At 35.9% G+C, this 144,179-nt stretch overlaps 2 protein-coding genes and 1 pseudogene across 8 annotated transcripts; all 3 read left to right on the forward strand.

Moving 5' to 3' along the window:
• Positions 1-9,250: 9,250 nt before the first annotated feature.
• Positions 9,251-12,623, forward strand: LOC117316994 (annotated as a pseudogene).
• Positions 12,624-30,276: 17,653 nt separating this feature from the next.
• Positions 30,277-67,902, forward strand: LOC117316202. 7 transcript variants are annotated; one of them, XR_004529844.1, is made up of 13 exons: positions 30,291-30,419; positions 51,381-51,668; positions 53,653-53,943; positions 55,404-55,665; positions 55,826-56,093; positions 60,912-61,059; positions 61,338-61,602; positions 62,512-62,772; positions 63,410-63,670; positions 63,831-64,094; positions 65,384-65,470; positions 66,420-66,576; positions 66,995-67,902. XR_004529844.1 is itself a non-coding variant. In XM_033870724.1 (11 exons), exons 1-5 carry the CDS (start codon positions 30,371-30,373, stop codon positions 61,555-61,557), a joined length of 996 nt encoding a protein of 331 aa, XP_033726615.1. In that variant the 5' UTR covers positions 30,277-30,370; the 3' UTR covers positions 61,558-61,602; positions 62,512-62,772; positions 63,410-63,670; positions 63,831-64,094; positions 65,384-65,470; positions 66,420-66,576; positions 66,995-67,902. The 7 variants fall into 7 exon arrangements, 5 of the variants coding, with proteins under 5 accessions (XP_033726615.1, XP_033726617.1, XP_033726616.1 ...); XR_004529843.1 differs by having other exon boundaries at positions 30,292-30,419; positions 55,826-56,089; XM_033870724.1 differs by lacking the exons at positions 55,404-55,665; positions 55,826-56,093 and having other exon boundaries at positions 30,277-30,419.
• A 16,887-nt stretch (positions 67,903-84,789) lies between these two features.
• Positions 84,790-93,278, forward strand: LOC117316204 (tripartite motif-containing protein 2-like). The gene is made up of 4 exons (XM_033870729.1): positions 84,790-84,883; positions 85,512-85,588; positions 87,574-87,672; positions 91,257-93,278. Exon 4 carries the CDS (start codon positions 91,345-91,347, stop codon positions 92,293-92,295), a length of 951 nt encoding a protein of 316 aa, XP_033726620.1. The 5' UTR covers positions 84,790-84,883; positions 85,512-85,588; positions 87,574-87,672; positions 91,257-91,344; the 3' UTR covers positions 92,296-93,278.
• Positions 93,279-144,179: the final 50,901 nt, after the last annotated feature.

Raw genomic sequence — 144,179 nt, forward strand, 5'->3', positions numbered from 1 at the left:
GATTTGATAAGAGAATACTTTTTCGCTGGTTATACGTACTCTGAAATTATAATCATCTTATTCTGTCGACACTCGATATCAATAAGGTGAGTATATACATGTGTGTCTCTATATACATATATATGAAGTATACGTGTCAATTACTCTGGTGCATATTAACAGCACGAACGATTTCAAATATTCAGAAGTAGAGTAAATAAGTTGGATATCTAGCATTTATTAATGAAGCGAATTTGCAATTGGAGTTGTAAGATGCATTCATATTTTTTTTTACAAATTTAATAACCATATTTTTTAGGTTCCTTTGGAACTATCCAGTTTTACACTACTTTGATTGCTATTCATTACAGTTGCAGTATTGTACATTATGTATGTTATATAATTCACTGTTGTAGCTTAAGACAGCTGAATCGAGTGTTAAGAAGGTATGGGCTATATAGAAGAAACGATATTCCTCTTTCTGCAGTTGAAATAGCCATACAAGTAAGAAACATTGGTTTTATTATTCTAAATAATCTTAAATCACTAAAAAAAACAACAACATTGATATAATACTTAAATATCTGTCCAATTAGATGCTCCATAGAAAAAAAACAACTTAATCACTATTTGTATGTTACCCATTTTTTTTCAAATTGAAAACTTCATGTCAAGATCCCAATACCGTGGGAAGTACTAATTCCAAGCTATATACGGTTAAAATAAATTGAGGTTTTTTGATGATTTTTTTTTAATAATTACAAATTTGCTCAAATGCTTAACTAAGTAACAGTAACCTACTCTTTGGTTAAGGTTTTCTTAAACATTTTTCATTTCATTTTAAATGAAAATAAAGTGGTACGGCGGTCTAGCGGTAGGACGCCGGGCTCGAGACCGATGGTTGCGAGTTTGAGTCCCGGTCACGACACTTATGTTGTATCCTTGAGCAAGATACTTTACTCTACTGGTTCCAGTCTACTCAGCTGTAAATGAGTACGTGGTGGGGCAGTGCTAGAAATTGTAGAATGCTAGCTGTGAGCGCCGAAATGACAGCACCGGCTGTATGCTCCCCAGGGAATTGAGAACGATATTGGCTGGTTGCCAAGGCCCTATAGCCACGGATAATAATTTGTAAAACGCTTTTAGACGGCCTCTAAGATCGTGATAAAGCGGTATATAAGCACCTCGAATTATGATTGTTATTATTATTATCATGTTATAAGACTACGTCTTACGAATATATATTTTCCTCGTCCAAAAATAATTCGGGTATGTGCAGTAACATTCGTACTTTCGCCATTGACAGAAATGCATTCTCACCTTCGATTCGTTTCCTATCGGTGGGTACCGAAGAGGGCATTTCCATGTATGTTTCGTCTTATTTTATTAAATGAAGAGTCAACGGTTTCGGTATTAAGTTATTTTACAGATATATAATTTCCGGACGGAATGGCCCTTTCAGCACTGAAATTACAAGGAACTCAGAAAAAATGATGTTGTGAAATGCATTAATCTTATCACTGGGGAGTTGCAGCAACGCCCACATTGATACGCCCTCATTTCACTTGTTTAAGAGAAGACATATATGTAATCTAGGTAAATTGTGGAACGTTTTCCTTAAGCAAACTCTTGTAGTTTTGTATGATTTTAAAACATTTTTATTAATATGTACACTTTAATATGTATATTTCGATTAAATGCCTTAACGCAAGCAGGAAATGATTTGATAAGAGAATACTTTTTCGCTGGTTATACGTACTCTGAAATTATAATCATCTTATTCTGTCGACACTCGATATCAATAAGGTGAGTATATACATGTGTGTCTCTATATACATATATATGAAGTATACGTGTCAATTACTCTGGTGCATATTAACAGCACGAACGATTTCAAATATTCAGAAGTAGAGTAAATAAGTTGGATATCTAGCATTTATTAATGAAGCGAATTTGCAATTGGAGTTGTAAGATGCATTCATATTTTTTTTTACAAATTTAATAACCATATTTTTTAGGTTCCTTTGGAACTATCCAGTTTTACACTACTTTGATTGCTATTCATTACAGTTGCAGTATTGTACATTATGTATGTTATATAATTCACTGTTGTAGCTTAAGACAGCTGAATCGAGTGTTAAGAAGGTATGGGCTATATAGAAGAAACGATATTCCTCTTTCTGCAGTTGAAATAGCCATACAAGTAAGAAACATTGGTTTTATTATTCTAAATAATCTTAAATCACTAAAAAAAAAAAAACAACATTGATATAATACTTAAATATCTGTCCAATTAGATGCTCCATAGAAAAAAAACAACTTAATCACTATTTGTATGTTACCCATTTTTTTTCAAATTGAAAACTTCATGTCAAGATCCCAATACCGTGGGAAGTACTAATTCCAAGCTATATACGGTTAAAATAAATTGAGGTTTTTTGATGATTTTTTTTTAATAATTACAAATTTGCTCAAATGCTTAACTAAGTAACAGTAACCTACTCTTTGGTTAAGGTTTTCTTAAACATTTTTCATTTCATTTTAAATGAAAATAAAGTGGTACGGCGGTCTAGCGGTAGGACGCCGGGCTCGAGACCGATGGTTGCGAGTTTGAGTCCCGGTCACGACACTTATGTTGTATCCTTGAACAAGATACTTTACTCTACTTGTTCCAGTCTACTCAGCTGTAAATGAGTACGTGGTGGGGCAGTGCTAGAAATTGTAGAATGCTAGCTGTGAGCGCCGAAATGACAGCACCGGCTGTATGCTCCCCAGGGAATTGGGAACGATATTGGCTGGTTGCCAAGGCCCTATAGCCACGGATAATAATTTGTAAAACGCTTTTAGACGGCCTCTAAGATCGTGATAAAGCGGTATATAAGCACCTCGAATTATGATTGTTATTATTATTATCATGTTATAAGACTACGTCTTACGAATATATATTTTCCTCGTCCAAAAATAATTCGGGTATGTGCAGTAACATTCGTACTTTCGCCATTGACAGAAATGCATTCTCACCTTCGATTCGTTTCCTATCGGTGGGTACCGAAGAGGGCATTTCCATGTATGTTTCGTCTTATTTTATTAAATGAAGAGTCAACGGTTTCGGTATTAAGTTATTTTACAGATATATAATTTCCGGACGGAATGGCCCTTTCAGCACTGAAATTACAAGGAACTCAGAAAAAATGATGTTGTGAAATGCATTAATCTTATCACTGGGGAGTTGCAGCAACGCCCACATTGATACGCCCTCATTTCACTTGTTTAAGAGAAGACATATATGTAATCTAGGTAAATTGTGGAACGTTTTCCTTAAGCAAACTCTTGTAGTTTTGTATGATTTTAAAACATTTTTATTAATATGTACACTTTAATATGTATATTTCGATTAAATGCCTTAACGCAAGCAGGAAATGATTTGATAAGAGAATACTTTTTCGCTGGTTATACGTACTCTGAAATTATAATCATCTTATTCTGTCGACACTCGATATCAATAAGGTGAGTATATACATGTGTGTCTCTATATACATATATATGAAGTATACGTGTCAATTACTCTGGTGCATATTAACAGCACGAACGATTTCAAATATTCAGAAGTAGAGTAAATAAGTTGGATATCTAGCATTTATTAATGAAGCGAATTTGCAATTGGAGTTGTAAGATGCATTCATATTTTTTTTTACAAATTTAATAACCATATTTTTTAGGTTCCTTTGGAACTATCCAGTTTTACACTACTTTGATTGCTATTCATTACAGTTGCAGTATTGTACATTATGTATGTTATATAATTCACTGTTGTAGCTTAAGACAGCTGAATCGAGTGTTAAGAAGGTATGGGCTATATAGAAGAAACGATATTCCTCTTTCTGCAGTTGAAATAGCCATACAAGTAAGAAACATTGGTTTTATTATTCTAAATAATCTTAAATCACTAAAAAAAAAACAACAACATTGATATAATACTTAAATATATGTCCAATTAGATGCTCCATAGAAAAAAAACAACTTAATCACTATTTGTATGTTACCCATTTTTTTTCAAATTGAAAACTTCATGTCAAGATCCCAATACCGTGGGAAGTACTAATTCCAAGCTATATACGGTTAAGATAAATTGAGGTTTTTTGATGATTTTTTTTTAATAATTACAAATTTGCTCAAATGCTTAACTAAGTAACAGTAACCTACTCTTTGGTTAAGGTTTTCTTAAACATTTTTCATTTCATTTTAAATGAAAATAAAGTGGTACGGCGGTCTAGCGGTAGGACGCCGGGCTCGAGACCGATGGTTGCGAGTTTGAGTCCCGGTCACGACACTTATGTTGTATCCTTGAGCAAGATACTTTACTCTACTGGTTCCAGTCTACTCAGCTGTAAATGAGTACGTGGTGGGGCAGTGCTAGAAATTGTAGAATGCTAGCTGTGAGCGCCGAAATGACAGCACCGGCTGTATGCTCCCCAGGGAATTGAGAACGATATTGGCTGGTTGCCAAGGCCCTATAGCCACGGATAATAATTTGTAAAACGCTTTTAGACGGCCTCTAAGATCGTGATAAAGCGGTATATAAGCACCTCGAATTATGATTGTTATTATTATTATCATGTTATAAGACTACGTCTTACGAATATATATTTTCCTCGTCCAAAAATAATTCGGGTATGTGCAGTAACATTCGTACTTTCGCCATTGACAGAAATGCATTCTCACCTTCGATTCGTTTCCTATCGGTGGGTACCGAAGAGGGCATTTCCATGTATGTTTCGTCTTATTTTATTAAATGAAGAGTCAACGGTTTCGGTATTAAGTTATTTTACAGATATATAATTTCCGGACGGAATGGCCCTTTCAGCACTGAAATTACAAGGAACTCAGAAAAAATGATGTTGTGAAATGCATTAATCTTATCACTGGGGAGTTGCAGCAACGCCCACATTGATACGCCCTCATTTCACTTGTTTAAGAGAAGACATATATGTAATCTAGGTAAATTGTGGAACGTTTTCCTTAAGCAAACTCTTGTAGTTTTGTATGATTTTAAAACATTTTTATTAATATGTACACTTTAATATGTATATTTCGATTAAATGCCTTAACGCAAGCAGGAAATGATTTGATAAGAGAATACTTTTTCGCTGGTTATACGTACTCTGAAATTATAATCATCTTATTCTGTCGACACTCGATATCAATAAGGTGAGTATATACATGTGTGTCTCTATATACATATATATGAAGTATACGTGTCAATTACTCTGGTGCATATTAACAGCACGAACGATTTCAAATATTCAGAAGTAGAGTAAATAAGTTGGATATCTAGCATTTATTAATGAAGCGAATTTGCAATTGGAGTTGTAAGATGCATTCATATTTTTTTTTACAAATTTAATAACCATATTTTTTAGGTTCCTTTGGAACTATCCAGTTTTACACTACTTTGATTGCTATTCATTACAGTTGCAGTATTGTACATTATGTATGTTATATAATTCACTGTTGTAGCTTAAGACAGCTGAATCGAGTGTTAAGAAGGTATGGGCTATATAGAAGAAACGATATTCCTCTTTCTGCAGTTGAAATAGCCATACAAGTAAGAAACATTGGTTTTATTATTCTAAATAATCTTAAATCACTAAAAAAAAAACAACAACATTGATATAATACTTAAATATATGTCCAATTAGATGCTCCATAGAAAAAAAACAACTTAATCACTATTTGTATGTTACCCATTTTTTTTCAAATTGAAAACTTCATGTCAAGATCCCAATACCGTGGGAAGTACTAATTCCAAGCTATATACGGTTAAGATAAATTGAGGTTTTTTGATGATTTTTTTTTAATAATTACAAATTTGCTCAAATGCTTAACTAAGTAACAGTAACCTACTCTTTGGTTAAGGTTTTCTTAAACATTTTTCATTTCATTTTAAATGAAAATAAAGTGGTACGGCGGTCTAGCGGTAGGACGCCGGGCTCGAGACCGATGGTTGCGAGTTTGAGTCCCGGTCACGACACTTATGTTGTATCCTTGAGCAAGATACTTTACTCTACTGGTTCCAGTCTACTCAGCTGTAAATGAGTACGTGGTGGGGCAGTGCTAGAAATTGTAGAATGCTAGCTGTGAGCGCCGAAATGACAGCACCGGCTGTATGCTCCCCAGGGAATTGAGAACGATATTGGCTGGTTGCCAAGGCCCTATAGCCACGGATAATAATTTGTAAAACGCTTTTAGACGGCCTCTAAGATCGTGATAAAGCGGTATATAAGCACCTCGAATTATGATTGTTATTATTATTATCATGTTATAAGACTACGTCTTACGAATATATATTTTCCTCGTCCAAAAATAATTCGGGTATGTGCAGTAACATTCGTACTTTCGCCATTGACAGAAATGCATTCTCACCTTCGATTCGTTTCCTATCGGTGGGTACCGAAGAGGGCATTTCCATGTATGTTTCGTCTTATTTTATTAAATGAAGAGTCAACGGTTTCGGTATTAAGTTATTTTACAGATATATAATTTCCGGACGGAATGGCCCTTTCAGCACTGAAATTACAAGGAACTCAGAAAAAATGATGTTGTGAAATGCATTAATCTTATCACTGGGGAGTTGCAGCAACGCCCACATTGATACGCCCTCATTTCACTTGTTTAAGAGAAGACATATATGTAATCTAGGTAAATTGTGGAACGTTTTCCTTAAGCAAACTCTTGTAGTTTTGTATGATTTTAAAACATTTTTATTAATATGTACACTTTAATATGTATATTTCGATTAAATGCCTTAACGCAAGCAGGAAATGATTTGATAAGAGAATACTTTTTCGCTGGTTATACGTACTCTGAAATTATAATCATCTTATTCTGTCGACACTCGATATCAATAAGGTGAGTATATACATGTGTGTCTCTATATACATATATATGAAGTATACGTGTCAATTACTCTGGTGCATATTAACAGCACGAACGATTTCAAATATTCAGAAGTAGAGTAAATAAGTTGGATATCTAGCATTTATTAATGAAGCGAATTTGCAATTGGAGTTGTAAGATGCATTCATATTTTTTTTTACAAATTTAATAACCATATTTTTTAGGTTCCTTTGGAACTATCCAGTTTTACACTACTTTGATTGCTATTCATTACAGTTGCAGTATTGTACATTATGTATGTTATATAATTCACTGTTGTAGCTTAAGACAGCTGAATCGAGTGTTAAGAAGGTATGGGCTATATAGAAGAAACGATATTCCTCTTTCTGCAGTTGAAATAGCCATACAAGTAAGAAACATTGGTTTTATTATTCTAAATAATCTTAAATCACTAAAAAAAAAAAACAACATTGATATAATACTTAAATATATGTCCAATTAGATGCTCCATAGAAAAAAAACAACTTAATCACTATTTGTATGTTACCCATTTTTTTTCAAATTGAAAACTTCATGTCAAGATCCCAATACCGTGGGAAGTACTAATTCCAAGCTATATACGGTTAAAATAAATTGAGGTTTTTTGATGATTTTTTTTTTAATAATTACAAATTTGCTCAAATGCTTAACTAAGTAACAGTAACCTACTCTTTGGTTAAGGTTTTCTTAAACATTTTTCATTTCATTTTAAATGAAAATAAAGTGGTACGGCGGTCTAGCGGTAGGACGCCGGGCTCGAGACCGATGGTTGCGAGTTTGAGTCCCGGTCACGACACTTATGTTGTATCCTTGAGCAAGATACTTTACTCTACTGGTTCCAGTCTACTCAGCTGTAAATGAGTACGTGGTGGGGCAGTGCTAGAAATTGTAGAATGCTAGCTGTGAGCGCCGAAATGACAGCACCGGCTGTATGCTCCCCAGGGAATTGGGAACGATATTGGCTGGTTGCCAAGGCCCTATAGCCACGGATAATAATTTGTAAAACGCTTTTAGACGGCCTCTAAGATCGTGATAAAGCGGTATATAAGCACCTCGAATTATGATTGTTATTATTATTATCATGTTATAAGACTACGTCTTACGAATATATATTTTCCTCGTCCAAAAATAATTCGGGTATGTGCAGTAACATTCGTACTTTCGCCATTGACAGAAATGCATTCTCACCTTCGATTCGTTTCCTATCGGTGGGTACCGAAGAGGGCATTTCCATGTATGTTTCGTCTTATTTTATTAAATGAAGAGTCAACGGTTTCGGTATTAAGTTATTTTACAGATATATAATTTCCGGACGGAATGGCCCTTTCAGCACTGAAATTACAAGGAACTCAGAAAAAATGATGCTGTGAAATGCATTAATCTTATCACTGGGGAGTTGCAGCAACGCCCACATTGATACGCCCACATTGATACGCCCTCATTTCACTTGTTTAAGAGAAGACATATATGTAATCTAGATAAATTGCAGAGTATGTTGTCAATATGTTTATGCTTACATTCATGAAGAGACTACAAACAGACAATGTTTTTTAGGCAGAGCCTATAAATTTTACTTTTGATACCGGATATGACGCGACAGGTGGCGCTGCTGGTAGATTTGATGTCTGTGATTGGTTAATTTAGCGATAAATACGGAAATGAGAATTTATGTAAAAACGAAGCGCACTGATTTTGCTGTATCTGATATGTGAATATAACGGTAAATACAGAAATGAAATGCGAAGTTAGAGTTTAAATGTAAGCTGGATAGTTGCATGTTTCCCTTTAATTCATACATTTTACCGTCAATTACCCGATTCGAGATTCCCTGAAAAACAAAAAGGCGCGAGGCCAACAAAACAGTCAACTGACTCAGTTCCCCAGAAAATCGATAAAAGCCAATATTTGCGAGTTACCTCCTTTTAATTTCCACACTATGAGACTTAAATCAACAGATTCATTTTTAAGTACATAAAATGGATACCTGATACATAATGTATCGACGTTAACATACATAATTGAATACTATCCCTTATCAGTTGATGTGAATTTAGTCTTTTCAAAAAAATGAAATAATCATACGTAAACCCAAATGAAACCATGCAACCTGCATTAAAATGATTAAGATTCTGCCGTTTATCTTTTTTAAAGATATTTCTTACTTATCATGGTTACAAATTAAACGATTGCATTGGTAAAATATTCTTTAAATTTCACTATAGCATGAACTTCAAAACAGTGGATCTTGCCTTGGATACAGAAGTATGACACGCAGACTTTTGACAAGACACGGAATTGTGGTTCCGAGGTCGAGGTATATACGTATATTGTGCATATGCTTCCCATTTTGTTATTTTTCATCTATCGTGCAGTTTTCGTTTTATATTTCGTTAACTATTGACAGAATTCTTCATTGCAAGGCATCGAATTCTAAGGTAATAATCGCTCAACCAGGTCTACTTTTCCCGATTGTCGCTCAATAATCGAGTTAAGTTTAAACATATTTCATTGCAAAATTTAAACAAGAGGATTAGGCACAAGTTATCACAACTTGCAAATCGCCCTTCCGCAATATTGTACAAAATATACAAGAATGCAATTCTCATATTTTGAATAGATTTACATGCATACATTTAATTTATAATACAATAGATGATATCGCAAACACTTACTGATTCAATAAGCGCATTTTTGAATTTTCTGTTCTTCATTCAGAACTGTTGTATCAGATGTACTGAGAAACTTGGATCCCAAGGGTGTCTCAAGAAGAAGACGACATCAGTTCAGCAGGCGGATATATATTAATTAAGGACCAAATTATTTGATACACATCGATGGATATGATAAATTGAAGCGTTACGGATTTCCTATCCATGGGGCAATTTGTGGGTAATTATTTTTAAAGAATTGATGCCTTGCATAAATGATTTGCAATCAATACTTTTTGTATATAAAACAAATGGCCGAACATTATATATGGAAATATCAGTACAGAGTTAAAAAATCTTGTTCCGACTTTTGTAATATGAGATAATACATATTTTGTAATACACGAGCTACTGCCACTTGGCATACCGTCTCCGAAGAGCTGTAAAATAACGTCAAATCAAAATCGTTGACATTTCATCTACAATAGTTTTAGAAAATTTCAATTATGACGTAACAAACAGTAAAAACATATGTTTTCTACGTAAAACTCCCGAAAACCGAGAGACGATGAAAGGTTTCTTGAATATTCCAGTTTCATCTTCGGTGGTAAATTTGCATATAACGTGGATGCTCCTTTAACAATTGCAATGACCTTTCGATACAAGGGCATAGTGTATATGTGGCTTTTATTTTTCTTCAGTTTCTTCCGTCGGATTTTATGGCTGAAGGTAGCAAATACCAACAACAATCCGAAAATTATAGGGACGTTTTTCTTGGAATACTTGAACGAAATTAAAGGTATTGAAATAATAAATTTTGTATACAATACGATATTGATCATAATATGCTTATATGGTTCTAACTCGTAATCTTATGCGTTCATGGTTATGTGACATATACTATATAATTATGTTGACCAAATCTAAACATATATTGATGAAGTCATATTTGATAACGAAATTATAAGCCAATATTGTATTTTTGTTCCATCTGTGGCAACCATGGCATTCCATAAATGTCTGTAAACCATGCGGATTTGCTGGACGTTTAAATTGCTTTACCAATGTGATGTTTGTGAATTATTTTTCGGAGGTGTTCCACGATGTGTTCGAATGGACGGTGGAACAGAAAACATTTTGGTTGAAGACATGCAAAAGTCATTTCGATGGGAACATGAAGATGAAATGGCAGCAGAAAACAGCGTTATAAAAGCCTTCTCCCACTCCAATCAAGTATATTGATTTCTTATATTAAAAAATGAAAAATAACTTCAATATTTATATGCAAGAAGTTAAACCATGAATTTATTGTGAATGGTCAATTGTACTAGAAAACGAAGTTCTCAGTTAGTAAAATAATTAAAAGTTGATTCCGTTAACGTTATTGTCAAACTTCTAGTTGTCACAACATCCTAATCGCTAATTTTGACCAAACAGAATGTGGTGTTTTTTCAGTAGTAATTCATTAGTGATCATTGCAAGAATATCCAATTCGTGAATAAATACACCATAAATATTTTTAAATACCTAAAGAGTAATTATTTGCCCTGTAAATATGGGATCGAATTTAGATACACGCTTAGAATTAAAAAAAGAAATCAAATGAAATAAAAAAATATTGATCAATTTTAGCGTATTGAACGCTGGTGGTTGTCCAATAAGCAAGGTGGATGTCAGTTTTGGATGGACCTATTCAGTGATATGGAAGCGTCTGTGTTTTTGTGTACAACTAACGCCATGCATATGTAAGTGACCTATTCTGTTGTGTATCTTTGTGTCGTATCTTTTACCTAGACCGTATTTTAACATCTGATTATTTGAATGAACATGCCACGTTAAAATCAGTTTAAAACGCAACACCCAATTTGTTATTTTTATTATTAGTTTGCTGTGAACTTGCCCTGGGGTTTTCGCTGTGACACAGATAGTATTTACATTAAAATTCATTAGTATGTTTTTGGTGTGCAACAAAAATATCGAAAACTGACATTGACTGAATAAAACACAACGTTGCGACTGCAGGGAGTTATATGGGACATTTTGGAGAGTCATTTGTTATTTCTATCAAATATTTAGCGTTTGGAACGTTTCTTACAAAACAAAGTATATTTCGAACTGCATGAAATAGTATATCTACGGATCGATATTGTTTTCCAGAGCAATGCATGAAGTTTTGCTTTATGGATTTGCTGCAATACGAGTTGGATACAATTCGAATGGAATGGAATCATCATAGTGTAAGGAGGTATAGACAAGTAACACCATATGGTAAACCAGATATGCTGTTCTACATCCCAAGTTTGTACGGTAACATATCTTATTTTTGTAGTCACGGCTGTAAATCATTTGTTTTGAGACACTAAAACCTGGCTTTGTTCTCGAAGTGACCTAGTCATAAATTAATGTTTACATATTATATTCATTATTATTTATTTACTACATGTATATGATTTTTTTTTTATTTTGCGAGATATATCTTTTGATTCGAGTTAAGTATTATATAAATAATGATATATTCATATATTCACTGGTTTGTGGTGTGTATGATGTTCGAAACATACACGATGAAAAAATGCATAATAAAATAATATTTAATTTACGTTTTAATCACAGGAGCAATTGACTATAAAATAGCTGTTGATCAAGGGGATTTGGATGCAGTAACTACAGAATATCAGGTGCCCATTCCGATGGGTTGTATGGATATTAATGCAGCACAATTCCACACTTTTATGAGTGAAAGAGGTTTACGTACGCCATCTTCAGCGGATGAAGCAGTCGAGCTCTTCGGACAGCTTGTTGGGAACACTGATGGTGCGATCCTGTGATTTTGTTCGAAATTTACTGCTTGTAGAGAAATTGTTTGATTTGTTAAAATGTACTTTTGTTTTCAATTATGCATTTAAAATCAACAATGATTTGGCATTTAAAGTTGTTTTGAAGTTAATTAAAATTAATAAAAGAGGAATAGTAAATTCTGTTTTGTACCATCCTGTACACGTGAATTCAACATTGTCACACTATCATATTCTCCTCTTGAATTAGGTTATGTTTGGACAATTAAGGACTTCGTAGATGCTTTAACTATATATTATACCTTGTAATTAGTGATTTGTTTTCAATTTGTGCAAAGGAAAAACGTATGGTTAGTAAGTAAGGGGAAAGTATTGTATGTTAAACACAACTAGACGCCAATAGAAGAGTGATTTAAGGGATGTACTTTTTCAAGGTTTCAGACTAGTTTAAATCTAATTTCGAGACGTCTTAATGATCACTTGACCCATAGGAAAATAAAATCATATGATAATTCGATGAACGGAATCACAAGACATATTTAGAAGCAACGACACAAAATCACTTTTGCCCGAGGTGATCATGGCGACGGTAGAACTTTGTCACAACCTTCACCATCTTGCTGTTTTCGAACCATCTCTGTGTAGTTCATTTCTCCGTCAGAAGTTGACATCTGTCATCCGTCGAAAATTTGTGGTGTTGGGAACAGATCTGATTTGTCACCAAACTCAACGAATATGTTATCGAATAGAATATGCTCCGGCAAAGTTCACAACTATGAAATTGTAATGCCTTTCTTGGAAGGAAAATATACCCCTAATAACTAGAGAATGAAGACATTACTTAAGTTTGGAATTGTAACGATTATAGATAAATAAAACATTTTGACTGAAGAAATGATCGTAGGATGGTGTATGTCCTAGATGCCACAAAGATCTGCGGAATAAACATTCAATTCATCCCACCTTCGGAGTAAACATTATTTAAATAAAACTGCATTCATTATGACGGAAAGTGCATTTATAATGACCAATGCTTGCCGACTAAGGTGCTATACAGTACGATATTCGAAATTGCTATTGTTCTTCTAACCGTCATATTCATAAAGGGCCTGTTTCCAGTAATGTTAATTCTCCATAGGAGCCTGCCCCCGTATAATTTCTTATCTAGCTCAACTACAGTTTTTGTCTTTTCCGAAGAATAATTTTACACTTTTCCGACACCCAGATTTCATAATGTCAGTGAAAATGTATTTTTATAAAGTTGTCATTTTGAGCATCAAAGACATAAGGTCGTAAATAAAAGAAGGTTATCTCGAAATTGTAATTCGCAACATAGTATAAATTTCTTTTGATAAATATTTCCAAAACATCGTGTTTATTCATAAAACATAAAACAAAAATTTTCTCGGATGAAAATGCACTTGCAGAGACACAATTATGAAGAAAAATGCCATAAAATTGCAATTTTCTCCCGTTATATAGTTTTGGATGCAAATTTCCATCACAAAATCGGATAGAGCTTTACTTGTTTCATATGTGTACCAAAAATCAGCTAATTCCATGTGGTGGAACGTTCTCATATCGCCGCCTGAATGTGGTTGTAAATTGAAAGAAAAGGGGAAATGAGTAACAACCTTGTCTGAAACCCTATTATATAGCTTATTATATACAAAATTTTATATTGAATATCATAGCGGATATTTTCATGACAGTTTTATGATATCTAACGACTAAATAAACAGTATCGATATAAAGATTTACACTGAGGACACCCTGATACATGAATACTGTTCTATCTCAAGTTGTCCTCTTTTGAATTTTCTGATCGTGTGGCCTTGTACATTTATCCGTATCTTCTTGTCTTTGTCTATACGTTTACGGAATCATTGACTCGACGCTAGCTATTCTTGTCTCACTTTCCTTGTTTTATTGTCCCATCTCCAAAGCGTTGTGGCTCTGTCAGGGTTGGGACCCTGACTTGTCTCACTTTCTTTGTGCCTGCCGACCACGCCACATCGAATAGATAGATTATCCATATGAAATACTTTATTTTGTTCTAAGTAATCAATCAATTCTGCGCTTCTTGGAGGTATTGAATGTGATTTATTATATTGTCTTGTTATTTTGTGTAATTAGTTGTTCGTTATTTATCACACATTTTCGCATAATTGTACCAAACTACTAAGTATTAGCTGTTTACAGCAATCATCGGTGGCTTGCTATTTTGTTACTTTATCGATGCTTCATAAACCAATCGTTATTGTTTCAAGATGGAGGGTAAATGTGTTGGAGAAGGCTGTCAACTATACTTCAAGAAACGTAGTGGCAATACGAACAGAAGTGCACGCAATGTTAATAGTCCACAATATAAATGGCTCCTAGATAAGCTGGTGCAACAAGGATTGATGTCAGCAAAGGAACAAGCACTTATTTGCCAGAAGTGCTACATGAAGTATCTTCGGACCAAAAATCAGCCTGAACCTGAACCCAAACCCGGGCAAGGACCGTTTGACAACACCGAATGGTTTAGCTGAGAGAGTCAAGACAGATCCGGGTCTATCTAGACGGACAAGGTCCGAGTTTGTCAAGATGGATGCATCTTCCGTACTGTTTCCCCGTCTCGATCTCGATTACTTGAGAACCATTACGTGTGGAACGTATCAGATATCTCTGGCTCCTGGTTACATCGCCGAACATTTAAGTGATGACGGAGACTATGAGGTGTGGCTTTACCAGCACTCCCCAGACCTTCTCCGATGTCAAATACATTCTCGACACAAAAGCCAAACGAAATATAACGTTTGGATACGGTTCACCGTTTCACCTGATGATGAGGCCCCAATAAAGGACTACTACTGCCAGTGCCCAGTTGGAGAGAGAACGATGGGAAAGTGTGCGCACATCTCCAGTATCTTGTACTACCTTGGGTATTACAGGGCGCTGGAAAACCCTCGACCATTACAACCACAGGTGAAGAAATTCCGACAAAACTTGAAATAGTTTTCCATGCTGCAACGGAGTGCATATGTCGAAAGTATGTTTGGGGCTCGATATGAAAGATCCCCGTTACCATGTGACTAACCAAACTTATAAATATAGGTATTATACAATCGCCCGTAGCTATGAACACTCCCGTAAATGCGAAAACCAACCAAAATCATAAGGAACACGTTTTGTTTGTTGTTCTGTCTATTTGTCAGCAAATGTCTTCAACCATGGGGACTTGTGAAGTAGCCATCTTGGATTTTTTTTATGAAAAAGTGTTTCTCTCACTTTTTTTCATATCTGTGTACATATTCTCAACATACCGAGCAAATACTCTCGTGTTTTTGTTAGTTATCTAAAGAAAGTCGAAAATTGGCAATTGAACCATAGGCTAATTCAACCCAAGATTTGAAAATGTTTCACCACTTACATGTTGATGATTTTCCCTCTCATCAATAGCATATTACGTACTGTTTCATAGGATAAAAATTGGTTTGCATCCAACGCCCATAAAAGGTGTATTCTCTAAAAAACACAGTTTTTGTGTCTAAAATGTTATCATCGAAAATGGCATTTTTGAGATTGTTTCTTCCATAAAACAGCCAAATGGCTCGATGGAAACATGATTTTTTGTCACAATCATGCCATGAATGTATTCTTTACGGTGACCATCATTTGATTAGATTTTCATTAATATTTTACATAACATGCACATTTTATCAACACTTAGACAGCTTCTGAAAGGTACAACTTTGAGGAGCCATAAAAAACAAACCAAGTGACCTAAATCTTTATACTTTATAGATTTGTGACCACAACGGCATGGGCAATGTACCACCAACAGGAAATTTGAATCAGAGAAGGGGCCATTTTGGAAACAGGCCCTTTGAAACAACTTCTTGATATTTCACAATATTAACGCAGCTTTATTATTATGTAGGTATTGCCTATTATTTATCAAATAATGATTTAATTCAAAGATCATGAGCCATTACGGATAAAATGTATTTGTCAAATGACTTCCAAATATATTTTTAGCATTGGTATGTCTACATACCCTATATCGGTAAGTCAAAGGTAATACTTTTACCTACATGTACATGTCACCGGTTGCTCAGATTACTTCAACACTGACAATTTGTGTTTACATACATTCGTCTATAAATACGGCACGAATACAATACTATACAATTATAGCCTTTTGATGAGGTCGATACATAGTTTTATCGACCTGAAAAAAAAAATTCGACCGAGGACTAAGTCCGAGGTTGATATTTTTTTCTCAGGTCGACAAAACCATGTATCGACCGAAATCAAAAGACAATAATAGTTTCATTATAAATTGACATTTTTTATCTAAATTCAGACTACAAGAGAATGATTTTTTCAACGACATTTAATCAAATTGCATTATATCTATTTTGATAAAGCATGGAATTCACAGAGGTGTACTGTGACGTCTCAGTGATTATGACGTCATAAACGCAATATTAACTCGGTGTTTCTAAAAGTAGAAACACCAGGTCAATATCACAAAATATTGACCTCCATGTGGCCAACTTTTAGCCTATCAGAAAGTATAAAAAGTATAAATTTATAATAAAATGCAATATACTTTCACTCTCGCATGTACAAACAATAATTAGAAAGAAAACTCGCGCTGACCAAGGTACCAGACCTCTGAGTAATTACAACGATGTAACGTTAATTAAATAAATTAATCGTTATATTCACGATGGAGAACTTTATATTAACTGTACATACCTGTACTACACCCGTATAGTGGTAAAAGCTGGTTATGGTGCATCTCTATATGCTATATATATATATATATATATAAGCAATGAACTGTTACCAGATGTAGTATACAGTCGATATGAATACAATTTGGGTGATAGATAAATAAAATGTCGCCCGTTACCTGTCACCCAAATTGTATTCATGTCGACTGTATACTACATCCGGTTACAGTTCATTGCTTATATTTACATTAAGGATATTTTGTTTTAAATATAACTGTGTCTATTTCTTTGGAATATAGTCTGTAAACGTTCTCCCTCTTTCCGTGTGTTTATTTAATGGACGAGTTTCATTTGATTTAAACATATTTTATTGTATCTTAATATATACATGGGAATTGGGCACAAGTTATCAAACTTATATTAAGCCCTTTCCCTATATAATTTTACATACATATAATACATTTATTTTTACAAGATGACATATATTTTATTTACATATTTGAGAGAGAGAGAGAGAGAGAGAGAGAGAGAGAGTTAAATGAATATAAATGAAGGTATAATTTAAAAAAAAAAACCATTATGACTATAGATTATCAAATGAATAAATAATTCAAGTAAACTATTCCAATAAACTATTCCGATGCCGATAGCAGAAGTTCACACTATTCACTTTTCAAAACACTCTGCTGTTTCTAAAGTTCATAACATCCTCTGCCATGGTTAGCTCTCTCCGTTCGCTTCCTATGCCTCCTGGAAATTCGATTCTCTTTTGCCATCGGCATCGGAATACATATGATAAGCACACATGAATTTACACAGATATATATAGAGAGATAAGGGGAATTAAAATCTATACGAATCAAGAATATATTTCTGAGTGTTTTTGCATATTGCAACATTATCCTCTATGGATAAATCACTGCTTCCATACAGTAATAGCTGCAGATCTAGCGGTATGAAATTGTTCAGATACCGGTACAATTCGATTCTCTGTTCAACATGATTATTACAGACGAAGAAGAAATGATATGTATCCTCAATAGGATGACCACATTGACAGTGACTATAATCAATCAGATGAGATCGGAAAAGGTCATTATTTAAAGTACTACAACTATTTCTTAATCTTGCATGCAATATATTAGATTTTCTATTTCCAACAGAGTAATAATAAGGTACTTTTGATATATTTGTGATAGACTTTTTAAAAACTAAGTATGAGTTACTTTGCCTAGTTTCTAAATCTAATTGGTTCCAAAGTCGAATAGTAGCCGGGAAAAACGAAATATTGGTCAAATGAAGTCGGAAATTTGGTAAAGAGTAGTTATTGGCGTCTCGGTGGTTATAGTGAGAGTTTTCAGATACTAAAGGAGGCAGTAGAGTGGATAAATAGTTTGGTGTTAGGTGATTTGTGACTTTATAAAAAAGTTGCAGTTTTCTCCTAGTACGACGAGTAGCAAGTGGTTCTAAACCACTTTCAGAATATAACGAAAGTCTGCTAGCAAAAGATGGTAATCCAGTAATTATTCTTGCTATTTCTAAGTTAAGTTTTTCCAATTTGTCTGCATCACCGAGAGAACACCCGTCCCAAACCTCGCAACAGTATTCAAATAATGGCAGAATATAAGACTTTTAATTAAAGTTTGTCTGTTTAAAAGATATTTGAGCTTTCGGAGGATACTTACCTGTTTTGATTTAAATCAATGTCATCTAAGCTATTGATTTAAAGCCGTTGTATATGTTATCTGAGGCAGAGTACAAAGCGTTGACGTAACATACAATGTAGTCCAATATGGCGTCAAAAATGACATCAATATAGCCTGATTTAAATCAGGGTCATCTAAGCGATTGATTCAAAGCCATTATACATGTTATCTGAGGCGGAGTGCAAAGCTTTGATATTACGTAGTCCAACATGGCGTGAGAATAACGCCATGGGACGGGGCATTGCACATTGTAGTATAGTGTGATATACTGCAATTTGGTTAACTAATGATGTATAGGCGACGACACGGGGTGTTAACTTAAAAGAATGAAACACAAAATATGCTACCAATTGGCCAACATATAATAGGTGATTATAACCTATAATTACTTTGCATTGTCGGATTCCAAATGATCGTACATATCATCATATCCGTGATGACATGTGTACTGAATAATGGCATGAGTAGTGTACTGCCATATTTTATATGCTACTAAAAACGTAAAAGGGCAGACAATACAACAAGATTCCCATGATACATATAACAGGAAAGCGAATATATTGCCTCCACAAGGGATTGAACCCGCGACCCTCTGCTTACTGGTCCGTCGCTCTACCGAATAAGCTTAAGGGCAATTTCCCCACTTGAAAAACCTGCCTCACTATTCCTCACTTTTCAAACGTGTTTGCCCCGAAGACAAATTAACCCAGGTTTTATCCCAAACGAATCCTTTCATTTCCCTTTAGCTTGCACTGGAGTGGTCAACCGATGTAACAGAAAAGCAAGTAGTGTGCCTCCACCGGGATCGAGCCTGCGACCTCTGCATGGCTTAAATGGCCAGCTGCTTTACTTACTGAGCTAAAGGAAGCTGGAAGGCAATCGTATCAATAAACTAGTTACAATTAAAACTTGCGACGAATATCTATATCATCTTTTATTTTATGCATCTGTTGGATTTTGGTTTTGTTTTTAGGTCAAAGCATAGGACATATATTAGTATGTATATCTAAGTCCGTGGTTGAAGTAACAAGAAGCAAAATGACTCTCTTAGACTATCATTTGAGATATGTTATAAGCATCCAGGTTTTTAATCTGAAGTGAGTGCATATTGGACAAATCCTGATATTTCATTAATATAATACAAGTTTTGAAGAAAGTTTATGATAAAAAAAATGCAGCAACTGCTGCAGTTAATACAATCTATACCCACTTTGAAAATACAGAAGTTATTCGTTTCCTGTGAAATATCATATATTTCACAGAAATCTGGACGACGAAAAACTCGTAAAATATATGCGCTGAGAAAGCGCGGGAATCGGTGGAATAATCTTTGACGTTGAATTCTTATGACGTCACGCTTGACGACAATACAGCACAATTCAGTGTTCAACTCAGTAATCTTTCAGGGTTTTCGGTTGTAACCTGGAAAGTTGTGTTTACAATGCTGTTATCTCATGATAATACAATTAAAAACTGTTCTATATAACGCACATATGCAGCAAAATAACCTCTTATTCTACTCTCGCATCCAATTTGATCAGCAAACTGGGAAGGTTCCGATTTGGGTAACCAACGAAATATCTCAAGCCAATCTAATTCGCAAAATACATTTACCTCGTCCGTCAAAAGAAAAATAGAAATGGTAACTTTTAAATGAATCAGGCCTTTGACATGGATTGTGTGGATATTTCAAGAATTAAGTAATTTGAACCAACTTTGAGTTATTTGTTTCGACGAGAGAAAAATCTTTCAGATCTCGTCGTGTAGGGAACGAAATTTCAAACATGGCTGCCTCTACTGGAGGCGCGCGACTTTTCCCGCGGGACACGATTTCAAAGTTGAAGGGGTATAGAATATTGATTATACACGTGTTGTCTGAAAGAGAGCTTCGCTCTCGCGCCCTTCGGGCGCGATGAGCTGCGCTCTTATTATTAATAATTCATGATTCAAGATTCTTTATTCACTCAAGACACACACAATTAATAAAACAAATGAAATCACACACACACATTCTACATTTAAGTGTTTTATTTCATAGATGAACAAGACATGTTAGCTTGCTCATTTTAAAGAATAAAACAAAAAACAGAAATAAAAAAAAATCAACACTTACAAAACGCATTTTTATGTCATTTTGTAGAATAGTAGTAACACAACTTACAAGATTTGGGAGGAACTATCACAACAATGCAAATACAATGTACAATACATTGATCCATTTACAAATAATCTGAACAAACAAGATGTCACGTACTTCCCAGAGTATCACAATACGCCTTTTAACTGACGACTTCATGTTGATCAAATGCCATTATGTGTGAAAAGCTGGTCTTTTTATGTATTAAAAAGCAGTGGTTAGTTAGTTTCAAGTTACTAGCGACAATCATATAAGATGTTCAGGTGTTGAAAATGCCCATGCCCTAATAGGTGTCACATTCTTACATTTCTCAAAGGATTGTTCTGTGTTAAACCAGAACAACATGGAAGCTTATCAAGCAAGATAATATTTTTTATATTTTTATTTTTATTTAGTTATAATGATAGTCCCAAACTAAAGTATACATCGTAGTTATGCAGCATGTTACCCTTTGAAAGTAAGCAAATTCGATAATAACAAAAATGACGTCTGCTAAAGTAATCAAGCATTGACGATAGATGACTCTTTTTAAAGCAAATCGCTTGAAATCATAGCGGCATGTATTTACTAAATACATCAAGTCGACACTAACAGTAGGGGTATGCCGGAAAATGCAAAACATGAATCCTAGAATATAAACACTCAATTGAACAAAGTTAAAGGTATGTATCTAATATATAAAAGCAATGTTCCTTTTAGCCCGTACGCACCATGATCAACGTGAATCAAACGTTTTAGTTTAGTCTTGATGTTTATCTATTAACAATGTAAATTTTGACAATGGTTTCTCCGAATCAAATCAAGATAATACATAATAATCATCAAAAATAATAATCGAACATGTGTAAAAAATGAATATCTATATTCATTTTACCCATTTATATTTATATATAAATGGCACAATAGACTGTTATAAATTTCTCATGTATTTACATAATTATCTGAACTTGTCATGGAACTACAATTCTGACACAGTAAAATCCTGTATACCAGTTTCATAAATGATCGTTCAAATATTCAATGCAAATTGAGTATCAAGATGCAATGTTCAATAATATCACAATTGTTTACTTAACGAACTCAATAACCTGTCAATTTCAGCATTATGACGTTTGGAAATCCTATAACAAAGTAGAAAATATTAATCATTTCTTAAAACGAATCGGTTAAAAGTAATCTTATCTCGAACAGCTCGAATATTAAAATATTTGCATGTGTGTAAAATTACTTTAATCAATTTCTATCTATTTCATGATACGTTAAAATGTTACAGTTGCATTATTGCTAAGCGTGCTGCATGCACCTAAATCAATGTAAAACTACATGACATGCTTAAAACCCACAAACAAAACAACATACTATGTGATTTCAAAAAGTTGATAATTTTGATATTTGAAAGTAAAAGCACAAAAACAAAACGTTCTACTGCTCAGGTATTTGCCAATGACATCATTGATCTATCTATTGTTTAATAAAGGATGAATTAATGCATGAATGTAATCGCCTAAAGTCCAATATTGCATTCATTCACTATTATTCTGTTATGTTAAAGTTTTATATGACGTAACATTCATGTGCGAGAATATCATCGAAAGCTTAAAATTTGGCATTTCTTGCAACAATACCAAATTAATGAAGTCAACATGAGCACAAATATAGAAAAAAAATCTAAAAAAAAAAAAAAAAAAAAATCGCCAAAGGATAAAAAATCGGAGATCAAAGTGTGCTGCGCGTGCATGACCCGAGTGGCCGTTCACTAACAAACAAACACGTTGTCACGAACAAGTGGTCGAACGAAGATACACACAAAAGAAATATTGCGGAGCGACAAAGGAGAAATCATGCGATCTCCGCGATAAAATAGCGGATATTCAATGGCTTTCCGTTGAATGAAACATATAACCATAAGCTTTGCATTTGCTGCGCATGTCAACCGGAAGGCGAAAAAGCGAAAAAGCGAAAAAGCGAAAAAGCGAAAAAATACCGCGAAAAAGCGCCGGATTGTGGGACGAAAACGTTTTCGCTTTTTCGCTTGCATTTTGTCGCTTTTTCGCGTTTTTGCTATTTCGCTTTTTCGCTTTTTCGTGTTAGTTTAACGCGAAAAAGCGAAGCGAAATTTTAACATTAGATTTTCGCTTTTTCGCGGTTTTTCCATGGCGAAAAAGCGAAAATGGCACAAATCAGCCACCATACATACCTGTTCCATGAATAAAAACAATTGTTATGCAATTGTTATATCTTATATCATAATTTTAATTTTTTCGTATATCTTTTCGTATAACTAGTTATTTCGTAATATTTATAACCCTATCGTTAGCTGTGCGGTTTGTATCGCACAGTTGTGCAGTTTGTATCGCACATCGCACATTTGTGCGCACGATGTCTGCACGGTGTGCGCACGATGTTTTTGGAACGTTGTGCGATCACACAACTGTACCAACACACTGGTGGTCTGAGGACTAGTCAAGGTTGGACTACTAGACTGACATGTATACAACACTCTATACTCACAATCTAGGTATAGCAACACACTTGTGGTCTGAGGACTGGTCAGGGCTGGACTACTAGACTGACATGTATACAACAATCTATACTCACAATCTAGGTATACCAAGACACTGATGGTCTGGGGACTGGTCAGGGCTGGACTACTGGACTGGCATGTATACAACACTCTATACCACAACCTAGGTATACCAACACACTGGTGGTCTGAGGACTGGTCAGGGCTGTACTACTGGACTGGCATGTATACAACACTCTATACTCACAATCTAGGTATACCAACACACTGGTGGTCTGAGGACTGGTCAGGGCTGGACTACTGGACTGGCATGTATACAATACTCTATACCACAACCTAGGTATACCAACACACTGGTGGTCTGAGGACTGGTCAGGGCTGGACTACTGGACTGGCATGTATACAGCACTCTATACTCACAATCTAGGTATACCAACACACTGGTGGTCTGAGGACTGGTCAGGGCTGGACTACTAGACTGACATGTATACAAAACTCTATACTCATAATCTAGGTATACCAACACACTGGTGGTCTGAGGACTGGTCAGGGCTGGACTACTAGACTGACACGTATACAGCACTCTATACTCACAATCAAGGTATACAAGTTCAAGTTCAAGTTCAAGTTCATTTATTACTTTGAGTCTTACGACTCATCAGTGTAAACATATGATATACGGGATATTTACATATATACAAAATGTTAAATTGACCACAGGAGAATGAACAAAGCAATAATATAATATAGTAGTAACATCAATCAATATTATTATTGCAATATATATATATATATATATCATGCTTGTGATCGGCACTTATTTGCCGCTAACAGATATTTCCCAACTCTTTAACATTATTTGTATTAAGTAATTGAGTAAGCTTATATACACTTGGATTATTTCTATAATAATATTTTAAATACTTTTGTCTTAAATCAGAATACCTAGTACAAACTAAAACAAAATGAAATTCGTCTTCTATATCATTAAGATTACATAGAGTACAAACTCTTTTACTTCTATCAATGCCAACATATCGCCCAGATTCAATATTCAACTTGTGAGCTGACAGTCTGAGCCGAGCAATTTTTTTCGTATAGCTGATATTAACTGATTTTGTTAGATACGATTATAATAGAATTTTATCATTTAATTCCCTGTAAAGCAAACCTTTCGACATATCTATAATAGCACTATATCCATTTTGATTAAAAATGTCAAATAATCTTTCCTTAATTATTGCAAAAGTAAAATCGTTTCCATTCTTGGCGTCCCAAATATAACCTAAGCCTAAGCGATTCAATTCATCTTTGATTTCACAGACCCATTGGTCCTTAAATAGGAGCATATTTTCATAACACGATTTCAATATACAATTTTCAGTATTGAGCCATTTAAACCAATATTTAAAAATTCTAAGTTTCCTTGTTATGTACAATGGATAACGGCCTAATTCGAAATATACCATCATATTTGGAGTAGATTTGCGCACACCTAGCAACCTTTTACAAAAATTGACATGAAGTTTTTCGATATTAGGGCCTTTATGGAATCCCCATACTTCTGAACCATAATTGACTATGCTACTGACAAATGTATCAAACACTGCTAATTGAGTCTCAATATTAAAATACTGTTTCTTACATACCCTCATTAATGCAAATAATGCTTTTCGACCTTGTTCAGATATTTTTTTCTGTGTTTGTTTAAATTTTCCATTATAATTCAATAAAACTCCTAGATAGTTGAATTCATTCACTATCTCTAAAACACACCCATCATATTTCCAATTTTCATTATCTTTCAATTTTCCCCCATTTCTAAAAACAACAATCTTTGTCTTGGAAGTGTTAACAGTTAGGCCCCACTTGGTAGTGTAATTAAGCAAGGAGTCTAGCATTTTTTAATTAGTTGTAAGTCAATTGAAGGACAGTTGTCTTCTATAAATTGCATTTCAAAATCGTTCACATATAATGAAAATAACAGAGGAGACAAAATTTCTCCTTGAAAAAGACCGATATTACAGTAAAAAAAATCTGAGTAAACGCCATTGTTTTTTACACAACATCTCACATCTTTGTAAAGTGATCTGATAATATTTAACATTTTACCTTCGATACCTTCTTTTATTAACTTGTACCATAAATTCTGTCCATTTATCATGTCAAAAGCTTTGGTATAGTCGATGAAACAGCAGTATAGACGTTTTTTTACTTTTAAGAGTACGATAATCAACGCCTGTAATGTAAATAAAGCATCTGTCGTTGAAAGATTCCGCTTGAATCCAAACTGAGCATCAGTTATCTTGTTGTGCTCCATGTCGATTTTCACTAACCTATCATTTAATTAAGACGTAAAAAGTTTACCAATACAACTGACGATTGAAATACCTAGTTATCAGGGTTATTGGATCGCCTTTCTTAAATGCTGGAGCAATATTTCCAACTGACCATGTACGAGGATAAATACCTGATTTAAAACTATTGTTAAAAAGTATAACAAGACAAGGTACAAACACTTCAGAACAATGGATAAAATACTCATTCATCATTTTATCGATACCACACGCTTTGTTGGATTTAAGTTTTCGGATTGCACATTCTATTTCAAAACCTGTAATATCGACATCAAGTTCATCAAACACTGGAGTATGAATGGGTATGTCATCATACTGGTTCATATAATTATTAATACTTTCATCAGTTTTTATTTCAGAGGATGCAATATTGCAGAAGTTTTTTTGAAATTCTTCTAGAGATATCTTCTGTGAATTAACCGACTTACTTTTTCTGAATTGCTTATAAAACCGTTTTGAGTTATATTTTCTAAGATATTCTAACATATTTCCCTGGTGAAGCTGATATTCACGCTTAAAAAATTATTTACAGCATTATTGATACCCCTTTCGCTAAGATCAGAGTCATTACATAGTTCAAATAGCTCAGTAGAATTTGCCAGAAGTATCTCTTTGATCGACTGTTTTTCGTTCTCATTCCATTTTACAGTTATTCTATAGGATTTGGATTCTATATCAACAGTTTCTTTCATAACGGAAAATAACGAAGGTAATGTGAACGACACAGGGGAGTGGTCAGAAAAATGATTAAATACACCAGATTCGAACTGTGCTATGGACTTTATCAAAGCATCAGGAACTAAAACATAATCAATAAGACTGGCTCCATTGTTACTGAAAAACGTATAATGGCCATTACCATCACCAGCATGTCTACCGTTTAAAATTTTGAGACCAGTGGTTTTACAGAGAGACAAAAGTTGTCTTCCGAACTGGTTAACATAGAGGTCCATATTTGCCCGTGTACAAACATTAGAATCAGGGAGGTATTCGAATATATTGGATAATACATGGGCTGAAAATTCACTTACTTTATCAAAGGCAATATAGTCCTCAGATTGACCAGTACGGCTGTTAAAATCACCTATTGCTAAAACATCACCAAACTCTTTATGTTTACCTACAGTTTCCTCTAGTAATACAAACAGATCTAAATCATTCTTTGCATAGTACGTGCTATTCACAGGAGGGAAATAATTAACAATTACATAGATATCCCTTCTAGACGTATATAACAGTTTGATTACACTAATGCTGTCTATAACAGTTTCCACTACACGACATTTCTCGCCTATGCAAGATTTGATATATATTACTATGCCTCCTCCTCTACCATGGAGCCTAGGTATGACACAATCAGTATACCCTGTGATAGAGATGTCATCTTCACTGCTAATCCAACATTCGTATAAACATACAATGTCATATTTACATAAAATGCTCAAGTAGTCTTGATCATTAAGTTTATCAACAAGTGATCTGCAAACGTTCCATGATAGAACGTTAACAGTAGAGAGTTCACTCTCCTCCTCATCCTATACAGTCTTTGGGATGGTTTCACCTGATGATACCAACACACTGGTGGTCTGAGGACTGATCAGGGCTGGACTACTAGACTGACATGTATACAACACCTTATACTCACAATCTAGGTATAGCAACACACTGGTGGTCTGAGGACTGATCAGGGCTGGACTACTAGACTGACATGTATACAACACCTTATACTCACAATCTAGGTATAGCAACACACTGGTGGTCTGAGGACTGATCAGGGCTGGACTACTAGACTGACATGTATACAACACCTTATACTCACAATCTAGGTATACCAAGACACTGATGGTCTGATAACTGGTCAGGGACTGGACTGGACTGACATGTATATATAGATTATTGTAGGAAGGTTCTTTTCGTCGACCCAGCAACAAATGAACAATTGCAAGTGGTGAAGTCATTTCAGATGTTATTTATTCGTTGAACTATAATGATTGAATTTAATTGACCTTGAATTGAAGTCCCTTAAATGTATGAATAATAATAATAATGATAATAATTACTAAACGATACCTGTACATGATAAAATTCACACTCGAATACACCTAAAAAATCACACACTTGCAAAGGAAGATCGATCGATCGGATGGAAAAAGGCAGATATGAAACAATTAAATTGCTAGATTGAAATAAATAAATAATGATTTTTAAACGTGATTTTTTACAGCATAGATAGATTTGAAATATAATTTCTTGAATTGAACTACTTTAACTTAAACTTACCCTTTGTATGTTCGGAGGACATTAATTCTTTAAAAAAAATATGTATGATCGATATAACGTGTGTCTGGTTCAAATCAAAGATTAGGGGAAAAGGAAATAAAGATTATGCGGGAAAAGGAGGAAAGAATTAGACAGCGCATTTCAAGGGCAAAGCGGCATTGTCTGTTACATACAATACCTACACACAACAATAGTATACCTATTCGGGGCCTACTAATAGTTCGTTTTATCAAAATAATAATTCGTTTTATCGAAACACAATTTTGTTTTGCAGTCTACCTGTGTTTCCATGGCGGGTTCTCGTTTGGAGATGTTAAGAAATTATTTCTCATTGGGGTTCAAGCACGACGAAATTAAATTAATTGGTTTTTAAAGCATAAACATGGATTTACCCCGAGTAGTACACAGCTGATAAGGATTTTGTAAAGTAAAGGTACGTACAGGTATCAACATGGACCAGATGTTATGGACGTTAATCTGGACATAGGGGATTCGGTATAATGCATGGATATCGTTGGATGTATAAGAAAAATGATAGCTTAAAACAGTGTATACATAACATCCCAATGCAGACTATCTGTAGAATTAATGTGTGCGTGTTTCTTCATCGACATATATCGAATATTTGAAATGGAGCTTAACATTATCTATTGAACATATCGTGATGAGGTAGCTAAACAGTGAAAGAGCACATACATATGTACATTTGTAATTAACTCATTCGCTTTCGGGATGTAGTACTTCGACTAAACCTCAGTTGTGTTTTAACTATAACACGTTTATATCTTTTTTTCTGTTCATAAAGATGAAATTATACCTTTTTTTCTGTTTTTTTTAGATAGATGAAATTCCAAAATGGGAAAGAATGAAAATAATCTATTTTTATTTTTTTTTCAAATGGCGAAACTTCACCATTCTCTGGTATTTCAGACAACTCCCTCTCAGGCCGATTTGAAGCATTGTTTATTTCTAATAGACTGATAAGATCCTGGTTTTCTTTTTACTTCAGCACCAACCATATATTTCTGTAGGTCGAACATTCGGTTTGTCTTTTCGTCAAAACAAATGTTAACAAGCTTGTTACTTTTCAAGTGGTACTAAATGTACAGAAGGTCAAAATCAAGGTGATCATTTGATCAAACTGTATGGCCATTTTCCCCAGCGTGCTACAAGTCAAATATCCGTTCTCTATGTCACTTGGATATGGAGAAGAAGACGGTTTAATATTTAGCCTATTTTGCCACTATGACCTTGAATAGAGGTCAATGACATTCATTTGAACACACTTGGTAACCCCTTGTCCAAGAATGGTAGGGCTCAATATTAGCTTCCGGGCCTTACGCCTATTGAGAAGCTAAAATGTAAATAGTTTAAGTATGCACGAAGGACGACGACGGACAAAGAATGACTAATTCACTTGAGACTTCGTCACGGGTGACGAAAAATTCATGTATACAAGAAAGCTGTTTTCAATACGAAACATTTGTGACTGTTTCACAGTTTTTAAACGATCAATGTCTCGAGGTACGTTATGTCATCTTCATGTTTTCACACACGAACGAATCTCCATTGCAATAATTAGCGTCGTTGATAGCAGTTTGTGGCAAACATGTACTTCTGCATCACCTTTGTGTTGAAATTATCCTCTGTATGTGTCGTTTATAATAATGATATATAAATCATGTCCAATTCTAGATAACCACGAATCGGAGAAGTACATAGGTTTTTAAAAGCTAAACGTAAGTTTGAAAAGAATATATAAGAAAACATATATATCACAGTTTTATGTGTAATGTTCAATACTCGCGTAACTCACGAAATTTTTTTATTATATAAATAACCATTTATCTTCTAATCAGTATTGTTATTCTTAAAGAGTAAAATATGTTCCCTCGACATATTGTTGTACATGTTCCTTATAGCGGTTGAACTCTAGCATTAGAGTCGTTCAGGCTAAACAATAACAGTAATTACATTTGTATATTATGAATAAAACTAGTGTCATACTACCCGAGATGTCAAAATAACTAATATCTCAATTGTAACGAGAGGTCTCTAGACTCAATGATAAGAATTTATCTAAGAAATCTGAATCGACTTGTAAACTGTACACCACTTCAGTGTGCATGAGGCTGTTGTATAGCCGTAAAGCTCTGACCTTTTTTTTCATTTTTGTTACACCACGAGCGTGAGCAAACTGACAAACTTGTTTTGAGTACTGAACTTCCTGGTTTATTATAAAGGCCGTATTTATACATGGTTCGGATAGATCATCAACAGCATGTTTCCAGCTGCAGTGTGGACACTAATTCTGTTGCAGATAGTACGAGGTAAGTGTTATGTTTTTTGTTTCCCCGAATTCATTAGATATCGCTTACATATAACATATAACCACTTCAGTTTGATAGACCTCTGATTTTAACTTTCTTCTACATTTACAATGTACGTACATGTAGGAGTTATTTCCCCTATATTACAGTATATGAGGCGCAATCCAACAACTAGGTGGTATTTCTCCGTGGGTCTCATGTAGATTGTAGTCAAGCAAGAGAACTAATGACTGATGAAGTTTAAGTTGTCAGTTGTCGGTTACCTGATGTGATCTCTGATGAATGTACATAAAGGTGTTAGTGTAGTTTACCTGAGGTAATCACTGATGACTCTACATAAAGGTGTTACGTGTAGTTTACCTGAGGTAATCACTGATGACTCTACATAAAGGAGTTACGTGTAGTTTACCTGAGGTAATCACTGATGACTCTACATAAAGGTGTTAGTGTAGTTTACCTGAGGTAATCACTGATGACTCTATATAAAGGTGTTAGTGTAGTTTACCTGAGGTAATCACTGATGACTCTATATAAAGGTGTTAGTGTAGTTTACCTGAGGTAATCACTGATGACTCTACATAAAGGTGTTAGTGTAGTTTACCTGAGGTAATCACTGATGACTCTACATAAAGGTGTTAGTGTAGTTTACCTGAGGTAATCACTGATGACTCTACATAAAGGAGTTACGTGTAGTTTACCTGAGGTAATCACTGATGACTCTATATCAAGGTGTTAGTGTAGTTTACCTGATGTAATCACTGATGACTCTATATAAAGGAGTTACGTGTAGTTTACCTAAGGTAATCACTGATGACTCTACATAAAGGTGTTAGTGTAGTTTACCTGAGGTAATCACTGATGACTCTACATAAAGGTGTTAGTGTAGTTTACCTAAGGTAATCACTGATGACTCTACATAAAGAGTTACGTGTAGTTTACCTGAGGTAATCACTGATGACTCTATATAAAGGTGTTAGTGTAGTTTACCTGAGGTAATCACTGATGACGCTATATAAAGGTGTTAGTGTAGTTTACCTGAGGTAATCACTGATGACGCTATATAAAGGTGTTAGTGTAGTTTACCTGAGGTAATCACTGATGACGCTATATAAAGGAGTTACGTGTAGTTTACCTGAGGTAATCACTGATGACTCTATATAAAGGTGTTAGTGTAGTTTACCTGAGGTAATCACTGATGACGCTATATAAAGGTGTTAGTGTAGTTTACCTAAGGTAATCACTGATGACTCTATATAAAGGTGTTAGTGTAGTTTACCTGAGGTAATCACTGATGACTCTACATAAAGGAGTTACGTGTAGTTTACCTAAGGTAATCACTGATGACTCTATATAAAGGTGTTAGTGTAGTTTACCTGAGGTAATCACTGATGACTCTATATAAAGGTGTTAGTGTAGTTTACCTGAGGTAATCACTGATGACTCTATATAAGGTGTTAGTGTAGTTTACCTGAGGTAATCACTGATGACTCTACATAAAGGTGTTAGTGTAGTTTACCTGAGGTAATCACTGATGACTCTACATAAAGGAGTTACGTGTAGTTTACCTGAGGTAATCACTGATGACTCTATATAAAGGTGTTAGTGTAGTTTACCTGAGGTAATCACTGATGACTCTACATAAAGGAGTGACGTGTAGTTTACCTGAGGTAATCACTGATGACTCTATATAAAGGTGTTAGTGTAGTTTACCTGAGGTAATCACTGATGACTCTACATAAAGGAGTGACGTGTAGTTTACCTGAGGTAATCACTGATGACTCTATATAAAGGTGTTAGTGTAGTTTACCTGAGGTAATCACTGATGACTCTATATAAAGGTGTTAGTGTAGTTTACCTGAGGTAATCACTGATGATTTGACATAAAGGTGTTAGTGTAGTTTACCTGAGGTAATCACTGATGACTCTATATAAAGGTGTTAGTGTAGTTTACCTGAGGTAATCACTGATGACTCTATATAAAGGTGTTAGTGTAGTTTACCTGAGGTAATCACTGATGATTTGACATAAAGGAGTTACGTGTAGTTTACCTAAGGTAATCACTGATGACTCTATATCAAGGTGTTAGTGTAGTTTACCTGAGGTAATCACTGATGACTCTATATAAAGGTGTTAGTGTAGTTTACCTGAGGTAATCACTGATGACTCTATATAAGGTGTTAGTGTAGTTTACCTGAGGTAATCACTGATGACTCTATATAAAGGTGTTAGTGTAGTTTACCTGAGGTAATCACTGATGACTCTACATAAAGGAGTTACGTGTAGTTTACCTGAGGTAATCACTGATGACTCTATATAAAGGTGTTAGTGTAGTTTACCTGAGGTAATCACTGATGACTCTATATAAAGGTGTTAGTGTAATTTACCTGAGGTAATCACTGATGACTCTACATAAAGGTGTTAGTGTAGTTTACCTGAGGTAATCACTGATGACTCTATATAAAGGTGTTAGTGTAGTTTACCTGAGGTAATCACTGATGACTCTACATAAAGGTGTTAGTGTAGTTTACCTGAGGTAATCACTGATGACTCTACATGAAGGAGTTACGTGTAGTTTACCTGAGGTAATCACTGATGACTCTATATAAAGGTGTTAGTGTAGTTTACCTGAGGTAATCACTGATGACTCTACATAAAGGAGTTACGTGTAGTTTACCTAAGGTAATCACTGATGACTCTATATAAAGGTGTTAGTGTAGTTTACCTGAGGTAATCACTGATGACTCTATATAAAGGTGTTAGTGTAGTTTACCTGAGGTAATCACTGATGACTCTACATAAAGGTGTTAGTGTAGTTTACCTGAGGTAATCACTGATGACTCTATATAAAGGTGTTAGTGTAGTTTACCTAAGGTAATCACTGATGACTCTATATAAAGGAGTTACGTGTAGTTTACCTGAGGTAATCACTGATGACTCTACATAAAGGAGTTACGTGTAGTTTACCTGAGGTAATCACTGATGACTCTATATAAAGGTGTTAGTGTAGTTTACCTGAGGTAATCACTGATGACTCTATATAAAGGTGTTAGTGTAGTTTACCTGAGGTAATCACTGATGACTCTACATAAAGGTGTTAGTGTAGTTTACCTGAGGTAATCACTGATGACTCTACATAAAGGTGTTACGTGTAGTTTACCTGAGGTAATCACTGATGACTCTATATAAAGGTGTTAGTGTAGTTTACCTGAGGTAATCACTGATGACTCTACATAAAGGAGTTACGTGTAGTTTACCTAAGGTAATCACTGATGACTCTATATAAAGGTGTTAGTGTAGTTTACCTGAGGTAATCACTGATGACTCTATATAAAGGAGTTACGTGTAGTTTACCTGAGGTAATCACTGATGACTCTATATAAAGGTGTTAGTGTAGTTTACCTGAGGTAATCACTGATGACTCTATATAAAGGTGTTAGTGTAGTTTACCTGAGGTAATCACTGATGACTCTACATAAAGGAGTTACGTGTAGTTTACCTAAGGTAATCACTGATGACTCTATATAAAGGTGTTAGTGTAGTTTACCTGAGGTAATCACTGATGACTCTATATAAAGGTGTTAGTGTAGTTTACCTGAGGTAATCACTGATGACTCTACATAAAGGTGTTAGTGTAGTTTACCTGAGGTAATCACTGATGACTCTACATAAAGGTGTTAGTGTAGTTTACCTGAGGTAATCACTGATGACTCTATATAAAGGTGTTAGTGTAGTTTACCTGAGGTAATCACTGATGACTCTATATAAAGGTGTTAGTGTAGTTTACCTGAGGTAATCACTGATGACGCTATATAAAGGTGTTAGTGTAGTTTACCTGAGGTAATCACTGATGACTCTATATAAAGGAGTTACGTGTAGTTTACCTGAGGTAATCACTGATGACTCTATATAAAGGTGTTAGTGTAGTTTACCTGAGGTAATCACTGATGACTCTACATAAAGGTGTTAGTGTAGTTTACCTGAGGTAATCACTGATGACTCTACATAAAGGTGTTACGTGTAGTTTACCTGAGGTAATCACTGATGACTCTATATAAAGGTGTTAGTGTAGTTTACCTGAGGTAATCACTGATGACTCTACATAAAGGAGTTACGTGTAGTTTACCTAAGGTAATCACTGATGACTCTATATAAAGGTGTTAGTGTAGTTTACCTGAGGTAATCACTGATGACTCTATATAAAGGAGTTACGTGTAGTTTACCTGAGGTAATCACTGATGACTCTATATAAAGGTGTTAGTGTAGTTTACCTGAGGTAATCACTGATGACTCTATATAAAGGTGTTAGTGTAGTTTACCTGAGGTAATCACTGATGACTCTACATAAAGGAGTTACGTGTAGTTTACCTAAGGTAATCACTGATGACTCTATATAAAGGTGTTAGTGTAGTTTACCTGAGGTAATCACTGATGACTCTATATAAAGGTGTTAGTGTAGTTTACCTGAGGTAATCACTGATGACTCTACATAAAGGTGTTAGTGTAGTTTACCTGAGGTAATCACTGATGACTCTACATAAAGGTGTTACGTGTAGTTTACCTGAGGTAATCACTGATGACTCTATATAAAGGTGTTAGTGTAGTTTACCTGAGGTAATCACTGATGACTCTACATAAAGGAGTTACGTGTAGTTTACCTGAGGTAATCACTGATGACTCTATATAAAGGTGTTAGTGTAGTTTACCTGAGGTAATCACTGATGACTCTATATAAAGGTGTTAGTGTAGTTTACCTGAGGTAATCACTGATGACTCTATATAAAGGTGTTAGTGTAGTTTACCTGAGGTAATCACTGATGACTCTATATAAAGGTGTTAGTGTAGTTTACCTGAGGTAATCACTGATGACTCTATATAAAGGATGTTAGTGTAGTTTACCTGAGGTAATCACTGATGACTCTACATAAAGGTGTTAGTGTAGTTTACCTGAGGTAATCACTGATGACTCTATATAAAGGTGTTAGTGTAGTTTACCTGAGGTAATCACTGATGACTCTACATAAAGGTGTTAGTGTAGTTTACCTGAGGTAATCACTGATGACTCTACATAAAGGTGTTAGTGTAGTTTACCTGAGGTAATCACTGATGACTCTACATAAAGGTGTTAGTGTAGTTTACCTGAGGTAATCACTGATGACTCTACATAAAGGAGTTACGTGTAGTTTACCTGAGGTAATCACTGATGACTCTACATAAAGGTGTTAGTGTAGTTTACCTGAGGTAATCACTGATGACTCTACATAAAGGAGTTACGTGTAGTTTACCTGAGGTAATCACTGATGACTCTATATAAAGGTGTTAGTGTAGTTTACCTGAGGTAATCACTGATGACTCTATATAAAGGTGTTAGTGTAGTTTACCTGAGGTAATCACTGATGACTCTACATAAAGGTGTTAGTGTAGTTTACCTGAGGTAATCACTGATGACTCTATATAAAGGTGTTAGTGTAGTTTACCTGAGGTAATCACTGATGACTCTATATAAAGGAGTTACGTGTAGTTTACCTGAGGTAATCACTGATGACTCTATATAAAGGTGTTAGTGTAGTTTACCTGAGGTAATCACTGATGACTCTATATAAAGGTGTTAGTGTAGTTTACCTGAGGTAATCACTGATGACTCTATATAAAGGTGTTAGTGTAGTTTCCTTGAGGTAATCACTGATGACTCTATATAAAGGAGTTACATGTAGTTTACCTGAGGTAATCACTGATGACTCTACATAAAGGTGTTAGTGTAGTTTACCTGAGGTAATCACTGATGACTCTACATAAAGGTGTTAGTGTAGTTTACCTGAGGTAATCACTGATGACTCTACATAAAGGAGTTACGTGTAGTTTACCTGAGGTAATCACTGATGACTCTACATAAAGGTGTTAGTGTAGTTTACCTGAGGTAATCACTGATGACTCTACATAAAGGAGTTACGTGTAGTTTACCTGAGGTAATCACTGATGACTCTATATAAAGGTGTTAGTGTAGTTTACCTGAGGTAATCACTGATGACTCTACATAAAGGAGTTACGTGTAGTTTACCTAAGGTAATCACTGATGACTCTATATAAAGGTGTTAGTGTAGTTTACCTGAGGTAATCACTGATGACTCTATATAAAGGAGTTACGTGTAGTTTACCTAAGGTAATCACTGATGACTCTATATAAGGTGTTAGTGTAGTTTACCTGAGGTAATCACTGATGACTCTACATAAAGGTGTTAGTGTAGTTTACCTGAGGTAATCACTGATGACTCTACATAAAGGAGTTACGTGTAGTTTACCTGAGGTAATCACTGATGACTCTATATAAAGGTGTTAGTGTAGTTTACCTGAGGTAATCACTGATGACTCTACATAAAGGAGTGACGTGTAGTTTACCTGAGGTAATCACTGATGACTCTATATAAAGGTGTTAGTGTAGTTTACCTGAGGTAATCACTGATGACTCTACATAAAGGAGTGACGTGTAGTTTACCTGAGGTAATCACTGATGACTCTATATAAAGGTGTTAGTGTAGTTTACCTGAGGTAATCACTGATGACTCTATATAAAGGTGTTAGTGTAGTTTACCTGAGGTAATCACTGATGACTTGACATAAAGGTGTTAGTGTAGTTTACCTGAGGTAATCACTGATGACTCTATATAAAGGTGTTAGTGTAGTTTACCTGAGGTAATCACTGATGACTCTATATAAAGGTGTTAGTGTAGTTTACCTGAGGTAATCACTGATGACTCTATATAAAGGTGTTAGTGTAGTTTACCTGAGGTAATCACTGATGACTCTATATAAAGGTGTTAGTGTAGTTTACCTGAGGTAATCACTGATGACTCTATATAAAGGTGTTAGTGTAGTTTACCTGAGGTAATCACTGATGACTCTACATAAAGGTGTTAGTGTAGTTTACCTGAGGTAATCACTGATGACTCTATATAAAGGTGTTAGTGTAGTTTACCTGAGGTAATCACTGATGACTCTATATAAAGGTGTTAGTGTAGTTTACCTGAGGTAATCACTGATGACTCTACATAAAGGTGTTAGTGTAGTTTACCTGAGGTAATCACTGATGACTCTATATAAAGGTGTTAGTGTAGTTTACCTGAGGTAATCACTGATGACTCTATATAAAGGAGTTACGTGTAGTTTACCTGAGGTAATCACTGATGACTCTATATAAAGGTGTTAGTGTAGTTTACCTGAGGTAATCACTGATGACTCTATATAAAGGAGTTACGTGTAGTTTACCTGAGGTAATCACTGATGACTCTACATAAAGGTGTTAGTGTAGTTTACCTGAGGTAATCACTGATGACTCTACATAAAGGAGTGACGTGTAGTTTACCTGAGGTAATCACTGATGACTCTATATAAAGGTGTTAGTGTAGTTTACCTGAGGTAATCACTGATGACTCTACATAAAGGAGTGACGTGTAGTTTACCTGAGGTAATCACTGATGACTCTATATAAAGGTGTTAGTGTAGTTTACCTGAGGTAATCACTGATGACTCTATATAAAGGTGTTAGTGTAGTTTACCTGAGGTAATCACTGATGATTTGACATAAAGGTGTTAGTGTAGTTTACCTGAGGTAATCACTGATGACTCTATATAAAGGTGTTAGTGTAGTTTACCTGAGGTAATCACTGATGACTCTACATAAAGGTGTTAGTGTAGTTTACCTGAGGTAATCACTGATGACTCTACATAAAGGTGTTAGTGTAGTTTACCTGAGGTAATCACTGATGACTCTACATAAAGGTGTTAGTGTAGTTTACCTGAGGTAATCACTGATGACTCTATATAAAGGTGTTAGTGTAGTTTACCTAAGGTAATCACTGATGACTCTACATAAAGGTGTTAGTGTAGTTTACCTGAGGTAATCACTGATGACTCTACATAAAGGAGTTACGTGTAGTTTACCTGAGGTAATCACTGATGACTCTATATAAAGGTGTTAGTGTAGTTTACCTGAGGTAATCACTGATGACTCTACATAAAGGTGTTAGTGTAGTTTACCTGAGGTAATCACTGATGACTCTATATAAAGGTGTTAGTGTAGTTTACCTGAGGTAATCACTGATGACTCTACATAAAGGTGTTAGTGTAGTTTACCTGATTGTTTATCTAATAATACTTCATTGAATCACTTTGTTTCTTTAATCTCATTTGTTTGCTATGATTTTATGCATTTATTATCATTTGAAATAATCCCAATACATTTTATTTGAATGGTTACTTACTTTTCCATCAGTTTTTCTTTCTTGCACACAGTACACCTATACAACACGTCACACAGCCTAGGGTAACAAGAGTGGAGACTTGGGCTCATATCATATTTAGGGCGCTGTTAGGTAAAACAGCAGAACTCTTTTAATTGCAAATCCTTGTGAAATAGCCATTTATTTATTCAATAATGTATCTAACTTATTTTGCAACTTGTTGATTACAACATCAGTTATAATTCAAACCAACATGCTCACAGTGTATAATCGATTTGTACTACTAGCTGCGAAATTTGAGTTTGTACGCGTAGCTGTGAGTTATGAAGCGGTGAAACGATCACATGGCGCTCATTCTGCGTTGGACACAGGCAAGTTCAACACTTATTCATATGTCTTTTTGTGTACCAATTTTTTAAAAGCTAACCATAGTGTGAAGATAGATAATGTATGCATCACTTGCTAATTTCTTAACAACGTAAGTTATATATTTCACGTAAAATATCTCTTCTGATCCGAAAAAACTCATAGCCAAAAACCACCAACACCAGGGAAGAGATCATATTGATAAAAGAACGAATGGTTTTAGACATCCATAAACATCGGAATCCGTTCCGTAATTATGTTCAGATATATATAGCAAAAATGTGCATGCATGATTGTGACTGAAATATGAATAATACGAGATCAAATACATGCTCATGCGACAGAAAATTGTACGATCAGCTGTAAGGTTTGTGTACGATCAGCTGTTGAAATATTGAGAGTTTTTGTACGATCAGCTGCTGAAATGACGAGTTATTTTTGTACGATCAGTTGATATTATTTAGAATTAATTTAGTGTATTTGCCCTCTTTGCAGACATCACACTTGTCATTCAAGAACTGATGGCAGCCACATTTGCATGTTATTATTGTGCGGACAAATTCAATATTTTTGCAGAAACAATTGACCACGCCATTATTAACCACAGTAACTCTATACTAAAAGTGAAACTTTTTCATAACCACGGACACAAGCTTATTGAGAACACAAAAAACTACAACATCATCCCTGCATATTTGGAAGACAAAATTATTGTCCCAATCAATGATACATTAACAGTAAAAATTTCTTGGCGCCCTTCAACTTTATCTCCTTGGCAAACGCTGAAAAAATTTAGATGGCAGTTGACCCCTAAGAAATTAGACTTCGAAACTGCAAAAGAATTGGTAGAGGATCAAACCGATGTTCAAGAAAGTAATGATTTAGACCAAACGTTACACAATTCCTTTGCCAACATATCTATCAATGAGGCGTCGAAGGAAGAAACGCCTAATGACGTCAGAGTTGATGACGTACACTTTGTGGAAAAAACCGCGACATCGTTCGAATCGGTTATCTCCGAAAAATCTCAAGTGTTTGAAAATGAACCTTTAACAGTTCTTACTGAAATGCTACCGGATGTTATTGATACTCTGAAAATCTCTTGACATTTAGAAACATACATTAAGTTCAATAAACTAATAGTAGAACAAAAACTACCAATGAGAAATATTGCATACTTGTTATTCCAGGACGTTGTTCAGTGGTACTCTTTGGAAGACACCCGTTTGATGAGATACTCGCCAGCCGTTAAGCAGTTTTGGAGAATTGGCCTAAAACTTTTTAAAGGGAAATTTTTGAGTTTTATGTCGGGTTTGAAAAATAAGGGACAAGAAATAGATACATCAACTACCATTGACCCAGGTCTTTCAGAGATTAATTTCGCCGTTCCAAACCGAAATTGTCTTGAAGGTACGGATGTATCAAAGGAACTGTCAAATGTCAAGCCTCGAATTATTCATGAAATGATAAAAGTAGTACATGATGATTGATCGCTGATGCAAACATACAAAGTGTGTTTTGATGGTAAGAAGGTAAACACCGGCATTGACAGTGGTGATATGGGAGATATCAATTTGTGGGGATACGAAGGTCCTCCGACATTATCACAAAGACAAACGGCTCTAAATGATGACCTGAAACTTGTTCAAGAATTTGAGACCATCGTTTTATCATGTGAATGTAGGGAATTGTCTAGTTTAACAGATTCACTGGAGGATATAAAAGAAAATATCGTCACAAATGCTCAAAAGGTGATTACAACTCTTAGCCATAGGTTGAAAGAACTAAGACCTATCAAAACTAAAAATGTTATATCCTTGGAAAAGCTAAAATAATGTGTATCAATGACACAACAAAGAATAAGTATTCATTTGCAATAAGTGCTGTCAAAACATACATATACCGGCTGGAATCCTGTTTTGCACGAACACTGAACCTTATTGACAATTTGGGACGCATAGTTGCCATTCTACATAATGTTTCTTCACTATATTGCTCCGGCAGGGCGTTTGACCTAGGAAGTCAAAACAATGACTAAGCATTATAAACTCGAACCGCGAACAAATCTAGTGATTTCACAATGAGTACATTTACAAGTTCATGGTTCTGCAATTGAAAGTAAAACGCCTTTACTGGGATATCGCACTGAAAAGCAACATTAAGAAAAATCAAATGAAAAACATAAATCAAATAATTATGTACTTGGTTTGTCACCATCGGAGAGTTCTTCATCAGCAAATAAAAAAAAACACAAAAAAAATTATCAACACATCAGTAAAATGATTAATGAAGGACACCTGAACATTTTTTTGAGTGATAAGCCAAACTCGAGAAACATCTGTAAATTTTCCCACAACTTTTTCAGATGCCTGTTCTCTGCTCGTGCACAACCTGTTGGTGTTCTTTTAAGTTTTTTGAACTAGAAATTCAGTGGAACAGACTGGGCAGTGATATTTCTCTCTTTCTTCAGTACTACCACACACCTTTACATGATTAATTAAGCTGCTTTTGAACCTGAAAGTTGCCTTGCATTTGGGACAACTTTCTTCTAGTGCCTTATCGTGCGACGCAAGGTGCCCTCTATAGTTCCAAAGACTATTGTAGCCTTTTTCGCAAACCCCGCAAGTAAAGCGAAACTGCTGTTTGTGGTCTCGATTGACATGTTGTCGGAGACCTTCACTCGTTTTAAATTGCTTTCCACATTCAGAGCAAAGATATTCCTTTGACGCAGTAGATGATTTAGGAGGCTCAGGCTGAGCAGATGTACTGGTGTGAGTACGTTCATGGCGCTTTATGTTGTACCTTCGCTTACTTGTATAGTTACAATACTTGCAACTTAGCTCTGTTTCTATCGTCTCCTCATGAAAACTTTCATCCACACCTTCTAGCTCAAAAGAGTCATCCATTCTACAAGAAATGAAAATGTTTAAGCTTACTGCTGCTCACAACTGGTTGTACACACAACTCACAGCTAGGATTACAAAACATATTCCCATGTACACATAAACCGGACAGCTGACCGTACAGTTTGCAAATGAACCCACGGGGAAAGAAAGTTATACAATTTCCAATATATGATAGGTCAGCTTTATATAGAACCTAGAATATGTCAACTATTAACTGCAAATGTTATATATATATCCAAACTTCCAATGTATTCGTTAGTTTTAACATAGAATGAAGATTTTCGATTGATGACATTGATTTTACCAGTGAGCATAGCTACTTTCGCTTTCAAAAAAAGTGTTGATATGTCGTTTGTTCTAAACATACATTAAGATTGAACATAAACGAAGATGGTAAGTTCTCTACTGGACCACATGTCAGCATGCATTGCTGGAAATACGTATTGAAATTGTAGAATTTACCTTCTAAACTACCAGCCCTGCTGCCGCCGTGTTCAAAAGGTACCGCTTCGCAACTCGTAGCTACACGTACAAAACTCAAATTTCACAGCTAGTAGTACAAATCGATTATACACTGTGATGCTGTAAATGCCAATAAAAAAAATAATGATACCACACTCTCGATAATTAGATCGCCATGTATTCAGCAGTTGTGTGGTCTCATTGTGTCCTATGTATATATTGATGGGGTAAGTTGATTATCTACACACATACAACGCCTTTATTGATAGCATGTCACTCATTAACTTATGACAATCAAAGTCAAACACCAAAGCTCCCACACCCTCTTCCCCTTATATATATCACTATATAGTGCGATTTACATACATATCTTTGCTTTAGTATGTTAGGCGTATAACTGGTTATATACAGTAATCAAAAACCTCTCGAAAGGCATTGTTTGTGTAAAAACTAGTTAAGATATTTCCCATTTTAACCTATTCCACCATTGTTAGGTAAGATTAATGACTAAATGACTATTTTGTTCTATACACATTTGTTGTTAACAATGTTGTTCACGGAAAACCGACATTATTAGTTGTTCTGTGAGTAACATTGTTAATAGCAATGTCTATAAACAAAACGGTTTTTTTCAATGTAAAAAATGTAATGTTTAATCATAGGATCATCATCTTAGCAGCTACCAGTTGTCAGCTTGAGCTTATGTGAAAAAAATTACTGTTACTTGGCGTAGCTATTTTTTGTGCAAACTTTGGTTTCCTCAACCCTTTTATGGGTCTTGCCAGTGACTAATCTGTAACGTTTTTCACCCGGCGGCATAAAACATTTCCCTCTAAATATAAGCTACCGCCTGTTAAGTTGATGATTATTTGGGAAAAAAATCGATCGAACAATAAAATTCTGGTCATATCTACATAACTACCACCTCAGCAAAACCTTCGTCTGGTTGTAAAGCTCAAAGGCGCCTTCGATGTCACAGGTGTAAAATATGGAAATGTCTTAACAAGATCAAAATATGTAATATCAATAAACTGTGAAATTTATGGTCAATTCCATCGCGTATTTAGCAGTACATGTTACATAATTCATGGATTGGGACATATTTCGCCATACCCTCTCCTAATGCGGGCAACTTAACAAACATTGAGAAGTGTTTTTCCTCTCGGTTATGTTATAAACAGTTAATCATATTGTTCCGTGATCGATTATTTTCCTTAAAAGACTGCCTTATCAGATCAAAATTTATAAAAACCCCAAAACAACTCGGCTGTGTTTTCCACCCCTGTTCATTTTCTATGGGAATTGTCGTTGTCTAGGTGTAAAATTCATCGACGCCCAGTCGTAAGCACTGGCGTCCGGTCAGTACGATTGAACCCGATGGGTAAGATACAGCTACTAAGTAGATAGAAGTTGTTACTCATTGTTGTACGCCTTGGTGAAAAGTGTAGAAACATAGAATATGTAGAAAGTATCGTGAATCCTAAGAGGTCATACTACCGTATATATGCAATTCTTCCCTTAGGATCCCACACCTGGGACCTCTACAAAGTATGATTCCCTCCAGAAACCTATGCATGGCTTTTCTAACTTTATACATTTGTTATTGCCAAAATAGAGACAAACGATTAGGCACAAATTTATTGGCGCCCTCTCCCATCACACAAATACATTACATGAAAACATTTAGGCAGGCATAAACATATAGAATATTTACCATAAACACAGGTTCACATCAAAATCTAATACTGTATTCGATGTTTTTGCACATGTCGGAAGAGAGTTTAGTTCTACAGAAAGATCTGAATTTCCAAGCAAGAAAATTTCAAAATCCAATATCAACCCAAAAACATTTAAACTTTGAAACATATTAAACCTTTCCAATTCATACAATTTGCATTCAGATAAAAAGTAAAGGCATTTTGCAAGGATGTCCACGGGTGCAAAACGGATCATCAATACAATTTACTCGACAAAGATCATGTTTGGAAGGCAACGATCGTAGATAAATCTAACAAGTTCCAGCTACGAATAGTGAAAGGTACAAACGAGAGATTTGTTAGAGAAAGCCAAAAAAGAGGAACTGGATATTCACTGCTACTTCTAAGAGCAAATCGATTATTTTCTGCAACAGTAGGTGAACGGCGATCATTTGAATAGTACGGAAATTGGCAATTGTAATTTGTTTGTCAGAACCAACATCCCAACTGTAAACGATCTTTTAGAGTGCAGCTCTTACGACTTTCTCAGCTAAAATTTCAAAGTTTCCGCTTAGTTCGCAACTGTAAAGCAACAATCAACAGACTATCGATCAATCTGTAACCGAATAACCGATTAAATTTTATCATCAATCGAAAATCGATAAATGATCACCAACGAATAATCTGTTTTGAACAATTGCTAAAAAGGTTATTATGATGTATCACAGTATCATACATTACAATCTAAAATTAGATTCCGATGACATTTATGATTATTTTTTATTTTCTATAGCTGTTGTCGTCCGAATGATGTTAATATTGTCAATATTTGTATGTTATAAACCATAGTTATAGTGGACATTTTGAGTATATGCTTGTTTATCTTTGAGGGAATTAAGATTATTCAAAATACGTTAATATTTACTACTTTTATAGAAAAGAATCAGATAGCGAGGAACAACAGTCAAAACGACTCATATTTCAGCTGGCGCACGCTCCTAATTGTGGCTGGTACACTACACAGGTAATATTCCTTCACGTGAAATTCATTTGAATTTCACATGAATTTCATGTAAAAAAAATTCACCTGAATTCCACGTGAAAAAAATTCACATGAATTTCACGTCAAACAAGAAATATCTTTAAAATAGATAAACGGCATAGTTTTAATGCTGGTAGTTATAATGTAAAACTGCTGGTGAAATAAATCAACGAACTAATGCGTTTCAGCACGGATAACAAACTTATATCAGTTTGAATCATATTTGATAATAAGACTGTATTTGGATCAGGAATATAATTTTATCAACGTGTCATTTGAAAGGATACATCCACTTACCCAGCTTACAATCAATCATAACTTTGTTTCGTTTTTAACTGGATATCTGAATTTTGCATCTACCGCTACATTGACCAATCACATACTTCAGCTTGACCAGTAACGCCACCTGTCGCGTCATATCCGGGGCCAAAAGAAAATTATACGTGAAATTATTGCCTGTGTAAGGGATAGATAGTAAGGCCATGTATACATGTGTACATGTGCCTAGTATGAGGTATAGCTTACATGGAGCTGGCTGCGGTGTACATGTGATTTGTTACTAAAAATAGACAACTTCATAATACCTATTATCGGGCATCACAACATACAGCCATGCATGCACAGTTAGGCTAAAAATCTGTTTACAAGGTGCAAAGCAGAACATTTTTCGACCGCTGGCTATAGTTCTCGGGACTATAATTAGTCCAAGAGAACTAAAAATTAGATCTTGTGTACGAAGGAAGGCCTGTTATGATACGGGTTACTTCCTTTTGAGCTTTTTCTTACAATTCAGTTTCTAAGTAATGTCAGTCGGCACAGGCCCCGGTCTCTATCGTATCGCTTTTTAAATACTTGATACATATGTCTGTTTACCTTATAATTCATAACCAGTTGGGTAAACAGACATATGTATCAAGTATTTACAAAACGATACGATAATGACGTGGCCCTGTGGTCGGGGTAGTCAAATTCCAGACCAGTTACATAGTATGTAATTATTCTAAGCCACTGGCAATAATGTTTGTTTACTGTGAAAGTGGATATTTACTCTAGCAGAAGAACGCTAAATAATGTAGGGCCGGTCATTTTCGCGTGTCAAACAATATCTTAATTTATTAAATTAATTCCACGTGGTTATTAATTCAATTAATGATTGTTAAAGCAAATAACTATACTTATAGGCTCCGCATCGCATCAAGACTAACTAAACATACAAGTATATTAAAAAGAAAGCTACGTACTATACTTTTTATCATAGGAATCAAATGTTTTGTTTTTGGTGTCTCTATCCTTTTAAGCAGACACGTGTTCCGAATGGTTTACTAGCATTCGCCTAAGCATTCACATTCAAACAACAGTATGCTTATATTCTGTATGACCATGCTATTTTTGATATACCATACAATAATACAAATCATATGTACCATCTAAATAATAATAACAATACTTGTTTAGAGGCGGCCGATTCGGCTCATGACGAATATAATGACAGTCTTGTTTACACGTGTCACATTACTTCACGCATTATTTAGTGGCGACTACGTTAATGATTCCCAAAACAGCGAAAATAACATCCACGCAAAATTAATCGACTATACGGTACGTACAGATAATTGCATCCCTAGCCTATCGTTTTTCAGTGTATGTCGTATTTAGGAAACGTGGGCAAAAGACAAGGAGGTTGTCGATCGCGGGAATAAAACCAATGTGCATAGTTTACCTATCGAAATAGGAAAAGTACAACCTCATGATTTAACCAAGATGGCACTTACACTGATCAAATAGTTTAAGCATAATATATGATACAGTGGTATTTACAAGTGACATACATTTATAGGCAGGTGTAGCAATAAAACTCCTTGGTACACTATATATTTATAACAAGGAAGCTTACATATTCATTGTCTGGATACCTCGGTATCACATCATGTAATATAACCGTCTACTCTTTGTATATTAGCGGTTATAGTGGTTGTTGTGTCAGGTAAGTTTAATCTAGGTTTACGACATGCAATTTCAATGTAACGTATGTCATTAGGTGGTATAACATCGTGAATCAATTACAAAAACACCTGATATAAGTATCCGATCTATTTATAGTAATCAAAATACGTACAGATTACCATACCATCCTCGGGGTCTTTAATGAAAACTGCTGGTCTTCAGTTTGTCAACTGTACAGACTGTTATTGGCTGAGTGTTTGTTTCGATCATAGGTCTAAAAAAAAACTCAATAAATTTGAATTCTCTATAAGCTCCAGTCCGGGCCCGGACCACCTTCGTAATAAACGACCATTAACTCGTACTTGGCGAGTAGCTATATTTGAACAAATTTGTTTTCAGTATTTCACCTTCGCCCCTGTTGATATTAAAGTATGTTATTAATACACCTCTGCTGTTATATCTTTATTTTTGCTTAGACGACCTATTCTTATTTCCCCGCATTGCATACGCTCTCTTTCTAACATGTCTGACGATTCATAGAAGGAAGAAACAGTAGTATGGTGCAGTTTTATAATCATTACTAGTGTATCTAGAGGGATATGAGTTGGTCTGTCTTATTAAATTTATAAGATAAGTTAAATAATTGGATATTCCACGTCATTTTAGACGAGCGTCATATATGATAATTAAACGAGTTTGATCAATTAGGGATAACCAGTCGATATCATATGGTTATTTTTATGTCATGAATTATTTATGAAGTCACAATAGTGTTATTACAAGTGTGTTATGATATGACATGGTAGTATTTCACGATGGAACAGACAAGTTATATTATTAATACTGTTACACAGCACATTAACTTTAGAATTTTGTATTTCAAACATAATTTATCTCGGTAAACGACGAACGAGATTTTACATCATTTTAACGCAATTTACTAGGTCCTTTAATTGTTTTAGCTTGAGGGTATTAATTAAATTTAGTTTTAAGATTTGTATCGATTCAATATTATTTAACCTAAAACTGTATTTTCATATATTAAGCATGAAACGGCTACCAGTTGTAATGTAAATATGCATTTTATATGAATACAATGTGGTTGATAGAATGTCGTGCGATATCAGAGTAACATGAATTACAGAAAAGCAAATTTCCGATAAAATTAATGACTTTTATCTTTTCATCATGGACAACATTCATATATCATACAAATTACACTTTATGTTCTTTTTCTTTTTGTTGTTCTGTGTGTGTGTTTTTTCTTTTCTTTTGTTGGTTTTATTTATAACAATAAAGAGTTTTACTTTCCTATATGTAGATTTTAGCTAACGTTTCAAATGCTTATCAGTCGTGGTAGGCAAGAATTCCCGGAAATACGAACAATTAGAACTTTGGAGTTATTACAATGAATGTATATTTTAATTCCACAAGCTTTTATACAATCGAGGTGAGGCGTTTAAAGTTATTTTAAAACGGTTAATATGTAATTACGATCGTTTCTTTAAAGCGACTTAGACGGCAGTTATCTTTGTTTACATGGTAAACACCACTATCTATATTCCTACCTCCTCGCATACTACAATTTAGTGGCATATGGACAAATGTAACAACAGAAAGTTAATGCATTGATGATAAAAAAACATGAAAAAATCATTCATGCATTAATTGATTAAAACAACATGAATCGCCAAATCTGTCTGTGGAATAATTACTTGAATTTTATATAGAGATGGACCGTTTGTGGATTGGTTATTACATTATTTTACTTAAGCATGTTCTTACTTCTAAACGCATAAAGTTATACTTTTGGCAGTCATAGGTCCTCTTAAACTTAATTTATCAATACAATAGTGTATGCGCCAATTTAAAATATCGTCACTGTTATGAAGAAAGGTGAGGTAGAATTAAAGCAGGCGATAGAAGAGTTATGAAATGTAGTTCACATGATCAACTGTCGAAATAGACTTTGAACTAGTAAATAGATCTATGTTTTACAGACGTCATTTTTGCAAGCATTACAGGTATGAAGTATCTAAAGAGAATGCAAAGTAATTTATTATGAAAAGGTGTGTAAATATGTTAGTAGTCTCAACCTGACAAATATATCCAAACACAACAGGCACTTTTTTTTTTATAAAAGGGGAAACTACAGATACATGAAATACGCTCTCACTCCAATTTTTAAACAAATACGATTATGCTATTTTTGAATACATTTTAACATTTTATAATTTTTTTCAGACTGACACACTAATGCCTGGGTATACATAGTTCTTCTTAATCGATAGTAGTCACACTTGGAAAATAACAAACATCATCGCTCACATACCAAATCTAGGTATGCACCAGGACATGGTTTTCTTAGGACATTTCTACATTGAAATTTCTGCCAATAATGTACACACTACATATTTATTTCATTTTAGTTCTCTGGGATTATTTATAGCCCCCCCCCCCCCCCCCCCCAACAGACTATAGTAATTGGTCGATAAAATGTGCTGCTTTTTTAGGCTTACTGTGCTTGCAATGTGCTGCTTTTTTAGGCTTACTGTGCTTGCATGGCTGTATGTTGTGATGCCAGGTAATAGGTATAGTGTTGTTGTTGTTGTGTTTGTAACAATAATAATTATTCTATATCAATTGGATTTTTTTAATTAAGTTTTAATGTCTATTTTTAGTAACAACGATAAAGCACATGTATACATGTGACCAGTGTATGTACATACATATATACACAGCAACTAACAACATGTGAGCTATACCTCCTACTAGGCGACACCGTTGGGTTAAACGTTGAACACATGTATACAAGGCCTTACTATTTCTCCCTAATCAACCACAAATGATTTATTATAATTAAGAGCGTACGAAGTGCAAAAGCTCAAATATGGATCGTTTGAACTATTATTCCTCGTTCTCTGTTAAGGTCTGTGACTAAATATGAACACATTTTGAATAATTCTAATTCTCTCAAACGTAATCAGCTACTCAAAATGCCCATTATAACCAGTTTATAACGTACAGATAATGTAAATATTAACATCATTTGGACGGCGACAGCTATAAAAATAAAAGTAATCATAAATTGTACGAGGTCATTAGAATCTTGTTTGTCATCGGAATGTTAAACTATAGCATGGACATTATTCACAAGAAAGAAATTTTGATTGTAATACTATACTACTGAGATACGTTATAATGACCTTTTTAGTAATTGTTCAAAACAGATCACCTTCAGTTAACAATTTTTTTTATTTATAATGAAGTTTTATCGGTTATACTGTTACTGATTTATTGACAGTCGGTTGATTGTTGATTTACGGTTGCTTTTTACGCGGAAAATTTTGATTTTTAGCCGAGATCTTTTACTGTTAAGATGTTAGTTGTTCTAACTTTGGCAGATATAACAGCGAGGTGAAAATGTCCCTGTCGGACAATGATACGGTAGATGTGTATGATGGGATAGTAAATTTCTCCCCTTTTCATGGTGAAAACACAATTTCACTAAACAATATTTCATCAATAAATGTTCCAGAGCAACAGTCAACAAAGATAAATTGCAAAATAGTGGCAGTTTCTCTGAAGAACAATGCCATGTTCAACGATATGTTTGACAGTTCAAATGTTGAAAAAGAATATCAATTTAACGTAGATGTCATCAAAAAGTATTTGAATATCACTGACATATCAATATTTTAACAATACGCTTGTATGTTTATGTAAGAATGTTACGTAAAGTTGTTTAACGGCTTGTCGACATCTATGGCTATTTTAAGCCACATATGCCCTAAATGAATTCATAATAAATGTTGGATTAAAATCAAATTGTTATAAGTAGCCTCTTCATTGGTCTACTATAAAGCAGCAGCGTTCTGACAAACAAATTATAATAACTTAATGCAAGAAAATTGACAACAATAAATTGAACAATAATACCATGCCCAGAAAATTACATTGCTTTGGTCACTTATTAAAGCATACCTTAAATCATATTATATTATGATATATTACATCAATAATTTAATATCTCAAAGAAGTGTATATACATTATTTTTATTATATTTTTGTAATTTTCATTTCCAAATGTCTAGGTTAGAATAGATGGCATTTTTTTTAAATTGATTTATGTGATGACAAAAGGTCGGCGTAACAATCCTCTTGTAATTACACCTAAACTGGGTCAACTTTTTCTTTACGTTATCTTGTATTATATAATGTAATGGTAAAATATCAATATGTCACTATGTTTCAATAAAAGAGAGACAAACTAAATCATCACGTTTATTACCTTTTTTCATTTTTTTCAGGTCAGACCATCATACCTGTGTTTGTCCAGAGTAACGCCCCCGTCACACTGACCTGTCCGGCTGATGACCAGGCCGCCATACTTACCTGGACCGGACCTGGGGGTAACCTGTACGTTACCGGTACCACAGTGGAGGCTGGTCTGAATGACGTTATTAAATCCCGGATATCTGTCGGTCACTCTGGAGGGAGTTACACACTGACGTTTACAGAGTTCCAGGCGAAGGACACGGGGATATATACATGTACAGTGGATGGGACAGTAGGCCTACGGATGGTCATTATACAAGGTATATATGTATACATAGTTCTCTAACTATCGAGCTCAGTGTAAAATAGTAAAAAAGAACATGTTTTGAATATGCATATAATTAATATTGAAATATCGCATAGCAAAAAAAAATCTAGCAAACAATCATTTTGCCTTTATTATTATTATTATGAAGTGAAACATTCGATTTATAGACGTACGTCTCACAAAGCTGTCAATATATTCACAGGAAAATAAAACCCTGCAATGTACACATTTGGCCATGTGCACACTTGCCTTGTGTAACTGGACATGGAAATATGTAACTGCATTTTCTTTAACAAAGTATCTGTCAAAAAAAATCTAGCTTCAATGAAAAAAGAGTCATTTCCCCCAATATACGAGTGGTGAATAAAAATATCCCCAATTAAGTAGATTAATATTTCGTATCCACTTCCATTTATCTGAGAAAGTTAGACAAATATATATCGCTCAATGTCTTCTCCTTTGCTTCAAATTAACTTGGAACTTCCAAGAACGGAATACGCAACACTTAAGAACATCATACCAATGATTCTGCAACTGTACTAGAGGATAGCTGTTTGAACCAAATTTGTTTCAATAGTTGTTCCACATTGTTATATCTGTACTTGTTTAAACAAGACATGGCTAAGATAATACCTTCATTAATTATTATACCTTTTCTTATTTCATATTATATAAAAAGTAGAAAATAGAAATGCTTTTTGATCCACATCCTCCAAACTGCCATTAACCAGGTTAATAGTCATAAGTGTTATCTACCAGGAATGAGCGCATTCATATTTTCCAGTTTATTCTGATTGAACAAGGCATTTGTCATATCCCTTCGGATCTCCTCTATCGCCATCCTTGTATTACAATAAAGTCCAATAGCGTTTTTGAGAACCTAAATGTTTTCGATACCATCTGCAATCGTTCAATAGTGAATGTTACAGGAACATTTCGAAAAATGGTTTCATCTATCAATTTCGATTATCTGGATGATGTGCAACAGAGGATTTTTTTCTGAAGAAGACAGCTCTTATACACAACCGGAAATAAAAACGGCAGTTATCATGTTGAAAGACTGTCGTCGGAAAAAAAACCATTAGGAACAACGGAGGATATGAGCAGTGCTTTGAGAGAATATTGAAATAATTTCAATGCTGGTATAATGAAACAGTTAGTGTATGGATATTTCTGGAAATAACACTTTCATTGTCCCCTTGACATTCACTATTCTCTCGGCTTCGCCTCTGGAAATGGTTAATGTCTCGGAAAACAATAAAAGTGTTATTTTCCTAACACCCATACAATAATGGTATAATATAATATACCATAGTATACAATAATGCCAACATGAACGTTGACACAATTATTTCTCCGCAATAATCCATCAAGATTTTTACGTGCCCAGATCTGTCATAAGTATATAATTTAAACAGACATCTTGACTTTTCTCGCACCCACAGTCATCTGATACCAACATTGACCTAGATTTTGAGATGAGAACATAATTTTGAGTAAGTGAGTGAAGCTTTAGTGTAATTCGAGCAATAACTGGAGTCGTAAAATTACCAAAGTGATACGTCAACCCCCGAAATATACACAAGACAGAATTGGACTAAGTACAGTAAAATTGACTGTCACTTCAGTTGTTTAAGAACTCAGGTATGACGATAATATCCCTAATGTAAGACACACAAGGTGGGCTGTAACACTACAGTATACTAATATTGGTGGTATAACACAATGCACTGTTTTATAATCCAGGTGTGACGTCAGTCTCCCCAGTGTACACCAGACAGGGTGGGACTGTAACATTACAGTGTACTGATACTGGTGATACACCACAATGGACTGTAACCTCTATTGTTTGATAATTCAGGTGTGACGTCAGTCTCCCCAGTGTACACCAGACAGGGTGGGACTGTAGCATTACAGTGTACTGATACTGGTGATACACCACAATGGACTGTTACCTCTTTTGTTTGATAATTCAGGTGTGACTTCAGCCTCCCCAGTGTACACCGGACAGGGTGGGACTGTAACACTACAGTGTACTGATACTGGTGGTACAGCACAATGGGTTGTAACATCACCTGTTGTATTCATTTACACTATCGGGACAAGCATCAACCCGGCCATACCCGTCTCTACGACGACCAGACTGAGTGTGACCAGACGGAACGGGAACTACAACCTACATATCAGTGATGTACAGCTGTCAGATGTCAGGGAGTACAGATGTACCATCGGAGTTACAAACACGTACTACTATCTAATACTGTACAGTAAGTTATGTCAGATTGGTAATAGACACATTCTATCATCTACTACTGTACAGTAAGTTATGTCATAATGGTAATACAGAAACATTATATCATCTACTACTGTACAGTAATTTATGTCAGATTGGTAATACAGACACATTCTATCATCTACTACTGTACAGTAAGTTATGTCATAATGGTAATACAGACACATTATATCATCTACTGTACAATAAGTTATATCAGATTAGTAATACAGACACATTCTGTCATCTACTACTGTATGATAAAATTATATAATATTGGTAAGCTAATGAGAGATATGATGGCACTATGGAGGATTTTCTCTCCCAGAATGCCTCATTTCAAGATGGCTGCCCTCATTTCCCCCTCTTTTTTTTGAATTCATGGTTACTGACTGTGTACATCCCATGTTTAAATATGGGTAACCCCCTCTTATCATAGTATATTTATTGTAAATGTATGAGTATATTATAGAATGAAGCTGTTTTTATCATGATTTACGGAGATTGATTTGTGGATGCTCAAGTTATCATTGACTCAGTGTTACGGAAGTCATTTGTTTTGGAGATTACAGTAGATTTAGATAGTTTTTATTGTAAAATGAAATCATCTGAGTTCAAAATCATCATTCTGAATTGATGTCTTCATATCAGTAGTAAAATAAAGGTTTTGTTTTGTTGCTAGAACTAAAAAATACTGCCATGGTAAACTGGTTTCACTTTCTATTCCCGGAACGTTCTAGACTGTGACGTCACAGCCATAACTGTCAAGAGTTGTACGGAGGTCATTTTTTGGAGATTACAGTAGATTTAGATAGTTTGTATTGTAAAATGAAATCATCTGAGTTCAACATAATCATTTTGAGTTGATGTCTTCATAACAGTAGTAAAATAAAGGTTTTGCTTTGTTGCTAGAACTAAAAACACTGTCTTTGTAAAACACTTTCACTTTCTATTCTCACAACTTTCTAGAGAGTGTGACGTCACATCCGTTACTGTCTGAAGTTGTACGGAGGTCATTTTCCATAACTTACAATAGATTTAGATGGTTTTTATTGTAAAATGGAATCATGTCAGTTCAAAATAATCATTTTGAATTGATATCTTCACAATTTTAATAATTTTAAAAGGTTAAATAGTGTCTTTTCATGCATAATATGGATTTCATCATTGTGTGATATAGTATTGCATCATCATTGTGCAATATATATGACGTCACTTCCGGCAACATGTATATGACGTCAATGTTATGAAATATGATATTGCACCACTTCCGGCAGTATTGCATCATCATTGTGCAATATATATGACGTCATTTCCGGCAGCAAACGACTATATATGCTGCTAGTAGAGTGACCAGAACAAATTAACGAATCCGCCCTTCCTTTTTTGTGTCTCTTGATTTTTGACTGAATATTCCTTCCTGACCAACCATTACACATATATCTTTAATTTCAGACGGACCGTCCACCGTAAGTCTGACACCACCAACTGTGACCTAAACTCCTACAGAGGGACAGACTATCCCCACCATCACGTGTTCTGCTGCCTGTAACCCGACGTGTACCTACAGCTGGACAAAGGATGGACAGTCCTATACAACAGGGTCAGGTCTCCAACTCACCAACATACAGCGTAGTCAGGGGGGGCGTGTACAGTTGTACGGCCAGTAATGTGTACGGGAGTGACGTCAGCGTAGCCATCAATGTGACCATCAATTGTACGTAATTACTAGCTTATGTCTAATATTTCTTAGTATTTTTACTCAGCAATCAAGCAAACGTGTTGTTATTCAAAAGTAAACTCGACCCTCTAATTTCTTATTCAACACCGTCACAAATTCAGTTTTGCTAATTGAAATATTTAAAATGATACTTCAGACGGCCCCGGTACCTCCACAGCTCTGTCCCCGCCAGACACTACCTACGTCAGGACAGAAGGTGACACGTTACCGGACATCACCTGTACAGCGGACTGTAGACCTGGCTGTACCTTTGTCTGGACACGACCGGACAACACCAGCTTTATTGTCTCACCTGTGTTATCACTGGGACAACTGGACAGATCAGAACACGGGACGTACAAGTGTACTGCTAGGAATGTTGTCGGGGAGTCGACTACCAGTACAAGTGTTATTATGCAATGTAGGTAACTGGGAATGTTGCATTTTGTTTGTATGTTATCGTGTATTTACAGGTACTTTGATGTCATTGTATTATCAGTCTTCGTCAAATACTCGGTCAAATTACTCAATACATACTCAGATTATGTGGTCTGTCTTTTGTAAAATATCACAGGAATCATTTCACTGACATAATTTTTGTTTGTAAAATAATAATAACAAAAAAATATTAACAAAGCAAGCCTTACTGTAATAAACGTATCCTAATCTGTAATCTATTTTCACTAACATTATTAACCCTAGTCGTGCTGACGACGCCTTTTGGCGGTTTACTGGTGTCCTGCTAACGACGCCTTTTGGCGTTCTGGATATGAGGACGGTATTCCCTGGTTAATAAATCAAATTTCATGATATATTGAGATCTATATTTTAAAAGGATGTGATACCTAGATAGTCCCGTATATTTTCTTTCCGGTCACACTGGAAAAACAAGTTGTAGTGACTGGCATAATCTATAGGGGCCGGAAAATCCCTGCAAATCGGAAGATTTTCCGGAAATCGCGACATTTTACAGATCGTTACGTCACCGGAAACATGTGTAACGTTTTCAGTGCAGCGTGCGCAGAAAACCAATGACAGGTGCACGGAGTAGTTCCGTGTTACTGGTTGAATTTTCCATTAATTAACAGATGTCAGGCCGCGAGACTAAATCGATTCAAATCTAAAGGTAATTATTAATCGTTCTGATGCGTGTAAATTATTATATAATCCAAATTTAGTGAGATATTCAAGAAAACGAGGATCGAGTTTTAGGCGCAAGATCGACGGTTACGTCACCACTTTATGTGTACGATAGATTACTTGCCGGTAGATTAGTCCTATTTTGGAAGAAAAACTTTTGGTCCTTGTTAATAAATGATCAAAACATCTACATACGATATTTTTATTTATTTATTTATTGGTTAATGATGTTGGGAAATAACGTAGCTGGATTTATATAACAGAATGATACTATACAAGTGTGTCTGCCTTCGTCGGTAATGTAAACAAAATTTCCGAGGAAGAAACGGGATTTCACGACAATAATTGGGTCGAAGGCAGCAAGGAACCATCTACTTTCACTTTTACCGGTAATGCCGGTATCAACACGGAAGTCTTGCCAGTACCTGAAGAAGGTAGCTTATCATATTTGGATTACTTTGAGTGTATTTTTACTGACAACATACTTGAAATGATTGTAGAGGAAACCAATAGATATGCTGCCACGTACATTCAAACACACACAGATCTTCCAAGTCACTCTCGGTATCGGAAATGGACAGACACAACAGTTGGAGAAATGAAAGCTTTCATCGGAATGACGATTGCTATGGGCCTTGTTCAGCAGATGGATATACAGGACTATTGGTCCAATGATGTTGTGATAAACACACCATTTTTCAGGTCAGTGATGTCAAGAGATAGATTCCTATCACTCCTAAGTGTACTTCACCTGGCAGATAATACTGCGTCAGTTCCTAGAGGGCAACCAGGCTACTCTCCTTTGCAAAAACTTGGAGACCCGTACAAAGAGATCCTTTCTAACTTTCAGAGGTGTTACAATCCAAGCAAGAACATTGCGATTGATGAAGGGATGATACCCTGGAGAGGGAACCTGCATTTTAGAGTTTATAGCCCTGACAAGCCCATTAAATATGGACTGAAAGTTTACATGTTGTGTGACTCTGACAATGGCTATTGTAGCCGCATGGAATTATACACTGGTCATGGAGGACAGAATATGGCACCAAGTCAGTTTGGAGCAACATATGATCTAATCATGCGTCTTGCTGATCCTTTTCTTAACAAAGGCTACCATTTATACATGGATAACTACTTCAGTAGTCCACACTTATTCTATTCCTTGTATCTCAACGGAACCTTGGCATGTGGTACTTTGCGAAAAAACAGACGTGGTGTTCCTCAGGCTCTAAAGAACCGGAACCTGATTAGAGGCGAGATGTTCACAATGAACAATGACATGCTTGTTGCAGTCAAGTACGCAGACAAAAAGGATGTACATCTTCTTACAACAATACACAAAGGTACGATACATTCATTGAACACTATAACTTACTCGGATGAGTTGACATCACATTCATATATTCTTCAAACATTAATTCATTATATTTGAAAAAAAGTATTTATAAATAAGATGTACTGAATATTATTCAATTAACTGTCCAAAGTAACTGTTTTAATGCCACATTTATTATAATGATTTTATATCCTTATTTTTGCGTTTCCAATTCCATTCCTATTGTGGTACATGTTGATTTGATACTTTAATACACTGTTATTGACTATATAAAATTAATTCTTCCAAGCTACCGGTGTACTTTGTTACACTTACCACATCTTGTGACATGTCAGTTAGTTCCAGTAAATATCTATTTAGGTGTCATGGTAGACTCTGGTAAAAGAGACCAGGAAGGAATTGAAATAAGGAAACCTGACTGCATACTTAGTTATAACAAATATATGGGTGCTGTTGATCGATGCGACCAGATGGTAGCATATGGAAGTTTTGAACGACGCACTTTGAAGTGGTGGAAAAAGGTATTTTTTCATGTAATTGGCCTTGCTGTTCTAAATTCGTACATCATTTACAAAACAAGATGTCAGCAACCTGTCCTGCAGAGAGTGTTTCGAAGAGAGTTGGTGAATCAGCTGGTGACTGCTTCAGAAATTTCTGGTGCTTCACCTAGGGGTAGGAAGAGAACATCCGCAGAAGTTCTGCAAAGACTGACTGCAAGACACTTCATCTGCCACTTGCCATCATCAGGAAAGAGAGATCATGCTAAGCGCCGATGTGTTGTATGTGGACCTGCTGAAGCAGAGTTATTCAGAAGTTCTCATCCTGATGAACCAGTGCCGAAACGAACTGGGCGAGAAACTTCATTTCAGTGCAAACAATGCCAAGTGGCACTGTGCATTGAGCCATGCTTTGAACTTTTCCACACAAAGTCTGAATATGTGCTGGCATACAAACGCCAAAAGTCTGCACTGGAGGAATAGACTTTTAAACTTCACCAAAACTGTACATAGTTTAATTGTTAATGTTGACATTTTTTCACAAGTTCGAATGTATGGCATATTGGAATGAATCTCGCATAGTTTTTCAGGTAAGTGAGTTTACAGAGTTTCCAGTTTAAAACTTCAGCTGTACACAGTACAGCAAAGTACAATCAGTACTATTATTATGTCCTTATGAACGTAAAACATTTTTGAAGGTCTGCATCATGTGTGACAATGACCTTTACTGCAGGTTTGTACTACAAAATGTCTCTAATGCAGTTTTATCCATATCAGCCTTCTGAAACATTACCAAACCACAGATCAGTATTTTATAAAGGGACATAATCACGCATTTTCCTTAACTTAAATTATCCCAATATTACTAAGTACTCCTAATGGAATACTACTTGAATGCATAAGGGAAGTAATAAGCTCTGTTATGATTACAGACTTTAGGCTTCGGAAAATGTTGAATCTTTTTTTATAGATGCTTTATGTTGGTGCGAGTCATAATACAAGGGAGATAACTGATTGTCTCTGAATGTATTGTAAGGATTTTGGTAAGTTTTGAAATCCGAAGGTTTATTGCAGATTTATTGTTCTTTCAGTTGCCATCATTGAAGCCTTCATGATAGTTTATAAAAATTTTGTCCAAGTTTGTTGTACCAGTATATTGTAATAGATGGCATAAAATGGACATCAACACAAATTCTTCTCAAGTCCTGAAGATTTTCCATCTCCATTCACACCTGAGCCGAATTCACATCATTTCCCATATCGATCTCAAAATCAATAATTATTTATTGGAATTGTACTGTTTACAACATATATATATATATAACAATATAAAAAGAAGAGATGTTCTGGGAAAAAAACTTATAAAACCAGCTGGTACATAATGTACACCAATCCTCTTCATGGCCAAGTACATGTATACAAATGAAAATGCTCCTTGTGGTAATGAGCCCTCATTTTGAAGAAAACCATAACATATTACTAAAGTAAATGATCAAAATCATGTAGTAAAACTTGTTTTAAACATTTTAAAGCATTTTTAATTTTTTTGAATTTTTGATTTTTTTTCCAAACAATTCAGCATTCAGACATAGCCAAAATAAAACAATTCAGCACTACTAGGGTTAACACCAAAACGCTGACTTAAAATTGACAGCTTAAAATGCATTAATTCGAAGTTGACCACGAGGTCAATTTACACTAAATTTGACGGATACAAATATGATCAGTGTTTTTCGCGGAAAGATGAGTGGACATTTTCACCTGACATATGGTTGTCCATAAATAAAGAATTAACTGCTAAAATCTTCAATTAACAAATACATCCGGTACAGTGGTTAGTTATTGCTGAATAAAGAATACCGAAGTTATCCGGAAATTATTACTTCTCTTTCATGTTAACTCACATGTCCATGTGTAATCACGAGAATGCTACAAAGGAAGTCTGTGTCGACACGTGTACTCTAAATATAGTGTTTACTTTTCTGCGTTAATAATGTGAAATGCTTTGACGGAAAATCGGATAAGCAAATAATAGAGAGGGAGGTTTGCCAACAACAAAATTCTGATTATGTCTGTTGGACTACTTAAATAGACGGATGTGGTCACAGTAGAGTGACCAGAACAAATTAAACGGTCAAACACGGAAAATACGGTATATCATTTATTTTTTTTGAGAATCCGCCTTTCCTTTTTTTGTGTCTCTTGATTTTTGACTGAATATTCCTTCCTGACCAACCATTACAAATACAAATGTATATCTTTAATTTCAGACGGACCGTCCACCGTAAGTCTGACACCACCAACTGTGACCTACACTCCTACAGAGGGACAGACTATCCCCACCATCACGTGTTCTACTGACTGTAACCCGGTCTGTACCTTCATCTGGACAAAGGATGGACAGTCCTATACAACAGGGTCAGGTCTCCAACTCACCAACATACAGCTTAGTCAGGGGGGGGGGGCGTGTACAGTTGTACGGCCATTAATGTGTACGGGAGTGACGTCAGCGTAGCCATCAATGTGACCATCAATTGTACGTAATTACTAGCTTATGTCTAATATTTCTTAGTATTTGTACTCAGCAATCAAGCAAACGTGTTGTTATTCAAAAGTAAACTCGACCCTCTAATTTCTTATTCAACACCGTCACAAATTCAGTTTTGCTAATTGAAATATTTAAAATGATACTTCAGACGGCCCCAGTACCTCCACAGCTTCTGTCCCCGCCAGACACTACCTACATCAGGACAGAGGGTGACACGTTACCGGACATCACCTGTACAGCGGACTGTAGACCTGGCTGTACCTTTGTCTGGACACGACCGGACAACACCAGCTTTACTGTCTCACCTGTGTTATCACTGGGACAACTGGACAGATCAGAAGTCGGGGCGTACAGGTGTACTGCTATGAATATTGTCGGGGAGTCGACTACCAGTACAAGTGTTATTATGCAATGTAGGTAACTGGGAATGTTGCATTTTGTTTGTATGTTATCGTGTATTTACAGGTACTTTGATGTCATTGTATTATCAGTCTTCGTCAAATACTCGGTCAAATTACTCAATACATACTCAGATTATGTGGTCCGTCTTTTGTAAAATATCACAGGAATCATTTCACTGACATAATTTTTGTTTGTAAAATAATAATAACAAAAAAATATTAATAAAGCAAGCCTTACTGTAATAAACGTGTCCTAATCTGTAATCTATTTTCACTAACATTATTAACACCAAAATGCTGAATTAAAATGGACAGCTTAAAATGCATTAATTCGAAGTTGACCACGAGGTCAATTTACACTAAATTTGACGGATACAAATATGATCAGTGTTTTTCGCGGAAAGATGAGTGGACATTTTCACCTGACATATGGTTGTCCATAAATAAAGAATTAACTGCTAAAATCTTCAATTAACAAATACATCCGGTACAGTGGTTAGTTATTGCTGAATAAAGAATACGAGGTTATCCGGAAATTATTACTTCTCTTTCATGTTAACTCACATGTCCATGTGTAATCACGAGAATGCTACAAAGGAAGTCCGTGTCGACACATGTACTCTAAATATAGTGTTTACTTTTCTGCGTTAATAATGTGAAATGCTTTGACGGAAAATCGGATAAGCAAATAATAGAGAGGGAGGTTTGTCAACAACAAAATTCTGATTATGTCTGTTGGACTACTTAAATAGACGGATGTGGTCACAGTAGAGTGACCAGAACAAATTAAACGGTCAAACACGGAAAATACGGTATATCATTTAAGGTTTTTGAGAATACGCCTTTCCTTTTTTGTGTCCCTTGATTTTTGACTGAATATTCCTTCCTGACCAACCATTACACATATATCTTTAATTTCAGACGGACCGTCCACCGTAAGTCTGACACCACCAACTGTGACCTACACTCCTACAGAGGGACAGACTATCCCCACCATCACGTGTTCTGCTGCCTGTAACCCGACGTGTACCTACAGCTGGACAAAGGATGGACAGTCCTATACAACAGGGCCAGGTCTCCAACTCACCAGCATACAGCGTAGTCAGGGGGGCGTGTACAGGTGTACGGCCATTAATAAGCATGGGAGTGACGTCAGCGTCAACGTCAACGTAATTGTCAATTGTACGTAATTACTAGCTTATGACGAATATTTCCAGATATTTTTTTCAGAAATCAAGCAAGCTTGTTGTAATTCAAACGTATACTCAATCGAATTAGGGTGATTTCAAAATATGAAATTACAACATTAAACTCCAAAATTTATCATAAGGAATTGTTATAAAAGAACATAGTTTTTTTCTGAACAAATTTAGTTACTTCATCCGACAAAAACAAAATTGTTGGACACGTACTTCGTTTTTAAACGGGTGTACCAAAAAAAAGAGCGATCAGAGCAAACCTCGTTGACTTTCACTAGTGTTCTCAAACGTAGAGTAGTGCAGTTATTGTCGGAACTGTTTGCATGGTCATTGAACTGAAATCTGAGGTTAATAAATGCTCATGTTTTATTGTGAATGTTTTGATATTTAATTAGCCATTTGCTGTCTGCTGTCTTTGATTCATGGGGTATGGCATAACGTTGTCTGGTCCTGGTCTGGTAAAAAAGCTACTAAAATCTCCAAAAATGATTAAAATGGCCAATAGGTAAATCTAGGAACACTTGGGATGGAAATTCAGTATATTTTTATTTTATCTTTGTGAACCCCTCCTTTTCATTTTTTTCCCCGTTTATTGATGTCTTACCGACCATTCATTCCAGACGGACCTTCCAACGCGAGTCTTACTCCACCAACTGTATCCTACACTCTTACAGAGGGACATACTATCCCCACCATTACGTGTTCTGCTGACTGTAACCCGGTCTGTACCTACAGCTGGACAAAGGAGGGACAGTCCTATACAACAGGGTCAGGTCTCCAACTCACCAACATACAGCGTAGTCAGGGGGGCGTGTACAGGTGTACGGCCAGTAATGTGTACGGGAGTGACGTCAGCGTAGCCATCAATGTGACCATCAATTGTACGTAATTACTAGCTTATGTCTAATATTTCTTAGTATTTTTACTCAGCAATCAAGAAAACGTGTTGTTATTCAAAAGTAAACTCGACCCTCTAATTTCTTATTCAACACCGTCACAAATTCAGTTTTGCTAATTGAAATATTTAAAATGATACTTCAGACGGCCCCAGTACCTCCACAGCTCTGTCCCCGCCAGACACTACCTACATAAGGACAGAGGGTGACACGTTACCGGACATCACCTGTACAGCGGACTGTAGACCTGGCTGTACCTTTGTCTGGACACGACCGGACAACACCAACTTTACTGTCTCACCTGTGTTGTCACTGGGACAACTGGACAGATCAGAACACGGGACGTACAGGTGTACTGCTATGAATATTGTCGGGGAGTCGACTATGATAACCAGTGTTACTGTACAGTGTAAGTAATTAAAAATAGGATGAATACAACCAAAATTGGCATAACTAATACTCACATGTGGAAAAAATAAAATCATTTTAGTCTATATATAAGAATATATTTACATATACACTCGAAATGAGTATAACTATATATAAGTATTTATATAAATATCAGATCTAGTAAGTGAAAACAACGTTATGGTAAAATATAGGTATTGGATCCTACAAACAGATGTTCGCGCTGGATGCGTATCACAAGAGATAGATAATTAGTCATGTATTGATAACGACAGAAAAGACAAGTCAATTAAATTACAAACGATCACAAATAGACATAGAACATAGAACAGCTACGGAGGTTTAGTAGATAAACAATGAACAATATCATTATTTTTGTCTTAAAGATCCTCTCGGTCGATAACTAATTCGCCGAAAGTCTATTATAATCCAATGGAAAACATCTTAGGTAGTGCAGGGATGGTATCAATAAATAGTCAAATATAATGTTTAAAAAATATGACCGAGCGCAAGTTGAAGCAGTGTGATGACAGCAAATATATTTGTTTATATCCGCAGTTTGCTTATTGCATCCCCCCAAACTCGGCAAAACCTGCCGGCGGTTGGTAGCAGTGACAATGTCGGGTGGCAAATCCCATATCCATGGCTAAAAATACTTGTTTAACGTAAATTAATTAAATAACTTATTTAAAGATGTTTATTTAGGAAATGGTAGCTTCAAAATTAAAAAATCAAATTAATTGCTTGTACAAACACTCGCACAACCAATCAGCTGCTGTTTCACATGTAATTGTATGATACTTAAAGCTGCTAAGATATATATTGGAGAATAAAAGGAAACTCATCCGACACGTTCACATCTATCGCACCATTTTGTCATATTATCTAACAACAACTTGTATCATCCTATGAAGCAACAACATTATGAAATTACATATTTTATCTAAATAAATAATCACATTTCAATTGTTTTATTTCAGATCAAACTAGTGCTTCAAATGTTGTTCACAATTGATCTCTGGGGGAAATGTTTCCTTATCTTACACATTGTTTTAAATCATACACTACAGACTTACTCGTGTGTTTACCATTGTTATTGGCTTGTGTTGTGTCGTCTCTGTCCAAATCATACACACACCATTCGTCTGTGTCTTTGTTCTGTTTCTTCATATATTGTCTAGCATGACGTCAGTGTAGTGTAAAACACGTTTGTCCCGTGTTAGTGAGAGTGTGTGACGTTGAGAAAAGGCATATGGCTACATTGGGTTGGGACTTGTTTTGTTTTCTAAGATTAGGAGGACAGATCAATGGATGGCGAGTGTTACCACGGAAAACAAGGCCGTGATAATACCACGCAGTAGGCCGTGCAGCTTCAAGGTAAGGATCTCGAGAATTACACACAAAAAAGACAGTTACACAAAATGATCATGTTCAAATAATATTAATAATAAAAAAGATAATATACAAAGCCAGTTACAATCCTGTTTTAGATATTAGATTTGACATTGATATGTATCCTTACTGTTCATAATATCGAGTGAATTATTCTTCCCATGAGGAAATGAAAGTCAAAAGAAGTAGGATACAATTAATACCGTTACATATATATCCAAATACATGTCTATTTGATGACCTTTAAACTCCAATACTAGATGCCCATAGAGGTGTGTTTATGGCATGTATAGTCTGTGTCATTTAGGGGATAAACCATATCAATCTAAGAGCTTGTTAAAGAAACATATTACAAAACGCTTAATTAATGCCAATATCTTCCGGGATTTTTAATATTAAAAGCGAACTACCCGAATCGATTTTGTCAGTTAACATGTAAGCAGTAATTTCCCCTATCGTAATATAGTGTTCAGAGCCTAGATATGTCTGATGCATAATCATATTCATATAATTGTTTGTCAAAAATATGTCGAAATGCTAATTGGAAATTACGAAGCTTATCTTAAAAGCAGGCATTCGAGTAATTTTCTGTTTCACAAAGGTTTTTTACGGTGCAAATATTTTATTACTCGAGCAATAGTTAAATAAATATATACAGCTGTATGAAGCTTATTTGTAAGAAGATTACTTAAGAAAACTAGCGTACGTCAGAATTGTTTGCCCACTGTTTGATATACTCCAAACTGTCTTGAACAAACAATTAGTTGAAGACTGCTTTCTGATTGGCTATTACCTCAAATAAAAGCAACTTCCACATAATCCGTAAACGCAATAACGTCATTAACAGATTGTGAAATATTAATTAAATATACATAAAAAAACTTTCAAAACCTGTGAGGTAAAATGTTGCGGTTCAATTGCTTTCAATTTGCAGGGATTTCAACCAATCAAAAGTCTGTCAGTTAGAGGCCAAGGAGCTAACTGAAGAACATGAAAGAGACTCGTCTCATGAATTGAAGAGGACATCGTTCACCGCAGAGACTGGTCGGATCCACAACCTCAGTTTTATAAGAGACACGACCCGCCTTAAGGTAAGGACCCGGCAATTATGGTATTAATTCCAAGTTTACCAACTGAGGTAACTACCCAAGTCCTACAAATAAAGGATATTTGAACTGTTAGTATGAATGTTATTAAAAACGGCATATATACAAAATACGTTATCGATACATTGGTTAACATACTAGGTAATATGACATTGTCCAAAAATGTTTGATTGAACAGTCTCCTGTTAGATATTCAAATAATGTTTGTCAACAATATAAACATGGACAGCTTTTCGGTTTATTAATGTTTAAACATTATTTCAGGATATTTGATGTAGGATCATATTTACGTTAAGTCAACAATAAGTCAATAAGGTATGCACGTAGATGTCTAAGTTGAAATACTATCTGGAAATCACAATTTGTCAATATGTTTATATAATGTGGTTTTGTCTCCATTTAGATGACGTTGAATCAGGTCAAGATGGAATCAACATCCCCCCTTCGAAAGCACCAACAGTGTTTAAACGTCATTTATTTCGACATGTGACCAATTGTGTTTTCATACAAGGTATATCGTTGCCATTGTCTAACATGAGAATATATTTTGACATATATCAGAAGAATTTTACATTTAGAAACACAACTCATATCAACAGATAAGACCTCCATGTACTCCACAGTGAATCATTGAGCATCCATACCGGTCCTTTATTGGTAGATTCTGATACGCGTCAAGCATCTACCAAAGGCACAGAACTATCAACAGTTTTAAGTGAAATGTTATCTTAATTTCTCTATATCAAACGATCTCTTACAATAACTGTCTCTGTGGTATAACACTGTAAAACAAACGTATCCAAGATAATGAAGGGATATCAAATGAATATTCAAGTTTAAGCTCTGTAACATGATTTTATTCCTGATGATTTGACACAGCCTTACAATCTAAGTTTATTTTCTGAGGAATGGAGAGATGGAGTCATACATAATATCCACATACACAGCCTTACTATCAACCAATTAACAAGGTGGTTATTTGCATTGTAACATTGGATTGAACAAAGACAGTTCATCAGTAACTATGGAAATCAACATGTTTTTAAAGGAGTCAGCTGCAAGATAAATGCATGTGTACTGATGCATTTCTTATTCAGTTTATTCAATGTTTAAACCGTATACTACTTGGTATGTTACTGGTAATGACTTGACGCTACACCACAGAAAAAGTAGAATACGTTTTATATAAGGAAATAGTGGAGCTGCCTACAGTAATCAAAGGGAGATAACAACAATTGATAACATGAACTGTTTTACAGATCCTTTTATAATGCTTAATTTCATCAAAATAAAAACATATTTATGAATGACTATATGCGTTTGCGATAATAATTTAGGGAAAACAATAGCACATATCTTACAATAAAAACAAGCACGATATAAAACAACAAAATGGATCTTAATCTGCTTTGTTTATATCATGCTATGTGGTATATAATATAATGGATACTTTTCACTTACAATTAAGTATATTAATCACTTGACTAGACTTTCGTGTATGGACGAGTTTCCATTATTGACAGATAAATCACAAAACGACCAGATGAACCTTTTTGGGCATCATCGCATTTATTATTGAAAAGCTTGTGTGATGATTCAACATTGAAAAAAGGTCTTTTCATAAACCGCACGTTGGTATTTATTTCAAAATAGCATGATACTTCGAAACATGGAAAAGATACATTTGCCTTGACATTGTATCCATTTCCCTGTGAAGATAAAACAGTTGCAAATCATGCGACAATGATAATCATCTGATGAACAGGTGGCAATAACAATCACATGACAATAATTATCAGATGAAAATGGTAATCACGTGATAATGATAATCATCTGACAATGAGCTGAGTTAATCAGGTGACAATGATACTCAAGTAACAATGATATGATTTTGATAACCAAAATTGGTGACCATGATATTCAGGTGACAATGATAATCAGGTGAAAATGGTCAATTAGGCGAAAATAATAATCAGGTGACAATGATAATAAGTTGACAATGATAATCATATGACAATGGTAATCAGGTGACAATGATACTCAGGTGACAATGATACTCAAGTAACAGTGATCATCTTTTGATAACGCAATTGAGGTGACCATGATAATCAGGTAACAATGATAATCAGGTGAAAATGATAGTCCGAAGAATTCATAATCATGTGAAATGTTAATTAAAAGACCTTTATATTCAGGTAAACATATTTTTTCCGAAATAATTCTTAACCAGGTGAACATATTAATCCGAAGACATTTTTAATCAGGTGAAAATAATAATCCTGTGTCAATGATATTCAAGTGAAAATGTTAATCATAAGACTCTTATAATCCGGTGCAAATGATAATCAGGTGACAACGATTATCAAATGAGAATGATAATCACCGATAATGATAATGAGATAACAAAAAAATCCAGGTGACAATGCTATTCAGGTGACAATGATAATAATATGACAAAGATAATCAAGTGAAAATTATAATCTGATGGCAATGACAATTAGACGACAATGATGAAAAGGCGACAAAGATAATGTTAGTTATAATCAGGTGCCAATGGTAATCAGAATACAATCAGGCGGGAATGATAACCAAGTGATAGCGATAAACATATAACAATGATACTCAGGTGGCAATGGTGATCAAATAACAATGCTAATCAGGTGACAGCGATAGTCATGTGACAATGATAATAGCAACAGTGATAATTAGATAACAGCTATAATCGATTGTCAATGATGACAATCAGACGAGAACGATATCCAGATGACAATAACAATCATGTGACAATGTTGATCAGGTGAAAATTATAACCAAGTGACAACAATAATCAATATGAATTAAGATATACACTTACCGGTACGATTTCGTATGATGCTAGCTATTGTTTAAAAATCAGTTTCACTTTTCTCCATTGTTATTGGTTTGAAATATAGACATTTTGTCAAAAATGTTGACAGTCATCGCACCACATATTTATACTTATTAATAAACTTTTATTATAGTATATGAGGCTGTGTACTTAACGGTCAGTATTAAGCTAACACGCAGAGCAGTCCTACAGGTAAACAGGAAAACAAACATTACCAGAGACACTTCCGATATTGACAGACTGAACAATCTGGCATTTTGTTTTTGGTCATCACCCGAAAACGCTTTATAGTTAATAAAATCATAGTCATATTCAGTTCATTATCAAAAAAGTAACTTGTCACGAAAAACAAATGCAATCCTAGTTGTTAGCCAAATAAATATACACACAATAAGTACAAAAGCAAGGGGCCGCGGTGGCCGAGTGGTTAAGGTGTCCCGACACTTTAACACTAGCCCTCCACCACTGGGTTGCGAGTTCGAAACCTACATGGGGCAGTTGCCAGGTACTGACTGTAGGTTGGTGGTTTTTCTCCGGGTACTCCTGCTTTCCTCCACCTCCAAAACCTGGCACGTCCTTAAATGACCCTGGCTGTTAATAGGACGTTAAACAAAAACAAACAAACAAAAGTACAAAAGCACACAAAAATGTATAACTTGATCAGGTTTTAACAAAGATAATCGAATGGCCAGAATTTACAAGACCGATCGACTTGATAACTATCTTGTACGCTACACTCTGCTCTGTAGTATGCTTTACATGTAATATGTCTGATAATGTTTACAAAGCAAGATCGCTGGAAAGTCATACAAATCCAATACTGGCTGTTACACACGAAAGTTCATTTTGATAAATATTTGCAAAGAAGGGAATGATTAATGACACATGAGTTAACATTTGGTTGAATATTGAACTTCCTAGTTTATTTTATAGGTCGTACAAATACATGACTCGGTATATCGTCCACAGTATGTTTCTCACGGTCGTGTGGGTACTAAATGTGATATAATTAGTCCGAGGTAAGTGAACTATTGTTCAATATGTCCCGAGTTCAGTAATTATCGTTTACATAATTATGGCGTTTTGTTTAACTGATTTATATATATCATGCATTTTACAGCAAAAGCAGGCTACATGAACTTCTTTTATTACTTTAAGAATTTACACCTATCGAGATCAAAGGGAACCTTCATGATATATCTGAAAAACAAACGTTATAGCAATGCATGTACCTGTCAATATTATGAATTACTCATTCTCAAAACGTTTCTGTCAATTATAAATAACCATTTTAAGAAACAAGAGGTAATGAAACATTTGAGAGCAATCTTTGAAGTTGTATCAAACGATAACAAATACGTGTCAAAATCTCATATTAAGGACATTGATATTTGTATTTAAAAATTCAAATACATTGCCAACTTAGGACCAGTGGGAAAATAACATAAATATCCATGCAATATGTCTTAAGAAAAAGTGCGATAGCAAGAATTGGTGGCTAACAATCTACGAAAGCCGAATCATGAGAAAGGAACTCTTTGATGAGTCCATCACCTGGTAATAATGTGAATGTCTAAAAACCGAAAAGTGTTCAAAACTTCGTTAATAAATCATTTGGGGTTTGAATTTAAAAATTAATAATTGATCCAGAGAAGAAACTGAAACGGTTAATTACAATATTTGATGGACTAATCTTAATTCAAGTTAATTTTATTTTAGTTAAATACTTACTTAATACTGTTATGTTAATGTTCCAAGTATCACTTCCATGTGAACTTGTCCAAACACCTTGATATGTGGCTCGTGATACAGATGCTATACTTTATGTCGTTATTCCAGTTGTTAAATACTGTGTTAAGCTTACACATCCTCCATTGACCCCTCCTAATGGAGCTAAACATGTTCCAGCTGATGTTCCATCTGCTCTGTTCAAGCTTACCGCTGAATGTATTGTTCCGATGTTGAGATACATTTCTAAAGGCTGGGATATCACAGCATTACGGTTCAGTGTAATGCTATATCCAAGTGTTTGATCTGGACATAGGTAAATATGTAATGTGCACAGCTTAACATTTACCAGTGTATCTGTATTTCCTCAAAAAGCAGATGATACAAGTTGATGCTTATTTTTTTTACTTATATATACATGTATTCGTTAATAAATAATCACGAATACCACCCGGTTATCGTTACCCAAATAGAATTTTTCGACCACCATTCTTTTTGATTTTTAATGCTTAAATTATGCATTTTACAGTAGATATTTATTCAATTTCGTTAAAACAAATTAATTTTAATCAGTAATATGGGATTTGCCACACGAAATTGTCACTGCTACCCGCTGTTTGGGCCAAGATGTTTTGGAACGAAATGAACCTACCGCGTAGAAAAACAAAAACAAAAACATTCACTACATAGCACGCGTTGCCATCACATCGATTCAACTCGCGGTGTTATTTTGTTAAATCTTTTAGTAAAATTATTTATCTACTTTTACCATCTGAACACCACCTTAGATGTTTTCTAATTAATCATAATAGGCCCTCGAATTAATTATGTGACTTGAGTCTCCTGATCTTCATTTCTAGAACTTCAAAGAAGGTAAATATTGCGGCGTGGACATTGGTCAGCCCCTCAGAGATGATTTGTTTTCTTGCAGTTGTCACCAGAGTTTCTTCATACATTGAGGTATGACTAATTCCAGTGGCTTTACTAGTAAGGCATTGAATTAAATCTAACTGATGTTGAAGATGTTATACCTCTCCTTCCATTCTAGGAGAAAAGAGGCATTTCCGTAGTTCTCTGGATATGTGATATTTGCATCTTGCAAGAGTGTTTCCAGCAATATATCTGATTTTGCCTCTACCTGACGCTGTGATTCCGCCTTCAGTTGAGGATATTAAGTTTTTTTTATAGTTTTTTACATTCATCCTTATTTTCTTCTTCATCTGTAGCCTTCTCTTTCAGAAGTTCCTTCTGAATCACAAACATTGTAATTGTCAATAACTTAATTCAGCAATATTTCTTGCTGGACACTTTGACGCTCTTCCAATGATGCCTTCATCATATCCTGTACTCTCTCATATTGATATGAAATCCATTCATCAAGGGCATATATATTTCGGTTTATTTGTCTTTTGCAGCACAAGCCCTTTCTTCTTCTGGGGTGGTCATTAAGTCTTCTAATGCTCTCTCAAAATAGGTTTGGGATTTTCGTTTTGTTTTCTCAGATGTTTTCCTTGAATAGCTATGTTCCTCCATTTCATTCACCGTGTGCAGATTCACTGAAACCTAATTCGCTATTGAAGTCAGAATCAGACTGAAAATATTGTGTCATCTCCTCATCTGTTTCATACCAACTTTTAACATTGGATATAACACAGCATTGTAGATCTTCCTTGATTTCGCCAAGACAAGAAGACTCACAGAACTCACGCAATCAGTTGTCTGTGCCCTGCCAACATCCACACCGATCTGCACCCATTGGTACCTCTTAGACACACACACATTATGAACTGGGTCATATTTTGTGAAATTACACCTTGTAACAGGAACAAGAGTACTTTCACCATCACAGGTAATATCAACACGGATTTGAGAAGCATCTCAAAAGAGCTATACGTTTAACTCCGAAGTGTTTCTGAGCAAGAAATTTATTCCGGTAATGAGTGTCACCTTCATCCTTTGCTGTTAAAACAGAAGCTGGCCATGTACCACGTGTAATTTATGTTTTCATCAGTATTTGTGTGGAATGTTGCTGGGATGGGTCGTGATAAACTCTCTATCAGTGAAATAGTTTCTGTACTGAGGTCTCCTGTCTCTTAACTCGTTTACTGATTTGGTCAGAGTATCTTCACTTCGTCGAATCACTTCTAGAGGTTTTATTTTATTGGGGAATATATATGAAAACAGTTCACTTTCAAAAGGGAAATGACCAAAATCGCCATAAATTTCATCTTTTGTTGGGGTAGATGGTAAACATCACCGCTTGTATTCCTCCGGAATATGTGTTTGATGTATCACGGACATTACGTCAAATGGACTCGACCTGTTCCAAAATTCTTTCACTTACTATTGACACTTCATCAATGATCAGAACATAAGTTTTTATTTTTATTTTTTTCCTCAAACCGCTCATTGTGTATAATTAGATAAAGTAAAGCTTGATTGCTGTGACGAATATCCTCTAATCTGGCTAATCGATGCAGTGTCATCGAACTCAAAGTATGTATTGCATACAAGATATACTAGTGTAACAGGTAAGAGTTATCTTTCTACCGCCTGATTTAAGCGAATCAACACTCTTCATCATGGTATATTGCTTACCTGTGCCACCTTCTATTTAAATCAACTTGTGACCATCTGAGATCAGTTTTTGCGCTTCCAAATGTTTAGAATTTATTTTCCAATATAAAAACAATCGCTTGTAAACACTTTTGATACCACCCGTAGCTTACCTTGATTTAAGGTCGTATTTATTCATACTGCTCTCGGAACGCCTCTAAAAAAATACGGTTGGGCTGTCAGTTTCAATGTTTAGAAAGCCTCGCTAACTTCTGTTTAAGCTAACAGGTACGAGGTGGAGGGAAACGATTAGATGGGAATAAAACTTTTTAACGGATTCATGGGAGATTATATAGTGACTGTGTCGTGACGAAGATCGGTTTTCGATTACGGTTACGGATGAATATTTTACTAATGACAATACTCCTGTCAGTCATATCATAGCGTTTGATTCGAGGTACCCCCTCGTTCCAAGATGGCGGCTGTCGTCCCTTCTCTTTTTGTATACGTCGATAACCCCGATTTTTTATAAGGTTTCAGAATGTTTATGAGTACTACTGTTATTGTCGTTTACTGATGTCATATGTTACTCAAATCGCCGAAACAGAATCCCTGTGCTACAGGGCGGAGGTCAGGAGGAGGTAGGTCCAATGAGGGTAGACTTTTATATGATATCTTGTTCTTCACAAATTGTTAACTAAACAACACATGTGGTTACAGGGGTTGTAAATCTCCCCGATATAAGGGATATATACCAGAAAGTCAGTTTTACTCGATATTGCTAGGAACGTACAGACCTTTTGTCACGAATTGGACGTACAGATTTATTCACAATGGTTGCTCAGGCGTCTAAACATAACAGCCGACTTACTGAGTAGGTGTACCGACTCTGGCGATTGATTAACAAAGCATTGGGTTTTTTGAAAAAATGTGAAGGAATCTTGAGCTCCAGATTTTTTATAGATACATCATTAAGAAGATTCATCAAGGTTACAGTCTATTAAATCTATAGAACAATCAAACAAAAATTGTGTCGTAATTAATAATCAAACTGTATTTTTGTCGGTATCACGAGCTAAATGTCCGCCCCACTTATTGACACGTTGAGATAATTCGCTCGAATTCTTTATCCTTTGCACCTCTTTGCGAATCCTTTCAAATTTGAAGTGCTTTTTATCATTCCACTGATGCGACCTGGTCACATGTGTAGGCATACTACAGCTGTTTTTATCAGTTCTGTATTTGTGAACTCGAGTACAAGGTTTGAGAGTCCGTTGTCTAAATAGGTGTTGAAGCTCGGTACAATAAAATTCATATTAACGAGACCATTTTCATCATTTCCCTTTTTGTTTTTTATACCTAGTCAATAACAAACATATCGATCACGCGCTCCATTTATCGTGTCTCCGTGTTTGTGTTTGTAAATGTTTCAGTTAAGGATCCGTAAAATTGTATCAGTATATATATTGATATATACATATGATTATCGCCTACTAAATTAAAAACATTCATGATTGTTATATACATTGTTATATACTTATATACATTGTTGTAACTTTTATCATTGTGATATACATTGTTTTAAAATTGATTATTATTATATACATTGCTATTATTTTTATTGCTGCTATATACATTATTGTAACTTTTATCATTGTTGTATACATTGTTATAATTTTGATTATTGTTGTATACATTGTTATAACTTTTATCATTGCCATATACATTGTTATCCATTTGATTTATTAATATATACATTGTTGTAGCATAAATCATTGTAATATAAATTGTTATAACTGTAATTATTGTTACATACATTATTATAACTTTTATCATTGTTACATATTTTATCATTGTTATATACATTGTTATAACTTTTATTATTGACATATACATTGTCATTACTTTTGTCATTGTTATATACATTTTGTAACTTTTATTATTAGTATATTCATTGTTACAAATTATATTTTTGTTATGTGCATTTTTATAATTTTTATGGTTGTTTTAAATAAATTGTTAATAATGAGTAATATAGAATAAGTTAAATCTTCCTTCACTTCTATAACTTCATTGTACATATCCTTTCGTCTCTAGAGATACTATGGTATCTACGAGTTTCAATATCTAAAGTCTACACGTGTACCCCACTTGTAACTTAATAAGGACATAGTCAAAAGTCAATGACTTGTTAAGATAGGTGGACCTTCAAGTCAAACCGATCAACACTTTTGTTGGTATAAGACAAGTTTAGGATAGTTTCAAAACTATTCTCTGTCTTTTAGAAAGAATACTTAAATGTTGAATTTAAATTATAGAGACACTATATATTATTTCATTGGGCAAAAGCTAAGCTCTTGAATACCCTGATAAAATATGGTACATTTTCAGGAAGGTTGCCTTATGCTGCCCTCCTCAAGATAAGTGTAGCATGAATTTAAAACGGAATTATTAGTATAGAATACTTAAAGCCATATTTGATTATCACAATCTTTAATACCACTAATCTGATCAGAATAGGACATTTAAGTAATCTTTACACGATGTGCATATTCAATCAAGAAATCAATATGCATCTTCTCTAACCAAGGTGTCGGACTAAATATTTTGTGATCTTTTGAAATCTTCTCCCAAGAAATAAAACTGATCACACTTTGTCATTGGGGCGATTCATTTTATAATTAGGGCGATTAATTTTATGATAGGGGGTATTGACTATATCATTGGGGGCAATTGACTATATCATTGGGGGCGATTGACATGACAAAGTGTATTGAACCTCTAATCATGCATTTTATTTCGAAATGATGTCTATAGAAAGGTCAGCACCCAAATATATACCACCAATTAACCTGGAGAGCCTGGGATAGGGTAAGTCTAGCTACCTCCGGGGGATAATGATGACAACCCATCAGAGCTGTTTAAAACTCCCCAGAAGGGTTTGCGAGATGGATGATAAATTTACTACCAATTGACGCAAAGAGCTTGGAGCTGGAAGTAGGTCATCCAACCGATCTGTTTAGTCCCTCATATCCTAGTTTTACAAAGGTTCCTTAAGATTTATCAAAGGAAAGCATTACAGAATTTAAGGAAATATCTTAGTTAAGGAATCTTCCTTATACTCTTTAATGCTTTCCTGTGGATAACATAAGGAAATATCTCAGTTGAGTACCCCTTCTTTGACTCTGTAATGCTTTCTTGTGGACAATTAAAGGAAATACCTTAGTTGTTAAAGAACCTTCCTTAAACATGTACTCTGTAATGCTTTTCTGTGGAGAATTTAAGGAAGTGTCTTAGTTAAAGAACCTTCCTTAAACATGTACTCTGTAATGCTTTTCTGTAGAGAATTTAAGAAAATATCTTAGTTAAAGAATCTTTCTTATATTCTTTAATGCTTTTTTGATGAGAATTTAAGGGACTAATTTAATAAAAGAGCCTTACTCATACCCTGTAATGCTTTTCTGTGAAGAATTTAAGGAAATGTCTTAGTTAAAGAACCTTCCTTAAACATGTACTCTGCACTGCTTTACTGTGGAGAATTTAAGAAAATATCTTAGTTAAAGAGCCTTACTCATACCCTGTAATGCTTTTCTGTGAAGAATTTAAGGAAGTGTCTTAGTTAAAGAACCTTCCTTAAACATGTACTCTGTACTGCTTTCCGGTGGAGAATTTAAGGAAGTGTCTTAGTTAAAGTACCTTCCTTAGATTATGTAATGCTTTCCTGTTGAACATTTTAAGTTAAAGGATTTCATTGAATTAAGGAATAATGACGAAGCTGGGATGGTCCGATCTTTCCGAGGTGGATGGAGAAATTACAAAATATTCTTCCACTTAAAACTAAAAACCGAATTCTGTCCGGTGGGGATCCTTCTACAATCGCTTGGTGTGTAGACACAAATAGGAAAACGTTTCCGTTGGTTAAAATTCTTAAATATTCTTTACCTCTGGTACTGCCAAAAGGCCATAATTATTGATAATTTTCAATGGTCTGTAGCTGGTTTAGTAAATCAACTCGCCGGATGTGAATGAGTTCCATGATCATTATTAGATTTATTCCACAGATCAACTTGATGTCAATCTATTAGTACGATCCCCTTCACTATAAGTACATATGTTTTCATTGATGACATACATTAATGTTATCATCTCCGATGACCATTCAAGATCGTCCAGACGTAGCCGTCATTCACATGACCAGGTAGATAAACCGGTAAAAAGTACATCTACCTGTATCAAACATCTAATTGTACATTGGATGGGGCGTTTCACCTGATTTGAATTAATCGAGTTATTAGAAGAAAGAAATATAATAATTAATTTATTGTAGATGAAATAAAAGATAAACATGGATAAATATGATGCTACTACATTTGTAGGGTGTGGTCGTTATACAAGACACAACAGCCGTAGATTCTTCCAGATATAATTTATTCGACGTACAGGAAACCTAAAACAGAAACAATACAACGACGAATACAGACATTTACGAAACGGACTGTACACAGAAACGAAAGTACAAACCATTCACGCGTGTATAACTTACCAGGCGTCCCAGGCCCAAGTAGTAGATGTCTGACAATGGTCTCGCAACCATGCAAGTATCTCTTTATCATAAGCACGTCCGGACTGGTGAAAGTGCCGGCGCCGAGTCATAGTTAGGCGGAAAATAGGAGGGAAAACCAGTTGGGGTGTGATGGGAAAAACGCGTGCTAAGTCATACAGTCCGTCTGTCAACGGTCAGTCGGACGCTTTCACATTCCAACACATACACCCACGTGTGACCACTACTCACGTATCTCGCTCACACAACACATACACGTAGAGTGTTCTACCACAGGTATAACCCTGGTCTACACATACACCCCCCCCCCCCCCCCCCCCCCCCCCCCCCTTAATTTGAATATGTCCCGTATTCAACATTACGGAGCATGTATTTTATAATATTAATAAACATGCAGATACATATGATATAATATAAAATTTGATGATGATGATGAGATTAAGTTTTGTTCAGGAATGAACAAACCAGCACAATGTTCACAGGCTGAAAAGGCGAATTATAACATCAGTATGTATATAAACATAAGTACACCTGCAATGAAAATAGAAAACAAAGTTAACATCACAGGAAATCTGAAAAGTCAACCTGAATAAAATTATGCACCTGTAAACGAACTATAAACATATAAATAAGTACAGTTTGTAATTTTCCAGACTGTCGCTCGATAAAATAATCCTTATTGAACATGAATAGGAATGGCCATATACCACCTACTTATAGTAAATAATAACAGTCTAATACTAGTTAATAGTCTCATCCTCCATGTCTGAGCTCGAACACAGGGTAAAAAAAAACACGAAAATACACGTATACTCAATATAAATTTAGGTACTTTGATGTGATTTTAGTTCAATGATAATGACTGTATGACTATGTTCTTTTCTTTTTGTGTATGTAAATAATTTTCTATTGTAGAAAAAATCTCCATTTTAGTAGGAAAAACAGATTAACACGTTATCCGGCGGGATAATGTTGGTCACCCTCCGATCTTTTAGGGGTCAAACCTACTGGTAAAACGTAGAAAATGACCCGGGTAGAAAAACTTCCCGGGGTCATTGTTCTAAGTAGAGAACTTACCCGGGCAGCTGTAGAAAAATGGCCCATTGTTGTTAAAAAATGTCCCGGAAACCGGGTCAAAATTCTACGGGTTAATTTATGTATTTCTATATGTTTTTTGAAGAATATCATAGTATCAACCAGCGCGTGTGATAACGTGCATCAAGGGCAATTGTGGATTAATGATCATCAATCGCAACAACTTCGGGGAATTTCGGCAATCTTCGGAAATCGTTGGGGACTGGGTGCGGCACTTATAATTCTGCGACGATTTATATAATGTTTGCGTTGATAGACATAGACATTGGTATCGGCGATATAAACACTTTTCTTCTCATGGTCAAAATGCTTCACATCCCAATAGTTGCAAATGTATGATCGAGCTCCCTGTTGGAAAGTGAATACGTGCCGAGTGCACGTGCTGAACGACAGGGCACGAATACATCTATCTTATTGGCGCGAAAATGTACGATTAAAGAAAGAACGATGACACAATTAGATGAAGTGAGGCTCTACCTTAAGACAGAAAAGTACCCCAAAAGAATGAGACGATCAGGTATCTCAGGTATCTCAAAAGTTATCAGAAAAGGGTATGTGGAATAAGGAGACCATCTCGTAGTTTCAATGCCGTCGAAAAGATTAGAGAATGCTGTTTCTGAAAAGTCTGTATGACAGTGTAAAAGCATTCATTGAGAGATACGATACGTGCCAGAGAATGTCAACTTTAAAAAGACCCCCAGCCCCCTTCCTGTTTTAACTCCATGTTTAGATAAAACATTGATTCAATCGACATTGTGTAGTTCATATTAATGTTTAATATTTACAAACCCTCATTCGCGTATGTGACGGCCATTTTCTTACCCGGGTGAGAAGTCATGTATGATTCACTGTTGTTGACTTGGATGAAGATTCCATTGTTTTAAAGCGAATAACTCAACTTTGTCGATCTCAAGATTGTGTTTTCTAATAAATCAAATTTATATGTCATAATAAATAGGCCCAAATATTCAACAATCGCCCAAGATCATATCCCGGTCAGAAATTGTGCCGGGATAAGACATTCTGTTGCGAAGGCATAGGTTTGATAGTCCGTCCCTTAATATTTTGTAATCAAACAAAATAACGATATTTCATGAAATATTTAAGGATAATTTAGAGAAAATATATATTTATGAGATTTTTGAAGACATCGTTTGGGGTGTGTTCAAACTACGATCAATATTTTACACACCTAACCTCATTTGTTCCTTTCAATCCAATGACTTGGTACTTACTCTAATTACAAATCAGATGTGTTTTGATTTAGATACCCAAGGGAAGGAAAAGGAGTTAAAAACTGACCTCTGTCTATTTCCCTACTTCAGATAACACGTGTGTCTCGAGTATGATTTCAATAGGTTAATGGATCGGGTAAAAAAGTTCAAAAATTATAGTCAACTGCAATAAAACAAATTAACCAGGTACGTTTTCTACTGTGAAAAAATGATCCGGGTATATTTTCAGCTAGAAAAAAGGTGACCCGGTCAAAATTGTACAATGAATGAGTTATATATGTTTATCTTTTTACTAAGGAAATTGAGTCAGTCATATTCCTACCATTGAATTACATGTATCATCGAATTCTTATAAGTGATATCTTATGGGGAAAATGTAACTTAATCGTTTGATATATTTACATAGATGTACTTACCTACATCAGAAATGACCAATTAACTGAATTACCTCATGTCTTTAAAATTTGGAGCAACATGGTTACTTACAGGGATGGAGAAACATAAGTTATTTAATGCTGTTTGTCACACTGACTTCCAAATGATCACTTCTGTTCTAATAATTCGATACTCGAGTTCAATATAGAGAAGAGACACTGGATTCTAGTTTGACTTATGCTACAAAATAATTAACATTTATTCTATTCTTCCTTTAGGAAATCGTTATATGCTTACATTTATCTAAGAGGATTGATGTAAAACCTATAGGCCGAAACTGTCCCCGAGTATGTTGTGGAGTTCATTTTCAAAGCTTTTTGTCCCACATATAACTATTACTGATCATACGGCGAGTTTTGTAACACAATCAACGACGCAATGTGTGTAGTGTTTTAGATTGAACACAGATTTTCAAGTCCATACCATCCCCAAACGGGAGGATTGGCTGAAATATATGATATGACTCTCCGTGTAGATGTGTTACCAACGTATGAAATCAGTCTGACTGACTAGGACATAAAACTTCCCTTAGCCCTTATTGCCGACAGGACATCTGAGCAAGAATCGACAAAGGCAACACCATTCTCCCCAATAGCATTACGCTACATAATCTTTAGGGTCCATACCATGTTCTGATTAGTGACTACGTAGTTAATCACCTGAAGGAAACCGTGGAACATTTTTAAAATCAACCGGTAAAAGAGTATGTCAATAGCGCAAGGATGCAAGAGGTAGGCACGTGGGGAACTGACATTGAGATTGATGCCATGGTCACTAAATTGAAAACCATCATATACGTGTATTCTCAGCACGGAGAACAAGAAGGCAAGCCTTCTGCAAGTGTCTTGAATTCAAACCCAACAGTGTCCATGTTTCTGACAGGCACATTCACCTGCAAAATGTTTGTGCACACTATGAACCTGTTCTCTCAGTGAAGTCTAACCGTTTGTATTCGATGAGAGGTATGATAAACTATATCTCCAAAGCTTACTGGTCTCTGCTGTCATAAGCGTCTTTAGATGCCGCTTTAGTGAATACACACGAAGATGAACGGGTTTTGATGGACACACGTTTTGACTACACGATCTTCGTCCATGGCTTCACAGATGTCCCATACAATATTAGTGGAGGAGTCGGTATCGACAATATAGATCCAGATGTGTTCAACCTGCTCTGCATTAGAGGAAGTGTTTGATGAAGCGCTTCTTAGACAAATAAGATACAAACAAGAATCATCAAATCCTAATGATAAACACCATCAATGATCTGTCCGTTAATGAATAACCCCCGTTAGTAGATTAATACATATACAGGTAACAATAGTGAATTTATTCATGCGGTAAAATAAATGAATAATTGGTTTTAACTAATTTTGAGTCCTTTATATAAAGTCAAACATGTGCAAAAGACATCTCTATACAAGGACAGATTCATACCAAACCTGTCTAGCTGACACTTTTGCTGTCCTTTTAGCAAGGCGTCCTTGATAGGCAGTTGTGTTCCTTGATAGATTTAAACAACCAGAGGAATGAAATGGCTTTTATTATCGGACCAACATTGAAAGTGTCCTGTACGGATTTCCGTCGCGGAGTGAGTTCGAGTACAGGAATAGCTTGCCAGCTTACATAAGGGCCAAAGATAACTGTTTATTAATGTAATTCGAATTCACACATAGAATGCAAGATATTTGGAGGAAGTACTTCGAAAAATTATCTCATAGTTTTAGACTAAAAGTCGAAATTTCGACTCGGTTTTCATATCTTTCGGCTTAAGCTCTCAAAATTCGAGATAGAATTAAAACTGACGTGGCAGCAAAACGCTTCCGTAACAATAGCTGTAAGTATAGGCAAACATAGTCGTTGAAGATGAAATATAGAGGATCTTTTCATGACAGGCAATCATGACCTTGCAAAGTTTTCTATTTTACATACAGATATATTGGCGATGTTTAAATAGCAAGCACCTTATCAACCATGTCGACAGGAGATATCCAGTAGAATTTGAAATAGAAGACCCTTCAATATCAGCCACTTACCCTGATATTTGCCCTCTGCCTCCCTTGTCGCCACCTGATTCTCATTTGAGATTGTGGTTTGACCCAGATTTAACCTATATTTGTATGGCGGATGTCGTCTATGGAGCAGATAATGCTTACTCTTCCGGAGCCCATGGTTCCATTCTCCTTGTACTTTAAATTATTCAATTCAATAAAAGTTATTGCTATAAAGTTTTACAAGAATAAACATGTTTCGACGATAACGTTTATTGTTGGTAAGTTGGGTGGAATGCATACCAGACGTAATTTGGCCGAATTCAGAAAAAAAAAATCGGATTGGTATATAAAAACAACACACCCATTTCAGTTCTTTAGTAGCAATATAGCTATTCCATATATTCAATACTCAATACTTGTAATTCAGAGTGCTTCTCCGAGGTCGATAGTTTGATTTACAAGATTACGAGTCAATCCGCCACAGCCTTAGAGGTGCCTTCAACGACTCCCAGAAATTATGTGATAATAATGATGAATTGCAACAACAACAAAAACCGAAATTATGGAGGCGGGCCATTTTTCTACGGGCAACCGGGTATGATTTCTACTGTAGAATAATGACCCTGGGTAGTTTTTAGCTCGTAGTATAATGATCCATCCCGGGTACGTTTTCTACCCCGGATCCTTTTTTCACGTTACACCGGCTCCCTCGTTAAAAACTCATTGGAAGGGATCGATTTCCCCGCCCTCCCCTTTTTCTTCCATTTATAGTGTCTGATGCTCGGTTATAACTGGATCAAGAACTTTAAGCCCTATCTATCAATCAATCAATTTCCCTAGGCCTTAGGTGTATGGGTGTAGCACCCCGGAAGGGAATATTATCCCCTAGCCCGAGTTTTTCTCTGGCCCGGTCACCATATGGTCCAGAGAAAACTCGGGCTAATTATCCCCTTACCCATAAATGTAATACTGTACCGCTTCAGACAGATTTAATGTACGACTGTACCGCTTCAGACAGGTTTAATGTAATACTGTACCGCTTCAGACAGGTTTAATGTAATACTGTACCGCTTCAGACAGGTTTAATGTACGACTGTACCACTTCAGACAGGTTTAATGTAATACTGTACCGCTTCAGACAGGTTTAATGTACGACTGTACCGCTTCAGACAGGTTTAATGTACGACTGTACCGCTTCAGACAGGTTTAATGTAATACTGTACCGCTTCAGACAGGTTTAATGTAATACTGTACCGCTTCAGACAGGTTTAATGTAATACTGTACCGCTTCAGACAGGTTTAATGTAATACTGTACCGCTTCAGACAGGTTTAATGTAATACTGTACTGCTTCAGACAGGTTTAATGTAATACTGTACCGCTTCAGACAGGTTTAATGTAATACTGTACCGCTTCAGACAGATTTAATGTAATACTCTACCGCTTCAGACAGGTTTAATGTAATACTGTACCGCTTCAGCCGGTTTCAACGTTTGTATCAGTATCACAAAATCTGTCGTCTGTCCTTGATCTCCCTGCTCCCTCGTGTTTAGTATACTTTGGTGTATACACATACGATAATGTTTTATCGATGGCCTCATTTAAGGTAGTGTGACAAAATATATCCAATCAAACAACAGGAGATTACATAAGTACTTCATATGACCATGTAGATAAAATGTGTATATATACCTGTATCAAACCTCTAGTTAGACATTAGACGGGGCGTTTTACCTACCAAGAGACAAGCTGAGAAGATTACTACAAAATACGCCTACAGATCAACTCACGAAAACTTCAGTTTAACGTCATATAAGACAGGTATGATTTTTTATAATCATTCGGTAACCAGTTTAAATGAGACCGATACGAATTGATATAGGTATATGTCTTAGAATTGTAGTCATATAGATATATCTCATTATATTAAACCTCAGACCAATTAGATACAGGTAGATTGTAAAGAATAAAAATGTCATGCACCTAAGCTTGACTATATATTGGGTGCATCTTGATCTTCTTGGTGTTGTTTTTAAGTCCTCTCCGTCAGGTTTTCAGCAAATTTCTTTCAAACCTTTTCTTGTTTACTATGTCATAAAATTGTACTTTCTCTGTTACGGCGCGAGGCGAATTTTTTTTGGCGAGGGGTCTTGGGGCCAAAATTTCGGAAAATGACAATAAATGTTTCGTTTCTATTTCTGTATTCATTTATAAATGATATTGTATTTATCTTTGGCATTCGATGGGCGTATATAGTACCGCACTATGGTACTCTTGTTTTATAATGAGTTAGATAAGTATGACACGGGTATACCTTTATCCACAAAAACAGTTACACGTGTACCATGAAAAGGTGTTATGTGGTACATTTTAACCCTGTACCAACAGAACTAGTTTATGATGATAATTTATGGTCCCATATCAGTCAAATTTCATTCTTCTGTCACAGTGAGGACGCCGACTGTTGACCTGGTCCTGAAATTGTGACAGCGATTACTAACGAAAACATCCGTAGTTGACTAATAGGTGAGTACTAAAGTGTGACGGTGATTACTAACGAAAACATCCTTAGTTGACTAATCGGTGAGTACAAAATTGTGAAGGACTAAATGTCGTCTGAATTCTTAATTAATTAATTACTACGTTCTTCTCGTAACGAATAAGGAACAGTTCGTCGTTTTAATACGCATTTCTGACAGTATCCACCTCTACTGGTAAGTTGTTGAACAATTTCATTTATCAAAATAAGCAGTAACTCCTGGAAAGTCAGTCTAGAGCCCAATGTAACACTTCCAAATGTTCTCCCTCTTTACCAGGTACCACCAGCCCCTCTCTATCAAAGATTGGGAGAAAAGGGGATTCCGGCAATCATTGAAATTTGATTTCCGATGATTGCCGAAAATATCCGCGAGATGTTGCGATTGATCATAAGGGTTGTGCGTATTAGTCACCCCAACCCCTACACAATTGTAAACTGAGTGTGTGAAACAATTTTTACATAAATGTTGAATATTATAGGAAGTTAAGATATCTGTAAAAAAAAACAACAACAGAAACAACAGAAAACAAAACAAAAAATCACGATCTTACAAAGTCATGAGGTTTAACATTAACGCGGAGCTCTGGGCCACAATCAGGTGTTAATTAGTGGCCTCGATTTCTATGATCAGGATTGTTTTCAACATTCAAAAATTATTAAAATGATTCAAATCGTCATACGTCTGTCGTCCGTCCGTAAACAATTCTTGTTATCGCTATTCTTGAAATGTATTGAAGGGCCATTTCTCTTTCTAAAACATAACCTATATGTTTCCATTGGTCTGTAGTTGTGCCCATTTATACTTTTGAGTTTGATCAGGAAAACAAAATGGCCGAAATGCGGCCATCTTGGATCTTCACTGTTGGAGTATATCTTAAACTCAACATGTACATTCCCCTTGATCCGTAGTTAAGCCCATCTAGGCTCGGGAAACAAAATAGTTTATAGGTGGCCATCTTGGATTTTGATGAAATTTCGTTATGGCTGTTTCGTGAGAATTCCAGGAGAATAGCTTGGTCCCTAGTTGTGCCCATTCTGGCCATTAAAACACAAGGGAAAAAAAGGTACACTACATGTAGCCATCTTGGATTTTGTCAGCTGAAGTTTAACGGCTATTTCTCAGATTTTCTTTCTTATATCTTTCATAGTTTCCATATTTAAGGATTGAATCTTGATTTGGTCGATTTCATGGGGTCATGAATTGAGTTGCTCTTGAGACAAATTTAATGAACTGCAAAGCAGTTCATGTTGAATTTGTCTCAAGAGCAACTCAATTCATGACCACATGAAATCGACCAAATCAAGATTCAATCCTTATTTTTCAATTGTTTTGTTTTTTTCGAATAAAAAAGTCGGTCTAGATATTAATGTCTCGAAGCTTGTGCAAGTCCAAATGCGGAAAAGCCCGAGGAGTTCCGGATTGTGCATGTCTAGTCGATCGAGTAAAATAGTCCGCAATATTAGGATTAAAAACAGCATTATTTTGCCAAAATAGAAGCATTTAGCCTATCTGGTCTTTCATAAAATACAAGAATACATGATAAATTTGATAATTGTAATAATTATTCCTTGTTTATAACAACAATGTAGAAAAAGTGAAATCGTTCCGCCGAAGGATTTTAACCATGTATTCATACGCACTGATCAGTGTTAATCTGGTCAAATTCATGAGCAAATGAAACAGATTAAGTTTGGTAGTTTCATTGAGTCCAACTTGAGTAGAAATTGAAATATTACCAAATGATTAAGAGAAAAAGAGGAAAGTGAAAAGTAGAATATCGGACCTACAATCTACATTCAGAACACATAAAGATAATTCGATGGTACATGGAAATATCCCTCTGGGAACTCATGTTTTAATATATCATAAAAATATGATACATTTTTCGAGCAGCTATATTAATATTTGCTATTTGTAGTGTTGCCTTTTAGACGAAAAATATGTTTATTGTTCTACTTTTATCTCAACCAGGCAGTAGTACCCCAAAGTCTCTCGGAGGACATCATTCTTCAAACCAGGGAACGGAGCACATCAAATTGCTGTAAAAAAAAACTGGAATTTTACTAGTTCGTGAGTATAGTGTCATACTTTGATAATTGTAGTAACTGGTGGCTAGCTCACTGAACACAATACGAGTAATCAGTCGTATTAAAACATCTTACGTTAAAGATCCTCACCAAGGACTCAACCGAGGCTAAACAGGAGGGTCTGCGATCTCGATTTCTAATAGTTATTATCTTATACGGGCGATTTATCTTATACGTACACCAGAATTATGTTGTACGCACAACTCATTACATTGTACATATAACTTATTTTCTAGTTTGTACACAGTATATCTGGTATCATCTCCACGAGTGGAGTGAAACGTAATCAGAAGCCTTGGCTAGCGAAGATGATCTGGTATGTACAAGGTATATCTGGTATGTACACAATATATCTGGTATGTATATACGGTATATCTGGTATGTACACGGTATATCTGTTATGTACACGGTATATCTGGTATGTACACAGTATATCTGGTATATACACAGTATATCTGGTATGTACAGTATATCTGGTATGTACACAATATATCTGGTATGTACACAGTATATCTGGTATGTACAGTATATCTGGTATGTATACAGTATATCTGGTATGTACACAGTATATCTGGTATATACACAGTATATCTGGTATGTACAGTATATCTGGTATGTACACAATATATCTGGTATGTACACAGTATATCTGGTATGTACCGTATATCTGGTATGTATACAGTATATCTGGTATTTACACAGTATATCTGGTATGTACACAGTATATCTGGTATGTACACGGTATATCTGGTATGTACACGGTATATCTGGTATGTACACTGTATATCTGGTATGTACAGTATATCTGGTATGTATACAGTATATCTGGTATGTACACAGTATATCTGGTATATACACAGTATATCTGGTATGTACACAGTATATCTGGTATGTACACGGTATATCTGGTATGTACACGGTATATCTGGTATGTACACTGTATATCTGGTACGTACACAGTATATCTGGTATGTATACAGTATATCTGGTATGTACACAGTATATCTGGTATGTACACGGTATATCTGGTATGTACACGGTATATCTGGTATGTACACGGTATATCTGGTATGTACACGGTATATCTGGTATGTACACAGTATATCTGGTATGTACACAGTATATCTGGTATGTACACAGTATATCTGGTATGTACACAGTATATCTGGTATGTATACGGTATATCTGGTATGTACACAGTATATCTGGTATGTATATACGGTATATCTGGTATGTACACAGTATATCTGGTATGTATATACGGTATATCTGGTATGTACACAGTATATCTGGTATGTACACAGTATATCTGGTATGTATATACGGTATATCTGGTATGTATATACGGTATATCTGGTATGTATACGGTATATCTGGTATGTACACAGTATATCTGGTATGTACACAGTATATCTGGTATATACACAGTATATCTGGTACGTACACAGTATATCTGGTATGCATACAGTATATCTAGTATGTATACAGTATATCTAGTATGTATACAGTATACCTGGTATGTACACAGTATATCTGGTATGTACACAGTATATCTGGTATGTACACGGTATATCTGGTATGTACACGGTATATCTGGTATATACACAGTATATCTGGTATGTATACAGTATATCTGGTATATACACAGTATATCTAGTACGTACACAGTATATCTGGTATATACACAGTATATCTGGTACGTACACAGTATATCTGGTATGTATACAGTATATCTAGTATGTATACAGTATATCTAGTATGTACACGGTATATCTGGTATGTATACAGTATATCTGGTATGTACAGTATATCTGGTATGTATACAGTATATCTGGTATGTATACAGTATATCTGGTATGTATACAGTATATCTGGTATGTATACAGTATATCTGGTATGTATACAGTATATCTAGTATGTATACAGTATATCTAGTATGTACACGGTATATCTGGTATGTATACAGTATATCTGGTATGTACAGTATATCTGGTATGTATACAGTATATCTGGTATGTACAGTATATCTGGTATATACACAGTATATCTGGTATGTACACAGTATATCTGGTATATACACAGTATATCTGGTATGTACAGTATATCTGGTATGTACACAATATATCTGGTATGTACACAATATATCTGGTATGTACACAGTATATCTGGTATGTACAGTATATCTGGTATGTATACAGTATATCTGGTATGTACACAGTATATCTGGTATATACACGGTATATCTGGTATGTACACAGTATATCTGGTATATACACAGTATATCTGGTATGTACACAGTATATCTGGTATGTACACGGTATATCTGGTATGTACACGGTATATCTGGTATGTACACGGTATATCTGGTATGTACACAGTATATCTGGTATGTACACAGTATATCTGGTATGTACACTGTATATCTGGTATGTACACAGTATATCTGGTATGTACACAGTATATCTGGTATGTACACAATATATCTGGTATGTACACAGTATATCTGGTATGTACACAGTATATCTGGTATGTATACAGTATATCTGGTATGTACACAGTATATCTGGTATGTACACGGTATATCTGGTATGTACACGGTATATCTGGTATGTACACAGTATATCTGGTATGTAAACGGTATATCTGGTATGTACACGGTATATCTGGTATGTACACTGTATATCTGGTATGTATACAGTATATCTGGTATGTATACAGTATATCTGGTATGTACACAGTATATCTGGTATGTACACGGTATATCTGGTATGTACACAGTATATCTGGTATGTACACGGTATATCTGGTATGTACACGGTATATCTGGTATGTATACAGTATATCTGGTATGTACACAGTATATCTGGTATGTACACAGTATATCTGGTATGTACACGGTATATCTGGTATGTATACAGTATATCTGGTATGTACACAGTATATCTGGTATGTACACAGTATATCTGGTATGTACACGGTATATCTGGTATGTACACAGTATATCTGGTATATACACAGTATATCTGGTATGTACACGGTATATCTGGTATGTACACAGTATATCTGGTATGTACACAGTATATCTGGTATGTATATACGGTATATCTGGTATATACACAGTATATCTGGTATATACACAGTATATCTGGTATGTACACGGTATATCTGGTATGTGCACAGTATATCTGGTATGTACACGGTATATCTGGTATGTACACAGTATATCTGGTATGTACACAGTATATCTGGTATGTACACGGTATATCTGGTATGTACACAGTATATCTAGTATGTACACAGTATATCTGGTATATACAGTGTGGTTTCCCTGTCCGTACGCTTACCGGGAGTTCTGACCCTCCTCTCTTTACATCTAATTAAATGGTAACTATTTTTTTATAGAAAGTGTACATTTCTATGTATACATACAGTTAGAGAAAATTAACTTTGGTCTAAAATATATGTGAGCAGAATTCAGTTCTATATATATATTCTTACATATGTATAAAATCTATCCATAACAATGTAGATGTCTGTTATTAATTCTGCCATTCCTTTGTTATACAGAAACACAAGAGGATCTACCAGAGTCCCGCCATCTTGTCACATCAAATCAATATTCTAATATACACATATACATATATATATATATAGCATGGCTTCTGGAAACGCCGTCCCCCGGGCACAGCTTCATATAAGGGCTAAGGGAAATACTAAGTGTAAAGATCACAGCGAGAATGACGTGATTTTCTTATGCCAAAATTGTAAAACGCTTATTTGCCCGACTTGTTCAATATCCATACATAAATCTCATATTGATAGTTTTGTTGAAATTTCAAAAATTGAAACCGAAAACAAAAACGCTATTCAATTTTTTTTAAATGAAACAGACAACGTTAACATTCCGAAATTGAACCAGGAAATTATTTCATCGCGAACAAAAATGTCTTCATATAAACCTCTGTACAATAACCTTCGCAAAAAAATTATTTACAATAATAACCAGTGTAAATTAGAACTGGACAAGATTACCGACGTTTACATAAAATTTTGTGACAAGATGGAGGTGGCGGCCATGGACCTAATTCAGACCCACATCACAAACCTGGAGGAGAGGTTGGATACTCTGAAACAACTCTCATCTGAGTATAAACAGACTCTCCAGACAGGAAATGCTGTACTCGTGTACGACTCGGTATCAGAAATCCGGGAAATGGATCCAGACATCCCACCGACACCTAACATAGACATGGCCGAGTTTACTCCGGGTATGGCCAGACTAAGTCACCTGAAACAGGCCATCGGGAACCTCAAATCCCCTACTGACCATCTCCAGACAGAATTAGCAACTGGTGGTCACTCCGACCAATGTCCAGTAGTCCGACCAAAACAGTCTACAGAGACTGGTCAAGCGTCCACTGGAGAAGTCCAGTACAAACTTCGTGATCGTCCAACCGTCATGTCCCAGTTCTCATACCCGGATAACATCAGATGGATCTGTCCTACATCTGATGGACGTGCGTGGCTGTGTGACTGTAGACACCTACACACTAAAGCTCGTCAACAACCAAGGTCAGGTCATACAGACGATACAACACCACAGTAAGATCAGGGATATCAGTCTGGACCCCACCACAGGTCGTCTGTGGTTCTGTTGTTGGGGTGAGAGGATTATTTGTGAAGTAACTACATCATCTACACCAGTCACACGGTTTACTACAGAGTATCGCCCAGCCAGTATGTGTGTGACCAGGGAGGGTCGGGTAGTGGTGGGTACAGAGGGTGGTAGACAGGGGTACAAGGTGGTGATGTACAGAGTAGACGGCCGGGTGTTACATACAGCCACTGTGGAGGGGGTAGTACCGTCAATAACACAATGTGGTGTTACAGGTAAGATAGCTGTAGTGAGTGGTAACCGTATCATTGTGTACAACTCAACACTCCAGCCCCTGGTCCATTACCGGGGGGAGGGGATAAAAACCCGGGGTTTGTTGTTTAACACGACACAGATCACACCAGACAAGTTTGGTCCTCGTACAGTTGTATACGACAGTAATGGTAATATTGTTATTGCTGACAGGACAAGGAACACAATAGAACTGATAAGTGGAGCAGGGAAGTACATAAAAACACTTCACACAAACAAAGGATACCAGGACGTAGTAGGTATACAGAAGGGTGATGTGTTGTGGTCACACTTACAGTTAGATACAGGAGGGCGGGGACTCAAACTCCTCCAGTATTATAGTGAGTGAGTGACTCAGCCTTGAGTGAGGATACAGACAATTTACATCAGTGGACTTAAACAACATTAACTTTGTATTTCGATATCATCTTACTTTTGTCAACATTTATCTACACATTACATAAGACATGTAATTAATGTTGGAATGTTTTGTCGTTGTTTTTTTTAAAGCAAAATTATATATAGGATGTTAAATACACAACTGATTTGAAAATGTTCTTGTATTTTAATAAAGAGACCATTTACTTTGGAGTACGTGTAATCTTAGTTGACTTTGAACATGTGTATTGGGTTTGTAACCACGTCACTGTGATACATTTCAACTACTGTAATGAAATCTGAAATCTACGACTAATATCTGTGGATCTTACCAAGCCTGTTTTACCCACAAATACTTGGTATGACCCCGAATTACTTCATGTTTAACCCGATACATGTACAACATGGACTGTAGTACAGCCATTGTCACTGTTTATAATATGTATCCAATTTAATGTGAGGAGGTCATGACCCTGTCTACACCTGTTCTGAACCTATCATTTGTAAATATTCATGTTTTTATGTCATTAAAATTACCACATTGATACTTAATTAGTGACATGTAATATAGATGTACATTTTACGTGACGTCACGAATTGTACCACCATTGTTACAGTTTAATATGCAGTATCAATAGGTCATGACCCTGTCTGGTCCTGTTGTGTACCAATCATTTGTAAATATCATCGTTTATATGTAATAAAAGTTACTGTAACGTTACCGAATTGTTGTTTTATATCATTTCAATTAATCCATAGGAAATCCAGCCTGACGGTAAAGTTAGGGCCCAACGCGAAAGTACAGGTGCCATATAGTAATCAACGTGTCCGTCCGGCCGTCCGTCCGTCTCAGTCTGTCCGTCAGCACTTATATTTTAGTGCAATAACTTTCTTGGCCCGATCGAACTCAAACTTCACACAGTGCTTTCTTATTGAAAGTGCTTCTCTGGTAGTGCTTTCCTTTTTCAAAGGTCAAGGTCAATGTTGCTAAATATAGAAAATCATTTTCCAAGGAATAACTTCAGTTTGCTTTTGCCAATCAAACTTATACTTCAAAATGATCTACCTCTAACTTCATACACCTCTTTATCATTGAAAGTGCGTGCTTAGAATCGCTTTTCGGTCAAAACTTGGCGATATGGGCAACTGAATTTTTGTTATTTTTTGAGGATATATAACAATATGGCGGGGCCTTTGCTGACCTGTCGGTGATGTAGTTGGTAGGAGTAATCCTCGCCAGTAAATAAGGGAAACTATCTTTGATACGTCCGTAATACACAAAACAGCAGAGTATACCAATTAAAGAAACCATAAATCTAACTCAAACCCGTTGGTACGAGGACAAATTATGACAAATATATATATAGAGACACTAAATAAGCACAGGGACTTGACCCTGACATTGAATTATCTTTATTGCTCCTATGTAAGACTGACCCTTTCTCTACTTTGATTCTAAGAGATATCTTAGAAGAATTTTCTGAGACCTAGAAGACTGACAGGTCGGCAGCGGCCAACTAGGTGTCAAAGTATCTCCCATGATTATCACGAAACAAGCTTTGCCATTTATTTTGACCTTGACCCAAATGGTATTGACTTTTGGTCAGCTGTTTTATTACATCAAAATTTAAACTTTTTGTCAAATCTCTTAAACAAAATGTTGATCAGTAAAAAGACACAAAAAGTGAAAAGGTAATTTAACGCTATTTCTGACCATTGTCACGCACAGCGATAGTCTGATCTAAAAGTACAGCCATGGTATCACGTGATCTATTGTGATTCTCTCTGGATATTGCTAAAGCAATATATGTCACATATCGGCCTCCATTAGAAAAGTAACAGTGACCTTGACCTTGACCCCGAAACCCTGAAACTCGAACTTGACCTGTAGGAACTCGTATTTTACTGACATACCTTGAAGCATGACTGAGAAAAGTGTGGATGAGTTGACGGATGGACAGACAGAGTGACGGGGAGGAAACCTATAGCCCCCCCCCCCCCCCCCCCCCCCCCCCCCCCCCTCTCCCCGGTTTCACTGGTACGAGACTAATAAAATTGACAAGTTAAGTAGGACTTAACAATAGATTGTACCTATCTACGTACATTTTGTATGTCTCCTGCGGACGTGGCATTGGGCGGAGGAAACCTTATTTTATCCAAATACATTTTTCTGTCGCAACATGTTTATCCTGATACTGAATACTTAATATTTGATATACTTTTGAAAATATCTTTTAAATATGATCAAGAAAAATGAAGTAGCAGTAAGCAACATTAAACAAATTAAATGTGTCCTTTTGGTGATTCGAACTCCGAACCTCACTCTAGTTAGTGTTAAAATTAAAGTATTTCGTGTTTTTCTTTAATTTTTCGATTCAAGCGCATCGGAGGACCACATTTAAGGAATAGGATCCAAGTTGCCTTTTGGTTCATAGAATAAAATGAAGTATGAGACATTAAAAAAGTTGGTCCTGCGATGCGCTCTATGTCAAAAAAAAAAATTTATTAGAGGAAACCTTCAAAAGTAACTGGTGGCCCTATTGAGCACCTTAACGGTCATATACTGAATCATTTATTGGAATTGACATACTCCCATTTCACAAATACGAATATATATGTTATAGATATAAGGCTTGCATCTAAAAACTGAATTTTTGAAATTATCTTTTTATTTTTTTTTAAATATTCACCTTTAGGTCAAAACAGGCTAATTTACGCCATACCTCTTTGGTAAAGTTGACCAAGTGTCCTTGAACTTTAGTCAGTCGACTATTTTACAATGTAATTACGAACAAATTGTTTATAAAAAGTTACGATTTGACCCGGTGACTTCGACCTCTGTTCAGTTCGGAAATTTGACTACTTGATGAATTCCGAACCACATTGCTTCATGATATCATAACAAAATGTGCATAAGTGAAAAATAAATAGAAATCAAAAATTAACCTGACCATAGGACCTGAAAGCCTTGATGTTTTTACCTTAGTATGTATTTTAAAAAACATTAACATCTTTACCAAATTTCATGTAAGTTGCTCAATAAATACTGTAGATATCAGTCGGGAACTAGATTTGTGGACGGACGGCCCCAGTTACCTCGAGGATAAGTTAATGGCGAGGGTATAATTATAAAAACAGAAAAAGACTCAGCAGATATTTATTTGTCTTAACAATAAAAAGTACAAGTGATACAATGTGTATCAAAATAGATTTGATTCTGTCCTTCGTAAAGCGATCGGAAATATAAACCATACATAAACACAGCAGATTTGTGTATTTATATTATATCATTTAATATTTTAAACTTTAAATTTTACATTTCTTTGTTGACATTTTATTATGTTGTTTTTATAAAATAAATAATTCTCAAGCATTGCAATACAACTAGAGCAAACAACATGTCTATTTAAAATGTCAGTGTTCAATCGTTGACCAACAAATTGAATCTTTTCCACGTACTTACATTCTCGTGCTTTGTTCCCAGATAAAGGACAGAGGTTTACCTTTGACACATCGCAAACTACACAAAAAGAGTTCAACGCCATGACTTAAGTAGTTTCAAGTATATAAACATGATGTTGTCAAAGTAACGTCAGAACTACGACAAATAGATATATACATATATATATCGTTACTGTATATACATATAAATAAACACACTTGAAATCAACAGACGCATAACATCGTGAATATCTGCGAACAAGATACATGTATATCACCGTGATTTTGTGCTATTGAATACTATACGTTTCGCTCATGTTCCCATGTGCCTACTAATGGAGGCAGCCATCTTGTTTACAAAAGTAGGCCCACACAACGAAGACCCAGATATGGTAATGAGATAACAGATGTGGCGGCAACCTAGTTACTCCACTCGGAACTCCTCGGATGTAACTACGCAACATCACAAAAACGTTTCATCAAGGTCGCGAAGGAATTTAATCTGCTGCACCAACTGGAGAAAACTGCAATCACAAAAGTTGTGAAATTGAAGCAAATAAATATTGACTTGTATTGACCCATTTACCTGTGTATTGAAAGTAAAGATAAATCCAAATAAAGTTTTGCAGTTACAATGATGACAGGAGTCCATTGTCTCGTGCAATATGGAATTATCCCCCCTGGTGTGAGATTGGAGTACCAAACTCCATATGACTGATGTAACTTGAGAAAACAAAGAAATATTCATTCAGACAGCCGAGTTTTTTTATAGAATTATTTCATATAAATTAGCACACATGTATTATACATATAATTCTATAATACCAATAAATGTTATTAGCATGTGACTTTCAATAAATGAGTTATAAAGATAATACTAAATATGTTAAATTTTTTTTAATTTTTATTTTAAAATCAAGAAAACGAAGTGAAAATATAGTCTTATAATACTGTAATTTGACATGCAACAACTCTGTTACATGGAGCAGTGATAACAATCTACAACTGAGACTGGACACTTGACAGGCTAACAATACACAGCATCTCCTGGGGTCTCTATGTATACACTACAGGCCCTAGTAGGGGGTAGGGGTACGATTATCTCCCCTGACAGCCACACAGGGGCTCTATAAACAATACAGCTAGGCTATTTCATCACAGAATTAGTTTCTACACCTAACTATACTATACTCACAACCTGTATTTATATACATTATGAAAATGTACCGGCCAACAAAGGTGAAGTGTCACCAAGGAATACAGTACCTAAGTCTGTGCCTGTGAACAGACTAGCCCAAGATGTGTTTGATTCGAGGGTCAAGATTAATTACAAAAGGTGAAATGAGCACATCAAATGCTGCTGGGATTTCAAGCGATATGGAAATCCTGAGACCCAAGCCTGCCCAGACCTATTGATGTGGAGAGACTGTGGAACAATGCTATTCTGGAGCACCGAGAGTACACAGGATATCATCACGAAAAACTTATGAACAACATTTCACAATAAAAATGACTAACTAGCACGTAAAATAATATTTATGGTATTCTGATGACACGATTGACGTTAATCAATGTAATTTTATAAACACACCTCATGAACAATTGACTTGGCGAGAGCTTGGTAATAATTAACATGAAAGTATAACTCGTCAATCATAGGACATTGAACTTATCCGATTATCTGACACTTTCTAAACAAACAAACTTCATTTATCAACTTTTTCCATCTAAATCTCGTATATACAATATCCACGATATATAGGATTATCTTTCAAATACAATGATAATTATAAATGTGTGGTATTTAACACCAAAAACTTACAAAAGACGTAAAATTCGTGTCGTCTGCTAAAGAACACAACGCTGTGAAAAATTCTACGCAAAAAGTGGTGACGTCACCAAAGTCACCAAAGGGAGGTAATGACTTTAGCGCCGACCAGTGATTCAAGGATGCGCACCACTAAGATTCAATATAATAATCAGAACGCCGTTCCGGCACACTCCCCGTCTGATATTATAGATATCATCTAATATTACCATACAAACATTTTTACATTATAATCAATAAGTTTATAAACTTTATACACTTAAATTAACACACAGTTCGACTAATAACGCACTTAGTTACTGTTCTCAACAAGAATGACCATCTCGGTGATAGGTCGCACGAACACAGTTGATTTTCCGTTCCTCACAACACGCACTTCAGCCTTTCTAACTTTCCCATCGCATTCGCTTGGTATAGCATTTTGTACCAAACCGAGAGACCACTCATTTCGCGGTGATCCTTTGTCCTTAAGAAGAATGACGTCTCCGACACGAACGTTGGGACGGGCGTTTGTCCATTTCCTTCTTTGTTGTAACGATTGGAGATAACCGTCATGCCACTTTTTCCAGAACACGTCCGATAGCAGTTGTACCCTTCGCCAATGAGACTTGTAGAAATCTTTCTCACAAACGGAAACAAAGGATATTTGATCACTTTGGCCTACTTTCTGATTTAGTAGGACTGCCGGACTCAGAATTTCTGGCGATTCTGGATCGGTAGATATCGGTCCGACCGGTCTAGAATTTACAATTGCACACACCTCGGCCATGAAGGTAACTAACACTTCGTGTGTGAGACACTTAGATGCGGCACCTAACAACATTGAATCCAGAATTCTACGCACAAGCCAAATCATTCTTTCCCCACACCCCTCCCATGTGGGAGGAATGGGGAGCATTGAATTTCCACACCACACCGGAATTGTATAAATATTTGTTCACGGGACTATCGGTGACATTGCAGCATCTATATGAAGGCTGTCCGTTGCTCCAATAAAATTAGTTCCATGGTCAGATCTGAATTCACGGACATTGCCTCTGAGGGCTACGAAACGACGGAGAGCGTTGATAAACGACGAGCTACTCATCTCCTCTACAACTTCGACATGAATCGCTCTAGATGTCAAACATGTGAACAGAATACCCCATCGTTTAGAATTTGCGACGCCTCCCCGCGTTTTCCTGGTGACAACGGACCAAGGACCAAAAGCGTCCACTCCGACGGATGTAAACGGCGGTCCAGGTTGAAGACGGTCCGCTGGTAAATCAGCCATCTGTTGGATTTCTACACTTCCTCGAAGTTTTCTACATTTGACACAATGATGAATGATGCTCGATGCGAGCCTTTTGGCTCCTACAATCCAGAAACCATTACTCCTAAGAGCACCCTCTGTAATATTGCGACCCTGATGACAAACGTATTCATGGTAATGAAGCACAATTAACCTTGACACATGACTCTTGCCTGGGAGAATCCAAGGATTAGTCTCTTCTACTGGAAGCTCGGCTTTGTTTAAACGACCTCCGACCCTTAAAAGTCCTTTTGAGTCTAGAAAAGGGTTGATATTCCTGATAGAGCTATTTGCATTGATAGGTTTTCCATCTTTAAGACAAGACATCTCCTCATGATAAGATTCCCTTTGAACTTGTCCAATGATGAATTCCCGAGATTGTCTTAGCATGTCTATCTTGTCACATAAGATTTGCGGTTTTGTAGGTGAGATACGAATAGCTCTCCTGAGAGCTGCTATACCATTACTAAGTCTTTGCCATGACGAGAACTTGTTAAATCTTTCCGAAAAGTTCTTCTCCACAGAAGTCTGTCGCGATGTAATCACAACCTCCGGCCTGACTTCTTTATCATTGTCGGGGTCTATCAACGTTTTGTCTGTTTCACTATCCTCGCACACCGGGTTTGGCCCTTGAAGCCACATACTGAGGTCAAGTTTATCGGCGGTAACAGAAGTTCTAGTAGCTTGATCTGCTGGATTTTTATTTGTGGAAACGTAGGACCATTGGTCAGATCGAGTGCTTTGTAGAATTCTCTCGACACGATTTGCGACGTTATTGTAGAATCTTCGGGTCTTGTTATAAATGTACCCTAACACTACTTTGCTGTCAATATGATATCTAATAGTTTCTAGCGGAATATCAAGCGCGTCGCTAAGCGTTTCACCAACCTCTACGGCCAAAACAGCAGCACACAATTCGAGTCGGGGAATTGAGTGTCCTTGAGAGGGCACTAACTTTGCCTTGCCCATAACAAATCCCGTATGAGTTTCATTGTCGTCCTTAGATGTGACGTAGGCTACGGCCGCTATGGCTTTCTCGGATGCGTCTGAATAGATATGAAGTTGTACTGATAACCCAAAAAGGTATCTGATTAATATGGTTAAAAAGCAATACCAACCATGTGTTGATCTGTCAAGTCGGATGACCCGAGATTCTTGTGATATTTTCCTCCGCGCCAAAAAAAAAAGATTGGTATTGCTTGTGTATCGACCTGATTTGAACAATGAAATAATAGACCATTTGTAACAGAATTAAACATTGTAATGATAGACAATGTGTAACAGAATTAAACATTGTAATGGTAGACCGTGTTTAACAGAATTAAACATTGTAATGATATACTGTGTGTCACATAATTAAACATTGTAATGATAGACCGTGTTTAACTGAATTAAACATTGTAATGATAGACCGCGTGTAACAGAATTAAACATTGTAATGATAGACCGTGTCTAATAGAATTAAACATTGTGATGATAGATCAAGTGTAACAGAATTAAACATTGTAATGATAGACCGTGTGTAACATAATTAAACATTGTGATGATAGACCGCGTGTAACAGAATTAAACATTGAAATGATAGACCGTGTGTAACAGAATTAAACATTGTAATGATAACCATGTATAACGAAACGAATATAAACAGCTTAGTGATTGAATGGTGAGTAATGTCCCAATGGAAATAAACAGCTCAATAAATGCACGATCAGTCCTGTCAAAATTGAAAAACAAAACAAAACCAGTTTAACGGAAAAAATCTGTTCATCTAATGCACGGTTGGTCATATTCGTATATGTGTATAATTACCAGAGGTACACAAACTACAACGGGACTGTTGCTAGTTCCAGTAAGGAGTGTCTGGTGGCGGGATTTCAGAGAGGTTTCCAAGCGGGTCGAAGGGGATGATGGGTAAAGACATTCTGTCCGTTTGTCAAGCCTGAGAGACAGTCAGGACATAGAACCCACGTGGCCATATATCAAATACTTTCACAGACACACAACGATACTCGATATCACATTACGCGCATGTCTACACAAGTTTGAAATGTATCGTGATATCAAGGAATAGTAAATGATAATAATGTGTAAATAAATTTCATTGCTTTTGTCATGACCCCACCTTATGTTAAAATTGTGACATTTAAAACACGACGTCATTGAATTATGTATTAAAAACAACAACAATTTCTTTTCATTCCGTGAATGTAGTCACACTGATAACGTGAACCAAGTATTATTTCTCATCTTGTTAAAAATGAAACTATATAATGTAATATATCTATCATAAAAAGTCGACTCAAATATCAGGAAATTCAATTTTGTTCCATCGATTTATTACGATAATTTTGGCGAGAAACTTACTCAGGCAAAATCAATTTTGCTGCAGAAAATAACAAAAGTATTGGACCCACGCCTACTTGCTATTCATTGTATTGTTAGGTTGCCATGACTACTCGTCTGTACATATCACTAAATCATTACATCATTAAATACAGAACTTCACTACTGTAGGAGGATCAAAACCTGCTCGTCTGTTCCTGTTACTCTTTGTTACAGAACCTTAAAACTGCACGGGAATTCACGCCAGCTCGTCTGTACACATTACTCTTTGTTATAGATGATAACTTTACCGGGATCCACGCTTGTTAATCTGTACGTGTTACTCTTGTTACATAGCCTGACAACCTTATGGGGACCTAAGCCTTCCCGTCTATCAAGTTACTCTTTGTTATAGAACCTTAAAACTGTACGAGGTTCCATGCCTTCCCGTCTTTACAAAATACTCATTCTTAAAGAGCTTATCAACTGTACGGGGTTCCATGCCTTCTCGTCTTTACAAAACACTCCTTTTTAAAGAGCTTATCAACTGTACGGGGTTCCATGCCTTCTCGTCTTAACAAAACACTCCTTTTTAAAGAACTTATCAACTGTACAGTGTTCCATGCCTTCTCGTCTGTCTTTACAAAGGACTCCTTTTAAAGAAATTATCAACTGTACAGTGTTCCAGGCCTTCTCGTCTTTACAAAACACTCTTTTATAAAGAACTTATCAACTGTACAGTGTTCCATTCCTTCTCGTCTTTACAAAATACTCTTTTTTAAAGGAACCTAACAACTGTACGGGGATACACGCCTGGTCGTCTGTACGTGTTATTCTTTGTTACAGAACCTTACAACTGTACGCTTCTGTTTGTATTATTTTTGTTACTTAACTACAGTACAGAGTTCTATGCCGTCTCGTCTGCACGTTATTCTTTGTTTCAGAATATTATAACTGTACAAGGATTCACGCCAGCTCGTCTGTACACGCTACTCTTTCGTTCTTGAACTTACGGTTACGGACATTCAGCCCTGTTCGTCTATAAACGTTATATTCTTTGTTACAGAACCTTATAACTGTACTCGATCCACGCCTGCTCGTATATACGCGTTATTTTTTGTTTCAGAACCTTACAGCTTTACGGAAATTCGCGTCTTCACGTTTATCAAGTTACTCTTTGTTATAGAACCTAATATATGTACGGGGATCTTCGCTTGCTTGTCTGTACACGTTAATCTTTGTTACAGGACCTTACAACTGTACGGGGATATACGCTTGTCAACCAACTCAACACATTCGTTTGAATCTGCGGGAGAAGAACATTGTCGTCCTTCCAAATAACGTGCTCAATGGACTGTCCGAAGTTACTGACCTCGATCTGTCCGGAAATAGCATACAAGTGTTCCCCCATAACGTTTTCAGCGGACTGTATAAACTCAAGGACCTTGATCTGTACAACAATAGCATACAAGTGCTTCATCATAATGTGTTCAATGGACTGTCTAAACTTAAGTATCTCCGTCTGTCCAAAAATAGCATTCAAGTGCTCCCCCATAACGTGTTCAATAGACTGTCTAAACTTACGAGCCTTGATCTGTCCGAAAACAACATACAAGTGCTCCCCTATGACGTGTTCAATGGTCTGCCAAAACTTTGGAACCTTGATCTGTCCGAAAATAACATTCAAGTGCTCCCCCATAACGTGTTCAATAGACTGTCTCAACTTAGGAACCTTGATCTGTCCGAAAACAACATACAAGTGCTCCCCTATGACGTGTTCAATGGTCTGCCAAAACTTTGGAACCTTTATCTGTCCGAAAATAACATTCAAGTGCTCCCCCATAACGTATTTAATAGACTCTCTAAACTTATTTCTCTCTTTCTGGATAAAAATAACATACAAGTGCTCCCTCATAACGTGTTCAATGGACTGTCTAAACTTTGGATTCTCTATCTGTCCAAAAATAGCATTCAAGTGCTCACTCATAACGTGTTCAATGAACTGTCTGGACTTATTGAACTTGATCTGTCCGAAAATAGCATACAAGTGCTCCCCCATAACGTGTTCAATGGAGGGTATTCAGGTAAGTACCTCAATCTGTACGGTAATTAATACTCCCCCATAACATGTTCAGTGGACTATCTTACCTTACTGCAATATTTCTGTCAGGCAACAAAATCAAATACCTGCTTTATACAATCTTTTAGGTGGATTGTCTTACGTTGATTTGGGATTTAATACCATTGATACTCTCCCTATTAATCCTTACTGGACTGTCACAGCTGATTTATTCAAATCTGATCATTAAAATCACAGTTCATTTATTCTATACAATGATAAAATAAAATAATAAAAAAAATGATAATAAAATAGCAGTTATCCCATTAGATCTGCTGATTGGAAATACAAATATCATTTTACTACATATGCACATCTATGAAATCATGTATCTACCATTCAATGTTTTCTCTGAAATTGTTGCAGATGATCAACAATATCTACACTCTAATGAATCAAGAGTCCCACCTGCTGCCGGACCATCTAAGATGTTTCATCTAGATTTGTCAAACAATAAACTGACTTATTTACCACGATTACCAAGGAATCTATATCGTTTAGATATCATGGGTAATCATTTAGAAGTCTCAGAACATATGTTTGAGGGTTTAAATAACTTACATAGGTTATACACCGATGTTCCCTTCATGTGTTGTGTTAAGCCAAGGTCAGTTGAAGACTGTTCGGATAAACAAAAACCAGAATTGGAATGTATTCTGCACCCTGAACGATGTAAATCAAAAGATGATGCGATATCCTCCTGTTTTGCCTTGATTAGTTCGACAGTATTAAGAATTTGCCTTTGGATAATTGGAATCTGTGCTTTAATTGGTAACATGGCCGTCATAATATACAGACTGTTCATCGACATAGATAATATTGCAAAAAGTTACTCGCTCTTCACTCTGAATTTAGCTGTTTCGGATATACTTATGGGCATCTAACTACTGACAATAGGTGTTATGGATGCATATTATGAAGGTGTTTATGCATGGAATGACCAGAAATGGAGAAACAGTATTTTATGTACAACAGCAGGTATATTATCTAGTATATCCAGTGAGATGTCCACGTTCATCATTCTTGTGGTGACGGTAGATAGACTTATTGTCATCATATTCCCTCTGTCCCGTTTCTCCAAAAGGTCCATCACATGGAAACATGCTTTAATTTTCTCATTGACATTATGGATTGTTGCTGTCACACTTGCTATAATCCCTGTTATTACTCCCTTGCAGTCCTACTTCAAAGGAGATTTCTCTTCTCAATCAAGCGTTTGTCTGGCCTTGCCCATTCAAGGAAATACACGCCCAGGAACTGGATATTCCTTCGCGGTGTTTGTCTGCCTCAACAGCTTCGTATTCCTTACTATTGTAGTATGTCAAATTTGTATTTGCAAAAGTTTGAGGGGATCTGGTCGCCGCATTTCTTCTTCGCAAAATCGCCAAAGGGAGATTACTGTAGCAATGACCCTCTTCTTTGTGGTGACGACAGACTTTTTTTGCTGGTTTCCTATTGGTGTCATGGGTAGGTGTCCAAATTTATGCTTCTTTTGCATGGCATTATATGAATTCGACACTGAATTAAAATAATACACGCACTCTTTTAGAAGTTATTTAATTCCTGAAGAATGGAACAATGATGTGAATAAATTAAATTATATATCCTAGATGTTAACGGAATGCATATATTTTGTTTCTTAGGTGTCCTGTCACAATGTGGGATTGAAATACCAGATTGGGTGTATGCCTGGGTGATGGTGTTCGTGCTGCCTATCAATGCCGCCATCAATCCGTTTCTCTACACTATTACAGCTATTTGGAGGGGAAGACCGAAGGTGAATTTACATTGACGTTATATGTCCGACGACACGCTTTGTTCTGTTCGTAACCAAGTTTAAAAATCAGGATATTCATTTAACAAAACTAACACAGGATTGTGAAAGTTTGAAGGTCACCATAGTGATCTCATTGGGAAAATATTAATTTCTTGTGTATGTGAAGTTTGATGTTTTCTCTAGGCGTTAAAATACTTAGATTTCCTTGATTGTATTCTTAGTACATAACTAGATTTGTTCCAGATTTGCAATTAGGTTTTCATCGATAGAACACATGACATTTACACTTCTAAAGATTTTTTGTGTAATATAGGTTTTGCATCTTGAGATGTTTGTTTATTCTGCAGAAACCAACGCAGGCGATGAGGTCGAACATGCTACGACTTCTGCCTACCTGCATTACATGTACAAGGACCACTAGTGGAGAATAAAACAACATTATAGGTCAAACAGCGTCTATCAGGGGTCAAACACCGTCATCAGACAGCGTCCATCAGTGGCCAGACATCGTCCTTCAACGGTCCCACATCATCCATGTTGAATTGAATAACACGACATTGGATATAAACCATTCAGCATCTGATACAAAGCGAAAATGCAACAATAAAAGTTATCGCACGGACAATATTTTTTGAAAAAAATTGTACTTTAATATTGACCTTGAAATCAAGCTCAAATGATCTAAAGACTGGACACTGCTCTGCGTTACTTTGAGTATGAAAAAGATATACAGAAACTATCAATTTCAGGATTGGCCTTTTCGATTTAGCTGTTTGATACGAACACACATATATATATGTTACTTTTCATATTCTGTGTATGCTTTTCTGTGTGTCGTGTGATCAATAAGTGACATTATAGGAACATTAAAGTACCACCAGAGATGGACTATCTCGTCTACCGATCGGACATGTGTAACCATTTGATCTGGTCTAGTGTCCTCACAGTCAATCGATTATTTGTGTTTTCCCAGTTCTGGATTAGTTGTGTATATATAAATTATATATATGGACTGTGTATGGCAAATTCGTGTGAATCACCTTTTTTTTGATATTTTTTTTTAATTTATCTACATTGTATTTATTTGCTGCTTTTAACGTGATCTCTTCGTTTTCAATGAATGTAAAAAGAAAACTTGAATGAGTAGTAATCTTGTAATGGTAAATTATATTTGAATATTTCCTTCCTTGCCTTTGAAATTCCATATAATTTATATCACGTTTAAGTTCCCTGTATATGTTAACGTTATCTGCAGTAGCTGAGCCAGGGGAAATATTTAGTAACATACCTGAACTTTTCTTTTGAACTACAATGACCCGAAAGTTTAAATGCGCTCTGAAGCTTGTATTACTATGTACAACTATACCTGACTGTGTGGCTAATTTGATACGTTTTGTGATTCTTATCTTCTATTGTCGTTGCTCTGGACTATATCTAGAAGATGGAATGTGTATCGATTATTTTGCCAAACTTCCAAGGGCTCAAGGATACACTGAACATAAATGATGTCTCCTCTTATTTAAAGGCTAAAAATTGAAGTAAATATTGTTTGCAAGACACCCATTTGATGGCGGAATATCGAAACATTAACAAAAGGTAATTGGCTTTTGACTGCTATGTTTAGTTCGTTTAAATCTAATATAGGAGAAGTTGCAATTTTTTTAACATGAATTTTGAAATTAAGGTTGATAATGGAGAAAAGGTTTTGTCTAGACGGATTGATATGAAATGACATAAATTATGGGTCAAATTTCGACACTCCTACTTTTTATGATACTGTAAAAGGTGAAGAGATTTAGGAACTTAAATAGTAGATTATTTGGTGACTGTCTACTTACTCTATAGTTCAATATACTAGCAGTTTATACTAGTCGGAACTCTGTAGTTATCTAACAGCGGAAGTTTTCTGAGTACATGTAAATTGACGCGAATATCAAACGTTTTGACGGCACTTTAAATCATGCCCTTGAAGCTATTAGCACTGAAAAGAGTGTTCGATGCTGCTGTGTTGTTCTTAAGATCAATTTTCATATTGTTGTTGTAACATACACCAGTAACACTTTCATTACATGTTTTATATGTGTAGTTTAGACCAAATGTCACTGTGACTAGAGTTAGGTCTCAAGGAAGTGGATATAATGATTCTAACAATATTTCTGGTTTTTTGTATGTTCTTGATATGCTTTGCAGTGTATGGAATTTAGGTGTTAAATTGCAGTTTGAATGTGTTATGTGAATTCAGGAAGTATTTTTAGTGATGAATTTCGACCCAAATCTACTGTCACAATGTAATTTACAGACATGAATTATTATGAAGTAATGGATTTTATCCTAAATTATGTGATAATTTTTATAGCGCCAAATATATGTTCGCTTATATGTTTTAAGAAGAGTTGGTGCTAGGAACGTATTCCTATTTAAATTAATGGTTTGCAGATTGCATTATATGTTGATCAAGTACATATATGCATAATAATTATCTATAGATATGAAGTTTCTATCTCTTTCAGAGGTGATTGGAACCTTGTATACAAAACGTTAAGAAAGTATGTTTTGTAGTGACGTTGTATTTTTCAATTACAATTTTATGTTAAGGATGATGTTTTCCAGACCTGTGTTGTTTTTGTTTGGACTGTCTGGATGTATGTCTTTGTCATCAAAGTTTACAAAGTATGTACAAGTTGGTTGTAGCTTTGTCTTACAGGGGAGGATTGTAAAATTTTAGTACATGTAGATTTATAGCCTTTAATGAGTAGATTATATGATGTCTGTCTGCTAACACTCTATTGTTCAATATACTAGCAGTTTATACTATTTGGAACTCTGAAGTCATTCAACAGCGGTAGTATGTCGAGTTTTGAGTACAGGTAAATTGGCGCGAATATTGCAGCTCGTGCAGTTTGTCGCAGCTGTCTATTTAAGCCAGTACTGTCTGGCTCCGCTCTCCTTTCTTGACTCCAGAATGAGACTTAGAGTATTAGACTAGTCATGTCGTAATTTTTGTGGGACTTAAAGCAGGCATTTTCTGCATTATGTCGTTTATTCCACATGCATATAGCCGTGTAGTCTTTAGTATTATGTCGTCGTCTGTTTTATAGGTGTTCGGCCGTGTAGCCATTTAGTGTGTACGTAGGTCTAGTGTGTACGTAGGTCCAGTGTGTACGTAGATCCAGTGTGTACGTAGGTCCAGTGTGTGTAGGTCCAGTGTGTTTGTAGGTCCAGTGTGTGTAGGTCCAGTGTGTACGTAGGTCTAGTGTGTACGTAGGTCTAGTGTGTACGTAGGTCTAGTGTATGTAGGTCCAGTGTGTACGTAGGTCCAGTGTGTGTAGGTCTAGTGTGTACGTAGGTCAAGTGTATGTAGGTCTAGTGTGTACGTAGGTTCAGTGTGTGTGTAGGTCCAGTGTGTATGTAGGTCCAGTGTGTGTAGGTCTAGTGTGTACGTAGGTCCAGTTTGTACGTAGGTCCAGTGTGTGCGTGTGTCGGAGAGCAAGATGATAGTTCTGTCCTTAAATATCTTGGTCATTTTAATAAAGCTACCTGAACTCTATATATCTTGAATTTGTCTTTTTCCAGACTTCACTTATAAATCATGACTCAGAATGTAAGACCCTGACAAATCCAAGATCAGCAAACCTAAGTATAATATTTTAAGGTGTCGGTTTGGGGTGAAAAACCGTTCCTTTTACTAATTTTACAAATACCTTAGAAGACATTGGTAAATATAAGTACATTATAAATGGTATTTCGATCTGGTCATAATCCTGGATCTAGACTATGATTAGAGCTATACATTTGAAATAAACGAAAGCCAAGACATAACGTTTTAGAAATCATCATTCAAAATTGGTCGTTTATCAAGGCTTTTTCTGAGGGCATTTGTATAGGCTTAATTCACCACTGAAATTATTTCAAATTTAAGCCAAATTCACAAAATTTGCAATTTACTCATGAAAAAATCTTTCCCATTTCACCAATTTTCTATCCAAAATAAGACAAAAAGGCTCAATCCCAAAGCAATGTGAATAACCCTGCTAATTGTTATTTACAGAAATCTTCATCCAGATTCAAGATGATATACTTAGGGGAAATTTTGAAATTTAACTCCTCATTGCTATATGATGAAGAGTACCCAAGTTAGTTAAAATGTCATTCTAGATACAAAAAAAGTCAGTATTGTTTACCAGTCTACAATAGGAATAATATTGGTAATGATCTAGATAAAGATATTGATTAATTACTTTTTACTTTTGTAAATAATTTTACGCACCAAATTTTCCTTGAAGATGAGCTCATGGAAATTAGTGGCTTAACTGTTTTCTATTCAGAAACAGCAAAATAGGTATAAGGATTATCTTAAGAAGACCATACTGTACTTGAAGGATAAAAAACGAATATACGTTGAAGAATTCCGAGGGTAAGAAAAAAGAATAAGACAACATGAGAGTCAATACAATTAAAGGTAATTTTATTTGATCGTGGGCATCACCGCTAAGAAGAAGCCGATAGGCCAGCACAAGTTTCTAGTAGTTTAGAGAATAGTAACTTTACATCTTAGAGTACACCTACGGTAAGGCTGAAAAGACGATAATTGTACATCAACAAATCAGGATGCTATTCTCAAGGTGTTTCACTCCTTTTGAAAAAAAAATATGTTGATAACCATGAAACAGAGGCAATATTTAGAGATGTTTAATGTTTGAAAAGTAGATAACAAGGACGTAAGAAGTTTGGAAGAGATGATTTATATATAGACGACAGAGATAAAATCTAAAAAAAAAAAAAAAAAAAAAAAAACAACAGAAAAAAGTTATTTAAGTCCTGGGACATATGGTGTCAAAGCTGAATTTTTGATCACATGTACCTCTAAGGGTAATAAGCTTGGGCATTTCTTTTTAGTTGGCGACCCATTATTCTTTTGAATATAGTTGATGAAATACCCTCAGGATTTATAGCAAGCAGGATTAAAAAGGTTTAAGATAAATTCATTTGTGAGGATCAGTAAGAGATCTGTCTGGTTGCTTTATATATTTTACATCAAAATACATTTTTATTATGTGAGTTGAAATTCTTGGAGTCAGGCTAAGTTTAAAAACAACAAAAAGATTAAGGACATAGATGCAGGTTATTTCACTTTCTAATTTCTAAATACTGTTGGTAAAACAGAGGATGATAACTTTTTACCAAGTTTAAATCTGACAATAATATTGTAAAATATTAAATAGTTGTATAATTAACTAAGACTAATTTGAATTAACTCAACGGTCATTTTGTTGATGACTTAAGATCAATTGTCCATTAAGTTCAATTGTTTGTTTTAGGTCGTCTGACTCGAAAGGTCAGTATTACCCATAGCCACCACGTTCCGTCCGTCGTCGTCCGTGCACCGTCTGTAAACTTTCACAATTCAAACTTATTCTCAATGTCCTACAGAGGGACTCATTTATGAAATGAAATGAACCTGACTAATTTAAATCTTGATTAATTTCTTATTCCAACTGGCAAATATACGGCAGGACACCAGGATATTAAATCAGATGATCATTGGACACATTTAATTTTGATAATTTCTTGTGTGAAAGTTTGAGACACAGATGTTTTTACTGTACCCTGTATAGAACCTGCATATGATGCTTTATATAACTATTTGTTAGCTACTGATTCCCGCACCTGAAATATATGTTTTATTAAACGAGAAGCCATTCATTTTTATCTTTATTTCATTTTCTATGCTTAAAAACAGAATTAAAAACATCGACAAATTAATACTGTCAAAAAGTAGGGAAATCAGTAATATAACTCATGACGTCATCTCTTTATTACGTTACTCCATGTCAACTGTATGGCGCTATTTTGAAAGGACTGATCAACGCAATTTAAGCGTTTTCTGTTGTTATCGGAGAATCTGTGCATGAATAGATAACGTCAAGTGAGTATTTTTGTCAAAAACTAGTCTGAATATTTCAGAAATACTACAAAATAACCAATTTATCTATTTTCACTTCGATTGTGAAAAATTGGCAGGTTTCAATGAGGTTAATATAAATTTTCCCTCTGATTGGTCAAAAACGAAAAACTCATCGCTGCAGTGAAAATATAAATGATATTAGTTTGATAAATTTCTATATTTTACTAGCAAAAATGCAATAAATGCAGTGCATATTTAAGTTACACCAATTTAACACATAATAAGTATACGTAACAAGTCCCTAAATAGCCATAAGTTATTTAATATCGACAACAGAAACAGGGTACTGACGTCCTCATAACGGACTACAGACATTTGTGGAGTATTACGGGTCCGAAGACGGAAGAATAAAGCATAAACAAACAATTTCAGACAATGCTTTTTATTATGCCAATGGAAAAATTACAAGGAATTAAAAACAAGGAATCATTAAACAAAATGAAAATATTAAAACAGACATTTAATCCAGGATATGCTTCTTTTTCTCAAAAGAGAATGTGCATTTTTCTTCTTTTTTTGTCTTATGTAAATAAATCAGAATTTCCAACGTGCAATGCATAATCAATTTATTTGTGATCATTAAAGAAAGCCAAAATGGCGGTGTAAGTAAATAAGATAATAAGTAGGGTAGATAGACTCTGTTTTGAATACTTAATGGCACCACAAGCCTGAAATCCGTGCGACCGGGCTCACATTCCACCGGACATGCCAATATCTACCAAGCCGTAATCTACATACTTTTTATTAATTCGTTATGTCATAGCCTCATCAATACTTGCCCTTTTATTTCGCGTGAACAGTCGTTTGCAAGATTAGGCATTTTTCAGTTACGTTCATACATGATTAAGTTGGATTTGAGACGTATAATAAAAAAGAATTGATTTGAAATATAAAAACTACAATTCTAATAATCTTCTTCCGTTTTTCTCTATCAGGGAGTTACTACCTTTGATACTAAAATGCACAAATATATATGGACCGTGGTTAAGAATTCTTGGCAAGTCATTGTGCTTAGAGTAATATTTTCGTGTGTTCTTGTACTTATAATGCAGTTATGAGATCGTGCACGCATCATTCAGACTTCGTTCACGCACGACACTTCATGTAACTTTGTCAGATCATGCAACTCTACATTTGTACTTTATTTCATTTATTCCGATTGCGCGAATGTTGACTTGTGTTTCGGGTTAGCATTATTGAGTACAAGTAAAGTTGCATTTTATGCACAATTTAAGTTCTAAACGTAAACACGTAAAGATTTTTAGAATCGAATCCTAAACGTAAACACATGAACACAACTGTTGATATCAGTATTTTTTCATAGAATTTAGAAGCAATAAGGTAGTTGATACTTTCAAATTTCTTTGTGAGACCATCAACAATGAAAGTTGGGATTAAATAATGTTAAGTAAGTGCAATGGATAATAAGAAAGCATTGAAATATTGCATAACATGGTCGAGGGACATGGCGTTGTTCATTTGGAGCTCTCTAAGAGTCGGCGGTTCACTTCGAGCAGTAGAATACCCTGCACTTCTTTTTTCCCTTTTTTCCAATTTTTCGGCATTTCTCACTATTTTCTTTGCAACAAGCTACAACATCAGAGTTAATTGTTTAGACAAAACATTTGATTTGAGTTTGCATGGAACTATAGAATTTTGAGTAAGTCGTGAGCTTCTTTATTGATATAGATAACAAAAATAAATTTGAGATCTTTCCGTCCTTATTTTCATATATTATGAGTTGGGATTGTATGTTCCCACCTGTTGGACATGGCTACCAAGGTTTTATGTCGTAAATATTAAAATCATCAAATTGGCCATAGAAATTCATGATAATATAAATAAGGTAAAACTAATTTGAAGCGATAAACATCACGATCGAAAATAATTTTATATTCATCATTTACGTCTTAGTATCCAAGTGAATTTATTTATGATACGAAATAAATACAAATGTTCTTACGTTTACAATATTTGTTCCGGCCTATTTCCGACCAATTTTCACACTTGCTACATGAATCTCGGGGGCATACGTTGCAATGGCAACGAAATTTCTTTCGTTGACATGGGTTTGGATCGCACACAGCTGAAAAAAGAACATCGTCAGCATTGAAAACGTCATATGAACAACATTATAATCATGAAAATATACTTTCACTGGTGATTTAAACACCCTAATACATTGTATTGAGAGATTGTTTTGTCGTGGAAAGTTCCAGATTAAGAGTAACGAAATAATTTTACTTTTGTGCTATTTCGTTCTTACTTATCACTCATGGACTGCTTGCGAGGTCAATATGTTGTTCTTATAACAACATATTAACTGAAACGAAAGTTTTTAATTTCTACATTACATATGAAATTATACAACGCTTAGCTAAGGTCTTAAATGGGATTAATTGTACATTATTGCCTATTTGACTGCATCTGATTCAGACCTTTAATTACACAATAAACTATTTCCAGATGTTTATTCATACTATGAGCTACATCTGGATAATAAACGTACATTTCTTTAGCGTAGTTTGCAATATATATATATAAAAGATGTAAAATTAATAACTGTATCATCCTGGTTATCATATGAACAATGCTCAATAAATCATAATTAATGCAAGGATGAAACTATCACAGGATTATGATAACAGATTATCCAAAGAATAAACCATAAAGTATGTAGTTAATGATTTCTATTTTAACGCTAAAAAACAAAAGTATGAGTCATATAATTCTTTGACAACTATCAATATAAAATGCAACAACAAATAAATACATGAAGATATGCAATCTGCTGCTGCACATCAGTTCTGTCGTTAACAACAATAGTTTAATACGCTGACAATAATTGATGAAGACATAAAGGATACTGATAAGTTTACAAAGAAGGGATATAGTGTTGTAAATGCATAAGTTGTTAGTTAAGTTCTTAGTTTAGCTATAGTCAATAACGATTTATACAGTATAGTATTATTTTGAGAGCTTGGTTTGTTTGTTTTTGTTTAACGTCCTATTAACAGCCAGGGTCATTTAAGGACGTGCCAGGTTTTGGAGGTGGAGGAAAGCCGGAGTACCCGGAGAAAAACCACCGGCCTATGGTCAGTACCTGGCAACTGCCCCACGTAGGTTTCGAACTCGCAACCCAGTGGTGGAGGGCTAGTGATAAAGTGTCGGTACACCTTAACCACTCGGCCACCGCGGCCCCTATTTTGAGAGCACTATAGCGTTATAGTGGTGTTGGGAACGATATAGTTCTCGAGACAGCACTAAAAATGTACAGTACCCTCAGAACAATGCAATCTGTCTTTTTGTAGCACATGACATTTTCTTTATTTGCTTATTTTTATATTCAACTGGATATTTCACCACAAGCGGTCCGCTTATCAGAACCATTTTGGTCGTCTGCGTCAATCACAGCAGTAATAATGACGTCTCAATAGCTTTATGTTCAATCTCGCGCAATTTTTTACACCGCCTGGAAGAGCGGGCACTTTCGCCTCATAGTAGCCGTGTGTGTAGCCAATAGGAAGCAAGCATTTTGGCATGCATGTGATGTAAACCATAGGCAATATCAAAGTTTGACATACTGCTCATAATATAATTCTCCGATTTGATTGGGAAAGTCGGTTTGTCTGCTTTGTCCGTTTTTTCGTGCACGTTACATAATACATATACGGATCCCAAAGAGGGGTTACGAAGTGGGTGTGCGCCCTCGACTTGGCTAATCTTTTGGGTAGGCGTACTTTTGTGATATTGGATGTTATCGGTCCATATTGAACTGCTATGACGAAATGACTGCACCGGGATCGCGTCCTGTCTAGATATCAATTTCTGGTAATAGATTGGATTTCAATTTTTGAAGAGTATGGAATTGGTATAACTATCGCATGGATAAAATATTTTGATGTAAATTAGTAAAGAAATTAGGAAATGACATTGCCATATGCAATACACATGTGTGTTGGCTGTTGAAACACGGCAATCAGGTGAATATTTCATGAATAAAATCAGAGAAACTTTTGACATTAACTCACCTTCACAGATTACGCCGTTGCCAGAGAAACCTTCTTTGCATTGACAATAAAATGAACCCACTGTGTTTATACAGTCCGCATTTTCTGAACAGTCATGGTTTCCATTCACGCATTCATTATCATCTGAAAGAGAAAAAAGGATATTTTACTACAACAATTCAAAATAGCGATTCCTTACAACACGTCAATCGTCGAAATCCAGTATGGCCGTTATCGGCCATTTTATTTGTCCATCAAACTGAACAATTCTTTTAGTATTTGACGTCTCAGGTTCATATTGAACGACTACATCAAAATTGCTTCTTATATTTTTTAAATCAGTATTACTTACTTTATCCATATAGTAAATTGATATTTTCTCGTATTGAAATGTATTGTGAATAAAGATAGGTATGGAGATGACGAAATGACATTGCCATACGAAATAAACATGTGTGTTGGCTGTTGAAACACGGCATTCAGGTGAATATTTCATGAATAAAATCAGAGAAACTTTTGACATTAACTCACCTTCACAGAATACGCCGTCGCCAGAGAAACCGTTTTTGCATTGACAATCAAATGAACCTTCAATGTCGTAACAGTCCGCATGTACTGAACAGTTATGGTTTCCAGTCAGACATTCATTTTCATCTGAAAGAGGAAAATATACATTTTCTTGCAATAATTGAAAAGGGCGGTTCTGTTGGATATGATCGCTGTTAAGGCCAAAACAACGAGAATCGTCACGATACAAGTACTGTCGCACCCCCAAACTCAAAAGAACCCTCTAAAGATCATAACATACTTTCCAACAAAAAGTTTCATAAAGGTTTTCCTCATGATGGCTAACACAGAGTCACTTGTTTAGCGATTTTCATCAAATGGTTTTTTCCCCCAAAATTGTTCTTTTTTTTCCGTACATATGCATACATGTAGCAATACATAATATTGGTGTATATTTAATTGCAGCAATTACATTTTTTCATATGCTTAATAAAATTCGCTTATCGATACATGAAGTATACCTCAAATGTAGTTTCGTCACAAAACATTAAATCTTGCAATGTGTCGCATAAAATGAATGTGTTCATCACGATTTCATATGATCTCATTGTGTAATGTGGCTGATAGAACATGCTCTTTATATATATATATATATATATATATATTTCTTTTTTCAAAATTGTTCTTTGTATGATCCCTGAGGCCCTTGATCGAATGCGCTCATTTAATTTTATATACTGCGGATGTAACATCAGTGCATGGTTTGCTCCTATCCAAGATATGTGTCAAATTGTCATAAGATATAATGTCAGTACCGGGCATTATAGTGTAATGACAGGATGTTACTGTGTCAGTACAGTAAGTTATAGTGTCAGTGAAAAACTTGATATTGTCAATGATGAATTATATAGTTTCGGTACATTACGTCATTGTATCAGTACAGGGCGTTATGTTATTTAAGTAAAGGACAATATATTCTCTATTGAGGATGCTATATAATGTCAGCACAGGGTGTTGTATAATGTCAACACATGACGCTATTTTCTTTGTTTAGGATGCTACATAATGTCAGTAGATGGATGATGTCCATTCGCTGTTGATGATGCTATATAATGTCAATGTTGTATAATGTCAGTAGATGACGATATATTCTCTGTGCAGGGTGCTATATAATGTCAGTAGATGACGATATATTCTCTGTGCAGGGTGCTATATAATGTCAACACAAGATGTTGTATAATGTCAGTAACGGACATTATATTCTCTGGTGAGGATGCTGTTTAATGTCAGTAGATGACGTTCTATTCTCTGTTGATGATGCCATATTATGTCAGTACAGAATGTTGTATAATGTCAGTAGATGACGATATATTCTCTGTGCAGGGTGCTATATAATGTCAGTAGATGACGTTCTATTCTCTGTTGATGATGCCATATTATGTCAGTACAGAATGTTGTATAATGTCAGTAGATGACGATATATTCTCTGTGCAGGGTGCTATATAATGTCAGTAGATGACGTTCTATTCTCTGTTGATGATGCCATATTATGTCAGTACAGAATGTTGTATAATGTCAGTAGATGACGATATATTCTCTGTGCAGGGTGCTATATAATGTCAGTAGATGACGTTCTATTCTCTGTTGATGATGCCATATTATGTCAGTACAGGATGTTGTATAATGTCAGTAGATGACGATATATTCTCTGTGCAGGGTGCTATATAATGTCAGTAGATGACGTTCTATTCTCTGTGCAGGGTGCTATATAATGTCAGTACAGAATGTTGTATAATGTCAGTAGATGACGATATATTCTCTGTTAAGGATGCCATATAATGTCAGTAGATGACGTTCTATTCTCTGTGCAGGGTGCTATATAATGTCAGTAGATGACGTTCTATTCTCTGTGCAGGGTGCTATATAATGTCAGTACAGGATGTTGTATAATGTCAGTAGATGACGATATATTCTCTGTGCAGGGTGCTATATAATGTCAGTAGATGACGTTCTATTCTCTGTGCAGGGTGCTATATAATGTCAGTAGTTGACGATATATTCTCTGTGCAGGGTGCTATATAATGTCAGTAGATGACGTTCTATTATCTGTGCAGGGTGCTATATAATGTCAGTACAGGATGTTGTATAATGTCAGTAGATGACGATATATTCTCTGTGCAGGGTGCTATATAATGTCAGTAGATGACGATATATTCTCTGTGCAGGGTGCTATATAATGTCAGTACAGAATGATGTATAATGTCAGTAGATGACGATATATTCTGTGTTAAGGATGCCATATAATGTCAGTAGATGACGTTCTATTCTCTGTTAAGGATGCCATATAATGTCAGTAGATGACGTTCTATTCTTTGTGCAGGGTGCTATATAATGTCAGTACAGGATGTTGTATAATGTCAGTAGATGACGATATATTCTCTGTGCAGGGTGCTATATAATGTCAGTAGATGACGCTCTATTCTCTGTGCAGGGTGCTATATAATGTCAGTACAGGATGTTGTATTATGTCAGTAACGGACATTATATTCTCTGGTGAGGATGCTGTTTAATGTCAGTAGATGACGCTCTATTCTCTGTGCAGGATGCTGTTTAATGTCAGTAGATGACGCTCTATTCTCTGTGCAGGGTGCTATATAATGTCAGTAGATGACGCTCTATTCTCTGTGCAGGGTGCTATATAATGTCAGTAGATGACGCTCTATTCTCTGTGCAGGGTGCTATATAATGTCAGTAGATGACGCTCTATTCTCTGTGCAGGGTGCTATATAATGTCAGTACAGGATGCTGTATAATGTCAGCACATGGCGCTATTTTCTCTGTTAAGGATGCTACATAATGTCAGTAGATGACGTTCTATTCTCTGTTGAGGATGTTATATAATGTCAGTACAGGTTGCTGTAAAATGTCATTAAAAGACGCTATATAAAATCAGGACAGGACACAATATCCCAACTGCGTTGTAGTTTCAGTATATGAGGTTGTGATGTCGTTTAAGGACGCTATAGTGAAAGAACATGTGACATTATAGTGTTAGAAAAGAATTTATGGTGCCACTAAGGGCAGCACGTTATAGTGTCAGTACATTATGTGATAGTATCAGTTCAGGATGTAATAGTGTCGGTACAGGATGTAAAGTTTCAGTACATTACGTTATAGTGTCAGTAAAGGACGTTATAGTGTCAGTATAGTGTCAGTCAAAGACGTTTCAGTGTCAGTAAAGGACGATACAGTGTCAGTAAAGGACGTTACAGTGTCAGTACGTGTCAGTAAAGGACGTTACAGTGTCAGAAAAGGACTTTATAGTATCAGTAAAGAACGCTATATTGTCAGTCAATGACGTTAAGGCGTCAGTAAAGGACGTTACAGTGTCAGTAAAGTATAGTATAGTGTTAATAAAGGTCATTATATTGTCAGTCAAGGATGCTATAGTGTCAGTAAAGGACGTTATAGTGTCAGTATAGTGTCAGTCAAGGACGTTATAGTGTCAGTATAGTGTCAGTCAAGGACGTTTCAGTGTCAGTAAAGGACGTTACAGTGTCAGTAAAGGACGTTACAGTGTCAGTAAAGGACGTTACAGTGTCAGACAGGTCAGTAAAGGACGTTACAGTGTCAGTAAAGGACATTATACTGTCAGTAAAGGTCGTTATACTGTCAGTAAAGGAAGTTATACTGTCAGTAAAGGACGTTATAGTGTCAGTAAAGGACATTATACTGTCAGTAAAGGACATTACTGTCAGTAAAGGTCGTTATACTGTCAGTAAAGGTCGTTATACTGTCAGTAAAGGACATTATACTGTCAGTAAAGGAAGTTATACTGTCAGTAAAGGTCGTTATACTGTCAGTAAAGGACATTATACTGTCAGTAAAGGAAGTTATACTGTCAGTAAAGGACGTTATACTGTCAGTAAAGGACGTTATACTGTCAGTACAGGACGTTATAGTGTCAGTAAAGGACATTATACTGTCAGTAAAGGACATTATACTGTCAGTAAAGGACATTATACTGTCAGTAAAGAAAGTTATACTGTCAGTAAAGGTCGTTATAGTGTAAGTAAAGGAAGTTATACTGTCAGTAAAGGACGTTATACTGTCAGTACAGGACGTTATAGTGTCAGTACAGGACGTTATACTGTCAGTACAGGACGTTATACTGTCAGTAAAGGTCGTTATAGTGTCAGTAAAGGACGTTATAGTGTCAGTAAAGGAAGTTATACTGTCAGTAAAGGAAGTTATACTGTCAGTAAAGGACGTTATAGTGTCAGTACAGGACGTTATACTGTCAGTACAGGACGTTATAGTGTCAGTAAAGGACGTTATACTGTCAGTAAAGGACATTATACTGTCAGTAAAGAAAGTTATACTGTCAGTAAAGGTCGTTATAGTGTAAGTAAAGGAAGTTATACTGTCAGTAAAGGTCGTTATAGTGTCAGTAAAGGAAGTTATACTGTCAGTAAAGGACGTTATACTGTCAGTACAGGACATTATACTGTCAGTAAAGGACATTATACTGTCAGTAAAGGACATTATACTGTCAGTATTTTGGCAGTAAAGGAAGTTATACTGTCAGTAATGGACTTTATTATGTCAGTACATGATGATATATTGTCAAATCATGCCTACCCACTGAAACGAAAACCATCAACCAGCCTGGGTTGACGTTGTTAGTGGCTGCAATGAAGGTCACCTCAACCTTGGATTGAATGCCTATTACCTGCAAACCACTGAATCCTTGACCACAATTCGTGGTTGGAGCTGCATCATCTTTAAGACACAAATAGAGAGATTATTGCTCTGTTAACACAGATATTAATATTCATAAAAGTGAACATGATTTTAGACAATGATATAAAGGACCTATTGTTTTTTGTTATTTTTCTTATTATTCTTCTGCCGATTGTAGCGTCTCTGTCTTTTGATCGGTTAAGAATATTGGTGCACAAGGAATGAAGATGTTCCAACAATATTTTCAAGTCGGACAAAAATCATATATCGTCGTTATGATGTCATGGGTCATAATTTCAAAATTTTAAAATGGCCAAAACCCGAAAACGGTTTATTTGATAATAATATGATTTGTAAATTATTTTTGGGACTAACCCTTTTCCGTGTTATTAGAAAAATGTCAAATTAAAAAAAAAAATCTTTGAAAAATTCTTTTTGTAGTCGGTGGAAGATGTCTTCACAAATAATGAAATAAATCGTAAAAACGATCCTTTGATCTTTTTGAAATACCCGCAATAACATTAAAATATTTCGTCTCCAACCTTCAACATCCGTAGCGTATTTTTTTTTACATCTTTTATAGCAAAACTGTTTCGCAGAAACTGTTTCGGCAGGTTTCAAATTTCAAATGTGTCCTTTTGACAAGATATTTGATAAATATCATCGTCTAATAATGGGTTATCAGGTTTCATAATATAAATGACATTGAAATTTGGTCAAAGTCACTGGAACTGAATATGTTAAAATCATGATCAGACCGATTTCTCAGTAATGGAAAAGCCCAGTGTAATGATATTCAGTCTGTAACAATCACGGTTGATGTGGCACCAGGCGTAAAAGTATGCCCGTCACAAGTCTACTTAAGAAATAATTAACGATGATTCGTGTATTGTTGCAGGATATACAACGAGGACGAGGATATTTTGCAATTTAATTAATAACGAAGGCCGCAGGCCTGAGTTATTAATTAAAATTGCAAAATATCCGAGTCCGAGTTGTATATCCTACAACAATACACGAGTCAAAGTTGATTATTTCTATTCTACCATGTACAGTTTAGTTCTGAGATCGACCTCTTTCTAATAGAAAAACAGCAAAGAAACCCGGAGAAAACCTTGTAATTTATTTCTTGAGTATTGAAATAATTGGTTGATGAAATATACAGGCAAATTAGTACTACGATCAAGAGCATTTATCATATGGCATTGATTTTGAAAATAAAAAAAAAAGGATAAAAAAAAAAGGAAAAAAGGGGGCCTCCATAGGATTCGAACTCGCGTCGTGATAAAAAATTAATGAAAGACTAACCCATTAGCCCACTCGGCTATAGTAACATTTTATAAAATGGGTGAATATTAGATATATAAAATTGTTACAGCCGTGACTCCCGACCGTGGCACGAGCGTGTATTATTGGCACGAGCGTGGGTAATTGGAAAATAATACATGGTTTTAAACCAATCAAAACTAGCGTTGCATAGCAAACGTGGTAGAATTCCTCTTTTCAGCCGAGCTCCACTCGATTTGTACTCTTCTTATTCTAGAATATATCTTCCGGTCTTCTGCTTCTGGAAGATCTTCTACCTCTTCTGTCTCGAAGCTGGAAGATTTATCTTCCAAGATCGCGGCGACCATGTTTTAAGTGAGCGAGTGATGTGTTTCACTGGAGAAGGATATATGACACAAACATGCATGTGTTTGTGTCATAGTGCTTGAAAAAACTTTAAAAAATTGTTTGTTTTGGGTTTAATTCTACCAGTTTCCTCGATTTACATATAACGGAATGCGATCTTCTTAGAAAGCTTCTCTGAGAAAAGTGCAAATCGAGTAGGCTGCGGGAGTTAAAGGTCGAATACAAAAACTTCTCTATAATTGACGAATTGAGGCTACTACTGCAAATGCAAAAGTATGTACATGCTACAACTCATTTGATTGCCCTTACCAGTCGAATCCCAATTCCTGACTCAATACATCTTTTTGAAGCTAAATGAAAATTTCGATGGATGCCTATAAAATATTCTACACTTTTTGTCTTTTTGACGTCACGGTTGCAATCACGCTGCCTGGAAATCGATAAACATAGTATAATAGTTCGTAATGTGTTGTGTATTCTTCAATGCTACACTAACTCAGTCTGATCTATAGGCCTTCGCGACCGATTACGTCCGCAGCAATAAGGTTATAAAGATTTTAAAGCAGAGTATTTACTCTAAGAACATTGTTTTGAGACTTGATAGAAAATGAATGAATAAAATAAATCAACACTTAAATAGAAAGCACATCAACCGATACTTTACCTCTTGATTATAAACCACATATCACAGGTAATCTCTCTCTCTCTCTCTCTCTCTCTCTCTCTCTCTCTCTCTCTCTCGCAAAACCATGCTTATGGGGAATTAGGCAAACTCCGTTGTTATGGGGAAAGGCATTTCCCGCTTCATTACCACGTCAAGGATAACACTTATTAATTCGTATGTATCAGTACATCAGTATGTGGCAATGTATACGTAGGTTTCTCTCTTAATATGCCTATTTATGGGGAATAATTATCACTGTTCTTAGGTTTGCGGGGAAGTCGTAATTATCTCTCTATAAAGTCGTCTTGTAGGGAATATTACCCATAATTCTTCAAGCCGACATCTACAGCAGTGTGAGATAATGGAATTTGCAAGTTGTTCTAAAAATAGCACATTTTTAACTTTTGGCGGCAACTTACAAATTTTCGCATCCGGATTCTTTTCAAATAGTGCTTGGACTTAGGCGGAATCAGAGGAATCCCCATAAAACCGATTATTCCCCACAATGTTGGTCAAAAGTCTAATTATATTCCCAATAGGCAATATTGCGTGTGCTCTATTGCATTTGAACTGCAGAGATGATGGTGTAAATTGTCATGACTATGTGTGGAAGGATGTTGATGAGGATGACGCGATTATGTATAGTGTTTCAATGATGATGAAATGTTGATGACTGATTAGAATGATGACAATAATGATGACAATTTTTATAATGATTTTGAAGATGATGATGATGATGATGAACAATTTGATTGATGATGATGATGATGATGATGATGATGATGAAGATGATGATGATGATGAACAATTCTTATGATGATGCCTTTTCAACGTGTGAAAGTGAGAGTGTGTGAAAAATGAAAATGAAATGAAAAAAATACAAAAAAGACAAAGAAAGAAACCGCGATTTTAGCTCGAAGTCAATAAAAAAAAAAGAATTAGCCAATGTGTCGGGGACGTGTCAGTGTCCTCTGCTACATCGACGACCCCCCCCCCCCCCCCCCCCCCCCCCCCCCCCCCCCCCCCCCCCCATACGTAGCTAGATCAAATCAAGTTAACGAGGTCACATTCTCAACGAAATTTAGGGTGATAACAACGGAACCACTGGGAATATAAATACGCATGCATTCATGTCGTGCGAGGAAATATTTCCAAATCATATGATGTCGACCATTAAATATCCCCAGGGTGGTAATCAATTTGTAATCCCTGAAACGATGCTGAATGCATTTTTGGAATGTGCTGATCTCCCACATTTTAATAATGATCGACCCAGTCGTTTATATAGAAAATATCCCTAATAGAGGCGACATTGTAATTTAAAAATATCGGATGTTGCAATGATGAAGGATTAGACGATATCAAATGAAAACAAAAATGTTTTTCTGACCTTTGACTTCAATCAAAAAGTAACTCGACGTAATTATTGCCGATGACGCAATGTTTATCAAAGAAGCATGCACTCCAGTAAGTGTAGTTGTAAGGCCCCAATAACAAACATTTATCTTGCATGTATGTAAGAGATACATACATAAATTAAGAGTTCTTATACGCCGCGGCACTATTTCGCCCTAGCAAACTTGAATTACCTTAACCCTCCGAGAGCGAAAATAAAGGTGTTTATAAAAACACCATGGTATATACTATATACACTTCCTTGACAAATGATACTCATTATTGCATCTGTGTGTGAAATATAGAAAATTATCAAACTGATAAAACATATTTTCACTGTAGCGATGAACAGTAAAAATATATGTTTTTCCAGTAAAAATGTAATATTTGGCAGTGAAAATATAAGATTTCGCAGAGAAATGTATGATTTTGTAGAGAAAATATAAGATTTTGATGAGAAATGTATGATTTTGTAGAGAAAATATAAGATTTTGTAATGAAAGAGTAGGATTTTGCAGGGAAAATATAAAGTTTTGCGGAACCACTTTCCAGTTTTGAGAGTTGTAACCCTTGATCGAACTTTCTCATTGCCCCCTGGCATTGTTGTCGTCTGCTCCATCAGTCGCTTTGGCATGGGCGAAGTAATACCAGACGGACTACGTTTTATTATCATTAGATATCTATATCAAACTACACTGTTTATATAAATTATGGGTAAAATATTGTGTTAGGAATACATAAACATGAACTGGAGTGTTTTTAGTGTCATTTATTGTTCTTAATATATTTTCTAATGTGGAACTATATTTTTAGCGTATTGATATTATGAAATGCGCGCTTATCCCGATCAGCTCACTCGATCGATTGTCATTTCAACGGATTATCCTGGTTACTTTCCAGTTGGCAGAAAATAAAGGGCATTTCAAATCATGTAATGATATGTATACCTACTTGCAGGAACCTATAACACCATGTTGGATCTTACCAAATTTTGGCTTTAAATATATACTCAACGAATAGCTGAAATCACATTTTACCATCGGCGTTTAGGAACTCGGCCCTGTTGCCTACAGTGTCGGTATCATCAAGGAGGGTGTTCCTAAATTCCAAAGCGGTGATGCTTGAGGCAGATTCAGCGATAATATCCCATTCACAGTTGAGGCCGCTTAAACATGTACAAAATACGAAGATTAATTAATCGCAATTAAAAAAGGATCTTTTTCTTCAGTGTTAAAAATATATATCATTTCAGCACATATCAACATATCAGCCTTCAAACACCATCTATTATGTTTACATTCATCACATCCCTGATATTACGACACACCTTCATTCTCAACTCTGAAGTGTGAGTGGTTCAGTTGATTGAGGTGTGTTAGTGGTTAAATCGACTGGGGTGTGTGATAGATTCAATTAACCGAGGTGTGTGAGTGGTTTAGCTGGCTGAGGTGTGAAGGGTTAAGACTGAGTTGTGAGCAGTTTAGTTGACTGAGTTGACTGGGGTGTGTGATTCAATTAACTGAGTTGTGTGAGTGGTTAACCTGTTTGAGATGTGAGTGGTTTAGTTGACTGAGGTGTGTGAGTGGTTAACCTGTTTGAGATGTGAGTGGTTTAGTTGACTGAGGTGTGTGATTGGTTAACCTGTTTGAGATGTGAGTGGTTTAGTTGACTGAGGTGTGTGAGTGGCTAACCTGTTTGAGATGTGAGTGGTTTAGTTGACTGAGGTGTGTAAGTGGTTAATCTGTTTGAGATGTGAGTGGTTTAGTTGACTGAGGTGTGTGAGTGGCTAACCTGTTTGAGATGTGAGTGGTTTAGTTGACTGATGTGTGTGAGTGGTTAACCTGTTTGAGATGTGAGTGGTTTAGTTGACTGAGGTGTGTGAGTGGTTAACCTGTTTGAGATGTGAGTGGTTTAGTTGACTGAGGTGTTTGATTGGTTAACCTGTTTGAGATGTGAGTGGTTTAGTTGACTGAGGTGTTTGATTGGTTAACCTGTTTGAGATGTGAGTGGTTTAGTTGACTGAGGTGTTTGATTGGTTAACCTGTTTACGATGTGAGTGGTTTAGTTGACTGAGGTGTGTGAGTGGTTAACCTGTTTGAGATGTGAGTGGTTTAGTTGACTGAGGTGTTTGATTGGTTAACCTGTTTACGATGTGAGTGGTTTAGTTGACTGAGGTGTGTGAGTGGTTAACCTGTTTACGATGTGAGTGGTTTAGTTGACTGAGGTGTGTGAGTGGCTAACCTGTTTGAGATGTGAGTGGTTTAGTTGACTGAGGTGTGTGAGTGGCTAACCTGTTTGAGATGTGAGTGGTTTAGCTGGCTGAGGTGTCAGGGGTTAAGACTGAGTTGTGAGCAGTTTAGTTGACTGAGTTGACTGGAGTGTGTGATTCAATTAACTGAGTTGTGTGAGTGGTTTAGTTGACTGATGTGTGTGAGTGGTTAACCTGTTTGAGATGTGAGTGGTTTAGTTGACTGAGGTGTGTGAGTGGTTAACCTGTTTGAGATGTGAGTGGTTTAGTTGACTGAGGTGTGTGAGTGGTTAACCTGTTTGAGATGTGAGTGGTTTAGTTGACTGAGGTGTGTGATTGGTTAACCTGTTTGAGATGTGAGTGGTTTAGTTGACTGAGGTGTATGAGTGGCTAACCTGTTTGAGATGTGAGTGGTTTAGTTGACTGAGGTGTGTGAGTGGTTAACCTGTTTGAGATGTGAGTGGTTTAGTTGACTGAGGTGTGTGAGTGGCTAACCTGTTTGAGATGTGAGTGGTTTAGTTGACTGATGTGTGTGAGTGGTTAACCTGTTTGAGATGTGAGTGGTTTAGTTGACTGAGGTGTGTGAGTGGTTAACCTGTTTAAGATGTGAGTGGTTTAGTTGACTGAGGTGTTTGATTGGTTAACCTGTTTGAGATGTGAGTGGTTTAGTTGACTGAGGTGTTTGATTGGTTAACCTGTTTGAGATGTGAGTGGTTTAGTTGACTGAGGTGTGTGAGTGGCTAACCTGTTTGAGATGTGAGTGGCTTAGCTGGCTGAGGTGTGAGGGGTTAAGACTGAGTTGTGAGCAGTTTAGTTGACTGAGTTGACTGGAGTGTGTGATTCAATTAACTGAGTTGTGTGAGTGGTTTAGTTGACTGATGTGTGTGAGTGGTTAACCTGTTTGAGATTTAAGTGGTTTAGTGGACTGAGGTGTGTGAGTGGTTAACCTGTTTGAGATGTGAGTGGTTTAGTTGACTGATGTGTGTGAGTGGTTAACCTGTTTGAGATGTGAGTGGTTTAGTTGACTGGGGTGTTTGATTGGTTAACCTGTTTACGATGTGAGTGGTTTAGTTGACTGAGGTGTGTGAGTGGTTAACCTGTTTACGATGTGAGTGGTTTAGTTGACTGAGGTGTTTGATTGGTTAACCTGTTTGAGATGTGAGTGGTTTAGTTGACTGAGGTGTTTGATTAGTTAACCTGTTTGAGATGTGAGTGGTTTAGTTGACTGAGGTGTGTGAGTGGCTAACCTGTTTGAGATGTGAGTGGTTTAGTTGACTGAGGTGTGTGAGTGGTTAACCTGTTTGAGATGTGAGTGGTTTAGTTCACTGAGGTGTGTGAGTGGTTAACCTGTTTGAGATGTGAGTGGTTTAGTTGACTGAGGTGTTTGATTGGTTTAATCGACTGGTGTGTGATGTGTGAGTGATTTAGTTAACTGAGGTATGAAGGGTTTAGACTGAGGCATGAGTGGTCAAGATTATTGAGTTTCGTGAGTGGTTTTGATGACTGAGCTGTAAGTGGTTTAGTTGACTGAGGTTTGTGAATGGTAGGATGACTGAGGTGTGATTGGTTAAGCTAACTAAGATGTGAGTGGTTTAGTTGACTGAGGTGTGTGAGTGGCTTACCTGTTTGAGATGTGAGTGGCTTAGTTGACTGAGGTGTTTGATTGGTTTAATCGACTGGTGTGTGATGTGTGAGTGATTTAGTTAACTGAGGTGTATGAGTGGTCTAGTTAGCTCAGGTGTGAGGGGTTTAGACTGAGGCATGAGTGGCTAAGATTATTGAGGTTTGTGAGTGGTTAAGTTGACTGAGGTTTGTGAATGGTTAGAATGACTGAGGTGTGTGAGTTGATTGAGGTGTATGAGTGGTTTAGTCGATTGAGGTGTACAGTGTATGAGTAATTTAGATTACTTACCCAACAGGGATTTCGTCACAGATGACAATGTGCACATCGAATACATGTTTGGTTGCAACAAACGATCCTACCGTACTGCCATCACTGTTACATTGACAAATTCCTCTCACTGTAACATAAAGACAATTAAAATCACCTCTCATTGTAACATACAGACGTACTAACATCAGGATTATATAATCACCTCTCACTGTAACATAAAGACAATTAAAATCACCCCTTACAGTAACATCAGGGTTATATAATCACCTCTCACTGTAACACACAGACGTACTAACATCAGGGTTATATAATCACCTCTCACTGTAACACACAGACGTACTAACATCAGGGTTATATAATCACCTCTCACTGTAACATACAGACGTACTAACATCAGGATTATATAATCACCTCTCACTGTAACATACAGACGTACTAACATCAGGGTTATATAATCACCTCTCACTGTAACTTACAGACGTACCAATATCGGTGTTATATAATCACCCCTCACTGTAACATAAAGACAATTAAAATCACCTCTCACTGTAACATAGGGACGTACTAACATCAGGATTATATAATCACCTCTCACTGTAACACACAGACGTACTAACATCAGGGTTATAAAATCACCTCTCACTGTAACATAAAGACAATTAAAATCATCCCTTACAGTAACATCAGGGTTATATAATCACCTCTCATTGTAACATAAAGACAATTAAAATCAACCCTTACAGTAACATCAGGGTTATATAATCACCTCTCACGGTAACATGAAGACAATTAAAATCACCCCTTACAGTAACATGAGGGTTATATAATCACCTCTCACTGTAACACACAGACGTACTAATATCAGGGTTATATAATCACCTCTCACTATAACATAGAGACTTACCAACATCAGTGTTATATAATCACCCCTCACAGTAACATTAAGACAATTTAAATCACCTCTCACTGTAACATACAGACGTACTAACATCAGGATAATATAATCACCCCTTACAGTAACATCAGGGTTATATATTCACATCTCACTGTAACATAAAGACAATTAAAATCACCCCTTACAGTAACATTAGTGTTATATAATCACCTCTCACTGTAACATAAAGACAATTAAAATCATCCCTTACAGTAACATCAGGGTTATATAATCACCTCTCACTGTAACATAAAGACAATTAAAATCAACCCTTACAGTAACATCAGGGTTATATAATCACCTCTCACGGTAACATGAAGACAATTAAAATCACCCCATACAGTAACATGAGGGTTATATAATCACCTCTCACTGTAACACACAGACGTTCAACATCAGGGTTATATAATCACCTCTCACTGTAACCTACAGACGAACCAACATCAGGGTTATATAATCACCTCTCACTATAATATACAGACGTACCAACATCAGGGTTAAATAATCACCTCTCACTATAACATACAGACGTAAAAACATCAGGGTTATATAATCACCCCTCACTGTAACATAATGACGTACCAACATCAGGGTTATATAATCACCTCTCACTGTAACATAATGACGTACCAACATCAGGGTTATATAATCACCTCTCACTGTAACCTACAGACGTACTAACATCAGGGTTATATAATCACCTCTCACTGTAACACACAGACGTACTAACATCAGGGTTATATAATCACCTCTCACTGTAACATACAGACGTACTAACATCAGGATTATATAATCACCTCTCACTGTAACATACAGACGTACTAACATCAGGGTTATATAATCACCTCTCACTGTAACTTACAGACGTACCAACATCGGTGTTATATAATCACCCCTCACTGTAACATAAAGACAATTAAAATCACCTCTCACTGTAACATAGGGACGTACTAACATCAGGATTATATAATCACCTCTCACTGTAACACACAGACGTACTAACATCAGGGTTATAAAATCACCTCTCACTGTAACATAAAGACAATTAAAATCATCCCTTACAGTAACATCAGGGTTATATAATCACCTCTCATTGTAACATAAAGACAATTAAAATCAACCCTTACAGTAACATCAGGGTTATATAATCACCTCTCACGGTAACATGAAGACAATTAAAATCACCCCTTACAGTAACATGAGGGTTATATAATCACCTCTCACTGTAACACACAGACGTACTAATATCAGGGTTACATAATCACCTCTCACTATAACATAGAGACTTACCAACATCAGTGTTATATAATCACCCCTCACAGTAACATTAAGACAATTTAAATCACCTCTCACTGTAACATACAGACGTACTAACATCAGGATAATATAATCACCCCTTACAGTAACATCAGGGTTATATATTCACATCTCACTGTAACATAAAGACAATTAAAATCACCCCTTACAGTAACATTAGTGTTATATAATCACCTCTCACTGTAACATAAAGACAATTAAAATCATCCCTTACAGTAACATCAGGGTTATATAATCACCTCTCACTGTAACATAAAGACAATTAAAATCAACCCTTACAGTAACATCAGGGTTATATAATCACCTCTCACGGTAACATGAAGACAATTAAAATCACCCCATACAGTAACATGAGGGTTATATAATCACCTCTCACTGTAACACACAGACGTTCAACATCAGGGTTATATAATCACCTCTCACTGTAACCTACAGACGAACCAACATCAGGGTTATATAATCACCTCTCACTATAATATACAGACGTACCAACATCAGGGTTAAATAATCACCTCTCACTATAACATACAGACGTAAAAACATCAGGGTTATATAATCACCGCTCACTGTAACATAATGACGTACCAACATCAGGGTTATATAATCACCTCTCACTATAACATAATGACGTACCAACATCAGGGTTATATAATCACCTCTCACTGTAACCTACAGACGTACTAACATCAGGGTTATATAATCACCTCTCACTGTAACCTATAGACGTACCAACATCAGGGTTATATAATCCCCTCATTATAACATACAGACTACTTACATCCGGGTTATATAATCACCTCTCACTATAACATACAGAAGTACTAACATCAGGGCTATATAATCACCCCTCACTGTAACATACAGACGTACCAACATCAGGGTTATATAATCACCTCTCACTGTAACATACAGACGTACCAACATCAGGGTTATATAATCATCCCTCACCGTAACATACAGACGAAACAATTTAAGGGTTGTATAATCACCTTTCACTATAACATACAGACGCACCAACATCAGGGTTATATAATCACCTCTCACTATAACATACAGACGTACCAACATCAGGGTTATATAATCACCTCTTACAGTAACATACAGACGTAACAACATCAGGGTTATATAATCACCCCTCACTGTAACATACAGACGTACTAACATCAGGGTTATATAATCACCTCTCACTATAACATACAGACGTACTAACATCAGGGTTATATAATCACCTCTCACTGTAACATACAGACGTACTAACATCAGGGTTATATAATCACCTCTCACTATAACATACAGACGTACTAACATCAGGGTTATATAATCATCCCTTACAGTAACATACAGACGTACTAACATCAGGGTTATATAATCACCTCTCACTATAACATACAGACGTAACAACATCAGGGTTATATAATCATCTCTCACTGTAACATACAGACGTACTAACATCAGGGTTATATAATCACCGGTCACTATAACATACAGACGTAATAACATCAGGGTTATATAATGTTATCACCTCTCACTGACACATACAGACGTACTAACATCGGGGTTTTATAATCACCTCTCACTATAACATACAGACGTAAAAACATCAGGGTTATATAATCACCTCTCACTATAACATACAGACGTACTAACATCAGGGTTATATAATCACCTCTCACTATAACATTCAGACGTACTAACATCAGGGCTATATAATCCCCTCACTATAACATACAGACGTAACAACATCAGGGTTATATAATCACCTCACACTGTAACATACAGACATACTAACATCAGTGTTATATACTCACCTCTCACTATAACATACAGACGTAACAACACCAGGGTTGTATAATCACCTCTCACTGTAACCTACAGACGTACTAACATCAGGGTTATATAATCACCTCTCACTATAACCTACAGAGACGTAACAACACCAGGGTTGTATAATCACCTCTCACTATAACATACAGACGTAACAACACCAGGGTTGTATAATCACCTCTCACTGTAACCTACAGACGTACTAACATCAGGGTTATATAATCACCTCTCACTATAACCTACAGAGACGTAACAACACCAGGGTTGTATAATCACCTCTCACTGTAACATACAGACGTACTAACATCAGGGTTATATAATCACATCTCACTGTAACCAACAGACGTACCAACATCAGGGTTAAATAATCCCCTGACTGTAACATACAGACGTACTAACATCAGGATTATATAATCAACTCTCACTGTAACATACAGACGTACTAACATCAGGGTTATATAATCACCTCTCACTGTAACATACAGACGTACAAATATCAGGGTTATATACATGTAATCACCTCTCACTGACACATACTGACGTACTAACATCAGGGTTATATACTCACCTCTCACTATAACATACATACGTTACAACACCAGGGTTGTATAATCACCTCTCACTGTAACCTACAGACGTACCAACATCAGGGTTATATAATCACATCTCACTGTAACATACAGACGTACTAATATCAGGGTTATATAATCACCTCTCACTATAACATACACACGTACTAACATCAGGGCTATATAATCACCCCTCAGTGTAACATACAGACGTACCAACATCAGGGTTATATAATCACCACTCACTGTAACATACAGACGTACTAACATCAGGGTTATATAATCACCTCTCACTATAACATACAGACGTACTAACATCAGGGCTATATAATCACCCCTCAGTGTAACATACAGACGTACCAACATCAGGGTTATATAATCACCACTCACTGTAACATACAGACGTTCTAACATCAGGATTATATAATCATCCCTCACTGTAACATACAGACGAAACAATATAAGGGTTGTATAATCACCTCTCACTATAACATACAGACGTACCAACATCAGGGCTATATAATTACCCGTCACTGTAACATACAGACGTACTTACATCAGGGTTATATAATCACCTCTCACTATAACATACAGACGTACTAACATCAGGGCTATAGAATCACCCCTCACTGTAACATACAGACGTACCAACATCAGGGTTATATAATCCCCTCACTATAACATACAGACTACTAACATCAGGGTTATATAATCACCTCTAACTATAACATACAGACGTACTAACATCAGGGTTATATAATTACCCGTCACTGTAACATACAGACATACTAACATCAGGGTTATATACATGTAATCACCTCTCACTGACACATACAGACGTACTAACATCAGGGTTATATACTCACCTCTCACTATAACATACATACGTTACAACACCAGGGTTGTATAATCACCTCTCACTGTAACCTACCGACGTACCAACATCAGGGTTATATAATCACCTCTCACTATACCATACACACGTACTAACATCAGGGCTATATAATCACCCCTCACTGTAACATAGAGACGTACCAACATCAGGGTTATATAATCATCCCTCACTGTAACATACAGACGAAACAATATAAGGGTTGTATAATCACGTCTCACTATAACATACAGACGCACCAACATCAGGGTTATATAATCACCTCTCACTATAACATACGGACGTACTAACATCAGGGTTATATAATCACTTCTCACTGTAACATACAGACGTAACAACATCAGGGTTATATAATCACTTCTCACTGTAACATACAGACGTAACAACATCAGGGTTATATAATCAATTCTCACTGTAACATACAGACGTACCAACATCAGGGTTACATAATCACATCTCAGTGTAACATACAGACGTACCAACATCAGGGTTATATAATCCCCTCACTATAACATACAGACTACTAACATCAGGGTTACATAATCACATCTCAGTGTAACATACAGACGTACCAACATCAGGGTTATATAATCATCCCTCACTGTAACATACAGACGAAACAATATAAGGGTTGTATAATCACGTCTCACTATAACATACAGACGCACCAACATCAGGGTTATATAATCACCTCTCACTATAACATACGGACGTACTAACATCAGGGTTATATAATCACTTCTCACTGTAACATACAGACGTACCAACATCAGGGTTACATAATCACATCTCAGTGTAACATACAGACGTACCAACATCAGGGTTATATAATCATCCCTCACTGTAACATACAGACGAAACAATATAAGGGTTGTATAATCACGTCTCACTATAACATACAGACGCACCAACATCAGGGTTATATAATCACCTCTCACTCTAACATACGGACGTACTAACATCAGGGTTATATAATCACTTCTCACTGTAACATACAGACGTAACAACATCAGGGTTATATAATCACTTCTCACTGTAACATACAGACGTAACAACATCAGGGTTATATAATCAATTCTCACTGTAACATACAGACGTACCAACATCAGGGTTACATAATCACATCTCAGTGTAACATACAGACGTACCAACATCAGGGTTATATAATCCCCTCACTATAACATACAGACTACTAACATCAGGGTTGTATAATCACTTCTCACTATAACATACAGACGTACCAACATGAGGGTTATATAATCACCTCTCACTATAACATACAGACGTACCAACATCAGGGTTATATAATCACCGCTATGTGTAACATACAGACGTACCAACATCAGGGTTATGTAATCACCTCTCACTGTAACATACCGACGTACTAACATCAGGGTTGTATAATCACCACTCACTGTAACATACAGACGTACCAACATCAGGGTTATATAATCACCTCTCACTGTAACATACAGACGTACTAACATCAGGGTTATATAATCACCGGTCACTATAACATACAGACGTAAAAACATCAGTGTTATATACATGTAATCACCTCTCACTGATACATACAGACGTACTAATATCAGGGTTATATAATCACTTCTCACTGTAACATACACACGTACTAACATCATGGTTATATAATCACCTCTCACTATAACATACAGAAGTACTAACATCAGGGCTATATAATCACCCCTCACTGTAACATACAGACGTACCAACATCAGGGTTATATAATCACCTCTCACTGTAACATACAGACGTACTAACATCAGGGTTATATAATCATCCCTCACTGTAACATACAGACGAAACAATTTAAGGGTTGTATAATCACCTCTCACTATAACATACAGACGCACCAACATCAGGGTTATATAATCACCTCTCACTATAACATACAGACGTACCAATATCAGGGTTCAATAATCCCCTCACTATAACATACAGACGTACTAACATCAGGGTTGTATAATCATCCCTTACAGTAACATACAGACGTACTAACATCAGGGTTATATAATCACCTCTCACTGTAACATACAGACGTACTAACATCAGGGTTATATAATCATCCCTTACAGTAACATACAGACGTACTAACATCAGGGTTATATAATCACCTCTCACAGTAACATACAGTCGTACTAACATGAGGGTTATATAATCATCTCTCACAGTAACATACAGACGTACTAACATCAGGGTTATATAATCACCACTCACTGTAACATACAGACGTACTAACATCAGGGTTATATAATCACCTCTCACTGTAACATACAGACCTACTAACATCAGGGTTATATAATCACCGGTCACTATAACATACAGACGTACCAACATCAGGGTTATATAATCACCACTCACTGTAACATACAGACGTAACAACATCAGGGTTATATAATCATCTCTCACTGTAACATACAGACGTACTTACATCAGGGTTATATAATCACCGGTCACTATAACATACAGACGTAATAACATCAGGGTTATATACATGTAATCACCTCTCACTGACACATACAGACGTACTAACATCGGGGTTTTATAATCACCTCTCACTATAACATACAGACGTAAAAACATCAGGGTTATATAATCACCTCTCACTATAACATACAGACGTAACAACATCAGGGTTATATACTCACCTCTCACTATAACATACAGACGTAACAACACCAGGGTTGTATAATCACCTCTCACTGTAACCTACAGACGTACTAACATCAGGGTTATATAATCACCTCTCACTGAAACCTACAGAGACGTAACAACACCAGGGTTGTATAATCACCTCTCACTGTAACCTACAGACGTAACAACACCAGGGTTGTATAATCACCTCTCACTGTAACATACAGACGTACTAACATCAGGGTTATATAATCACATCTCACTGTAACCAACAGACGTACCAACATCAGGGTTAAATAATCCCCTGACTGTAACATACAGACGTACTAACATCCGGGTTATATAATCCCCTCTCACTGTAACATACAGACGTACAAATATCAGGGTTATATACATGTAATCACCTCTCACTGACACATACAGATGTACTAACATCAGGGTTATATACTCACCTCTCACTATAACATACATACGTTACAACACCAGGGTTGTATAATCACCTCTCACTGTAACCTACAGACGTACCAACATTAGGGTTATATAATCACGTCTCACTGTAACATACAGACGTACTAATATCAGGGTTATATAATCACCTCTCACTATAACATACACACGTACTAACATCAGGGCTATATAATCACCCCTCACTGTAACATACAGACGTGCCAACATCAGGGTTATATAATCACCACTCACTGTAACATACAGACGTACTAACATCAGGATTATATAATCATCCCTCACTGTAACATACAGACGAAACAATATAAGGGTTGTATAATCACCTCTCACTATAACATACAGACGTACTAACATCAGGGTTATATAATCACTTCTCACTGTAACATACAGACGTAACAACATCAGGGTTATATAATCACTTCTCACTGTAACATACAGACGTACCAACATCAGGGTTATATAATCACCTCACTATAACATACAGACGTACCAACAACAGGGTTATATAATCACCGCTATCTGTAACAAATAGACGTACCAACATCAGGGTTATGTAATCACCTCTCACTGTAACATACAGACGTACTAACATCAGGGTTATATAATCACCGGTCACTATAACATACAGACGTAAAAACATCAGGGTTATATACATGTAATCACCTCTCACTGATACATACAGACTTACTAATATCAGGGTTATATAATCACTTCTCACTATAACATACACACGTACTAACATCAGGGTTATATAATCACCTCTCACTATAACATACAGACGTACTAACATCAGGGCTATATAATCCCCCCTCACTGTAACATACAGACGTACCAACATCAGGGTTATATAATCACCTCTCACTGTAACATACAGACGTACTAACATTAGGGTTATATAATCATCCCTCACTGTAACATACAGACGTACTAACATCAGCGTTATATAATCACCTTTCACTATAACATACAGACGTACTAACATCAGGGTTATATAATCACCTCTCACTGTAACATACAGACGTACTAACATCAGGGTTATATAATCACCTCTCACTGTAACATACAAACGTACTAACATCAGGGTTGTATAATCATCCCTTACAGTAACATACAGACGTACTAACATCAGGGTTATATAATCACCTCTCACTGTAACATACAGACGTACTAACATCAGGGTTATATAATCATCCCTTACAGTAACATACAGACGTACTAACATCATGGTTATATAATCACCTCTCACTGTAACATACAGACGTACTAACATCAGGGTTATATAATCACTTCTCACAGTAACATACAGACGTACTAACATCAGGGTTATATAATCATCTCTCACAGTAACATACAGACGTACTAACATCAGGGTTATATAATCACCACTCACTGTAACATACAGACGTACTAACATCAGGGTTATATAATCACCTCTCACTGTAACATACAGACCTACTAACATCAGGGTTATATAATCACCGGTCACTATAACATACAGACGTACCAACATCAGGGTTATATAATCACCACTCACTGTAACATACAGACGTAACAACATCAGGGTTATATAATCATCTCTCACTGTAACATACAGACGTAATTACATCAGGGTTATATAATCACCGGTCACTATAACATACAGACGTAATAACATCAGGGTTATATACATGTAATCACCTCTCACTGACACATACAGACGTAACAACATCGGGGTTTTATAATCACCTCTCACTATAACATACAGACGTAAAAACATCAGTGTTATATAATCACCTCTCACTATAACATACAGACGTACTAACATCAGGGTTATATAATCATCTCTCACTATAACATACAGACGTACTAACATCAGGGCTATATAATCCCCTCACTATAACATACAGACGTAACAACATCAGGGTTATATATTTACATTTGGATGGCAAAGCCATGATATAAACAAACTAAACAAATTTGCAGTCTATGAGAGTATAACTGACACCCAAAGCGTGACACCATTCTATGCATAACTGACACCCAAATCGTGCATTCGGGTGTTATTCATACGCGACCGGATCCCCCGGAACTACTTGCAACCAATGTAAACAAATGGCATCTTATCATTGCTCATCATGCTATCGGATAGAGTACGAGACCAGAAAACAAATCTTAAAATGTAAAACGAAAATAAAGGTAAGAATGGTTAACAATCACGAAAATAGAAATAAAACAAGATTTAATAAACACATATGTTGACAGATATTTGTTCCGGGGCCAGAGTGGAAAATCATTACACACCACATTGTTTGCGCGCCACCGCCATCCAGTGTTTGAATGACAAACATTTTGAAACCCGCCACATCATGTTTATGTCAAATCATAAGAACGAGGCTTCTCTCCGGTCGTACAATAGAACAGTTTCTTCTTCACAAAAGAAAGCATCAAGTGGTGCATTACCGTGTCTAACGCATCCTAAACTTGAAACAGCCATGGTACCCGTCACAAGCAACGTTGTCGCTGAAGCTCATCTAACTCCCTCGGCCACTGTCACTTCTCTCATTGGTCGTATCCCTGACACCGGTGCTGTTGTAGCTACTATAAACTGTAATCAGGTTTCCATGCAATCAAAGAGCATGTTTACATCTGGTTTTTTGGCGAATTCCACTTTCTCCCACTGCACATTCAACTTTCATAGCTAAACTCTGTCAATGCTGTCAGCCGTTGCGTGCGCGTGGTGACGGGTGAAATTTCCATCCGCATAATTGTTCCGGATGGTAAATTTTTAAAAATAAATCCGAAATCGTTAACAAACTGAATAATTCATCCGTATATTCTGAAATACTGACTACCAATATTATTGATATTGTTATTAAATATCTGATGATGTTTTCAGTATTTTTTTAATGATTTCCACGCACTATTTTTTTTATTTTTTTTTGCCAATCAGCACGTGAATCACAATAGGCTGTTCAATTTGTTGACCTCTGACAGTGGAAAAGTCGGTAAAAGTCAGATTTCAAATTATAATGAAAATTAAAGTTGAAATCGAAAAGAAACTAATATAGAAAACGTAAATATAAGCATTAAACTGTCTTTTTATGGATTATATGGTCTATATAGATGCCAGAGCTTTGCAGACAATCATTTCATAATGCGCTAGCGCGCATTATGAAGATTGCCTGCAAAGCTCTGGCATCTATATAGACCATATAATCCATAAAAAGACAGTTTAATGCTTAAATAATCACCTCACACTGTAACATACAGACGTACTAACATCAGTGTTATATACTCACCTCTCACTATAACATACAGACGTAACAACACCAGGGTTGTATAATCACCTCTCACGGTAACCTACAGACCTACTAACATCAAGGTTATATAATCACCTCTCACTGTAACCTACAGAGACGTAACAACACCAGGGTTGTATAATCACCTCTCACTGTAACCTACAGACGTAACAACACCAGGGTTGTATAATCACCTCTCACTGTAACATACAGACGTACTAACATCAGGGTTATATAATCACATCTCACTGTAACCAACAGACGTACCAACATCAGGGTTAGATAATCCCCTGACTGTAACATACAGACGTACTAACATCCGGGTTGTATAATCCCCTCTCACTGTAACATACAGACGTACTAACATCAGGGTTATATACTCACCTCTCACTATAACATACATACGTTACAACACCAGGGTTGTATAATCACATCTCACTATAACCTACAGACGTACCAACATTAGGGTTATATAATCACATCTCACTGTAACATACAGACGTACTAATATCAGGGTTATATAATCACCTCTCACTATAACATACACACGTACTAACATCAGGGCTATATAATCACCCCTCACTGTAACATACAGACGTACCAACATCAGGGTTATATAATCACCACTCACTGTAACATACAGACGTACTAACATCAGGATTATATAATCATCCCTCACTGTAACATACAGACGAAACAATATAAGGGTTGTATAATCACCTCTCACTATAACATACAGACGTACTAACATCAGGGTTATATAATCACTTCTCACTGTAACATACAGACGTAACAACATCAGGGTTATATAATCACTTCTCACTGTAACATACAGACGTACCAACATCAGGGTTATATAATCACCTCACTATAACATACAGACGTACCAACATGAGGGTTATATAATCACCTCTCACGAAAACATACAGACGTACCAACATCAGGGTTATAAAATCACCGCTATCTGTAACCAATAGACGTACCAACATCAGGGTTATGTAATCACCTCTCACTGTAACATACAGACGTACTAACATCAGGGTTATATAATCACCGGTCACTATAACATACAGACGTACTAACATCAGGGTTATATAATCACCGGTCACTATAACATACAGACGTAAAAACATCAGGGTTATATACATGTAATCACCTCTCACTGATACATACAGACTTACTAATATCAGGGTTATATAATCACTTCTCACTATAACATACACACGTACTAACATCAGGGTTATATAATCACCTCACACTATAACATACAGACGTACTAACATCAGGGCTATATAATCCCCCCTCACTGTAACATACAGACGTACCAACATCAGGGTTATATAATCACCTCTCACTGTAACATACAGACGTACTAACATCAGGGTTATATAATCATCCCTCACTGTAACATACAGACGTACTAACATCAGCGTTATATAATCACCTCTCTCTATATCATACGGACGTACCAACATCAGGGTTATATAATTACCTCTCACTATAACATACAGACGTACTAACATCAGGGTTATATAATCACCTCTCACTGTAACATACAGACGTACCAACATCAGGGTTATGTTATTACCTCTCACTGTAACATACAGACGTACCAACATCAGAGTTATATAATCCCTTCACTGTAACATACAGACGTACTTACATCCGGGTTATATAATCACCTCTCACTATAACATACGGACGTACCAACATCAGGGTTATATAATCACCTCTCACTGTAACATAAAGACAATTAAAATCACCTCTTACAGTAACATCAGGGTTATATAATCACCTCGCACTGTAACATACGGACGTACTAACATAAGGATTATATAATCACCTCTCACTGTAACATAAAGACAATTAAAATCACCCCTTACAGTAACATCAGGGTTATATAATCACCTCTCACGGTAACATAAAGACAATTAAAATCACCCCTTACAGTAACATGCAGACTTACTAACATCAGGAATATATATAATCACTTCTCACTGTAACACACAGACGTAACAACATGAGGGTTATATAATCACCTCTCACTATAACATAGAGACGTACCAACATCAGGGTTATATAATCACCGCTATCTGTAACATATAGACATACCAACAACAGGGTTATGTAATCACCTCTCACTGTAACATACAGACGTATTTACATCGGGGTTATATAATCACCTCTCACTGTAACGTACAGACGTACTAACATCAGGGTTATATAATCACCGGTCACTATAACATACAGAGGTCAAAACATCAGGGTTATATACATGTAATCACCTCTCACTGATACATACAGACGTACTAATATCAGGGTTATATAATCACCTCTCACTATAACATACACACGTACTAACATCATGGTTATATAATCACCTCTCACTATAACATACAGACGTACTAACATCAGGGCTTTATAATCACCCCTCTCTGTAACATACAGACGTACCAATATCAGGGTTATATAATCACCACTCACTGTAACATACAGACGTACCAACATCAGGGTTATATAATCACCTTTCACTATAACATACAGACGTAGCAATATCAGGGTTATATAATCACCTCTCACTATAACATACAGACGTGCTAACATCAGTGTTTTATACTAAGCTCTCACTATAACATACAGACGTAACAACATCAGTGTTGTATAATCATCTCTCACTATAACATACAGACATACTAACATCAGGGTTATATAATCACCTCTCACTGTAACATACAGACGTACCAACATCAGGGTTCTATAATCACCTCTCACTGTAACATACTGACGTACCAACATCGGGGTTATATAATCACCTCACACGGTATCATACAGACGTACCAACATCAGTGTTATATAATCACCTCTCACTGTAACATACAGACGTACTAACATCAGCGATATATAATCACCTCTCTCTATATCATACGGACGTACCAACATCAGGGTTATATAATCACCTCTCACTATAACATACAGACGTACTAACATCAGGGTTATATAATCACCTCTCACTATAACATACAGACGTACTAACATCAGGGTTATATAATCACCTCTCACTATAACATACAGACGTACCAACATCAGGGTTATATAATCACCTCTCACTGTAACATACAGACGTACTAACATCAGGGTTATATAATCACCTCTCACTAGTAACATACAGACGTACCAACATCAGGGTTATATAATCACCTCTCACTGTAACATACAGACGTACTAACATCAGGGTTATATAATCACCCTCACTGTAACATACAGACGTACCAACATCAGGGTTATATAATCACCTCTCACTATAACATACAGACGTACTAACATCAGGGTTATATAATCACCTCTCACTTATAACATACAGACGTACTACATCAGGTTATATAATCACCTCTCACTATAACATACAGACGTACCAACATCAGGGTTATATAATCACCTC

This window comes from Pecten maximus, chromosome 18 (genome assembly GCF_902652985.1).
Source record: "Pecten maximus chromosome 18, xPecMax1.1, whole genome shotgun sequence".
NCBI lineage: Eukaryota > Metazoa > Mollusca > Bivalvia > Pectinida > Pectinidae > Pecten > Pecten maximus.

Coding starts and splice junctions, on each gene's coding strand:
- LOC117316202 (XM_033870724.1), top strand. CDS start 30,371: ATGTTTCCAGCTGCAGTGTGGACACTAATTCTGTTGCAGATAGTACGA. Junction 51,669..53,652: donor ACGGATGGTCATTATACAAG/GTATATATGTAT, acceptor TTGATAATTCAG/GTGTGACTTCAGCCTCCCCA. Junction 61,060..61,337: donor GGACAGTCCTATACAACAGG/GTCAGGTCTCCA, acceptor ATGATACTTCAG/ACGGCCCCAGTACCTCCACA.
- LOC117316204 (XM_033870729.1), top strand. CDS start 91,345: ATGGCTTCTGGAAACGCCGTCCCCCGGGCACAGCTTCATATAAGGGCT.